Source organism: Bos mutus, chromosome 8 (assembly GCF_027580195.1).
Source record: "Bos mutus isolate GX-2022 chromosome 8, NWIPB_WYAK_1.1, whole genome shotgun sequence".
Lineage (NCBI taxonomy): Eukaryota > Metazoa > Chordata > Mammalia > Artiodactyla > Bovidae > Bos > Bos mutus.
Genome location: NC_091624.1, coordinates 73,016,055 through 73,160,233, shown reverse-complemented (window position 1 = coordinate 73,160,233; position 144,179 = coordinate 73,016,055). Strand labels below are relative to the sequence as shown.

At 40.8% G+C, this 144,179-nt stretch overlaps 2 protein-coding genes and 1 non-coding gene across 6 annotated transcripts in view; all 3 read right to left on the bottom strand.

The window, feature by feature from the left end:
• Positions 1-29,794: 29,794 nt before the first annotated feature.
• LOC138989012 (U6 spliceosomal RNA) lies at positions 29,795-29,897 on the bottom strand. Its single transcript, XR_011465261.1, has one exon. It is a non-coding gene; the product is annotated as a U6 spliceosomal RNA (small nuclear RNA).
• A 15,199-nt stretch (positions 29,898-45,096) lies between these two features.
• PDCD1LG2 (programmed cell death 1 ligand 2) lies at positions 45,097-109,409 on the bottom strand. 2 transcript variants are annotated; one of them, XM_014476871.2, is made up of 7 exons: positions 109,067-109,409; positions 95,782-95,847; positions 87,225-87,530; positions 73,164-73,430; positions 64,525-64,662; positions 61,255-61,304; positions 45,101-47,516 (listed from the first exon to the last, which is right to left on the bottom strand). In XM_014476871.2, exons 1-7 carry the CDS (start codon positions 109,086-109,088, stop codon positions 47,511-47,513), a joined length of 855 nt encoding a protein of 284 aa, XP_014332357.1. In that variant the 5' UTR covers positions 109,089-109,409; the 3' UTR covers positions 45,101-47,510. The 2 variants fall into 2 exon arrangements, with proteins under 2 accessions (XP_070232223.1, XP_014332357.1); XM_070376122.1 differs by lacking the exon at positions 64,525-64,662 and having other exon boundaries at positions 45,097-47,516.
• A 31,487-nt stretch (positions 109,410-140,896) lies between these two features.
• The window catches only part of CD274 (CD274 molecule), a 20,795-nt gene continuing 17,512 nt past the window's right edge, over positions 140,897-144,179 (bottom strand). For 2 of the 3 annotated variants that reach the window (XM_005891359.2, XM_070375850.1), the window contains exon 7: positions 140,899-144,179. This exon is cut by the window's right edge and continues 492 nt beyond it. The gene's annotated coding sequence lies outside the window, so the exon portion shown is untranslated. The other variant, XM_070375851.1, reaches the window with a different exon arrangement.

The window sequence follows — 144,179 nt, the reverse complement described above, 5'->3', positions numbered from 1 at the left end:
CTTTTTCATTCCTGGCATTTTCTTTTTTTTTTCCTTTTATAAGCAGAAAAATGGTAATATTTTTCTCTTTTAATCAGAAAAAATAGCTATTTTGTATGTTAATTTGTTATTGAAGAGATCAATTTCCCCAAATTGTGGTCCACTTATCACCTGCATCAGAACTGTCTGGAGATACACTTAAAATGCAGATATCTATAAGCTATTGTATATAAAATAAGCTACAAGGATATATTGTATAGCATAAGGAATATAGCCAGTATTTTATGATATCCACAAATGGAGTATAACCTTTAAAATAGTGAATCACTGTATTATACACCTATAACATGTAATATTGTATATAATTATACTTCAATTTAAAAAAGAAAAGAGAATCTGCCACACACAAAACAATATAAAATAAAATGCAGCTTCCATGACCGAATCCCAGGCTTCCTGAGTCAGAATCCCTTCATGGTGTGGCCCAAGAATTAACATTTTAAACAAATACCTACAAGATTCTCATGCATATTAATAAGAGCTAATAAAGAGTTGATTAGGAGTTAAAAGCTAAAGTGCCTTCTGTCTGTACTCTGTATGTAGGCTAGAATCTCTATACAGTTCTCCTATCAGCATACAAACAAGTCAAAATCCTGGTACACTGGATTCTGAGGAAATGTGGGCATGAATTCTGTTCCAGAAAATCTGAATTTTGTTAATTTCCTGGTGAAAGAGCTATCCAAAGGGTGTAACAACTCCACTGTAGAGACCAGAGGATACCAAGGGGTTGAAGTAACTTTAGGTCATTCAATAGCGGTCCTCATGAGTGAGTGGAGCCCACGCTTATGGACTACTTGGCCTTGTTCATCACCTTTGTGTTGCCTTGTTAGCCCTCTAAACTACCTTTAACTATTCCTTGTCTGTGGAGTGGAGATGCTAATACCTATCTTGTCAGATTCTTTTTTTTAATGATGCCGGAGACTGAAAGGTCAGAGTAATCTATGCCCTTAGAAGCATATTTTGAATTAGACACAAAGAACTTCCTAATGATGAGTGCTATTACACAAATGATAATAATAATAATAACAAGTATTCAGCTCTCATCATGTGCTAGATACTGCTCTAAGCACTTTATAACGCTTAATGTTTATCATCCTAACAACCATATGCTGCTGCTGCTGCTGCTAAGTCACTTCAGTCGTGTCCGACTCTGTGCAACCCCATAGACGGCAGCCCACCAGGCCCTGCCGTCCCTGGGATTCTCCAGGCAAGAACACTGGAGTGGGTTGCCATTTCCTCCTCCGATACATGAAAGTGAAAAGTGAAAGTGAAGTCACTCAGTCGTGTCCGACTCTTATCGACCCCATGGACTGCAGCCTACCAGGCTCCTCCATCCGTGGGATTTTCCAGGCAAGAGTACTGGAGTGGGTTGCCATTGCCTTCTCCAAACAACCATATGAGGTAGCTATTATTATCCTTACTTTACAGGTGAAGAAACTAAGGCTCAGAGAGGCTCAAGGTTCAGAGTAAAGAAGGAAGTGGTGGAGTCAAAACTTGAACCCAGAACACTAACACTTAACAACTTGAATACAGTCTCTCTCTACAAACTTATTTTCTCACTAATAAAATATACATATTTTGTATTAGGCAGACTTAACTATTTTTTTCAATTCCTAAAAATATTTTTTATGAATCCTTCATGCAGAAAAATTGCTTTGCTAAGAAAATGAATGAAATTGGCATTTTCATATTCACCTAGCAAATAACATCCTTTATATCTTAAGCAAAAATGAAATGATAATCTATCCAAAAGGTCATGTGAAAATATTAATAAGCTGTGGAAGGAAGAGAGGGAAGAAGGAATTACATCACTTAAGTAGGATGTTGAATCTATAAAGTGAATCAAGAAATTAGCCTTTTAGCAGTTGGATAGTATTTCAACAACATTAATGCATCACATCATTTAATACATGATTCACCAAGGAAGACTCTCCCCTACTCAGTGGGCATTTTTAGAAAGTGAGCAAATGCAGGCTGTTTCCTGTGAAAGGCCCTTGGGGTTTGATTGTGTGCTGCACTGTCTGTTGCTTCCCATCAGAGAGCAATTTCTGCAGGACCCTGAGGAAGGGAGCATTACAATTTCTCCCCTCAACCTACACTTTCCCAATCCCAAGCAAGATTACAGTTCTCAGAGGTTTTCCCCTCTGTAATAAAGACAAGAAAACTGACAAAGGTGGCAAGAGCTCCCTCCAGGTTTTTACCTTAACCAGGTAGAAGGAAACGTCTTCTATCAGCCAGGTGTATTGGAAGAAGCTGGCCACTGCCTGTATATATTTGTTATTAAGCCCACGTCCTTCCATGATCAAGGAAATAAAAAACAGTTTACCTGTTGTGCGTTTGTGCTAAGTCGCTTCAGTTGTGTTCAACTCTGTGACCCCATGGACTGTAGCCCCCAGGCTCCTCTGTCTATGCAAGAACAGAGGAGTGGGTTGCCATTGCTCCTCTTTCTCCAGGCAAGAATACTGGAGTGGGTTGCCGTTCCCTTCTCCAGGGGATCCTCCCAACCCAGGGATGAAACCCAGGTCTCCTGCATTGCAGGCAGATTCTTTTACTGTCTGAGCCACCAGGGAAGCTTCTCTTACTTCCAACTAAAACGCTAGGCAAAAGTACACTTAAAAACAGTGGAGCAAAAGAGACCTCTGACAAACATTCCACCAAGTGAGCCATAAAAGAGCCATCCAGTGTGTCAATATTCAATAATCCTTTGAAACCTTTCTCTCATGTCTCACAAAGACACTGTCGCCTTCAAGAGTAGGGAACCACCTATGAGGCTACTTTCTACAGAAGCAACCCCGTGCTCCTTCCAGAAATGCAGCAGCTCCTCCACCTGCCTTCTCCTTCTTCACAGACCCTCCTTTCCTTTACTCTTTGTCTTTGTTTTGGTTCTCCTAGAAGCCAACAAGAATACACATGCCAATAGTTCACTTCAGTGTTGGTATCAGGAAATGCCAGCAGGGAAATATGCAAGAATGGGAAGACAACCAATGAGGAGAGTGTTTTCAAGCACGTGAGCACTATGGGTAATGGGTGCTTAGTCCCTCTGGGGAATTCTGGGAACCAGTATAGATCCCATACTTCTGAATTACTGCATCTGAGAAGCAAGGGCACTGGAGATTTATAAACCAGCTCCTACCAATCAGTAGTTAAGGGCTGCTCCTGGGAGGCATTAAATCTCCCCACACCCAACCTCCATACTCACAGCTGGACCTCTAAGCACTAGAGAAAGTCACTGATCGGTGGTGCAGTTGCTGGCAGTTGGTACAGCCTCAAGGAGACATGGGCAGGGCACCAACAAGCATCTGCTACCCTGGTGCCTGAGATTCCAATCTACTACATGGAGACCCATTAATAAATGTCAGGGCTCGCAGAATAGGGAAGAAGATCAAGAGCTCTGGAGACAGGCTGATTGGTTTCAAACTCTGGGTTCTTAAACTTCCCTAAGCATCAAATACCACAAAGGATTGTTGTGGGGATTAAATAAGGTAATTCACATTAAAAAAACAACAACAACAAACACCCAGTATTGCGACTGACACATAGTATATATTCCCCCAAATGCTAGTTATTAATGTTATTCTTAACACTGGATCCCCTTAAACCTGACCAGACCTTAAAATGTTCTGCTTGGCCAGTTTTCCCTGCAGGAACCCAGAAGTTCTAGTCTTGCTACTGGCACAGCATTTACACTGACGTCAGCAAGTAGAACAGTGAGCCAACTGGTCTTGAAGATCAGGCCAGAGGGAGCCCTGAATTCTCATCAGAGGGGGAAAGGGTTATCTGAAGCTGAGTGGGGCTTAGTAGATCCCACAAAATAGATACGGATCTCCCAAGGAAGGCATAGGTTTCAGGACAGAACATGGTCCGACTCATCCCCTCCATATTATTTTTCTGCCCAGCCACTCAGTCTTTAATTTTTTTTATGTTTATGAGAAAAAGTGGAGGAAAGAACTAGCACTTATCCTTCTCCATAACAAGTTTCAACACAAAAACATAACTGTGTTTTCAATAAGCAAGTATTTTTGGAATTCCTGAGTTCAAATAAAATTACATGGTTCACATGCTGAAGGCATTTTTTTTTTTTCCCCCAAGCTGGTTTTCCTCCCCAGTCAGTGAAGACCAGATTTTGGAAAAACTCAAACTTTCATTAAAGTTCAGCCATGCAGGATATAAAAGCTGGGTGGGTCCTGCTTAGATTTTTCTTTGTTGCTAAATTTCTCTACCTGACAGCAAGAACAGATTTTGGAAAGCGATGCACAGGGCATAGAGAGAGCTATGAGGCCACATAAGGCAAAAACAAAAGGAAACTTTGAGAAGAAAATGTATCATATTTTCCAAAAAGCAAAACCACCAGTTTTTCAATTCTTAAGATAGGGTCTGGAAAATATAGTAAATTTGTTTCAGTAACAATGCTATGTTCTTCTAAATTGCTCATTGATAATGAAGATTGTGATTGAATTTCAATTTTTTGAAAATGTTTAGCCACTAATATTTATAGGCCCTTGATTTAAAAAATGTTGCCTTCTTTAATTAAAATAAACACATATCCTCCAAAATCAATATTCAAAAGAGAATATCCACATGGAAAGGAACAGCTGGATCTTATATCCCCCTGCGTCTACCACCCATGCTCCGCAGCAAGAGAAGCCACTGCAGTGAAAAGCCCATGTATTGCAACTGGAGAGTAGGCCCCCTCTCAGCGACTAGAGAGAGCCAGCACATAGCAATGAAGACCCAGTGCAGCCAAAAATAAATTAATAAATAAACAAAACAATAGTATTGGTCTAGTCCAGAGCAATAGATTGGTTTGATTCCAAAAGCACGTCCTAATAAACTTCCTTACCTTAATCTCTGTCTTGAATCTAGTTCTCATGGCAGGTACTCAGAGCCCAGGTACAAATATCTAGATACCTTAACTCCTCAAGTATAGACCCAAAGGAGTAAAGAAAGAGAAAGTCAAAGCAGCCAGTTATTGCTTGTATGTAGAACTGTCTTATGCTCAGTCGACCGGTGGTTTTAGTGACTGACGGCTCCCTTGCAGGAGGAACTTTGTCTCTGTCTCTCTTTTGATGTTTCTGAATAATAACCATACTAGAATATAACTCAGTAAGTACTATATTTACAAAAAATTATCTTACAGTGAAAATAAATTAACAAAAAAGAATAAAGAAAGAGATTTAGAAATGAAAGAAATACTAACATATCTCACTTTGTACAAAAAAATACATCTCTGAAAAACTGGACTATGAATCATATTTTGGTGAATTAAATTATATTTTAAAGTCAGTAGCAGAACTCACCATGTGAAGACTTTTATGACAAACAGTTCTACAGAGAAAAGAATTGCAAATTAAAATCACTAACTTCCAATTAGTTACTTTACAGAATCAGATTTTCACTCACTGAAATGATTTAAACTAAAGTGTTTGTTATTTAAAATCTAAAGCCACAGCAAAACATCTAATATAAAATTGCTTCACTTCTGATTAATTACCTCTGGCCCAACACTTTTAGATACAGAGGGGGAAAAAGTCACTTCAAGTTACATATTGTGATATTGTTCTTAAGAATATTAGCCAAATTCTTTTCCAGTACTGGAACTTTATTGTATTATTTTTGCTCAAAATAAATGAATTGGCAAAGACTTAGTCTCTCTCTTAAATAATTTTAATTCTATTGTTATGTTTTGGTAATGGATTTAAACTTCATCCCAATGTCTCTGAGAATAGAGAAATGAAGGTTGGGAACTGACTTCCTCTTCTGCCAAAGAGTGTTTCCCCCACTAGATTAGTAGTTGCAGAGTAACCATGGATAATTTGGTACCAAACTTGGACAGAGGTTTGAGAATTTGTCTTTAGCTGAAAGCCAGCAATTCCCATTTAAATAAAATGTACATTTGGATGCACTGCTCAAATTTAGATAAGATGATGTTATTCAGGAGGAAATCAGTCCTAAGATGACATCTGTTTACAGTGGAATGAGGAACTTCCTTGGCGGCTAATCATGTAAGAAGATCTGTTATTACAAAGCTACCTAAGCCTGCTTAAACGGTATCATGAGAGGCAACAGGCACAAGTACCTGTGTCAGGAATGTCCTTTGGAGATGAGGAATAGCAGATACTCAGATCCAAAATATTGCAATGAGCTCTCTTGAGAAGAAATGCAGAAAGATGCAGAAAGACACTGCTTAAAATAGGGTTCTATAGGTCACAGGTCACTTCACTTCTCTGGGCCTCTCAGGGTTATGTGAAAAGACAAAGAGACATTTTGTGCTCAGTAAAGAAGGCAGCAGTGAAGGAGTGGCCCTATTTCCTTATATGGAGGAAGTCCCTGCAGGCCCATAGCTCCCCAATTCCTTCATATTGTCAGCTTCAGCTTCTCCAACTCTTGGGCCAGGTGTGTGTTTAACTCCACAATGAATGTCACCAGGGGTTTGGGAGGAGGGAAAGACTAGTGCGGATTCCAATCTACCCTTGTGGGTTCCCGTATGTCCTTGCTCCCCCCACTTCACATCCTGTCTTCCCGTCCTGTGGACTTTAGCTCTAGTATCAGATACAGGAACAACAGCTTCACATAGACAGTGCTGCCAGCTTCTGGAATTGCGTACAGTTAAATCCCCTATAATAAATCCCTTATTGCATTAATTTTTCACAGTGGTTCTGCTTCTTCGAACAAACCCTGACTGATACATTTGGGCTGAATTTTATTTGTTTGTTTTTTACTATTATAGAAATGCTACCATGAACATTCATGTTTGTGCTTTCTGGTATACTTGTGCTAAAATCCCTCTAAAATAGATACCTAAAGAGTACATATTTCTGGATTGTAGGGTATTCAAATATTCAACTTTTAAGATAATAAAAATTTTAAATTCTTGAGTAGTTGTGCCAGTTTATACTCACAGAAGCATTGTTTAAGAGTTCCTCTTGGACTCACAGACTTGGAGAAAAAACCTGTGGTTGCCAGTAGGAGGTATGCGGGGAAGGGATATTTAGGGAGTTTGGGGTAGACATATACACTCTGCTATATTTAAAATGAATAAACAACAAGGACCTACTGTATAGCACATGGAACTTGGCTCATTGTTATGTGGCAGTCTAGATGGGACAGGAGTCTGGGGGAGAATAGATACATGTATATGTATGGCTGAGTCCCTTCTCTGTTCATCTGAAACTATCACAACATAAATCAGCTATACCCCAATACAAAATAAAAAGTTTTAAGAAAAAGAGTTTCTCTTGATCCAAGTCTTTGCAATTTCTTAGTATTAATATACTTCTTAATTTTAACCCACCTATAGAGTATATATGGTTTCTTATTGTAATCTTAATTATAACATTTGTATGATTATTAATGAAGGTGGAGAATCTTTGTATATTTCTATTCTCCACATTTTCTCTTTTGTAAAATGACTATTTATGTCTTTTACACATTTTTCTATGACATTGCTTGATGTTTAATTATTGATATTCAGAAAGAGTTCTTCGTATATTCTGGAAACAAATCCTTAATGTAATATGCAGTGGTGCACTGGAACTGGCTTGCCTGGTCTCATAAGAGTAATTTTGTGCATCTCTTCCAAACTGTGTGTAAGACATCATTTTGGTAGTTTGAAATAAGCTATGGTGGGATTATTTCCTCCATGGTAAAATCAAACCCTACAAATCATGACAAGCACATCACTAGTTATATATTTTGCAAATATCTATTCTTGGTTTGTGGTTTGTCTACAAATTTTTTGGGGTCTTTTGAAGAACATAAATCTTTTAATTTTAGTAGAGTCAAATTTGTTGATGTTTTCAGTTGTCAGTTTTGGATAAGATTGTGTGTGTGTTTTAAGAAATTCTTCTTTATCCCAAACACATAAAGATACTATTCTTTATTTTCCTCTTAGATGTTTAAAAATCAGCTTTTCCATCCAAGTCTTTAATACAACTAGAATTCATTTCCTATATACCCATGGGGTAGGAATCTGCTTTTTCCCCCTGTATTTCCCTAGCACCACTTATTGACTAATTCTTCCTTTCCATAGTATGTTCCATACCACTTCTCTTTTTATTTATTTTTGGTTGTGCTGGGTCTTTGGTGCTGTGCACAGGCTTTCTCTAGTTGTGGTGTGTGAGCTTCTCATTATGGTAGCTTCTCTTGTTGCAGAGCACTGGCTCTAGGCATGTGGGCGTCAGTAGTTGCAGCATTCAAGATCAGTAGTTGAGACTCGCAAGCTCTAGAGCGCAGGCTCAGTGGTTGTGGTGTGCGGACTTAGCTGCTCCACAGCTTGTGGAATCTTCCTGGACCAGAGATTGAACCTGTGTCCCCTGCAGTGGCAGGCTGATTCCTATCCATTGCACCACCAGGTAAGTCCACCACTCCTCTTTTATATTATGTCCATAAATACATAAATCTGCCTCTGGAATCTCTACTATTCCATGAATCCACTTGTCTACTGCAGCATCAGTACCACACTCTCTTCATTCTTATGACTTTATAATTAAATTCTTAAAATCTAATACAACAAGTCTTCCTACCTTATTCTCCAAAAGAGTGTTTGTTATATATCAACTTTTGTTTTATCTGTACAAATTTTAGAATCAGCTTATCAGTTTTAGTCGGGGTTGGGGGATGGGAATCCCATGGGATTTGGAATTAGATTACATTGAATCTATAGATCAAATTGGGGAGAACTGGCAACTTCACAAAAGAGTCTTCCTATTGAACATCTTCCACCATGTATTTCTGTGATAGGTCTTCCTTGATGTTCATCAAATAGAGTTTTGGAATTTATTGCATATAGGCCTTATGAAAGAGGTAGCTTATGTTTTTTTAATTGTTATGGTAAACTGCATTTTTTTTTTCAAAATTGTATTTTCTAACTCTTTTTTGCCAGTGCTTAGAAGTATATTTGATTTTGTGTATTGGTCTTCTATTCAGCCATGTTACTGAGCTCTGCATTCATTACTAATCATTTGCCTGAAGATTCACTGGAATGTAGACAACTATATTTTTATGAAAAAAGACCACTCCAATACTTTCACCAGCTACCGCTTCTCCTATCTTTGTGCTCTGTTATTTCTTGTCTTACCACACTAGTTAAGAAATACATTATAATACCAAATAGAGGTAAATAGACTTTCCTTGCTCCTGAACTTTTTAGGGTTTGCTTCTCATTTTTCTATCATTAGGGATATTACTTGTTGCATATTTAGGATGAGCATATGTTTTTTCCTGTTTAATGTTAATGTGGTGAATTATATTTATTTTCTAGTATTTAACTTCAGCTGCATTTCTGGATAAACCCAAAATTGCTCTAGATATTTTATCTTTTTAAAATAAACTCTTAAAATTAGCATTTGGGGTGATATACCGGACAAAGGGATGATTCACTTTCCAGGTGGGATGGAGCGGGTGGTACACGATTTCATCACACTACTCAAAAGGGTGCATAATTTAAAACTTAACAATTGTTTGTTTCTGGATTTTTCCATTAATGTTTTCAGACTGTGGTTGCCTGCAGGTAATTGATAGCATGGGAAGTGAAACCATGGGTAAGAGGGGACTACTGTATCAGACTTTTTGATTGTTGCCAATTTGATAAGTAAAAAGAATACTGTATAAATATATTCATTTTCTACTAAGGAAAAAAATAATAGACGTTATTTTAAAAATCTTCAAGGATTCAAAGGAGGGAGAGATAGCTGTTTGGAAATGAGGGGCAGGGGAAATCTCAGAGGAGGTAGCCCTTAAGCAGTGTCAGGGATAATAGGTAAAACTGTGGCAGTAGATGCAGGCAGGGGTGGCGAAACATTCAAGGCATGAACAGTGCAGAGTGGGTGACATGAGCAAAACATGGAGAGTGGAAAATTGTCTTACATGTAACCTAGTTTGCCTAAAGTGAAAGGAGCACATTCTGGTTAGTGAGGGAAACACACCTTATAGACAGCAATGAATCCTTAAAGCCGGGACTCCCAGCCTGGTGGCCCATTACACCCACTGTGGATTTTGGAAACAAACAAAAAATCAATGCCTGAGTCCCAGACCTCAAACCAGTTAAATTAGAATTTCCAGTAAGATCTTTCTAAACTCCCTAAGAAATACATTTTTTTTTTTGTAGCCAGGGTTAAGAATTCCTGCACTAAGGACATTGAACAGAGAAGCGACAAGCTCAGAAGTGGGCTTAGGGAAGGTTTACTATCTTAGATCACATGCTGTTTACCTCTAATTTTATTTATCAGTTTGAAATATGAGGGAGGGGAATCTTAACTATTTAGTTTAAAATTGAATTAAAATTCAAGCTTCACTATCTCTTTAAGAGAAATAACAACAAATGTTCTGTGTCTCAAAATAATTACTTTCTACTTTCAGGGGATAAGATCATTCACCAAGTGGGTATAACTCACAGTGAAGACTACTTACACACCAGTGACTAGGGGCAGCCAGCATGTCTGCCCCAGAACCGTCCTAGTGAGACTGTGCTCAGAATGCAGTGAAGCACTGCTCTGACACTAGGTGGAGCCCTGGATTGTCATTAGGTGAAAAACACACATCAAATAAATAGAAGGTGGAGGTGGGGGGAGAGACATTGCAACCATCTACTCTAATCCCTAATCTTATGTTTTATTTTTAATTTATTTTTTAATGTGTGCAAAATTTATTACTTTTCAAACAAGTTATATATTCACTTGGTTCTAAACATACGAGGTCAAAGGCTATACATGCCCTTTCTGTGGTGGATAGGCTCTGCCCTCCAGACCCATTGCCACCTGCCTCCACCCCTGAGAGGCTCTTCTGTGAGGGTGCACTTACAGCATTCTCTTCCCTTGGGTTGCTGGTAGGGTTTGCACTGGCAAGAGATAGGAGGACAGGAGAAGAATGGAGTCAGGGTCTTTATTTAAACCCCAGCACTTTCTCTGCTGGGCTGTGGGTTCGAAGTCTGTGGCTTCTGTGCCCTGGCTTCTTCTATACCTACAGCCCTCTCTCTCTCTCTGGATTCAGGTAAGCATTATCCCCCCTGTCCCTTAGGGCCCAGGCATGGTAATGACTTTTCTTCTGTAGCTAGTCCAAGGGTGGACACACCACCATCCTTTGTTGGGTGCTTATCCCCGTCCACACGTTTGTAACTCATTCTTTCATTAAACTCCCTTTTGAGTGTACTTCTGCTGGTATCCTGATAGGTACAAGCTTCCTCTTCACATCTCTGTCCCCCAGCCACCCAGTTCTCCTGAAGCAATCAATCCTACAGGTTTCCTGTATGTATGGGCTTCCCTGTGGTTCAGCTGGTAAACAATCCACCTGCAATGTGGGAGACCTGGTTTGATCCCTGGGTTGAGAAGATCCCCTGGAGAAGGGAACAGCTACCCACTCCAATAGGTACTTAATCTCTTTCAGTTTCATTCTCCTCACAGGAGAAATGACCTATGTAAAAGGTTATTCCTTATAGCAGCATATAGGGATGCTGGAAACAACCTAAATGTCTATTGAGAGGGGACTGGCTTTAAAAAAAAAAAGGATCGTACATCTATAAATGGAATATAATGCAGCCATAACAAAGAGTAAGGTAGAGGTCTACAAGCTTAAATTGTATATTTAAATTGTAGCATACTCCAGGAGTACACGACCTCTGGATCTAATGCCTGATGATCTGAGGTACATAAATACATGTAATGCACTTGAATCATCCCCAAACCATCCCATCCACCCACTGGTCATGGAAAAATTGTCTTCCACGAAACCAGTCCCTGGTGCCAAAAAGGTTGGGGACTGCTGGCATACTGTATTGTTCTACAACAATATATTCTAGAAATCACTCTATAACAGCTTATAGACCTCTACCTTACTCTTTTTAATGGCTGCATTATATTCTATTTATAGGTATACAATCCTTTTTTTTTTTTTTTTAAGCCAGTCCCCTCTCAATAGATATTTAGGTTGTTTCCAGCATCCCTATATGTTGCTATAAGGTATAACCTTTTACATAGGTCATTTCTCCTGTGAGGAAAACGAAACTGAAAGAGATTAAGTACATTGCCTAACGTTAATTCTCAGCAGAGTCCATGTACATTGCCTAAGGTTAATTCTCAGCAGAGTCCATGTCATCGTGGTCATCCGCTTGAAAGATGAAACTGCAGTGAGCTGCACAACGGGATCTGAATCTTACTAGGGTCCCTCCCCTGAAAAATTTACTGTACATTTCCACTCTTCTTAAACTTCCACCATTATACTTTCATTCCCAGTATACTGGTTACAGGAATGGATTCCAGAGCCCCAACACCAGGGTAGTTTCCTGCTTTATTATTAGTAGGCCATGGGACCTTGGACAAGTCACTTAGCCTCTTGGTGCCTCAGTTTTCTCTGAAATGATTCTTGCCTCTTGGTGTTGCAGAGAGCAGCAGGTGCTTGGTGCAGTGCCTGGGGTACACGAAGAGGCACATGAGCACTGCCTCTTACTGGTGGTGTTACTATCATTTCTTTGGTTTGAGGCTGTGCTCCCATTTGAGCATTCCAGTACAACCCGAGGAACTAACTCATTGTGTTTCATCAACAGTTTGTCTTCTAAACTGAGATCATCGAGATGATCAGATCACTTCTTAAAAACAGATCTAGATGAAGAAAAACAGGCAAAAAATTAGGGAACTTGGGGCCTTGAAATGGGTCCTAAAAGAGAAGGGACTTTCTAAAGACAACTCTTCCCACCTCACAATTTGATTTTGGTTTTCCTGTTCACATGTATTTAAAACAGTGAGACCCACAGATATATCTGCCTGCTGGACATGCTCCCCAGATAACTTACAGTTTCCAAACTAGACCCGCTGTTCACAAGCCCTTCACCAACCTCCATTCTTTACCAGCAAAACCAACCTAGTTGTTCTCCCACAGTCCCAGAGCACATTTAGGTAAGTCCATTTAAAAAACCCTCAGGATAAGGGCTTCTCTGGTGGTCCATTGGTTAAAAATCTGCCTTTCAATGCAAGGGACATGGGTTCGATCCCTGGTTGGAGACTAAGATCCCATATTTTAATGTGCTACAATGAAGCCCCAGTGCGGCAAAATAAGTAAATAAAATCTCTGAATCACCCATGACTGCTGTATTTCACATATTTCATGGTAAATTTGTTATCAAACCCTGTACATTATTTCTTCCTAATAGTTTTCCACTTCATTCCCACTCTTTTCTCTTTATGTCCTCTAAGACTACCTTAAATCAGACACTTGTTATTTCAGTATTGCTGTTATTTCAATACCACTGTAATAGCTTCCTCCCTTTCTCCTTCCTCCCTTTCTTACCTCTGAAAATATGTATTGAGTGACTATTATTTATCAGGCCCTGAGCTGGCAGAGGGGAGGCAAAAGTGAACAGACAGAAGGATCCTAAATCTCACTCTAACTTTAACCTGATCCTAATCCTCAATTTCATTCCCTCTTCATAATCTGAGGACAGTCAGACATTAAACAGATAAATAATTGGTTCAGGATAACAGGGATCTTGCTTTCTACTCCAGAAGGTCAGGGCTTCCTAGTCTGAGGGTTGCATTATAACCCTTACTTTGGAAAATGTCTGGGATAGTAAGAACTGCAGTTGTGCAAGAGGAGGGGAAAGGAAGTGGCCAGACCCTAAGGAGAAGGGAGAAGGCATGAGACTGGCATGGATAGGCTACTGGGAGGAGCAGATGTGCAGGAGGTTCTATCAGAGCTGGGGATCTGATTGCAATTGTGCACAGTACTCCAAAGGGATTGAGACCTCTGGTGGGGGAAGCCTGAATGCATGCCTGTGGGAGCCTGGCCTGAGCCCTTCAGTCTCAAGGGCAGTGGCAGAAATCCCTTGTGGCAGACCTGTGATCAAAAGAGAGGACCGTTGTGGGAGTATCTCTGCAAACTGCCGAGGGCAAAAGAGCCCAACAGAGGCTACAGGACCAGCCAGCAACAGAGAGTAAGAAGCATAGTAGTTACGTGACCAAAGACCAAGACACTTCTCCATTTCATGCCAATACATAGGCCCTAGGGTCTAAAATGACCCATTTGGGGATTGGAGGTAATAACTGCAGTTTCCTCCGTGTAAGGCAATAAAATGCTGACTTCATGTCATGAGCCTTATGCCATAAGCCATTTCTAGAAGGCCAAACAGGCTAATTAATTTGTTCTTTCTTCAAAAGAAAATAATCCAAAAAAGGAATATATATATTTTTTAAAATCACAAATTAGTTGTGTTATCATGAGCAGGCCAGGAGTCCCCTGTGGGTCTCAGTTTCCCTATCTTTAAAATGTGGGGGATGATGCTAAAAGAGTTCCAGCTCTACCATCCCAAGGTTTTTTATGATGTCTCCTCCAAAGAACAGAATTGTTAATACAATAACTTGAGAGTTTCTTTCTTGGCTTTAACCATGTGGGTTGCCCTCCCAGCTGAGAAAATGAAAGCTGATGAGGTTTATTTACGTCATCAACAGAATTTTTATAATTCCTGCTCGTTCCCCTTATACTCTTCCTGTAGGTGAAGTCTGCAGTTAGCAGTAAAGGTGAGGTGAGAAGTTGCTGTCTTCTTTGAGGGCACATGACCCTTCTTTACTTGAGGCAGTAAAGCTGAGGTGAGAAGTTGCTGTCTTCTTTGAGGGCACATGACCCTTCTTTACTTGAGGCAGATGAGGTGAGATATACCCAGGAGACCTTCTCACCTGTAGCTGTTGGCAGCAGAGAAGGGGAAAGAAATCAGTCAGTTTAAGAGGTTTTTCACGCTAAATGAACAAGAAAACTCACTTTTCTCTCCCCGGTGACAGAGTTAGTTTCTATTAAAGCCCTTCAGGGGCTTCCCAGGTGGTGCTAGTGCTAAAGAATCCAGCTGCCAGCGCAGGAGACATAAGAGACGAAGGTTTAATCCCTGGGTCAGGAAGGTCGCCTGGAAGAGGGCACAGCAACTCACTCCAGGATTCTTGCCTGGAAAATTCCATGGACAGAGAAGTCTGGCGGACTACAGTCCATGGGGCCGCAAAGAGTCAGACACGACTGAGCAGGCGTGCACACACACAAACCCCTTCAGACAGGCTTCCCCGGGCAAATAGCCAGCTTCTCCCATGGACCTTGGGAAAAGGGGTTGTTAAGAGAATGCAGCTTTACTGAACTTGGCATTCAATTACTCAAGTGGGTTTAATGTTGGAGGAGGGTGGCTAAAAGGAGTCAATGTAATTTTCAACTGGTAGTGGGGTAGATTGCTAGATGAGACTTAGAGACACAGACTCCTAGACAGATGGCCAGTTCCTATCACCGGCTTGGCCACTTAACAGCTCTGTGACTTTGGGCAAATTGCTTTCTGTTCCTCATATATAAAATGGGAACAATAACAGTATCTGATTCATAGGATGATTGTGAGGATTTTATTATGAAGCTTAAGTGTGAGTTAGTTATAGTTGTAAAGCACAAAGAATAGGTCCTGACACACTGTAAGAACTTTGTGCTTGCTACTGTTGTTTTTTACATGCCAAGCAACACAGTTTGCCCAAAACATCTTTGGTGCTTAAATCAGAGTTTGAAGTTTACAGCTTCAAAACTCAGCTTAAAAGCAATTCTGTATCACTGAGTAAGAAATTTAACAGCCTACTGTTTCCAAAGGTGTGGTTTCCAAAGGTGTTAGATCACCTCAGAGTTCCTCTGAGAAGTGGGTGAAAAACAACCCTCGCCCCCACCCCCCCCCAAAAGAGCTATATAAGTAAAAATGTTATGGACACTCAGAAGAACTGTCTTATAGGTGACAGTCTAAGTAATAAAATCTGCAGAGTCAATCTTTTTCAAAAGGATACACCTGAACTGCTTGATAAATAACATTCTGAGATTTCTCTAACTTTCCTGAAAGGAGTTTTTTGGTGTGTGCCAGCCTGGAGAATCCCAGCGACGGGGGGGCCTGGTGGGCTGCAGTCTATGGGGTCACACAGAGTCGGACACGACTGAAGTGACTTAGCAGCAGCAGCAGCAGCCAGTATCTAGGCGAAGGCAATGGGACCCCACTCCAGTACTCTTGCCTGGAGAATCCCATGGGCAGAGGAGCCTGGTGGGCTGTAGTCCATGGGGTCGCGAAGAGTCGGACACGACTGAAGCGACTTAGCAGCAGCAGCAGTAGCAGCCAGTATCTAGAAAGGTGCTTTCAGCTTTTCTTCAAGATGTAGAAACAGCAAACAAGGATGTCAAAACCTTTCCTGTTTGGTTAAAAAGAAAGCTATGTGACAGATCAGGAAATCTGCACAGTCATCCACTGAAAGAAGTGATCAACAGTCACATATTTTCTTAATATTTGCATTTGACATTTAAGATTTCCCGAATATTTTTTACTTGCACAATTTCACTGAACCTCAGAGTGTAAGAGCATAGCCTACATTTGGTTTACCCACTGAGTGTGAGAACAGTTTTCAGGTGCTGATTTTCTCTATGGCTTGAAAAGTTACAGTAAGACATTGATAAAGTTGTGCTGGGCTTCTGTGGTGACTCCGTAAAGAATTCACCTAGTTGGTGACAACAGGTGGATTACCATAAACTCTCTCTCTCTCTTTTTTTTTTTTTTTTTTGGACTTCTTTAAATTTTAATTTTTTTTCCTAAAATGATAATGAGTTTTTTAAATAACTGAAAGCCTTTTTAAAATGAGTATTTGCTGTTTGGCCGATTTTCTTAAAAAAAAAAAAAAAGTTAATTAGTTTGCCTTCCTTTTAGAAATGACCCAGGGAATAAATACATGAAGTTAGCACTTTTAATGCCTTAAAAAGAGGAAACTTTGCAATTGCCCAATTCTCAATTTCAGCAGAGTCTATGGGTCCTGGGCAGTAATCAGCGGTATGTCTCATGATAGTGATGTGTCAGAAAGACCTCATTTCTACTATTTTTGCTAGTGACTCTTTATCACACTGATCACAAGTGCTGGTGCTAGATAACTAGACCAGAAAACCCCTTAGATGAAAAGATAAGGCCCCAGATGCTGTCAAACACCTCCCAATTTGTTTGTTGGAGATCTCGGGTCAAATCTTGGTGAGAGGTAAATGTAAGTTTGATGATCTTATTCTATTTTCCTTTGTGTGTGTGTGTGTTTAATTTAGGTTTTGTTTTGAATAACATTTTATCCTGAAGTCACATGGTAGCATACAGTATTTAAGATTCTCGGTTCCCCTTACTACCAGTTGGGGGAACCAGTTGTATCTTCAGAAACTGGCCTTAATGAGAATAAGACGATGTAAGAAAGCAAAGCCCAGGTTGGGTTTTTGCAAGGTATCAGGATGTTTCTCAGAGGAATCTCTTTCTCAGTGCTGAGGTGAAATTGCGATTTCGGCGGAGGATGACTAGCACTTCAGCACTCCCTTACTTTATGGTCATTGACAGCTGTGAACTCCACGCATATCTGGCACCTACTTCATTTCAGAGTATCACACAGTCTCAGGAAGATAAAAAGTGTCCAAGCCTTGGTCCCAACTTCCAGAAGCTTCCAGTCTTACTGGAGAGACATTCTGTGGAAACACCCAAGGAACTCATGCAAAGCAGATTGAATGGACCCCATTTAAAAGATCCGTATGAAGATGCTTCTTTATCCGGGTTGTGCCTCTCTCAATAAAGCCCAGGGCTCCTAGCAGTCATGGGAATCTCATTTTCACAATCTAATGCATTCTCTGTTTTGTTTCTGACTTCAGCCTCTCTATATAAATGCATGGTTTTTTGTCATCACTTCTTCTTGTTCTCAGGACCTTCTTGCTGATTTTAGGAGCCTCTAAATCTTATGACCAAATAACATCCTCAGAATCTTCCTCATATTTCCCTAGATCTGAAAAGACATGACCATTTAGCACTGATTCTGGGTGGCCTATTTCTTTACTGGTTCTGATGAGTCTTCTAAAGGTGCTGACTGTAGCCTTTATATCTTTTCACCAATACTTATTACCATCCTTTTTAGCAAAGTGGAGTTTTGAAGTCCTTGCCTTTTTATCAGCAATTAGCAAATTCCAGACCTCTTGCTTACAATTCAGTTAATTTTAGAACTGAGTGAAATTATTGTCTGTGCTTTTTTTTGTGCTTCATTTCTTTTTCTTATCATTTATCCATTCAACAAACATTTCATTGAACACTGAACTGTGACAGGCACTATACTAGTAAATAAAAACATAAAGGTGAAAGAGACTTGATTCCTTCCTCAAGGACACCACATCTGGTAGAAAAGACAGAAAATCAGCCCATATGGTAACTTTGTGTGAAACAGAAAAATCATCTCTGCCTCCTAGCAGAGGCAGCTCTGCACTAGGCCTCCACTGATGCAGCAAGCAGAGAACAGGATGGACTTCAGCCCCTCTTGCTTTCTTGACCAGGGATCCTTGTCCTTGGGCACAAGCTGAGCAATCCTATGCAATAGCCCTGGACATGGAAACAGCACGTTATAGTACAGTGTGATGAGCACAGAGAAGAGAGGGCCTGACCCTCTGGTAGGATGGGAATCTGGGGGAGGTTTCATAGAAGAGATTAAGCATGAGCTGAGACACAAAGAAGCTCATTCAGTGAAGGGGCTGAGGAGCAGAGGGAAGATGTACAAAGCCATGCAGGTTTGAAGAGCACAGCACCTTTGAGGCTTTATGAGTCACTGATGATGGCAGAGTGCCAAGTGGGGGGTGAGAGTGGAAGAGATTTGACAAGAATTGAAGCTGGAAGACACTATAGCAATGGTCTAGGTCCTTGCTACTCAAAGTTCTAGACTCCTCCATAGGGCAGCTTTGGCATTACCAGGCAAATGGTAGAAGTGCAGAATCTTGGGCCTCATCAAGACCTATTGAATCTGAACCTACATTCTAACAAGCAGAAGTTAGCACAGTTAAAACTGTCTCCCTCTGGAGAAAAGGATTAAAGCTGAAAGAATAGAGCTTTTCCTTGTAACTGGATTTTCATTGTTAGCTCTTCTGTGTGATCTCGCTTTTTAAACCAATGTACATGAAACATCTGGGGAAAAAATTAAGAGAGTAATTAGGAAATAAGAAAAGCAAAGTGGCATGGCTATTCTTAAGGATGAAGAGCAAAAAAGAAAAAGGGTAACTGCTGTGCTTCCCTGGTGGCCCAATGGATAAGAATCTGCCTTGCAATACAAGGGACACACGTTCAGTCACTAGTCTGGGAAGATTTCACATCCCTCACGGCAGCTAAGTCTGCGAGCCGCAGCTACTGAGCCCACAGGATCCAACTGCTGAAGCCTGCGAGCCTAGAGCCAGTGCTCCCCAACAAGAAAATCCACTGCAATGAGAAGCCCTCGCACTGCAAGTAGAGAGTAGCCCTTCCTCGCCGCAACTAGAGAAAGTGCGCATGCCGCGATGAAGACCCAGCACAGCCAAACAATAAAATAAGTAAATAAAAATCTTAAAAAAAAAAAAAAAAAAAAGAGCCCAGGAAGGAAGGCAAATGAAAGTTATCTGTGAAGCTCTGCTTCATCCTCTTCTCTTCTGCTTCTTTTTGCCCATTTATTCATTCAACTATTTACTGTATATATTGAGCACCAACTATTTGTCAGGCACGGATATCTGCATTTTCCTAGTAACTGCAGGGATTTCTACACACTTTCAGATCTCACAAGAGAGCCCAAGAGATCCCTTCCCCAAGGGATCTAAAAGCCACTCTCTTCCCTGTGCTAGACCTTCTTCCTCGCTAGCCCTGGGAGGGTCATCAGGACATTAGGAACAGTTGAAGCTGGGAGGCTCTGGTGGTTTCTGTTCTTTGCTCAATCCTCTGTATGTGGTTTCCCTGATTCTTTTTCTCCAAGGGGAATCCTAAATGGGGGAAAAAATCCAGGTTCAAGTATGGCTTCAGGGTCTGTGGAAGATCATGATTGGACCTGACTGAGTGAGGGGCCAGTTCTGGTTTTGGTAAGCCACTAAGGTAAGAGCTGGGGTATATTTCTATGAGCCACTGACTAATTTCCCCTCAAAAGGAGACTAGGCTGAAACGTTTGAGGTACACTTAAGGGACCTTTGGGGTAGGGGAAGCAAAAGAGAAATAATGCTTTTCCCCCAAACTCTGTCTGGGAATTCATCACAGAAACCACTTAAGGCAAGAGTGTCATCATTCTGTGATAGAAAACCATGTTACCACAAAACACGGATGACAAAAGAAAGGTGAAGTGGATGGCATGGTGGTGTCTGGTGTGGCTTTTTAAACAGATTTCACAATATAACTAAAAAAAGACCAGTTCAAATGCTTGCCATGAGTAAGTCGCTCAGCTTATGTGTGCTCTCTGTGTGTGGGTTCAGGATCAGGAGACAGGGAAAACAGGGAAGAAATACGCAAACATCAAGATTCTACCCTCGTGCTGCCTGTGGCAACTTTAATCTTTGAGATGATAAAAATAACAGTCTTGCTCAGATTTATGTGGAAAAAAAATATAATTGAGACCTCCTAATGTCTCTCATTTCCTTCGGGAAGTCTATAGGTACTAAAGACTTCTTTTAAGCAGCCCCAGAGATTGCTTGAGTTTAAAAAAAAGAGAGACAAAAAGAAGAAAGAAAGAATTTGCTGTAATTTGATATGTGGAGACCATGTTGAGGTTTAAATGGCTGGATTTTTCTTAGAATAACCCACGGTAAGAGTGTTGTAATTGAAAGTGTCATTGCTGTCAAAGTGTGGTTCATGCATCTGTGCCAACCCACCAACTGTTACTGGTCTACAAAGCCCCGTGTGGTTGGTGCTTTATAAGAGGACTACAAATGATCAAGCTGTGGACCACAGATGTGTCTTTATATGTCAACACGATTTTGCATGAATGAGGGATTTTTTTTTTAAGCTTTAACTTTTGGGGCTGTATATATAAAACAACCTGTGTTTTAAAAAACAGATTTACCATCCCTCTGGGTCATCCCAGGGAGGAGGGAGGAGGGTTCAGGATGGGGAACACATGTATACCTGTGGTGGATCCATTTTGATATTTGGCAAAACTAATACAATTATGTAAAGTTTAAAAATAAAATAAAATTAAAAAAAAAACAACAGATTTACATTAACCTTTGAGGTAACTGTTTGACTCCCCAGGACAGACCAGTACGGCTCCTTTACTCCTATCACCCAAGAAAGATTAGTTGACTTTGTCATGGTCTACCTGAAACTGCATTTTACTTCTCTTTCCTCTGTGGCAGTTTTCTAGGTGGAGAGGAAATGTCTGAACCTGTGCCCCCTGTGTCTTGGGTTTTAGTTACAATTGGAGGTCAGTGTCTACTGATGGGTAATTACTTATGTTTGCTTGGAAGCAGAAACATATCTCCCAATATGTTTTCCTTTTTAATTATGTTTCTCTCCCAACATACACTTTCCTCTGTGGTTTGGTGTAAAGAACTTTGTTGTTACATAAACCTGTATTTGGACCCCAGGACTGCTACCTTCTTGCTGGTTGTCGTACTTTGGACATAGGACTCTCAGCTTCCATTTCTTATCAGAGAAAGGCGATAACCTTACCTATTTTGCCAAATTGTTGTAAGGGCTTGTGCATGTGTTTGTGCTCAGTAATGTCTGACTCTTTGTGACCTCTTGGAATGTAGCCTGCTACGTTCCTCTGTCTATGGAATTCTCCAGGCAAGAATACTGGGGTGGGTTGCCATGCCCTCCTCCAGGGGATCTTCCTGACCCAGATATTGAACCTGCGTCTCCTGCATTGCAGGCAGATTCTTTACGGCTGAGCCACCGGGGAAAACCCTGTAAAGGATTAAATGATATAATTTATGTGGAAGAGCCCACACAGTGTTTAGCATGGCAGATTTCCCTACATGTTAATTTCTTCTTTGCTTTTATTTATGATCAATTCAAAGAAATAGAGGAAAACAACAGAATGGGAAAGACTAGAGATCTCTTCAAGAAAATTAGAGATACCAAGGGAACATTTCATGCAAAGATGGGCTCGATAAAGGACAGAAATGGTATGGACCTAACAGAAGCAGAAGATATTAAGAAGAGGTGGTAAGAATACACAGAAGAACTGTACAAAAAAGAGCTTCACGACCCAGATAATCACGACGGTGTGACCACTCACCTAGAGCCAGACATCCTAGAACGTGAAGTCAAGTGGGCCTTAGAAAGCATCACTACAAACAAAGCTAGTGGAGGTGATGGAATTCTAGTTGAGCTATTTCAAATCCTGAAAGATGATTCTGTGAAAGTGCTTCACTCAATATGCCAGCAAATTTGGAAAACTCAGCAGTGGCCACAGGACTGGAAAAGGTCAGTGTTCATTCCAATCCCAAAGAAAGGCAATGCCAGAGAATGATCAAACTACTACACAATTGCACTCATCTCACAGGCTAGTAAAGTAACACTCAACATTCTCTAAGCCAGGCTTCAGCAGTACGTGAACCATGAACTTCCAGATGTTCAAGCTGGTTTTAGAAAAGGCAGAGAAACCAGAGATCAAATTGCCAACATCCGCTGGATCATGGAAAAAGCAAGAGAGTTCCAGAAAAACATCTATTTCTGCTTTATTGACTATGCCAAAGCCTTTGACTGTGTAGACCACAATAAACTGTGGAAAATTCTGAAAGAGATGGGAATACCAGACCACCTGATCTGCCTCTTGAGAAACCTATATGCAGGTCAGGAAGCAACAGTTAGAACTGGACATGGAACAATAGACTGGTTCCAAATAGGAAAAGGAGTACGTCAAGGCTGTATATTGTCACTCTGCTTATTTAACTTATATGCAAAGTACATCATGAGAAACGCTGGGCTGGAAGAAGCACAAGCTGGAATCCAGATTGCCGGGAGAAATGTCAATAACCTCAGATATGCAGATGACACCACTCTTATGGCAGAAAGTGAAGAGGAACTAAAAAGCTTCTTGATGAAAGTGAAAGAGGAGAGTGAAAAAGTTGGCTTAAAACTCAACATTCAGAAAACAAAGATCATGGCATCTGGTCCCATTACTTCATGGCAGATAGATGGGGAAACAGTGGAAACAGTGTCAGACTTTATTTTTTTGGGCTCCAAAATCACTGCAGATGGTGATTGCAGCCATGAAAATAAAAGACACTTACTCTTTGGAAGTAAAGTTATGACCAACCTAGATAGCATATTGAAAAGCAGAGATATTACTTTGCCAACAAAGGTCCGTCTAGTCAAGGCTATGGTTTTTCCAGTGGTCATGTATGGATATAAGAGTTGGACTGTGAAGAAAGCTGAGTGCTGAAGAATGGATGCTTTTGAACTGTGGTGTTGGAGAAGACTCTTGAGAGTCCCTTGGACTGCAAGGAGATCCAACCAGTCCATCCTAAAGGAGTTCAGTCCTGGGTGTTCATTGGAAAGACTGATGCTGAAGCTGAAACTCCAATACTTTGGCCACCTCATGCGAAGAGTTGACTTATTGGAAAAGACTCAGATGCTGGGAGAGATTAGGGGCAGGAGGAGAAGGGGATGACACAGGATGAGATGGCTGGATGGCATCAGTGACTCGATGGACATGAGTCTGGGTGAACTCCGGGAATTGGTGATGGACAGGGAGGCCTGGCATGCTGCAATTCATGGGGTCGCAGAGTCCTACACGACTGAGCGACTGAACTGAACTGAGGAAACAGAGCCCAAGAGGGAGCTTGGGAGAAGCATGGATGATAGGTAAGAAAGGAGAAGAGGAATAAAAGGAAATAACCTTGGATTGGCAAGCTCTAGTCCACATGCCCTGGGATTTCTTTGGAGGGAATGATGCTGAAGCTAAAACTCCAGTACTTTGGCCACCTCATGTGAAGAGTTGACTCATTGGAAAAGACTCTGACGCTGCGAGGGATTGGGGACAGGAGGAGAAGGGGACGACAGAGGATGAGATGGCTGGATGGCATCACTGGCTCGATGGACATGAGTCTGAGTGAACTCCGGGAGTTGGTGATGGACAGGGAGGCCTGGTGTGCTGCGATTGATGGGGTCGCAAAGAGTCGGACACGACTGAGCGACTGGACTGAACTGAGTCCACATGCTCAGCACATCTGTACCCCAGCATGTAAAATAACTTGCATATTTCATGTTATTTGAGTTTGTGGAGAGTGAGCTGCTCTGACTTGATACTCTTGGAAACTGTGCCCAGTGGCTTGCTATCATGGGAGTGTGTCTCCAGGCACTTTGTGAGGATTATTCAAACTGCCCACAAGGACAAATGTATAACTGAGGACTCTTGCCTTCAAAGAATACCAATTCTAGTTAATGCCCAAATAACTCTGAGAGTCACCTCTCACCTGACTGCAGAAGTCAATATTTGACTTCTCCCCCAAACTTCTGGGAATTCCTAGGGAGTGCTTATTTCAGTCAACTACTTGGAGCCTCAAGGGTAGCCCTTCTCAACGGGGAACAGACTGCAACATTTAGCCTAAGTTTACTTAAGGAGAAAGAAAAAATGATGCATAAAAGTAAAAATATCTGGATCCTCCAAAATATCTCCTGAGTGCTTGCTAAGTTGCTTCAGTCGTGTCTGACTCTTTGTGACCCCATGGACTGTAGGTCATCAGGCTGCTCTGTCCATGGGATTCTCCAGGCAAGAATACTGGAGTGGGTTGCCATGCTTTCCTCCAAGGGATCTTTCTGACCCAGGGGATCGAACCCATGTCTCCTGCGGCTCCTTCATTCCAGGCAGATTCTTTACTTCTGAGCCACTGGGGAGGCCCAAACCATTTCCTATTCTCCTCTCCAAGGAAGGGTTTCTCTCCCTCTGTCCCTATCCTGCTGCCATGGCGAAGGGATCAAGTTTCCTATAGACCAGAGTCCATTAACCAAGGTTCTCCTTCCAGACCCCAAGGAAACACAGGTTCAAGACTGTAATTCTACTCACTGCAAAGACAACCTTTTTGCATAATCAGTGCTTTTTATGTTCACTACCTTGTGTAATATATGTAGCAAGTACTCAAATATTTGCTGAGTGAATAAAGCAGGGGTCTCCAACCCCCAGCCCTGTTAGGAACCTGGCTGCACAGCAGGAGGCGAGCAAATGAAGCTTCCTCTGCCACTCCCCACCGTTTGCATTATAGCCTAAACCATTCTGTCCCCCCACCACCTTTGCCCCCCAGGTCTGGAAAAACTGTCTTCCATGAAGCCAGTCCCTGGTGTCAAAAAGGTTGGGACTGCGGGAATAAAGGAATGAACGGTCTCAAACTTTCTGTTCCAGATTAGGATCTTGGCTTTACCTTTATGTGATTAAAAAAAATTATTAATCTTTTTACCCTGAAATAATCCACCGTAAATGTAAATTTAATATCTTTCTTCTAGAAAAACTAAAAAAAAACAAAACAAAAAAACCCCAGAAAACTAAAAACACAAGTAGCTTCTCCTCATCTCTGCACCTCAACTTCTTATTTCTAGCAATTAAGATTTCATGAAATATTTGCTCCCAGCCTAAGCTGTCATACCTCATAATAGAGGGCATTTATTGTTAAGAGAATATTTTCTGCAAATCCCAGGATTTTCATTTCTGCATGAAGTCTGGCTGAGCAGACTTTGTTATCCCCAAATCCGGCTTTTAAGACAAATTACTTATACTAGTAGCTAAGGGTTCCTTAAGTTCTGGCTCTATGGTTATATACTAACTGTGATAGGAAATTCAGTGTATTATCTTTAATTCCTTCAAAATACAGCCAGATAAGATTCACTGTTTTACATATAAAGAAACTAAGGCTAAGAGAGCATCAGCTGCCTCTGGTGATGTAGCTGGTTAGTGGCAGAGTTGCCTTCAACCCAGGCCTACACCTTCTCTTCGCCTTAAGGCTGGTTGTAAAGGAACAGACAGACTCAACTAGGCAACTTTATGAAATTACTCCCCGTTTCCTGCTTCTCCACAGTATTCTGCCCCGAGCTTATTGGGCTTCCAGGTAGTGCTAGTGTAAAGAATCTGCCTGACAATGCAGGAGACGTAAGAGATGTGGGTTCGATCCCTGGGTTGGGAAGATCCCCTGGAGGAGGGCACGGCAGAATACCCACTCCAGTATTCTTGCCTGGAGAATCCCATGGACAGAGAAGCCTGGAGGACTATGGTCCATAGTGTTCAAAAGTCAGATATGACTGAAGTGACCTAGCACGAACAAGGAGCTTTTTAAAGTCTTAAAAGACTTTGTGGCCTAAATGAAATTATTTCTAAAGATGGAAGGATGGAGCAATGGGTGGGTATACATATAGGGGAAAGGGTAGGGACTTCCCAGAATCCCTCAGAACACATGCAAACACAGCCACCTACTTTTCCTATGGTGACTGATCCTGTCTGGAGGCAAGTCTTTCAAACGATACTCCTAAGACTTCTAGTTACTGCCGTAAGGTCAAGCCCAGAATTTCACATCAGTCCTTCTCTACTCCTGACAACATCTACCAGTCAAAAGGAAGATATTTGTTACCCTCTACAAGTTTCTCATCCTGTGTCATCAGCCCCACTATATTCTTAGATACAAAGAGTGTTGAAAGCAGGATGTTTGAGTTTAAAAACAGTTTAGGAAAAAAAAATAATAATACTAAAAAAGAAATATGGCAAGGTGACATAGTTATCAAGGAACCAAGCCAATTAAGCTTGAAAAGCTGACTCATTTGATGATTCATTGACTAGAAGATTTTAAGAACTTATTTCAGTTGGTAGTGGTAAAAGTTCATTTGAGGATAAGATCTTGAGAGTCAAGCTGAAATGAAAGATTCCTGTCTCTGATATTACTGTGAAACACAAGTAAGGCTGAACTTTAGAATGAGATACTTCATAGAAGGAGAGAGCAAGAAGGGAATTTAAGAACTGTTTCATTCTAACTCGACTCCCACAAGAGAAGTAAAGTAGCTAGTTTGAGAAATCATAGGGTTTTAGGGCAAGAAGGAGACCTTATAAATTTACCTCCTAAAAGAAGAGTACCTTCTAGAGCATCATGAAAAATGGCATTTCCAGGCTATGAGACTATTTCCAAGAACTGGGAGGTTAACTTTTGATGAATATTTCAAGTTGTAAGCAAGTCCTTTTCAGTTCTGGGTGAAACTCTACTTAAATGTAACTTGTACCCATTGAACTTGACTTTCATGTCTTCCCTTAATAAACCTTCTTCAGGAGAAATACACCCAACTTTTAAGGTATTACTAGGTTATGGTGGTTTCCAGCCCCATCACCATCTTCGGTGCTTCCTCCAGATTTATTCCCACATATCAGTGTTCCAGTTAATAGATAGAGCCCAGAATAGACCAAATATTCTAGATGCAGTCTGGTCTAGATATAGTAGGAAGACGGCAAGACTATCTGCTCCCAGCTTTGAACAATATCCTGCTATTGGTGGTTCTGAAGTTCTCCTTAGTTTTTGGCAACTGGATTTCAATTCAGCTTGCATTTGTAGCTGTGGCACAGTTATAATTTACAAGTATGGTATCAGTCATATTTTTTCATATTAAGCCCCCAGAAAGAAGTCAATTTCTTACCAGTTACTTTGTCAGCCTGACTTCTTCTCCAATCATATTAATTTATTCACATGCATGTAAATGTAACACTTTATTATATGCTATGCTATGCTACAAATAAAGATATTCTGTGTCCTTGGCACCTCTCTGAATTACCAAACTGGTAATGTTACTAAAAGTAGAAATGGAGTAAATTAGGCAAGTTATTTAACTTCTCTGAACCAAGTTTCCTTATCTCTGATTTAGGAGTAGTTGCCCTACTCCCTTAGCTGTTAGGAAGGCTGCTTCCCAGGTGGCTTAGTGGTAAAGAACCCACCTGCCAATGCAGGAGACACATGTTTGATCCCTGGGTTGGGAAGATCCCCTGGAGGAGGAAATGGCAACCCACTGCAGTCCTCTTGCCTGGGAAATCCCATGGGCTATAGCCCATGGGGTCACAAAAGAGTCAGACATGACTTAGCAGCTCAACCAGAACATAGACATCTAAAAATGCTTGTCAGGGAGTCCAGTGGTGGTCCAGTGGCTAAGAATCTGCCTGCTAAAGCAGGGGACATGGATTTGATCCCTGGTCTGGGATGATTCCACACGCTGCAGGGCAACTAAGCCTGATGCCACAACTGCTGAATCAGAATTCTAGAGCCCACCGTCCGCAACTGCTGAAGCCTGTCACCCTGGAGCCAGTCCTCTGCAACAAGGGAAGACATGGTGATGAGAAGCCTGAGCACCGCAACTAAAGAAAGCCCATACACGGCAACAAACACCCAGTGTAGCCAAAAATAAATACATTTTTAAAATCCTTTGCAAATTTTAACTTGTCACAGGAATCTAACTTAGAATGATGATGATTGTCACTAATGTTGATAGAATTCGTTTGTTTTATTTGCTCCCTTCTTACTCCTGTTTGTAATGCCTGGTGATTTTTTTAAATAGCAGCCTTGCCCCCATTACTCCCCACTCATCATGGAAAATCCTCCAGGGCCAGTGAATTTCTCATCTTCCCCCAGGTCTCTAGTGTTTCTCCCTCCCATAGAAGCTCCCATCCACTCTGAATTTCTTTGCTTTATGGTCTGTTCCACACATCAGACAATTTTATGTGGCCTTGTTTTTATACAACTTTTCCTATATATGATGTATTCCTCCCACTTCCTATAAATTCCCCAGGGTGAAGCATATCTAATATAGACTTTGTATCTCACACAATGCTGATTGAGGTTCAGACTTTCAAGACAGAACTGGATAGATCCTGGGAACTAAACCTTTCCTCCCAGCAGCTCAGAAAGGGAGGACATGCCGTCCGGGTAGTCTGATGAATTTCCCACCTTGCTGATGAACATTCAGAAAAGTAGGGCCTCTATCAGCCTGAGCTTGAACTTTCATTTTGACTTGGGGGGTTATAGCTGGAGTTGTCAGTCTGGCATTTTTCCTAACACTTTCAAATGTCACATTTTAGCATCTAGTAGTCACTGTTCTTTCCTCCTCTTCATTTTTAGAACACTCAGAAGAGTTTTGTGTTTTGGAAAGACCCCTCTCGCTCCCCAGCCCCGAGTTTTCTGCCTTTAGGAGGGTGGTTCTTGAGGATGACTCCCCAGAGCACCACTCGGAAAGAACGCGAGACGCTCGTGCTGTCACATGCGTGTCAAGTGCTGAGCTGCAGCCCAGCCGAGCGGTGCGTGCAGCGGCCACTGCGGCGTTCAGCTAAGCAGGCAGGATGCTGGCAACCCCAGAACCTTCTCAAACTTTCACTTAGCAAATTTTCCTTTTAGTTTCTGTTTAGAGTCTCTTCAAAACACAAGTAAAAGTTTGCATCAGAAAGGGAAAAAACACGAGTTGTGCATACAAGAATTTTGCCAAACATATCATTATACTTGGTATGTGTGCCACGTTTTGATTTTCAATAAATACAGAACTTCTAAAATTTCAAAAATACTTTTAAACACTTTCAAATTTAATAATTTAGAATGTTAAATTTAAAGATAATTTTTCAGATTTAAATTGTTAAATGTGTTTTTCAAAACCTTTCAAATACAGGAAGAATATAACGAAAATAAAATTGGCCCTTGTACTTATCACATAAACAGAGAAAGTTACTGTTATCACCATACCACACAAATTGTACAGTTAAAAAAGCAAAGGAAAAGAGAGGAAGGGAGTAAAAAAAAAGGAATATCAGCTTTTAGATTTTCTTCTCAAACCTGTTTTAAAAAATAGGACTCTATGGAATGTAACCTCAAGAATTTTGAAAGAAATGACAGATATACTGTATTCTTAATAACACTTATATCACCAGGAGTACCATTGCTGTTTCTGAACATCACAGTGTTTCAATGATCAATAAGTTTTACAGAGCTCTGGTTTCTGTATCACAGAGGACAGATGTACATGTGTGTGTGTGTGTGTGTGTGTGTATGTGTTTGTGTGTGATGCTTCATGAAATTGTGTGTAATCCCTGTGCAGGGGCCATACTATCTTTCTCAGTATCTTTCCAATTTTAGCATATATGTTGCTGAAGCATTTAAAGTATTTTTCAAAAGTCTTATGTGAAGTGTGAAAGTCACTCAGTCGTGTCTGACTCTTTGTGACCCCATGAACTGTAGCCTGCCAGGTTCCTCTGTCCATGGAGTCCATGGAACTCTACCCATGGAGTGGGTAGCTGTTCCCTTCTCCAGGGGATCTTCCCAACTCAGGGATCGATCCCCGGTCTTAGCCATCACAGGCAGATTCTTTACCATCTGAGCCACCAGGGAAGCCCAAGAATACTGGAATGGGTAACCTATGCCTTCTCCAGGCGATCTTCCCAACCTAGGAATCAAACCTGTGGCTCCTGCATTGCAGGCAGCTTCTTTATCAGTTGAGCTACCAGGGAAGCAATATATGTTATCAAAAAACCTTGTAAAATAGAGAAAAGGAGAAAATTACACTGAACTCTACCACTTTAACAAAACTCTATTAATACTTTAGTATACTTCTTTCCAGACTTTTGTCTGATTCTCACTGTTAACATTTTATTTGCTAGTTTCTTTGTACTCAACATTGTAATAGAAGGGAAACAGTTACTATGAGACTATTTATACCATTGCACCTGGGTGTTCATTGGAAGGACTGATGTTGAAGTTGAAACTCCAATACTTTGGCCACCTGGTGTGAAGAGCTGACTCTTTTGAAAAGACCCTGATGGTGGGAAAGATTGAGGGCAGGAGGAGAAGGGGACGACAGAGGATAAGATGGTTGGATGGCATCACCGCCTCAATGGACATAAGTTTGGGTTGGCTCCGTGAGTTGGTGATGGACAGGGAGGCCTGGTGTGCTGCAGTTCATGGGGTCGCAAAGAGTCGGACACGGCTGAGGTGCCTGAACTGAACTGAACACCATTGCTCCAGTCCGATTTTCTCTTTTTCTACATATATGTATATTACATTTACCTTTGTTTATTACCTTAGGTGTCTAGGGCTTTTATAGCATTTTAGTTAAGGAGAAACAGCTTTGATATCAGTTAGCTTTGGGTCTCGGAGAAGGCAATGGCACCCCACTCCAGTACTCTTGCCTGGAAAATCCCATGGATGGAGGAACCTGGTAGGCTGCAGTCCATGGGGTCGCTAAGAGTCGGACATGACTGAGCGACTTCACTTTCACATTTCACTTTCCTGCATTGGAGAAGGAAATGGCAACCCACTCCAGTGTTCTTGCCTGGAGAATCCCAGGGACGGCGGAGCCTGGTGGGCTGCCGTCTATGGGGTCACACAGAGTCGGACACGACTGAAGCGACTTAGCAGCGGCAGTAGCAGGTCTGACTACTAGCTGTGTGAACTCAGGAAAGTTATTAAGCAACCTTGTTACAATTGTCTTACTGTCACTGAGGATAGCACTCTACCTACTTACCAGGTTCTGCCAGCACAAAAAGCGATAAAGTATATAAATTGAGTAACAGAATGACAGGCTCATGGTAAGCGTTCAATATATAAAAACTATTTCTCTACTTAAAATTATATCATAGTTATTTCATATTTCTACATAATCTTTATAACTAGATAGTGATCTGTAATGCAAATATATATCACTATGACTAATTTGCTTCTGTTTTGTTTGACATTATTTCCAGTTTGGGGCCATCTAGATAACACTGTCGGAGAAGGCAATGGCACCCACTCCAGTACTCTTGCCTGGAAAATCCCATGGACGGAGGAGCCTGGTGCGCTGCAGTCCATGGGGTCGCTAAGAGTCGGACACGACTGAGCGACTTCACTTTCACTTTTCTCTTTCATGCATTGGAGAAGGAAATGGCAACCCACTCCAGTATTCTTACTTGGAGAATCCCAGGGATGGGGGAGCCTGGTGGGCTGCCGTCTCAGGGGTTGCACAGAGTCGGACACGACTGAAGCGACTTAGCGCAGCAGCAGCAAATAACACTGTATGGGCTTTCCGGGTGCTTCAGTGGTAATGAATTCACCAGCCAATGCAGGAGACCCGGGTTTGATACCTGGGTTGGGAAGATCCCCTGGAGGAGGAAATGCCAACCCACTGCAATATTCTTGCCGGGAAAGTCTCATGGACAGAGAAGCCTGGCAGGCTATAGTCCATGGAATCGCAGAGGAGGTGGACACGACTTAGCGACTAAACAACAACAGGTAACACTGTAATGTGTGTTTTAATATAATAATGTATTCCACTTCAGTCTATGGATTTCCTTTTTTAAAAAACCCTTGGAATGGTATTTTGGATAAAAGTATGAACCTCGACATGATTCTTGCTATTTATTCAATAATTTTTTCTAGTTCATTTTTTAAAAACTTGAGTAATCAAAGTATAGAGTTTTGTACATTTTTTTTTCTTTCAGTGTTATGGCAAAGCTTTTAAAAATCATATATATATATATTTACATTTGTAATGAACATCTCCATGTTTATTGCTTTTTCTGTGTTTTTTTTTTATTATTTCCTCAGATTTAAATATGTAGAATTCCTCAAGCAAATGGCAGAAAAACTTTAAGAGCCCTGATCTATAGACAAATCACCTTCCTCCAAATTTGTACTGATTTATATGACCACTAACAACTTAAGACTGTGTGTGTGTCTGTGTTAAGTCACTTCAGTCGTGTGCGACTCTTTGTCTATAGACTATACTTATAGACTATATCCTGCCAGACTCAACTTCTATCAATTTAACAACATATTCTGGAGCTGCTGCTGCTAAATCACTTCAGTCGTGTCCGACTCTGTGCGACCTCATAGATGGCAGCCCACTAGGCTCCTCTGTCCCTGGGATTCTCCAGGCAAGAATACTGGAGTGGGTTGCCATTTCCTTCTCCAATGCATGAAAGTGAAAAGTGAAAATGAAGTCGCTCAGTCGTGTCTGACTCTTAGCGACCCTATGGACTGCAGCCTACCAGGCTCCTCTGTCCATGGGATTTTCCAAGCAAGAGTACTGGAGTGGGTTGCCATTGCCTTCACCGTATTTTGAGCATTATGTGTTAAAATTTTAAAAGGTTTTTGCCAATGTAATGATTTAAAAGGCCTACTTAAGTTTTGTTTTGCTTTGAATGTTAAATGACTTATAAAGCCTTTCATTTTTTTGAATTTTAAAGCAAGGGGAACTGAGACACTGGGATGTTGTCTGACTTGACTAGCAGCCTGATTATATTCCTCTTTGATCCATACAACACAAAATTTCAGGCATTGGTTGCTTCCTCTGTACTTCTTGCAGCTGTTCTGTTTTAAAATGGAATTCTGTTTTTATAGAACAAATAGAACTGAGCAGAAACCATGCTGCTCTCTTTGAGTTTGCCTCTCCTAAGTGGAGCCTGCTTTTGAGAATACACAGTTATAGGCAACATGTGTTGTAGGAGGCAGATGATGACCACCCTAAGTGTCCTAACAGGAAAGTTGACATCACCAAGGTCTTACCTTAAAGGTCCAGAAAATTGATTCTGTCAGTACACTCAGAATTAAACTAAAAAATTGGACCATGCTAACCAAATTCCTAGGACTTTAGTATAGTAAGAAATATCATCAATGTGCATATCAGAAATTGGTTCACAATATTCTATTCCCATAGAAAAATCTGTATGAAAAGTCAAATTGTAATCAGTTTGTTCAGGAGCTATAGAATTAGGATGGGGTGGGAAGAGAGAATGGTGGTTGGAATAATGTTAATAATGGCTGGTCATCAAGCTATATGAATCCAATGCATCCATCACCACTGGAGGGACAGACCACACAGGTGGTAGGAATGCATGTGCTGGAGGGACAGGGACCCCTTGCCACCGGATGTGCTCAAGATTCATTATTACAATTTTCTTCATTGGTCTCTTTTCCCTAGACTCTCTGCTTTTGTCCTCAATTCAATTCCACAGTATTTTGTTAAGATCTATGAGCCAATATTGGTTTGAGATCTCAGGTTAGTTCAGTTGCTCAGTCATGTCTAACTCTTTGAAACCTCATGGACTCCAGCATGCCAGGCTTCCCTATCCATCACCAACTCCCAGAGTTTACTCAACCTCATGTCCATTGAGTCAGGGATGCCATCCAGCTCTCTCATCCTCTGTCGTCCCCTTCTCCTCCCACCTTCAATCCTTCCCAGCACCAGGGTCTTTTCCAATGAGTCAGTTCTTCGCCTCAGGTGGCCAAAGTATTGGAGTTTCAGCTTCAGCATCAGTCCTTCCAATGAATATTCAGGACTGATTTCCTTTAGGATGGACTGGCTGGATCTCCTTGTAGTCCAAGGACTCTCAAAATTCTTCTCCAACACCACAGTTCAAAAACATTAATTCTTCAGCACTCAGCTTTTTTATAATCCAACTCTCACATCCATACATGACTACTGGAAAAACCATAGCTTTGACTTGATGGACCTTTGTTGGCAAAGTAATGTCTCTGCTTTTTAATATGCTGTCTAGGTTGGTCATAGCTTTTCTTCCAAGGAGTAAGCGTCTTTTAATTTCATGACTGCAGTCACCACCTGTAGTGATTTTGGAGCCCAGAAAAATAAAGTTTGACACTGTTTCCACTGTTTCCCCATCTATTTCCATGAAGTGGTGGGACCGGATGCCATGACCTTCGTTTTCTGAATGTTGAGCTTTAAGCCAACTTTTTCACTCTCCTCTTTCACTTTCATCAAGAGGCTTTTGAGTTCCTCTTCACTTTCTGTCATAAGGGTGGTGTCATCTGCATGTCTGAGGTTATTGATATTTCTCCTGGCAATCTTGATTCCAGCTTGTGTTTCTTCCAGTACAGCGTTTCTCATGATGTACTCTGCATATAAGTTAAATAAACAGGATGACAATATACAGCCTTGACGAACTCCTTTTCCTATTTGGAACCAGTCTGTTGTTCCATGTCCAGTTCTAACTGTTGCTTCCTGACCTGCATACAAATTTCTCAAGAGGCAGAAAACACTCAAGGAATAGGCAAAACACTCTCTGACATAAATCACAGCAGGATCCTTTATGACCTACCTCCCAGAGTAACGGAAATACAAGCAAAAATAAACTAATTGACCTAATTAAACTTAAAAGCTTTTTCACAACGAGGGAAACTATAAGCAAGGTGAAAAGACAGTCTTCAGAATGGGAAAAACAATAGGAAATAAGCAACTGACAAAGGATTAATCTCAAAAATATACAAGCAGCTCATGCAGCTCAATACCAAAAAAATAAACGATCCAATCAAAAAATGGGCCAAAGAACTATACAGACATTTCTCCAAAGAAGACATACAGATGACTAACAAACACATGAAAATATGCTCAACATCATGCATTATCAGAGAAATGCAAATCAAAACCACAGTGAGGTACCATCTCATGCCAGTCAGAATGGCTGCTATCAAAAAGTCTCCAAACAATAAATTCTGGAGAGGGTGTGGAGAAAAGGGAACCCTCTTACACTGTTGGTGGGAATGCAGACTAGTACAGCCATTATGGAGAACAGTGTGGAGATCCCTTAAAAAACTGGAAATAGAACTGCCATACGACTTAGCAATCCCACTGCTGGGCATACACACCGAGGAAACCAGAATGGAAAGAGACACGTGTAGGCCAGTGTTCATCACAGCACTGTTTACAATAGCTAGGACATGGAAACAACCTAGATGTCCATTAGCAGATGAATGGATAAGAAAGCTGTGGTACATATACACAATGAAATACTACTCAGCTTTTAAAAAGAACACATTTGAACCAGTTCTAATGAGGTGGTTGAAACTGAAGCCTATTATACACAGTGAAGTAAGTCAGAAAAAAAAAACACACCAATACAGTATATTATGGCATATATATGCAATTTAGAAAGATGGTAACAATGACCCTATATGCAAGACAGTAAAAGAGACACAGATATAAATAACAGACTTTTGGACTCAGTGGGAGAAGGCGAGGGTGGGATGATTTGAGAGAATACATTGAAACATGTATATTACCATATGTGAAATAGATCACCAGTCCAACTTTGATGCATGAAATAGGGTATTCAAAGCCTGTGCACTGTGATGACGCTGAGGGATGGGATGGGGAAGGAGTTGGTAAGGGGGTTCAGGATGGGGGACACATGTACACCCATGGCTGATTCATGTCAATGTATGGCAAAAACCACTACAATAGTGTAAAGTAATTACCCTCCAATTAAAATAAATAAATAAATTTTAAAAAATAGAAAAGGCAGAGGAACCAGAGATCAAATTGCCAACATCCATTGGATCATCGACAAAGCAAGAGAGTTCCAGAAAAACATCTATTTCTGCTTTATTGACTATGCCAAAGTCTTTGACTGTGTGGATCACAAAAAACTGTGAAAAATTCTTAAAGAGATGGGAATACCAGATCACCTGACCTACCTCCTGAGAAATCAGTATGCAGGTCAGGAAGCAACAGTTAGAACTGGACATGGAACAACAGACTGATTCCAAATCGGGAAAGGAGTACATCAATGGTGTATATTGTCACCCTGCTTATTTAACTCATATGCAGAGTACATTATGAGAAACGCTGGGATGGATGAAGCAACAGCTGGAATCAAAATTGCTGGAAGAAATATCAATAACCTCATATTCAGATGACACCACACTTATGGGAGAAAGTGAAGAAGAATTAAAGAGCCTCTTGATGAAAGTGAAAGAGGAGAGTGAAAAAGTTGACTTAAAACTCAGCATTCAGAAAACTAAAATCATGGCATCTGGTCCCATTACTTCATGGCAAATAGATGAGGAATCAATGGAAACAGTGACAGACTTTATTTTTGAGGGCTCCAAAATCACTGCAGATGGTCACTTCAGCCATGAAATTAAAAGATGCTTGCTCCTTGGAAGAAAAGTTATGACCAACCTAGACAGCATATTAGAAAGCAGAGACATTACTTTGCCAAAAAAGGTCCATCTCATCAAAGCTATGGTTTTTCCAATATTCATGTATGGATGTGAGACTTGGACTATAAAGAAAGCTGAGAGCCAAAGAACTGATGCTTTTGAACTGTGGTGTTGGATAAGACTCTTGAGAGTCGCTTGGACTGCAAGGAGATCCAACCAGTCCATCCTAAAGGAAATCAGTGCTGAATATTCATTGGAAGGATTGATGCTGAAGCTGGAGCTCCAATACTTTGGCCACCTGAGGTGAGGAACTGACTCATTTGAAAAGACTCTGATGCTGGGAAGGATTGAAGAAGGGAGGAGAAGTGGAAGACAGAGGATGAAACGGTTGGATGGCATCACCGACTCAATGGACATGAGTTTGAGTAAACTCTGGGAGTTGGTGATGGACAGGGAAGTCTGGTGTGCTGCAGTCCATGGGGTCGCAAAGAGTTGAACATGACTGAGTGATTGAAGTGAAATGAACTGAACTTCATTCTTTCCTCAGTTATTTCTCCACTGTTCTCCAGTAGCATATCGGGCACCTCCAGACCTGGGGAGTTTATCTTTCAGTGTTCTATCCTCTTCTCTTTTCATACTGTTCATGGGATTCTCAAGGCAAGAATACTGAAGTGGTATTGCATTTGGGTTTGGGTTCTAGGACTTTGTAAATGAATAAACATCCAGCTCCTATTCGTGGGTATGATGCAGGCTTTTGGAGAAAACCAAACACATATGTAATTACAAAGTACCATGTGGTGTAAGCTTGACTGTATTACATGCCCTAGGACCAAGGGCGACCTGCAGAATCTTGAGGTCTTGTTCTGCTATGTGATGTGAGCTTTTATTGTGGACTTTACTTGGCTTACATGTAAAATGGAGATAAGAATAGCCTCTGTTTCATTGAACTGTAAAGGCTAAATAATGTGATACATGTAAAGCCATTAGAACTATGTCTGGCACATGGTATGAAAGTTAGCTACAATGATAAACAATTAACCTCATGATGGCTACTGACACTATAACATTGGTTATCTATTGTTTCAAGCTCAACAAAAGGAATAATGTATAGTCCAAATCTGGCACTTTAACACATCTAAATGCCATAGAGGTAAGAAATACATCATCAGAAAAGGCAGGATGATCAACTTTCAAAAATGTGATATTTTAGAAGTATTTTTCCTCAGGGTCTTATGTGAGAGCAATACTTTTCTTAGAATAGGCTTCTGACATCTTGTGCTATATATTCTAGGAGAAGCCCACAGAAACATCTGGGCTCTTCCAACATCTCAGCACAAATGACATCACTAGGATTCTTATCCATCTATCCCAATATCTGGCAGATATCAGGGTTACATTCATCTTTGTCTTCTCAGCCTAGTGGTGAGTGACAAAGACCGTAATTTAGCCATCTTAAATCACCAGAGCCTTGTGGATAGTAAGAGCTCATCAACTGTTGACTGATTAAATAACTGGCTTTGATGGTAAACATTGGTTTTCCTCTCCAGCATCCATTTATAATTTGGGGTCCTACCGTATTCTACATTTTAAGTTCACATGTACTAAGTGGAAAAAAAGGGTAATGCCAAAGAATGTTCAAACTACATTATAATTGTGCTCATTTCACATGCCAACAAGGTTATACTCAAGATCCTTCAAGCTAGGCTTTAGCAGTATGTGGACCAAGAATTTCCAGATGTACAAGCAAGGCTTTGAAGAGACAGAGGAACCAGAGATCAAATTGCCAACATTCATTGGATCATGGGGAAAGCAAGGGAGTTCTAGAAAAATATCTACTTCTGCTTCACTGATTACACCAAAACCCTTGACTGTGTGGATCACAACAAACTGTAAAAAGTTCTTAAAGAAATGGGAGTACCAAATCACTTTACTTGTCTCCTGAGAAACTTGTATGTGAGTCAATTGGCAAGAGTTAGGATTGGAGGTGGAACAACTGACTGGTTCAAAACTGGGAAAGGAGTATGTCAAGGCTGAATATTGTCACCTTATTTATTTAACTTATATGCAGAGTACATAATGCAAAATGCTGGGCTGAATGAATCACAAGCTGGAATCAAGATTGTTGGGAGAAATATTAACAAACTCAAATACGCAGATGATACCACTCTAATGGCAGAAAGTAAAGAGGAACTAAATATCCTTTTGATGAAAGTGAAAGAGGAGACTGAAGAAGCTGGCTTTACATGCAACATTAAAAAAACTAAGATCATGGCATCCAGTCCCATCACTTCATGCCAAATAGATGGGGAAAACGTGGAAGCAGTGACAGATATTATTTTCTTGGGCTCCCAAATCACTGTGGATGATGAGTGAAGCCATGAAATGAAAAGATGCTTGCTCCTTGGAAGGAAAGCTATGACAAACCCAGATAGCATAGTAAAAAGCAGGGACATCATTTTGCTGACAAATGTCTATATAGTCAAAGCTTTGGTTTTTCCAGTGGTCATGTATAGATGTGAGGGTTGGACCATAAAGAAGGCTGAACTTCAAAAAATTGATACTTTCGAATTATGGTGCTGGAAAAGACTCTTGAGAGTCCCTTGGACTGCAAAGAGATCAAACCAGTCAATCCTAAAGGAAGTTAATCCTGAATATTCATTGAAAGGACTGATGCTGAAGCTCCAATACTTTGGCCACTTGATTCGAAGAGCTGACTCATTGAAAAAGACCCTGATGCTGGGAAAGATCAAAGGCCAAAGGAGAATGGGGTGGCAGAAGATGAGACAGTTAGATAGCATCACTGACTCAATGGACATGAATCTGAGCAAACTCTGGGAGATTGTGGAGAACAGAGGAGTCTGGTGTGCTGCAACAGTCCATGGGATCACAAAGAGTCAGACATGACATAGTGACTCAACAAAAACAACAGTTGAGTGGAGCTCCAAACTTAAGACATAACTCACATATTCTTTTTCTTCTAGTGATAGGTTTAGGAGAGGGCACATGACATAAACTTGTCTAGAGTTAATATATGAATTGCTGCAAATGCTGGCAAAATGGCTTTTTGTGTGTGTGTAGATTTGAACATGGAAGGTTTAATAACTACTGCAACCACCTTGTGATCACAAAGGGAAATGATTTTCAAATGTAGAGTCAACAAAAAGGCAACAGAATGAAGAGATAGTGGAGAGAACTTCGACAGAGATACAGAAAATATTGTTAGACACCTCTGCCCAACTGTACCTTTGGTGGCACCTTTGACTCTTCGGTTAACATAAGCTGACACGTTCTGCTTTTTAATTTAAGCCAGTTTACATCAGATATTCTTTTGCTTGCAACCAAGTGATATAACTTATTCTGCAAAGTGCATGTTAAAATAAGTTAATTTTGTTCTATACTCATGGCCAAAGCCGTTTCTAGTTGTTATTTTTTTTACTCAGTTAATCAAGAAATGGTTTTTCCAGTAGTCATGTATAAATGTGAGAGTTGGACTATAAAGAAAGCTGAGAGCTGAAGAATTGATGCTTTTGAACTGTGGTATTGGAGAAGACTCTTGAGAGTCCCTTGGACTGCAAGGAAATCTAACCAGTCCATCCTAAAGGAAATCAGTCCTGAATATTCATTGGAAGGACTGATGTTGAAGCTGAAACTCCAGTACTTTGGCCACCTGATGCAAAGAGCTGACTCATTGGAAAAGACCCTGATGCTGGGAAAGATTGAAGGCAGGAGGAGAAGGGGACAATAGAGGATGAGATGGTTGGATGGCATCACTGACTCAACGGACATGAGTCTGAGTGAACTCTGGGAGTTGGTGATGGACAGGGAGGCCTGGTGTGCTGCAGTCCATGGGGTTGCAAAGAGTCAGACACGACTGAGCCACTGAATTGAACTGACTGAATCAAGAAATACCTAATAGGCTCTTGTTATATGGTGAGATGTCACAAAGTTTAAGCAAGTTCCTTGTCCTACAGTTCAATTGGAATTCATCATCTCTGTATTTTTCCTCTCACAAGGAATACATCTCCTTTACTCAGATAAGTTTTGATCCAACAACGAGATCCTTTGAACTGTTCTTGGTTCTAAGCCTACCTTCCTCTACTCTGACCTGCTGGTGGTAGGGCTCTGATTCAGCAAACCTCCTTTACCAGCCTTCTTTGCCTGCTGACTTCCTGTTTAATAAATGGGAAGCCTTAGGGACTGGAATGTGGGAAGGGGAGAATTTCTTCCTATTTCTAGTTCCTGAATGTGTCGTAGCAGTAGACAGCAGAAAGGGAACTGTTCTCTGCAGTTCTAATATCTGGATTTCCTTGGTATCACTTTTTACTCTTTCTGCCTTCTAATATTTTTATAACCAATTCCTTATATTAAATACACTGTTTTTCTGACTGAACCCTGGATGATACAGTATTTGATACTAGGAGTGGTTTCAGGAAACAGACTTTCAAATCAGGAATCTGGATTCATTTGCTTTGCACTCAGAGCTAAGCTCTTCACCAATGGACGATGGCAAGTGGTAATTTATGGAATGTGATGACATCATGATTTATTGATGACAGATGACATCATCATCTCTTCTTCTCAGGTTTAATGCCACTGGTCAGCTGGCTTTTGGAGATCAAGTAACTGCTGTATGTGATCATTATGGTAGAGAAGATGACTATAAGGAAAGTAAGGTGAGATGGCTACTTCTGATGGTGATATAGTGCTTGCAGGAAAAAAATTACAAGCTCATATCTTTCAACTCAAATCATCTTCAGGGCATCAGAGTGCTCCTAAGGCTGCTCCTCAGAGTATCTCTTATTCCCTCTACATATAGGAGACATACCTAAAACATTCAGACCCAAACTAAGCATCCACAGACTGGCCAAATCTCAAATGTCAAAGTTTAGGCAGTAATTTGGAAGGCATAGGACTCTGAGGAATGGAAACATTTGAGTAGACTTGGATGAAGCTGAGAATCTTGAATCTCTCAAGTATCCTTGAACTTCCTTTGAATAAGCCTCTATTTCCTATTTGATGATACTAGCCTTCCTTTGCTTGAAAACCTGTAATGACTCTATATGGAGCAGTTGCCTTGCATGGAGATCCCTATTCACTTTAAACTCCTTTGCTCCCAACTTTCATGGCCTTCAATCTTTTATTTGGAGTCAGATCCCAGCCTGCTTAGGGAGAGAAGGGCAGTCTTGTTCAGGAGGAAGAGGGTTATACTCCAGAAGAATGACAAGATTTGGTTAAGTTTATATTAGAAGAAACATATCTAATATAATAGAGGGTGGATTCTAAGGTATCAGACCAAGGTGAACAGAACATAACATTGGGTTGGGGCTTAATTTAGGTAGCCCTGATATAATACACATTCCATAGATTTTTGGACTTAATGCTATGGTAAACTGTTACAATAATAGGCCCCAGAGAATCATGCCACTCTGTATATTGTGCCCTTATGTAACCCCTTCCACAAAGGGTTTTGGCATAGCCGTCTGACTTGCTTTGGCCAATGAGACTGGAACAAATGTGATGCGAACAGAAACCTGTAAAGCCCTTGCATGTTGGGGTTTGCCTTCTTTTTTCCTGTTCTGGACCAGCTTCCATGTTGATGAAGCCTGACTAACCTGTGCGAGACACATGGCCCACTAGCAATCAGCAGCAATCCAAGACATGTAAGACCAGCTGAGACCAGCATCTTTCAGCCTATCTGTCAAACTGCCAGACTGACTGCAAACACATGAATGAGCCCAGCTGACATGTAAGGAAGAAGTGCCCCAGTTGAGCCCAACCCCAATTGCTAACCTACAAAATCATAAAAACATATGATAAATATAAGCCACTAAGTTTTGTTATACAGCAAAAGCTAGGTAAAACAAATGTAGTTTGAGCAGCTGGGAGTGGCTCAGTTTGCTTGTCTCAGAAACCTATGTTCAACAATACATTCAATGATATTGACTTGATAGAATTTCTCTGGAATAATGTATAGAAAGGAGTTAATGGCTTAGGGAGATAGGAATAATGGAGTAATTTATCATGTAACCTATGTGTCTTTCCTCACTTTGAAAGGGTCCAAGGGATGTTTCCCTCATTAAAGCATTGAGAAATGCATTAGTGAGGGAGCCCCAGCAATCTTGAATACCTCCAGGGAGCTGTTTTCTGTAGGCCAAAGTTGATGCTGGATAATGCTGCCACTGAGATGGGCTTCCTGATTTCAGTGGAGATGACTGGATCCCAGAGTGGGGGTGGGGGACGGGGGGCAGCGGTGGGTGTCTGGCCTACCAAAACACTACTTGACCCATATGACAGAAATTTGACTTATCACAGTTAAGAGTCAGCTTCTTGCCCGTTCCTAGACCCGACCAGTTCACAGATCTGAAGCTCCTGGTTGAGGAGGAAAATTGGACCCTTAAGAAAGGACTGTGCAACAATGCTGCAAATACTTAGTGGAGGTCTTCCTCCAAGCTATCCCTAAAGGGACATAGTCATTTACTAAGGTGTCTGTGCATTGGGAGAAATGAAAATATCCAAACTTTTCAGGGATTCCAAAATACTGCTCTGAAATCACACTAATCCTGCTGCTGCTGCTAAGTCACTTCAGTCGTGTCCGACTCTGTGTGACCCTATAGACGGCAGCCCACCAGGCTCCCTCGTCCCTGGGATTCTCCAGGCAAGAACACTGGAGTGGGTTGCCATTTCCTTCTCCAATGCATGAAAGTGAAAAGCGAAAGTGAAGTCGCTCAGTCATGTCTGACCCTCAGCGACCCCATGGACTGCAGCCTACCAGGCTCCTCCGTCCATGGGATTTTCCAGACAAGAGTACTGGAGTGGGGTGCCACTAATCCTTAGGAACCCCAAATAACACTGTGATCTAATGGTCAAAATAGGGGCTTAGAGTCATCAGGTGATAAACAAAGTTTGGGTCCAATTCCAGCTTATCATGGATCTGTGACCCATGCATCCATTAAAAATGAGAATTAGGAAGCCTAGTCAGCAACATATTTGTGGATTTACTCATGTGTGCTCAGTCGCTTCAGTCATGTCTGACTCTCTGAGACCCTATGGGGTATAGCCTGCCAGGTTCCTCTGCTCATGGGATTCTCCAGGCAAAAATACTCGAGAGGGTAGCCATGCCCCCCTGAGGGTAATCTCGACCCAGGGACTGAACATCTCTTATGTCTCCTGCATTTGCAGGCAGGTTCTTTACCACTAGCACCACCTGGGAAGCTCATCTGTGAACTTATGTACAACGACAAACTTGAAAAAAGGACAGAAAATGACATGTTAACAACTATACCAAGACGCTGTACAAGTCTGGACAAAGCAACTGCTAACAGCAAAAATGAAAATACTTGTGTTTGGATGATGGCGTCATAGGTGATTTTTGCTTGTTTGGCTTTCTCAAGTCCTCAAACTCTCCCAAATGCTGTTTTTGCTTTCTTTGTAAAAGGGACTTTTTTTTTTTTAATACTTGGAACTCATTTAGCTCTTCTTCTTTGAGGATTACCATTGCACAACTTTCTGGCCAATCATATTAAGGTCATGGTAAGTAAGAACATTGAGTGTAGCCACTCTGTCCAGTGCTGTAATGAGTCTCAGAGCCAGTCATGCATGAGGCATCGCTCACATACAAGATACTGCAGGAATGACAAAATCTCACTCTTTTCCCACCCTCTAGGAGCATATAGCTAAGGGGACGATATAAAATGTGCTCAAATCCTCATGATTCAAAACTGAAAATAGATAACTGTTTCAGAGAGGGACAAAGAAAACACTGCTCCACCCAAAGTAAAGAGAGCTCATATTCAGTAGGGGGAAAAAAAAACCCAGAAAATATTCACTGGCAGAACTGGCATCTAAAGAAAGCATAGGGTTTTGTGAAGGCAAATCGAGGCCCCAGAAAAGAGGTGTTCTGGGTGCAGGGGACAGCACAAGGCATACTGGAGGACTGAAGAGCCCCTTGACTTAGCTGGGGAATGCGGCATGTATAGGAGAGCCTGGGGACAAAACCCCTTGGCTGGAAATCCTTGGAAGCTCACTTCTCCCTTAGGGTTAGGATTTAGGAGAAATATCCTGCAGACAGACTAGCTTAATAGTGTCCAGACATTGCCCATTTAGCAAACAGTAGTGGCTGGTACATAGGGGGATTACCAGTGGTACTTGTCATTTAACAGGTACTTACCATGTGCTGTACATGCTAAGTGCCTGATAAAGGAAGATGCTAACTGTCTTTTTTATATTACAGCTGGGCCTTCATATTGAGTTTCCACATCCAACTAAGGATTGAAAATACTAGAAAAGAATTGCAGAAAATTCCAAAAAGCAAAACCTAAATATGCTCTTCAACTATTACACAGCATTTATATTGTAGTTACAACTATTTTACTTAAGCACTTACACTGATTGGGTCTTATAAGTAATCTGCAGATGATTTAAAGTATATGGGAGAACATGAATAGATTACACAAAAATATGGCACCATTTTGTATAAGGGACTTGAGCATCCACAGATTTGGTATCCGAGGGGGTCCTGGAGCCAGTTCCCTGAGATACCAAGGGAGGATTGTATTCATCTTTTAGATAAGGAAACTGATGCTTAGAGATCAGATGATATGTACAAAGTTGTGTAATTCATATACAGTTGAGGTGGGGTTGGAATCTCTGACATCAGAGCCTGTCTTCTACTTCCTGTAGTGCCTCTTTGGAAACAGTAAGAGTGAAATCAATTCTAGACCAGGAAAAAGGACTACAGGGTGTATGTAACCAGTAAAGGACACATGGTGGGGTGTAATGAATATGGTTTCATTGTTCTAGTTCTATCCTTTCCAAGCTAACCAGGCAGCCTTAACCAAATTTCTTAACCTCTCTGTGCCTCAGTTTCCTTATCTTTAAAATGGAGACATGAATAGTGCCTTTCTTAGAGGGTTTTGAGAGAATTCATTTTAATAATATGTATAAAATGCTAGACAACATCAGGTGGGAAGTACTTGGTAAATGTTAATCATTATGGTTGTTAGGCTGTACTGTAGAACATTTCTCACACTAGGACACAATGCTTAGTGCTCTTCTTCCCCAAAGAACCCTGAATTTTGGGATACTGGAGCTAGGGAGCCCTGTCCCAATTTGGTGTTTAAGAAAATAACCCTGATCTAGGACTAAAGATGATGGTATTTTGACAGAAGCCATTATTCCACCAGGTTCCTACAGAGTTAAATATTACCACCCAAGGATGCAGCATGCCAATCACGTATCAGTGGAGATGTGCAGCCCACATGGACAGACCTGCTTCCTCGGGGAGAAGGTCCTGTCTGCCTGCTCTGACCTCTGCACGATTAGGAGGTGCTTCCTTCCCCAGCAGGGGCCCCAGACCAACACATGGGACCTGGGAGACAGCTGTGGGACCCTGCCCTTCTAAAGAGGCATTTGAGTGTGCTGCAAAGGCTTTTAAACCTATGGGAGCCAATTGGCCTTATGGAACATTAAACTTACTGATCTGGATGGTCCCTGAGGAAACCACTTAGCCAAAAGCAGAACATCTGGAACATTTTGAAGAACTGAGTTTTATTCTTCAATGGCATTCTTTGATTTTCAACAGAAGAAACTGAGATATTACATAATTGTCTATTATCCACTTTCACCCCCCTTCATTCTCATCAACCTAAAATTATTCTTTGTCTGTGCATCAGTTAAAAGAGTTTGCTTGAAGCACATTCATCATCTGTTATACTTGATAATGTTTACATTTGGATAGTTTATAGGTCAGCTAATGCCTTGAATGTACTAGCACAAAGACCAAATTGAACATGATCAGCCTGATGGACCACATCCAGTTACCCTCCTCCTTGACACATGATAATGGAGTCCCACAGGTTTTCTAGTACTGACCATCAGAGGTCATGGCTAGTGACCATCACTCTATCACAGACCTGGAAACTGAGCTACTGAAAGGTTAAGTTTAAAGTCAAAGAGAAGACTAGGAAAGGACCCTTAGTTTGGTGCTTTGACCATTATAGCTACTCATCTGAAATTTTTGCAGAAATAGCATATTAGTATGACAAAACTTAAAATGTGTATGATTGGCTTCTGACGTTAAGAAGACAGGATTTTTTGAAGGGAAGATGTAGTTTGCTTTTGCTTTTAAAATACCATTCAACACAGTTCCATTACAAGTTAAAATCAATGCTTTGTGATTTAGATCTCAGAAAAATACTCAATGGCTTTTCTCCACAATCTGTAGTTGACCACTCTGTGTACTTCAATGCTTTAACATTTCATTAAAACAACACAGATGTTTTCTAGCTTCCTGTAAACCATAAAACATGTCAATTATGGCTTGACTTTGTATAAAGTCCTGTCTGTGAACTCACAGTCTCAATAGGCTTGTTCAGTATCCAGAGGAAACTACACATAAAAATAACTCCACTGGCAATCTTCTGTCCATTTCTGTAACTGGAAACTTCTACTTGTCTCTGCTTCTGGAAACCACTTTGGAAACTTAAGGAGAAATAATTCCCTCTGTTTCCAGTCTGGAAGAAAAAAGAGCCAGAGGACCCTCAAGGGGGTCCAGGATCCACTGTGGTTGTTTTCTAAAGTGCAGTAGTGTGTGCGTGGAGCCACGGGCTGTGGGGGAGAGAGCCCAGGTCAGTGGAGGGGCAGTCGCCTGACTTTCCGTTACACGGTGGTGGGTGCTGCCTAGTCGTGCTGCAGTCTCCAGAATAAAGTGCTGATTTATACAAAGACAATTGAAAAGTACAAACAACAAGCTCTGCAGGCCAGGGGATTCTTGTTCAGAGTCTAGAAGTTTCTTGAGGATGTCCTATCAGGTCACCCCAGCTCCTGAGACCACAGGTTCAAATCTGGAGAGAAAAGTTCACAAACAGAAAAATCATTTTTCTGACTGGAAAATACACAAACTCTCAAAGTCTGATTGGAGTGAGAAAATTGGAGTTAAAAACAAACAAAAAAAAAGCTCAAAGGCAGCAGGGCTTAAAGCTTTCTTTTCACCCCCTCGACAATTTGCCCTAGTCCAAATCTTTAGTTTCTCTCCCCAGGCTGATGGCAAGAAGCTCTCTCCTCTGTTCTCTGAGCTGCAGGCAGCTGAGAAATACTGGAGCAAAGTTCAAGGGGCTTACCTATTCAGACCTTTCATTGTGTCAGATATTTCTGTTTATTCCTGGAGATGCATTTTCCTCCACCCTGCTCAGCTTGTGCACGTCCTAGGACTGCATCACTAGCCTCTCTTTCCTCTGGTTTCCATTCCATTTTTCCCCTCAAGTATCAGAGAGAGAGGAGATTGCATGGGATAGGAGAGTAAGGTTGGGAGATCTCTTCCTCAGTCACCTACTGGACAGGCTGCAGGTCCGTTTTATCCCTCTCTTAAAGCCTACAGCTCTGTGGTCTGCCCTTTCCTCCTGCAGTTCTCACCAGGCTTCTGAAACTGCTCCCTTCCCTTTCCCCTTCAGTCTGAGGATGCTGGGCCCCCTGAGACTAGCAAGAGCAGGGACCAGTGTCCATCTGTATCCTCTATCATATCCTTTTATAATGAATTGATAAAACATGTAAACTATTTTCCTGAGCCCTGTGAACAGCTCTAGCAAATTAGTTGAACCCAAGGACCTCAGATTTATAGCTGATTGGTCAGAAGTACAGGTGACAGCCTGAACGTGTGACTGGCATCTGAAGTGGAGGGGGAACACTCTTGGGAACTGAGCCCTTAACCTGTGGAATCTCACACTATCACCAGTTAGTGTCAGAATTGAGTTACATTGTAGGACACTCACCTTGTGATGCAGAGAATGGCTTGATGTGGGGAAAACTTCCACACATCTGGTGTCAGATATGCTTGAGTTTGATAGTAGTATGAGAGTAAAAGAGGAATATAGGAGGACAACTCAAAATTTTTCCTACTCAGAATATATATGTGTATATATATAAAGGGTTATAAGAGAAAAGAAGAAAAAAAATTAGAATCATTGGCATAGGAAAAAGAAAAGGAGACATGTCCATGTTGCTATAATAGAATGCCAAAGCTGTGGTTGGTTCTCTGATGGAAGTTCTTAGAGGAAAGACAAGAGAATCAAGTAAACAAAGCAAAACAAAATGAAGATATTGGACCAACTACTATATAGGTATATATAGAAAGCTGGCCTCATATTTTAATATAAGGTATATAGAAATATAGAGAGGTATACAGAAGTATACAGAAAGAGGTATACAGAGGTATTTAGAAAGCTGGCCTCTTATATTTTAATCTTAACCTAAACTATGGCAATGAGAGCAGTTTTTTGAGTGCCTCATCTCTAATACTTCATTGTAAGACTCTTAGATGACTAATGTGCTTAAGTTATTTTCAAAATTCTCCCGTGGCCTACCTGACACAGAGTCTTGCAAATAAAAACACAATACATGTTTGAGAGTGAATGGATAAATAAATAGTGTTATACTGGGGATCACAAGATCTTTCAATTTTTTTGTCATTATTTCATCAATTGTCACTTAACATGCCTTAAATTCAATCTCATGATCTCTAAAGTAGAGAAGTCAGGCTGCTTTATTAGGTCTGGAAGCTCTAATAAAGTATGACTTGGATGACTAGAATAACTTTTTTCTTAAGGAAGCATAACACATATCTGGCCATAGCAAACACCCTCTTCCAACAACACAAGAGAAGACTCTACACATGGACATCACCAGATGGTCAAAACTGAAATCAGATTGATTATATTCTTTGCAGCCAAAGATGGAGACACTATATACAGTCATCAGAAGAACAAGACTGGGAGCTGACTGTGGCTCAAATCATGAACTCGTTATTGCCAAATACAGACTTAAATTGAAAAAAGCAGGGAAAACCACTAGACTTTTATGTATGCCGTATATCAAACCCCTTATGATTATACAGTGGAAGTGACAGATATATTCAAGGGATTAGATCTGATAGAGTGCCTGAATAACTTTGGATGGAGGTTCATGACATGGTACAGGAGGCAGTTATCAAGACCATCTCCAAGAAAAAGCAATGCAAAAAGACAAAATGACTGTCTGATGAGGCCTTACAAATAGCTGTGAAAAGAAGAGAAGCTAAAGGCAAAGGAGAAAAGGAAAGATATACCCATTTGAATAGAGTTCCAAAGAATAGCAAGGAGAGATAAGCAAGCCTTCCTTAGTGATCAATGCAAAGAAATAGAGGAAAACAACAGAATGGAAAAGACTAGAGATCTTTTCAAGAAAATTAGAGATATCAAGGGAACACTTCATGCAAAGATGGGCTCAATAAAGGACAGAAATGGTATGGACCTAACAGAAGCACACACTACTAAGAGGAGGTGCAAGAATACACAGAATGACCCAGATAATCACAATGGTGTGATCACTCACCTAGAGCCAGGCATCCTTGAATGTGAAGTCAAGTGGGCCTTAGGAAGCATCACTACAAACAAAGCTAGTGGAGGTGATGGAATTCCAGTTGAGCAACTTCAAATCCTAAAAGATGATGTTGTGAAAGTGCTGCACTCAACATGCCAGCAAATTTGGAAAACTCAGCAGTGGCCATGGGACTGGAAAAGGTCAATTTTCATTCCAGTCCCAAAGAAAGGCAATGCAAAAAAATGCTCAGACTAATGTACAATTGCACTCATTTCACACACTACCACAGAGAAGGCAATGGCACCCCACTCCAGTACTCTTGCCTGGAAAATCCCATGGATGGAGGAGCCTGGTAGGCTGCAGTCCATGGGATCGCTAAGAGTCAGACATGACTGAGCGACTTCGCTTTCACTTTTCACTTTCATGCATTGGAGAAGGAAATGGCAACCCACTCCAGTGTTCTTGCTTGGAGAATCCCAGGGATGGGGGAGCCTGGTGGGCTGCCTTCTATGGGGTCACACAGAGTTGGACACGAATGAAGTGACTTAGCAGCAGCAGCAGCACACACTACCAAAGTAATGCTCAAAACTCTCCAAGCCAGGCTTCAACAGTACGTGAACCGTGAACTTGCAGATGTTCAAGCTGGATTTACAAAAGGCAGAGGAACCAAAGATCAAATTGCCAAGATATGTTGGATCATCGAAAAAGGGAGAGAGTTCCAGAAAAACATCTACTTCTGCTTTATCAACTATGCCAAAGCCTAATCACAACAAACTGTAGAAAATTCTTCAAGAGATGGGAATACCAGACCACCTTACCTGCCTCCTGAGAAATTTGCATGCAGGTCAAGAAATAACAGTTAGAACTGGACATGGAACAATAGAGTGGTTCCAAATCAGAAAGGAGTACATCAACGGTGTATAATGTTACCCTGCTTATTTAACTTATATGCAGAGTACATTATGAGAAATGCTGGACTGGATGAAGCACAAGCTGGAATCAAGACTGCCAGGAGAAGTATCAATAACCTCAGATTTGGAGATGACACCACACTTATGGCAGAAAGCAAAGAAGAACTAAAGTGCCTCTTGATGAAAGTGAAAGAGTGAAAAAATTGGCTTAAAACTCAACATTCAGAAAACTAAGATCATGGCATCTGATCCCATCACTTCATGGCAAATAGATGAAGAATCAATGGAAACAGTGAGACTCTTTATTTTCTTGGGCTCCAACATCGCTGCAGATGGTGACTGCAATCATGAAATTAAAATACGCTTGCTCCTTGCAAGAGAAGTTATGACCAACCTAGACAGTATATTAAAAAGCAGAGACATTACTTTGCCAACAAAGGTCCATCTAGTCAAAGCTTTGGTTTTTCCAGTAATCATGTATGGAAGTGAGAGTTGAACCAAAAAGAAAGCTGATAGCCGAAGAATTGATGTTTTTGAACTGTGCTGTTGGAGAAGACTCTTGAGAGTCCCTTTGACAGCAAGGAGGTCCAACCAGTCCATCCTAAAGGAAATCAGTCCTGAATATTCATTGGACGGACTGATGCTGAAGCTGAAGCTCCAATACTTTGGCCACCTGAGGCGAAGAACTGACTCATCGGAAAAGACCCTGATGCTGGGAAAGATGGAAGGCAGGAGGAGAAGGGGAAAACAGAGGATGAGATGGTTGGATGGCATCACTGACTCAATGGACATGATTTTAAGGAAGCTCCAGGAATTGGCGATGGACAGGGAGGCCTGGTGTGCTGCAGTCCATGGGATCGCAAAAGTCGGACGCAACTGAGTGACTGAACTGAACTGAACTGAATTGATACATATCTATGGTATCAGAATTCAGTTCTAGTTGACCAGCCATATCCGATTCTTTGCAACCCCATTGACTGTAGCACGCCAGGCTTCCCTGTGGGTCAACAACTCCCAGAGTTTCCTCAAACTCATGCCCATTGAGTCAGTGATGCCATCCAACCATCTCATTCTGTTTTCCCCTTCTCCTCCTGCCTTCCATCTTTCCCAGCATCAGGGTCTTTTCAAATGAGTCAGTTCTTTGCCTCAAGTGACCAAAGTATTGGAGCTTCAGCTTCAGCATCAGTCCATCCGATGAATATTCAGGACTGATTTTCTTTAGGATGGACTGGTTTGATCTCCTTGCTGTCAAAGGGACTCTCAAGAGTCTTCTCCAACACCACAGTCCAAAAGCATTAATTCTTTGGCACTCAGCTTTCTTTATGGTCCAACTCTGACATTCACACATGACTACTGGAAAAACCATAGCTTTGACTAGACGGACCTTTGTTGGAAAAGTAATGTCTCTGCTTTTTAATACGATGTCTAGGAATCAGAATCCACTCCTAAATTTATACTGGTTGAAAGCTTGTTTGCCTGCATAACAACAAGAAGCCAGGGGCCTGAATAGCCCCACAAGTGAGTCAAGTTAGCTGCAAGGAGAACTTCCACAAATGGAAAGGGTAGTGTACCACAGAAAAGGATCCAGGAATTCTGGACTAGGAGTTCCATCATAAAGTTATAACATAACCTGGTGCAAGTTACCTTGTCTGTTACATCCCTGCAGTATGTGTCCACTCGTTCTCAGTTGCCTGAGCTAGGAATCTGTGAGAGGCAGCTAAGACACTGATACATGTCCTTGAAAGGGAGTAAAAGCGTTTCCCTCCCAAAAGTTGAAGAGGATCCTAGGAAGAACCCTACATAATGCATTTGACTACTGAGATATAGAGAGATGAGTGCGGGATGGTTAACAGGGCTTAAAAAACTCCTTTCTTCATCTAACAGGCACCCCTGGGTACTTAAAACAGTGACACATTGGGGAATTTAAAAATGTACTAAAGTACAAACAGAATTCAGGAAACATGAAGAAAATAATATGAGGTTCCATCACACAATGACAATTATTATGGACATTTTTTATGATTATGAGCAGTTTAATGTTTTTTATTGGCATTTTAATGTCTTCATTTTGGGGGGAGAAAGCAGGTATGGTGGGTATATTAAATACTTTCTTTAAATAGAGAACTAATTATATGATGAATATATTCTTATGCTTTATCCTTTTTTCTTTTTTATATAGAAAGCATTTTTCCTCAGAAACAGAATGTTAAATGGTAACATATGGTCTATTGTTTCCCTGTTGTATCAGTCAGGATAGCCTAGATTATGCTGCAGTAACAAACAACTCTTAAATCTCAATATAATAAATAAAGGTTTATTCTTGCTCATGCTCCATGCCCACCGACGGTCAGCCAGGCGCCCTGTTATTTGTTGTTACTCAGAAGCCCAGGCTGATGTAGAAATCACTACCTTGAATGTTGCAGATGAAAACAGAAAATACAGCAAAGCACAGGCTAGCTATTATATATTCTACCCCAAAGTAACAGACATCACTTATGCTTACATTTAGTTGATCACAGCAAGTCATATGACCACACTTATGACCTAATTAATCACAGAGAAGTGCAATCCTATTGTGTACACAAGAGCAAGAGATCTAGAATTGTGTGAAATAACACTAATGACTACCACATTCATCATGGAGAAGGATGGGAAAGAGCCATCTCCTTGGCTACATTTAGTTTTATATGAGTTTTTAATTTTATAATATTAAGGTTAAGGCCTTGAAGGCCCGTCTTGGGTGATTGAGAAGTCTGGATTTTCACAATAACAGGAACAGGCACTACCTTTCCCAGAGCTCCCTAGAAAGTTAGGGGTAGAAACATGGAGTGGAAAACCCAGCCCAGAGCAGCTGTTAATTGAATTACTGAGCCCTTCTGGGCACTCTCACAGTAATCAGGCCTCACTTCAGTCACTGGTCAGTGAGGCAAAACCAGCAAGCTCTTCCTTTCTTAGGTGGGAAGCAAGAGTAGTTATTTGAATAAGAGTCTTGCCAGAAGTATGTGTGACACATATCTCAATGTTCACAGTAGCACTATTTACAACAGCCAAACATGGAAACAACCTAAGTGTCCATTAATAGATGAATGGATTAAGAAGATATAGTGTATGTGAGTGTGTGTATACACACACACAATGGAATATTAGCCATAAAAAGAATGAAATATTGCCATTTGCAGCAACATGGAGGGACCCAGAGAATATTATACTTAACAAAGTAAGTCAAAGAAAGACAAATATCTTATTTGTCTTATTCCACTTACATGTGGAATCCAAAAAAAAAAAAAAAATACAAATGAACTTATTTACAAGACAGACTTACAGACATAGAAAACAAACATGATTACCAAAGGGGCAGGAACGAGGTTTAAGTTAAGAGTATGGGATGAAGAAATACTACCATATATAAAATAAACAACAAGGATTTACTGCACAGCACAGGGAACTATATTCAGTGTCTTATAATAACCTGTAATGGAGAAATATCAATAACCTCAGATATGCAGATGATACCACCCTTATGGCAGAAAGTGAAGAGGAACTAAAAAGTCTCTTGATGAAAGTGAAAGAGGAGAGTGAAAAAGTTGGCTTAAAGCTCAACATTCAGAAAACGAAGATCATGGCATCTGGTCCCATCACTTCATGGCAAATAGATGGGGAAACAGTGGAAACAGTGTCAGACTTTTATTTTTTGGGGCTCCAAAATCACTGCAGATGGTGATTGCAGCCATGAAATTAAAAGATGCTTACTCCTTGGAAGGAAAGTTATGACCAACCTAGATAGCATATTCAAAAGCAGAGATATTACTTTGCCAACAAAGGTCTGTCTAGTCGAGGCTATGGTTTTTCCTGTGGTCAAGTATGGATGTGAGAGTTGGACTGTGAAGAAAGCTGAGCGCCGAAGAATTGATGCTTTTGAACTGTGGTGTTGGAGAAGACTCTTGAGAGTCCCTTGGACGGCAAGGAGATCCAACCAATCCATTCTGAAGGAGATCAGCCCTGGGATTTCTTTGGAAGGAATGATGCTAAAGCTGAAACTCCAGTACTTTGGCCACCTCATGCGAAGAGTTGACTCATTGGGAAAGACTCTGATGCTGGGAGGGATTGGGGGCAGGAGGAGAAGGGGATGACAGAGGATGAGATGGCTGGATGATCACCAACTCGATGGACATGAGTTTGGGTAAACTCCGGGAGTTGGTGATGGACAGGGAGGCCTGGCGTGCTGCAATTCATGGGGTTGCAAAGAGTCAGACATGACTGAGCAACTGAACTGGACTGATAATGGAAAATAATCTAAAAAACTATATATGTATTATTGAATCATTTTGTTGTACAACTGAAACTAGCACAATACTGTAAATCAACTATACTTCAATAAGAATTAAAATTAAAGAAATGAAATGAAATATGTCCAAAGAACATGGTCAGAGCAAGTCCCAAGACTTCATCTTCTGAAATGATAATGAGTAAGAATATGAAGGCCCAGGATTGCTCCTGGAAAGCCGAGAACCTAACACTGTCCCCCAGTGGTGGTTTTTGGGGGTGAGGCAGAGCTAGGGTAGCAGAGACTGTGTCGGAGAGTGAGAGGCTAGCTTGGCCTAAGAACTTCCGGTGGGCTCTGGCCTCAGACTTCATGAAGCTGACATAGGAGTGGGGGTGACATTGTATCACTTAGCTCAGGAAGAAGTATTTGGTTGACCAAGAAGTTCGTTCAGGTTTTTCCATATCTTACAAAAAACCCTGAAGGAACTTTTTGACCAACCCATTACATTTAGTGTGGAAGGAAGTGTAAAGCCTGGGAGTACCTCTAGGTCAGAAGACAGCAAACTTTTTCTGTAAAGGGCCAGATTATAAAAAATTTAGATTTGTATGGGCTATATGGTCTCTGTTGCAATTACTCAACTCTACCATAAGAAGCAGAGGAACGGATGGGAAATTAGGGGAGGGACAATATGAAAACGGAAAGCATGATTAAGTTTTAATAAAAATTTTGTTTACAAAAACAGGTGGGGATTTGACCCCCTGACCATGGTTTGCCTACTCTTATTTTTTTATCAATACACACCAGTGGGTAGGAGAGTGTTAACTGTGGTTGATTCTCATTAATAGGTGCCTACTAAAGTATGACAAATGTTCTAGAAATCATTATAAGTTGTTCTTTTTTGAATTGGCAAACTCAACTAAAATTAAACAAGATTTTTTAGTAGCAAGCTTAATTTGGTCAAAATCAGTCACTTTCTTTTAAACTGATCATAGAATAAGCTAAAAGAAGTGTAGAAAAACAGCTAATAAAGCAGACAAAACCAAATACCCAATAGTTTTATTAACAGTAATATCTCACTTCATTTCATTGACTAAGTAGATATAAAACATGTACACTTAGAAGAAGCCAGGAAATAATGCTGTGACCATGCACTTAAGAGAGGTATAGACTGTGTGTACAATGCAGAGGGAAAAACAAAGAGGGCCGAGCTGCAGAGAGTCTTACAGACTAAGAGAGGGAGGACAGTTTAATGCATAGGCATGGGCTCTGTACTGGCATACTTCGGTCTATTTTCTGGCCCATGCATTCACTAGTCATATGACCTTGCACAAGTATCTCCTCATCTCTGAGACTGGAGATGGTGGGAGGAAGTATATAGGGCTACTGTGAAAATTAAATGTACCTCTAGAGTGTTTAGAACAGTGGTCTGGCATTAAAACAATAATAATGCTAACTTATTATTCTATACTAAGGCAGATCCTACAAGAAGTTTGAGTTTGAGTCAGCAAGAAGGAATGAAGAGGGCATTCCAGGCAGGAGACACAACATGAACAAAGGCGCAAAGGTAGGAATGAGCATGACTTGGGGACAGGAAAGGGAGAAGGATGGCCTGAAAAGCCATGCAAAAGAGCTCAAATCTAGTCAAGAGACAGAAGACTGGCCTGATGATGAAAACAGCGTAGGGGTGTGCTGCTCCACTCAAGGGGACTTCCCAAAGCTATCTATACATAGTATACATATCTATCTATAGTTCTCACTGGGTGTTGGCAATGAAACAAGATATTAGTTAAGTCAAGTCCAGCTCTTATAATTTGTCCATTTTACTGAGAAGTAAAAGTTATTTTTTCAAAAAACTTGTTTGATTTTATCAAGTAATTTCTTGGCTACAAGTTTTTTTTTTTTTTTTACCCCCTCTAGATCTACTCAGATATTCATTACTTCAAAATATACAAAGTGGTAGATTCTGAAGTCACAGATGCCCTTTTGTTACTGAATGGTTGACAGGCAGGGAGTTGAGGGAAAAACATCTTGCTGAAATAAACAAAAACCCCTAAATAGTCTACATGCAAATCTGGAGTGCCAGCTGCATGGATGAGCGGGTATTAGACAAAGCCCTGGTCATTTGGAAAACTCGAGTGACCAGAAAATACATGGCCACATACTTGTATTTTCAAAGGCTCTAGGAAGTCTGGCAAACTGACTTACTCCAGGCAAGAATGTCCCCCTCATTTCTTGATGCCTGTGATGGTTTATTTTATGTTAATTTGGCTAGACTGCTGTGCCCAGCTATTTGGTGAAATGTTAGTCTAGATGTTGCTCTGAAGGTATGTTGTATAACAGATGTAATTAACATTTATTTCCATCAGCTGACTTTAAATAAAGTAGATTACCTTCCATAATATGGGTGGGCTTCATTCAATCAGTTGAAGACCTTAACAGCAATCAGAGAAGGAGGAATTCTGCCTCAAGATTGTAATATAAAAAATTCTACCCGAGTTCCCAACCTGCCAGCCCTACAGATTTCATACTTTTCAGGCTAAGAATCTGCCTGTAATGCAGGAATCATGGGTTTGATCTTTGGGTTGGGCAGATTCCCTGGAGAAAGAAATGGCAACTCACTCCAGTGTTCTTGCCTGGGAAATCCCATGGACAGAGGAGCCTGGCAGGCTACTTACTGTCCACGGGATCACAGAAGAGTTGGATGTGACTTAGTGACTAAACAACAAGTAGTTCTGTGGTTCTGTTCTTCCGGAGAAGCATGAAGTGCCCCCCTCATCCCCAGCAACACATTTCAAGTTTTCTTGGCTGTCCAAACACTTGGCCCCAGAGCTATTCTCTTTCCATCCCTCAAATTAGTATTTCCATGTCCTGTTCCCTCTTCTTCCCAGGGGATATTATTCCAAATGTTAAATCAGTTCTCAATAAAGAGTTAATAACTGATGAGCAACTTTTTAGGGAAGAACTTAAAAAAAAAGCATCTACTGAAAATCTAACACATTTGTATCTGCTTTGACAAAACCATAATACATTATACTAAATAAAAATAATTTTTCCTTTAGTACTTTGCTAATGATCATCAACCAAGTTCTATATTTTATGCAGCTCTAAACATGATTAGAAAGACTTCAATCAATCTGAAAATAACTTTGAATGCAATCAAAACAAGTACTAATAGACCATAAAATAATGTCATGTACGTATGTACATGATAAAGATGAACAGAAATACAGATAAACACAGTTTTTTTTAAAAAATGAAAAACATCCCCTCCACATTTGTCATTAAATGGCCAAGGCCCTCAACTCTTCCCACCCTGTACCCAAGGCAGACATTATTCATCCTTCTATCACCACAATTTGCACCTTGAAACGGTCTCCCAAACTATCCTCATCTCTGCTCCAGGCATTCCCTGCACCTGACATGAGGCTTGTTTGCCCTCCTGGACTTGATTTAACTTTCTCAATTTACAGATGACAAAACTGAAGCACAGAGAAGAGGCAGATCTTACCTAAGATTATGTAGCTAGATCACAGAAAAATTTAAATCTAAATTGTCTTGAATTTTAATTGTGACCTCTTTAAATAGATATTTCAGGTATAAAATAAAGAGAATAATGTAATGAACATCCATATATCCACTACTCAGTTCAGGAGGTTAAATTTGATGTTTACCATTTCCATGCTATTTTTGTACTTCTTTTGTACTTTGTACATATGACTGTTTCCCATATACACTACTTAAGGTTGTTTGCATGTTTCTGAACTTTCTGTCATTGGTAATATGCTATCTATGCCTTTCTGCATCTATCTTTCCTCTCAAAATTATATTGTTCAGATTTATTCATCTCAAAAATACATCTGGTTTTGGTGCTTTCATTTTAATTATTGTCTAGTCTTCTTATTCATCTTTTCTCTTTTTGATTCATATTTGATTATTTCTAATTTGTCGCTGTTATAGGTAATAGTACCAGGCACATTCCTATCTGTATCTTCTATATATATATAGAACTAAGATACCAGTTCTATATATAGAACTGGTCCTGACCTCTTACTACTCTCAGGTAAGTGTCAAGGAGGAGTGAGGGAGGAAGAGGAGAAGCATCACTTTCACCTCCCTGACTCTTCCTTCCTCCAGGTTAAAAGGTAGAGAGTGTGAGTAAATAATTGTGGAGGGGCAGTGGGTTGGGCAGGGGATGGAGAAAATGAATCCCATTTCTTTAATTTGCCTTTTGATCAAGATAGTTACTTTATTTTGAATTTCAGACAACCATTAAAAGAGAGTGTGAGATTTCTCTGTTTATAAAGGAGCTCTACTGGTTAAAAATGACTGTGACACCCTCACTGTATAACTGCAATATTCAGACCATGCGGCAGGTCACAGGAGAGACATTTAGGTTGGCAGCAAGCTGTTGAGTAATCAGTTCCTCAAATAGGTGTTTCTGCCTTCATTACTCAGATTCTAAACTCTTCCCTTACAATATTATGTTTCTAGGAAAAGATTTGAAAACTGATCGACAGGCTCAATTAACCTACAGGCATGTTTTGTTTAGTTTGTTTGCTATTTGAAATACTTTCAGCTAGCATTTAATAATTAAGATATTTTATATATAAATCCGGATTTCTTCTCTGGCAATGTAAGGCTAGTGCTAAACTGACAGGGAAAATGCTCTCCAATTTGTCAAAATCCCTCCCCTCCCCACTCCCTATTTGGTTAGGGACAGTTTTTACTCATTTCATCACTGGCCCAATAGGCATCTGAGTTTATTACTTCTGTGCTCAAGTTTTGCACTATTTCTTCCTTATGCTGAGCAGCTGAAGGAATCACTTATTCAAACATTTTGACCTCATGAAATTCAGCAAATATTGGGCCTCTTTCATGGGAACTCACCTGGAGGCCAAGGAGATCAATTTATAGGAATACAGGATTTTTGTTTCCCAAGAAACAAATGTTTGTATCAGAACTTGCAGTGTTGATCTGAAAGTTGTCTCATGATTCAGAAAAGCTCAGGCAATGGGATGTCAAGCACAGCCAGCTTAGGCTGCATTTCTTCTCTGGCACTGGGTCCAGGAATGAGTCTATAGCAAAAGGATATATTTTCAAGAATCTCTTTCAGGGAAGTGGTGGAGACAGGGAGGGTGCAGGAGCCTCTTTTCATTTCATTCTTTTAAGTCATATTTTGTGCTTATGAACTGCCATGTGTGATAGATAAGCCAAATGCAGACCCTGGTATTTGAAGGTTTTCTAGGGTTATTTTCATAATCAGTGTCCCTGGAATCTGGGGAATATATTCAAAAGAATTCAAAAATAAACACTTCTTAATATTCTGAGCAGCTGATAATACATAGTTATTTAGAAATGTCTACGAATTGCCTATCATTATTGTGGTAAACTCATAACGTCATGTGTGATACCATATGATCCCTAGATTTCAGGCAAAGGAAGCTTTCCCAAGAGAGCCAGAAATACCCATTTTACTATGTGACCTAGAGCCGTGGATCTCCAACAGATCACTTCCCCAGTGTCTATGCTTTCCATCCTATGAAGCTAAATGGTTTCAGCAACCCCGCCTCTCCTGACCTCTAGATCACATCCTCTCTCTTCCACAAATTCCAGCTCCAAGCCTTTCAATCTCATGAAGAGACTTCTACATCTCCAGAAATACCCTTAACCCACAACCCACAGTGACTTAACGACTACTGCAAAAATCCCAGCTGCTGACTGTGTCACAGTAAACTATCTTCCTTTTGCTGTTAAATTTAACCATGTTTCTAATTTGAGCCCAGATGTGCCGTGCATTATCTTCTAGGAGTGCTTAGGAATATAAACAGACTAAAGGCTACATAGTTGTTCTGTGGCTATTCAACTGACACCATCTTTATTTTCCGAGAAAGGTATGGAACAATGCAGGATTGCAAGAGAAACTAAATGCCACTTATCAGGAAGATTCTGCCCAGGCTATTTGCCCTTGGTGCCACAAAGCAGAGGTTTTATTTCTTAATTTAATCTGGGAGAGAAGAGAAGGTGAAAAAGAAAAGAAAAATCATGATTACTCACAGCTCTGTCCACTTCTCTCCTTACCATGGTGGCAGATCTTTTTGTTGAATCTGAAAAAGAAAAATTCCAGGGGTGGGTTAAGATTAACAAGGAAACTGTTCTGTTTATAGGTGAAATAATGGCAGAACAAAAAGTAAATCCAAATAAATCCACATAGAGAAGCATAAATTTCCACCGTGGTTTGAGACCTCAGGCTGGATACAAACTAAAACCATACTCTTAGGAGAAAATTCTGAAGAAAGAAGGCCTCGGCTTACTTCCCATTCCCTTGTCTGCCCAGGCCCCCAGGTCCTCAGAGGCTGAGGGACTGCTAATTTGGGTATTTAGCCCAGGAAATACCTCTGAAATTCTCTCTCCCTGTTCTACTTTAGTCTTGAATACCACTTCCGTCCTGTCTTCCCTACACAGAGCAGAAGGTCTAATCAATAAATCTGTACTAAGGTGTAATTGACTGATACTGGTTCAAAGTAACTTTGGGAGCAGAAACACAAGTTCACAAGACTGGTTGCTGCTCATCATTGTTTCCCTGGCTTTATCTCTTTATCAAGCCCTGATTTCACACATTCCCTCTTATTCTGATTTTCTTACAAGGTTCAATACCCATGTGCTGCAGTTGCTTGGGTTCCTGAACTCAGTCCATCCCTAATCTGCTTTTGTTCTGCATGTCAGCTTCTTAGTAACTCCTTTGTATCCATCTTGACCTTGGCCCAGATTTAGAGGGCTTCTATCCAGCATTGCAATCTCCTCCAAGAGCATTTGTATTTGAAAGGGGTCAATGGCTAAGCTATAGGAATTGCCCTTGAATGTTGGAGATTCAGTGAAGGACTCTAACTCCTGAGGTCAGTGCTGTCATTCTCTGTGATTCTCATGCAAACATTAGTCAATATATTTGGGCTTTGGTTTAAATCTCTGCAAAGCTCTGGCTCAGTCTTTTAGGGCAAAATGTGGTGCACAGGCTAGTACTGGTGGGCGAGTTGATTATTAACAGTCCACAATGAGATAGGTATAGAAATGAAGTGCAAACATTAGAAATTTTTATAGTAATTCTTCTAATATGTTAGGTTTTTTATGATCATATTTATTGAAATATCATATTATGTTTATTAAATCCAATAGAAATTAGAAATACTTCTCTATCCCATACAGTAGCTACTAGCCCCATGTGACTGTTGAACACTTACAATATGTGAGCACTTAAAATATGACCCAGGACTTGAATTTTTGTTTAATTTAAATAACCACATATGACCATGTTGTATAGAGCAGGTTAGCATACATATCTGCATATCAGAGGTTCAAAGTCTAAAATTTTATTGAACAATTTTGTTGTATATGCCAGGTAATGTTTTAGACACTGGACATATACTGATGAAAATGAGAAACCATAGTCCTTGAATTCATGTGTACTTGTATACTCCCTTCTAAGAGAGCAGATCCCAAAGCACAAGAGTTACAGAGGGCTATTACGTAGCAATGGTGATTTCACTTTAGTTTATTAAAAAATAAATCACTTGAAAATGTATTCACTTAACTCTTATTAGTAACAAATCTCTCCCACTCTAGTTGGTGCCTGAGACTCACACCCAACTTGGTGCTACTTACATTTGAAATTGGGATGAGGGATGAGGGGAAGACTTCTTTTCCCCATTCTATCTTTAAGAAATGTGGCTCTACTTCATTTTCTCAGAGAGTAAGGATAAAAAATCTGCTGCTCATTTATGAGGTGCCTAATGGGTTCTCAGGCCCCAAGCCTGGAACCTTGGTTATAAAATGCTTCTGAGGGGTACACATGAGGGAAGTACTAGAGGAATGCAGGACTTTCCTGGTGGTTCAGTGGTTAAGAATCTGCCTGCCAGTGCAAGGGACAGGTTTCTGATCCCTGGCCCGGGAAGATTCCACATGCTACATAGCAACTAAGCCCGCATGCCACAACTATTGAAACCCACACGCTCTAGAGCCTGTGCTCCACAGCAAATGTCACCACAATGAGAAGCCCATGCACTGCAACTAGAGTAGCCCCTGCTTGTCACAACCAGAGAAAGCCCACGCAGCAACGACAACCCAGTGCAGCCAAAAAAAGAAAAAGAATACAGAAAATAAGGTTCTGATGAGGTGCATCTGTCATGACTCTCTGAAGTCACAGATTTTCAGAAGTGATTCTGTTTAGTCCAAGATTTTTTGGGCAAGACCCTAAAATTCCTCTACTTCCATTCTTTCTCCCTATCCCATTTTTTCTCCTTTCCTCCCTCCCTTATTCCCTTCTTCCTTCCTCCCCAACCCCCCTCTTTCTTTTGACAACAGTTCGTGGATCTTGGATTCTACAGTAGAGGGTTTGTGGTTACTACCCAAGCTAATGCACACGTAGGTCAACGGACAAATAGATGATGACAATATTTCATGGCAGATGAGAATATAGAAGTTAGATTGTAAATGTAGGATAACAATCACTGAAAAGCCCCCCAGTCCTCAAATAGTGACCACTTCAAATTCTTAGTGAATTATTCCTAGCTGCTATTTCCTTTTCTATAGGCTGTGTATAGATCTTGGGAGGAGGCTCACTGGGTGCTGTGTAGGAAAGGACCTGTTTAGGAAAGCACCAGATGGGCTTGCAGGTATTCTGGCCTGGGTTCAAACACCACAGGCATGCTCTGCCTCACTGTCACAGAGGAATGGGAATAGGCTGGCGAGCCTGTGATGGGCTGAGGAGGGAGCTGCTGGAAGATCTCAGGGTACCACCAGTCAGGTGCTTTCCCTACACCAGATGGCCTCACACTTCTTTCCTTTCCTTACCCAACCAGAAGATTCAGATTCCTGTGGGGAAGAGGACGGCTCAGCCCAGCTCAGACCCAGAATGGGCAAAGGAGGAATGAGAACTAAAGGAGTCCTCATGAAGGATCCTGCCATCCTCCCACCAGTGAACTCTGACTGCACAACCATCCGCATTGCCCAAATAACACTGATCTCATGAGGCTGATGACACTTCTTGGCTCAGAGAACAAAGCAAACCATTTCAGCTACAGGAATGAAGCACTCATTCAAAAATATTCAGTTTTTTAATTTTTACTTTTATCAATATTTTTATTCAAAAAAAATTGTATCTTACTGAAGACCACAGGCATTTTCTCCTGGGAAATAATCATCAGGACAAGCCCCAAGAAACTCATGAGCCCTGAGTGGACACAGTGTGAAGCTACAAGTCAGTGGGGCCAAACAGGGCCTCACACTGCAGACACCCAGTCTACTTGGTCACCATGAATAAAACTCACTTACCTTCTCCAGAATACAACTTCTGGCAGAGTCGTTTTCTTAGGGCTACCACTGTGGCTATGAATATGGGAGCAACGATGAGGGAGAGAATGAAAACATGAAGCAGTGAAGAGGAAGGGATCTTGGGGTCTTCCAGAGGACCTGGCAGAAAGAAAAAGCACCAGAATCCCACTGTATGGTAACTCAGAGGCAAACCAACAGTGCAGCCAAGTGAGTTATAACCAACACGGCCAACTTGCATTGAGCGTTTACTCCATGCCAGGTATTTTTCTATGAATGCTGTGTCTATATGAATGACGTCTGTATCAGCTTCTTTACTCTTCATGACCACTTTATGAGGCAGGCTGTACTATAACTCTCATTTTATTGATGAAGAAAGTGAGGCACAGAGACCTAGCACACCTTCCTAAAATTACACATTAAGTGACATAGCTGAGATATAGTCCAGGCTGCCCGATTCCACATTCCATGTTTTTCACCAGTCTTATATACCTACTGTATTATGTTCTCTTTCTTTCTCTTCTTTCTTCCTCCCTCCCTTCCTTCCTTCTCCTTCCTTTCCTTCTTTTTCTTCCTTCCTTCCTTGCTGTTTCTCCTTCATCATCTCTCTTTTTACAGTAGGATAATCCCTCAGCCCGAATATGTCTCCCCCTCCACTGTCAAGCATTCATGATGCTTAGAATATATCTGATCAGTTATTCAACCTCTAGGATTAAGAGGATCCTTTTGAAAAAACAGAATATCGTATCTTAATGTGAATCATTACAGCCAGCCATTTTCCTTTTCTCAGGGAATCAAGGTCTGGCACTGAGGAAGAGATGAGTTTAGTAGAGAGGTGGATGAGAAGAGTAAGTTTGGAGGCTGGGGAAAGCCTTTGAAAGGAGTGCTCTGGTTGGAATGAGGGCTCCAGACTGACCAAGGACAGGCCTGGATGGGGGTTCACTACAGGGAGATGGAAGCATACTCAAGTAAACTGTGCCCTTTCCAACAGGCTGAATTTTGCCTTATGGAGTAACTCATAAAGAATAAACATAACAGGGAATTCCCTGGCTGTTCAGTGGTTGGGTGTCTGCACTCTCACTGCTGACGGCCTGGGCACGGCCAAAAAAAGAATAAGTGTCATAGCCTGGTCCTGGAAAAGTCTGCCAAAACTGCTCTTGAGGAAGGGCTCAGTCCTGCCCTGTCTTCCCCTTCTCCCATCATAGTGCTATCTGAGAACCACAGACAGTTTTAGCTAAGAAGGGACTAGGTGTCATTTAATTTGAGGCGCTCATCTTAGACTTGAGGAAGTAAGGCTCCAAGATCTAAGGTCATCACTGCTAATGGGCTGGTGGCTCAGTGGTAAAGAATCCATTTGCCAAGTAGGAGACACCGGTTTGATTCCTGGATTGGGAAGATCCCCTGGAGAAGGAAACGGCAACCCATTCCAATATTCTTGCTTGGGAAATTCCTTGGACAGAGGAGCCTGGTGGGTTGAAGTCCACGGGGTCACAAAGGGACGGACAAGACTTAGTGACTGAGCACACATGCACACATCAGTGCTAAGTAAGTGACCAAACCAGGACTGCAAACCCAGATCTGTCTGATCCAAAGCTCAGGCCCCACAGGTATTTGTCTCTAAGTTCAAGATTGTAGTGAACATAAAGATAAAAAGCATTAAGAAGTTTGCTTCATCTAAACGTTGGATAATCCATATTTAAAATTTTTAATTGAGGTATAATTGTCATATAACATACTAGTTTCAGGCATATACCATAATGATTTAATATTTGTATACACTGTGAGTTATCACCACAATATATCTAGCTAACAGCCCTTATCACGCATAACCCAGAGTAACTAATGTTTTCTTAGAAGTGCTTACTAGGGCTTCCCAGGTGGTGCAGTGGTAAAGAATCTGAAGGTTCAATCCCTGTATTGGGAATATCCCCGGAATAGGAAACGGCAACCCATTTCAGTATTCTTGCCTGGAAAACTCTGTGGATGGAGGAGCCTGGTGGGTTATAGTCCATGGGGTTGCAAAGAGTTGGACACAATTGAGCGACTGAGCACACACACACAGGAAGTGCTTATTAAGTATTTGCTGCATATAGCACCATAAGTCAAGGAGTTCTTACTGTCCCCATAGCAGGAGATGTCCTTACCTCAGTGCCTTTATGCAAACCCTTGTCCTGTAAGGTTCCCTCATAGTTCCTTCCAAACACAAATTCTACTTATTCTTAAAGATTTTCTAATGCTGAACATGCAATAAGACATCAGTCTGCTTAGAATATAAGTACATGAAATTACAAAGACTTTTGCAAAGTCATCTCTGAATCCCCTAGAGGCAAGCACCAGCTATATGAAAGGTGTCAATAAGGATTTGCTGGACTGAATTGACTATCTGTCCATCTAGTCTACCTTGCCCAATCTTTCTTATCATTAGTTAAATCTTGTGACAGACTGCTAAATCCATTCTCTGTTTCTTCTCTAGTATTACCTAGGTGTTAGCTGGACACATGGTTTTGCTGAGACTACATGTCTAAGCCTTCCCTGCAGTTAGGTATGGCCAGCCATGTGAACTAAGTTCAGGACTAGAGAATGGGTTTTTCTTGTGTCTTGGCCTTCAAACACTGGGTATATTTTTTTTCTTTCTGTGGGCTGAAACATGAATGTGGCAGTGACCTAGCTTTGACAGTTCAACAGGGTGACATCCTGGAGAGTGCCAGAGCAATAAGATGGAAAGAACCTATATTACTGAATAACTATATAGAATACAGCAACTTACCTGCTCTGACCCACCTTCTATCTCTGAATGTGACATCAGAGAGAAGTATACTCCTGCTTTAAGCTACTATATTTCGAGTCCTCTTAGCCTAAATCCTAATGAATATTATTCTAGACTGTTTTATAACAATTGCATGCTACTTAACAATGAGATGTCCTGATGTGATGGGGAAAATATTGGATCTGTTCTTATCTACAGTCTCATGCACTTATAAGGAAACGAGGCTTCTTGCTGGACAAACCATGGTTTTGTTTGTTTTTTTTTTTTCCCTGTATCTATCCTTTTTGACTGCTAAGGACTTTACATATTTCATTTAATCCTCATGATAACTCTATTAGGTATCTACTATTATTTTTCCCTGTTCTACAGATGAGAGGCTGAGTTCTAGGGTGGCTCAGTCATATGTTCATGTTCTCAAAGCTAGGAGGTAGCAGAGAGAGGATTTGAAATTCTAGTCCATCTGACCTCAGAGCCCGTGCTCCTGAGCACTGCCAGAGAGTCACCTCCAAGTCTCCTGGGAGAGCTTCTCTGCCAGCCCTACAAGGGTCTTGTTATAGTTATTTCCTGTGCTCCCATCTCATTGTATTTCCTAATGAAAACGCATCACTGGCTGAGTGGAAGGAACCCTGTTTCAAAAGGAAAATGGTGTCACTGCTCCTTAATTTCTGATTGAAAATTAGGATGTTCAGTCATCTATTCTGGAGCTACTGGAGCACCTCCCACCCCAGACTCTCACTGCTCTATGTGTTTTATTCATTGACTTTTGAAGAAGTATGTGTGGGTCACAGAAGTCAGCAGTGAGAAGCCAATTAATGAGAAAGGGCACAGTCATAAGACAACTTAAAAATGTCTTTGAGAAATAGAAGCAAGGAATCCATGGGAGGATGTGTGACTTTGGTCATTTTGTTACCGGTATTTGTATCACAAACTAGGCAATCATTTGTATCATACAGACTGGCAGCTGGGATGATAGGACTGGGGTAGTCCAAGAGTAAGTCTCCAAGTCATTAATCTCACATTTACTGAGCACTTACCATGGGCAGAGCACTCACCATGGGCAGAGCACTCAGGTTTTGCTTTAGTTTGGATATAAAGAAGACTCATGTGAACAATTAAAATGCATTGAAAATAAAAGAGCAATGAAAGAGAAAAGACAAGCACAGTTGCAGGCAAACAAAGAAATAGGTCTTAGGAAGTGAGATGAGGGAAAGATACCTTGTACTCTGGAGTTACCTGAACTACCCTGAGAGCTGGTGAAGACAATGAAGAATGATATTTTGTGTGGAAGAAACTGCCTGAGGAAAGAAGTCATGGTGACCAGAGAGGTGCAAGTAGGTTCAGAGAGTACAGGGTGAGGAAAGGGTACTACTTGGAGCGGAGGATCCATGACTGGGGGCAGGATGAATATAGAGCTGAGAGCGACTCTCAACTCAGAGAATCTAACTGCACAAAGATTCCTCCATCTCCCTGCTGGCTGCATTCATGAGCGATATCCTAGGAGCTCCCAAGCTCTGATGCAGACCCCACAGGTACCTCCACAATTGTTGACTCTACTATTAGGTCTCTCCCATGGAGAGAAGGGCCAGCTTACTTCATTCTTAACTTCTCACTGCTTTAAGGCTTCTAGACAAATGGTCAGTCTGCCCGTCCACCTCTCTACTATGAAGAGAAAAATACTGATGTAATCAGTGATGACAAGGGTAGGTTGTAGTTATTTCCAAATTCTTCTTATCCAGGCCCTTGTTTCCCAGTGAAGATCCTTATGTAAGTGTCACTCTAGAAAACCACATTTCATCCAATATTGGCCAACATTCAACCAGACAGAAAATTCTACATAACAAAGGAAAGTTGACTAGACAATTCTTGGAAAAAACTAATTCCCCTGGGATTATTAATATTTGAGTCTGTGGAGCTCTGGTACAAATTAGTTATAGCTCAGTTTCTATAAGGTGACAAGTCTGGTGGTCTTAGTTGTGATAAAAGGAGATGTAGAGAATGTTGAAAGGTCAACTTGCCTAATTCATTATTTTCACTTAAAGTTGGTCCTCAAAATGGTACACTTATAATGTCTTCATTTCTGTCCATATCCTTAGCATGAATCCTCTCTTTGCCTTCTCACTTCATCATAATAACTTAGAAAGAAGCTGGGCTAACTTTAGTGTTGGAATTGTGTAGTGAAGTGTGGGGAGATGGGGAAATGGGGGTTTGGAATGACAATGGAGCTGGCTGCCTCTAAAACTATATCAGGGAGGATTTTATTTTCTAGAAAAAAAATGCTAGGAAATTAATGATGAGATAGGCACTGAGTCATTTCAAAGTTCTCTGACTGGCCTGTGGATCAGTGCCAGTCCATGACAAAATTTAATTTGAGATAGAGCAGGTATCTCTGGTGCCCCAACTCATATTCTATCTGTCCCATGTGATTTCAGCCATGGCTCAATGTGGCTGAATGACGGATGGTTCTGTGCAGGTTCTAACTCACTTCTCCCTGACAGCCATGCCTCAACAGTGTGCTGCTTTTGTGCCAGGGCTTCCCCAGTGCTGAGGGTTGTTTCCTCTCATCACTTTTTCCAGTGACCTATTTGTAGAGTCTTTGCTTCTCCTATCCACAAATTTAGGTTGCCCTGGATTAAAATTCCAGCTCCCTAGTGGCCAATACTTCTACCAAGGATGCTGTGTACCAAGGGACATGTTCTACCGCATGTAAAGTTATAGCTACTCCCTAGTCAACTCGAGCTCTATCCACCGTCAGACCAGCGGGCAAAGCAAAGAATAATAATACTGGTAGAGGAACTGATCTTGATTCCCACGTTGTTGCTGTTCAGTCTCAGTTGTATTTGACTCTTTGTAATCCCGTGGACTGCAGCACGTCAGGCTTCCCTGTCCTTCACCATCTCCCAGAGCTTACTCAAACTCATGTCCATTGAGTCAGTGATGCCATCCAACCATCTCATCCTGTCATCCCCTTCTCCTCCTGCCTTCAATCTTTCCCAGCATCAGGGCCTTTTCTAATGAGTCAGTTCTTCACATCAGGTGGCCAAAGTATTGGAGCTTCAGCATCAGGCCTTCCAATGAATATTCAGGATTGATTTCCTTTAGGATTGACTGGTTTGATCTCCTTGCAGTCCAAGGGACTCTCAAGATCTTTTCCAACACCACAGTTCAAAAGCATCAGTTCTTTAGTGCTCAGCCTTCTTTATGGTCCAACTCCCACATCCATACATTACTGCTGAAAAAACCATAGCTTTGACTATACGGACCTTTGTTGGCAAAGTAATGGTTCTCATGAAGAATTCCAATCCTGCTACACAATGGAGGCAGGGAAGACTGTCTGGAACTCAGGGATCCACTGATTCTCTGAGTCTTGTAACTTCCATACCCAGTGATAACAATGAAAAGGCAATTGCAACAACTGCAGTCTGCTGAGGATGAGGGGACTAAGGGCTCAGGTTTCCCAGTGTTGAAAGTCTGAGTCACCCCCATACCCCTCCTTCCCTCCACCCTCCAGGCAAACAAACTATTCCATCTGAAATGCTGAGTGAGGGAAAGCTAGAATGTATGCTGATGAGAGAGATGACAAATATCAACTATGGCTTGGGATCAGTTGCAGCAGCAGAAACTGTAACTTGTTTCATGAACTCTGGTATATGTATCTTGTGCAGCGATAGTAGCTACTTCCCTGCCCAAAGGCTCGGAGATAGTAGTTAGAATACAGGGCATGAAGGGACAGACTTGAGCAGTGCAAGGGATTGACTACTGTCATCCTGCCTCACTTTCTCTCAGCCTCTCTTCTGAGTTTAGCCACATATTGGGTAGAATTCTGGGTGGGCCTAAACTCACTTCATGGTCAGTGACTCCCTCAGGTGGACACTTGCTTTCTGCCCTGAAATGACTTTGATGCCATAGATGCTGGGAGAGCTCTCTCAGCCCACATGCGTGCATAGCTCACAGCAGAAGGAAGTTATACTCCTGGGGACAACTGCTCACCACTGGGGGTGAAAGCAAAAGATTAGTCCTTCAGTCTGAAGCTCTTTGAGTTAACATTTTAGGAGATGATCTATACACTTCTCATGAGGTTCTTGAGTATTTCAGCTTCTACTGTTCATGCCAACAATTGGAATAATGCACCCTTCTATTTTCTCTTCCTTCTTTCCTGTCTTAATTTTTGAACATCTCACTTCTGCCCCTTTGGGTCAATACCTAAATGCCTGCATGCCACACAAGTCCTCATCATAAGCCCTTTTATCTAACTAAGATAGAGAGTAAATAGTGGAATATAATGATAATATATCAAATCTTCTGTAAAGTCAAATTTAATCACTACTAAGGACTGTCTTTGTTCTGAAATTATATCCTTTATTGGTAAGATAGCAGAATAATGGCTCCTCTTAAAGATGTCCATGTTCTGAAACCTATGAATGCATTATCCTACATAACAAAGGATTGTGCAGATGTGGTTATATTAAGGACCTTGAAATGGGAAAACTATCCTGAATTATCAGGTTGAGGTATGTATTGGAGGGGCATCTAATGTAATCACAAGGGTCCTTAAGAGGTAGAAGACAGAGGCAAGAGAGTTAAAGAAAGAGATGTGATGACAGAAGCAGAAATCTAATGCTGGTTTTGGAGGTGGAAAGAAAGGCCATGAGCCAAGGGATGGAGGTAGCCTCCCAAAAGTGGAGAAATCCAGAAAATGAATTCTCTCTTAGAGCCTCTACAATCCCAGGACAACTTGATTTGAGCCCAGTAAAGCTCTTTTCAGAATTTTGACCTCCAGAAGTGTGAGCTAATAAATTTGTGTTGTCTAAAGCCCACAGTGGGGACTTCCCTGGTGTTCCAATGCTAAAAAATCCACCTTGCAATGCAGGGATATGGGTTTGATTCCTGGTCAGGGAACTAAGATTCTACATATCCTGGGGCAACTAAGCCTGTGCGCCACTAGAGAGTCCATGCATTGCAAGGAAAGATCTGCATGCCACAACTAAGGCCTGACATGGCCAAATAAATAAACAAAATTATTAAAAAAAATAAAGCCCATGATGGTTGTGGAACAATAGGAGACTTATGCCTCTGCAAAAAAATGACTTGTCTTATAAAATGATTATGATACTAAATGTTAGCTGATACTAAATGACCTAATACTAAATGTTAGCTGCTCTTATTTGTCAAATGAATGTTCTTAGCAGATAAAAAATTAGCAGACTATGAGAACTGTTATAAATTTTACTGATGCATGAAGTTCTAAAGTATAGGATTCGGCATAGCCAGAGAAGTCTATAAGCGATTTTTTTAAAGAGGTCAGTCTTCCTGGAAAACTCTAAAACCACTTGGCTGGCAGAAAAGCCAGCAAAGTAATATTTATACTGCTGACACATGGCATTATGCCTGAATCAAAGTGATCAGTCTTTATGCTGGGTATTTTCAGTTTCTTCTTTGGGTCCATTCATTGCACTCTAACACTCTATTCTAAGCTCTGAGAGGCTGACCTTATGAACATATCAGAGGACTTCCTTGTTCTCTGACCTCACCTGCGTTCTGCCAGTGGGAGACTCCAGCAGGAGACTGGAGGGTGGGAGAACAAGGTTGGGGCATCTGTTCATCACCTTCTATTCTTGGGAGTGGCCGCAGCTGGCAGTACCCCTGTACTGGAGGCCCCAGGTCCCTCTTCCAGGTTCCAGCAGCCTCTCCTGGAGGCAAGGGCGGTACAGCTCCATGACTTTTGAAGTCCCAGGTGCCCTATCCTACTTTTAGTAGTTTCTCTAAACCTTAATCATTCCCTTTATTACAGTCTTCTCAGGTTATTCATTCTGACTGTGTCATCCATTTCTTGCCTGAACCCTGATTGGTAGAGCTAGGAAGTGTGGGCAGCTCTTACCTTGGACAATGGTGGCTGAAGTGAGTTCCTTCACATTGGCATTCCAGAACACACAGCTGAAATTCCTGCCAGGGTGTGGCTTTAGGCGCAGAACACTGGTAACCTGGTAGAGGCCTTCAGAGGTCTTGGTGTGGCTGGTGTTGGTAGGAATACTGATGTTTGGCCAAGACACTTCTGCCAGGGGATAGCCTTCAGCTTGGCAGGTGAGCTCTACCTCATCTGTCCCTGGGACCTTGAGGTGGCGAGTGTTTATTTTCTTGTAGGAAGCTGGGACAAAAAAAAAAAAAAAGAAGAAATAAGTCTCTCGTTTCTGACTCCTATAGATCCCTGTACTTAATGTCATGTGAAATAAATTATCATTATCAATATTAAATAAAAATGGTTTTAACTTTTAAAACATTTCCTGTGTCCCAGATATCATGCTCTTTTACATCACTGAATAATTTAATTTTTACAACAAAAGAGCATCATCAATATTCCCAATTTTTGTTGAAGGTAACTGAGGCTAGAGAGGTTTATTTCACTCTAAGATACAGAGTTATTAACTGGTGGAGCCAATTATGCACAATCGAGGCTTGATTTCAAATCTCAGTGGTGCTTTATCCTATCACAATCTGTGGCTGTAAATTATCTCACAGTCAGAGATTGGAGGAAAAAAAGACGATGGATAAACAAAATCATTAGATAACCCCTACATCCCACTTTATTTAGTATTTTCTAACATCTTCAGGAGGAAACTTTATTTCCACTTCCCCCTTTCTTCTTTCTTCTTCAAGATTCGGAGGAGAGAAAAATGAAGACCTAGACATCTGTGGGAGGTCAGATTCATTGCCATCTTGGCCCCCGTTGGTTTCATCTGGATTTGGGTTTTTTGTGTTGTTTGTTTGCTTTTGTTCGCAGTTTCCTTTCTTATCTCTGGACCTTTTAATGGAAAGATTTATGTTCACTCCTGCTGAAGGTGGGGGTTGATGAGTTTTCAGCAAAGACCTAGAGCAGCTCTGACAACACTTTGAAGATGAAATGAGTTAATACATGTAAAGTGTTCAGAAAGGGCAAATACGGTAAAATAATGCTCAAAATTCTCCAAGCCAGGCCTCAGCAATATGTGAACTGTGACCTTCCAGATGTTCAAGCTGGTTTTAGAAGAGGAAGAGGAACCAGAGATCAAATTGCCAACACCTGCTGGATCATCAAAAAAGCAAGAGAGTTCCAGAAAAACATCTATTTCTGCTTTATTGACTGTGCCAAAGCCTTTGACAGTGTGGATCACAATAAACTGTGGAAAATTCTGAAAGAGATGGGAATACCAGACCACCTGATCTGCCTCTTGAGAAATTTGTATGCAGGTCAGGAAGCAACAGTTAGAACTGGACATGGAACAACAGACTGGTTCCAAATCCTGAAAGAAGTACGCCAAGGCTGTATATTGTCACCCTGCTTATTTAACTTATATGCAGAGTACATCATGAGAAATGCTGGGCTGGAAGAAGCACAAGCTGGAGTCAAGGTTACTGGGAGAAATATCAATCACCTCAGATATGCAGATGACACCACCCTTATGGCAGAAAGTGAAGAGGAACTAAAAAGCCTCTTGATGAAAGTGAAGGAGGAGAGTGAAAAAGTAGGCTGAAAGCTCAACATTCAGAAAATGAAGATCATGGCATCCAGTCCCATCATTTCATGGGAAATAGATGGGGAAACAGGGGAAACAGTGGAAACAGTGTCAGACTTTATTTTTGGGGGCTCCAAAATCACTGCAGATGGTGATTGCGGCCATGAAATTAAAAGACGCTTACTCTTTGGAAGTAAAGTTATGACCAACCTAGATAGCATATTGAAAAGCAGAGATATTACTTTGCCAACAAAGGTCCGTCTAGTGAAGGCTATGGTTTTTCCTGTGGTCATGTATGGATGTGAGAGTTGGACTGTGAAGAAAGCTGAGTGCTGAAGAATTGATGCTTTTGAACTGTGGTGTGAAGAAGACTCTTGAGAGTCCCTTGGACTGCAAAGAGATCCAACCAGTCCATCCTAAAGGAGATCAGTCCTGGGTGTTCATTGGAAGAACTGATGCTGAAGCTGAAACTCCAATACTTTGGCTACCTCATGGGAAGAGTTGACTCATTGGAAAAGACCCTGATGCTGGGAGGGATTGAGGGCAGGAGGAGAAGGGGACGACAGAGGATGAGATGGCTGGATGACATCACCAACCTGATTGACATGAGTTTGGGTAAACTCCGGGAGTTGGTGATGGACAGGGAGGCCTGGCGTGCTGCAGTTCATGGGGTTGCAAAGAGTCGGACATGACTGAGCAACTGAACTGAACTGAACAGCAGGTACATGATAAGTGCTATTATTTTTTAAAGACCTAGATTATGTCTATAAATATTCAAGAACACAGTATATTTATTAGTTATTTCTCCTCTCTAACACCCCACACATGCACGCACATGCACATATGCACACACGCGTGCATGCACACACATACACACACACCATTCTGTGCAGTGGATGCTGAATGAATTAACCAGACATTCTTCCCTGTCCTCTGGAAAACTGAGATCTAAAATAGATACAAGTGACACTGAGAGCACCAGGAAGACACAAGGACAAATTGTCCAACTGTTTCAGACTATAGCTAAAAATAAATGTTAACCACATATGCAAGCACAAGGGAATGCAAAAAGTAACCTGTTGATTTTTGGTGAAAGGAAGAGAGGGTGGGCACTAGCTTTCAATGGCTAGTCTTTAAGAAATAGAATTTTGATACCATCTTTGAAGTAAAGACATATATACGGCCCACATATGAATAAACATTTTTTTCTTAAATTTTTGGAGGAGTATAAATGAGTACAAATGGTGAAAAGTGATTTTTCTACTAAAATAATGGTAACAGCCACATGGAAAACATCAAGTATATATGACTTACTAAGTGTTTTCTAGGTACTGAGTTCATGTTCCGCACTTTTACATTCTGTGGAGGTGGAAGGAATATTCAAACCCCTTTCCACAACTTTTGCCTTTTGAGAGCCTTCCTTGTGTGTCTCTATGTTATGAGTTGCTAATTTGATTGTGTTAGTCACTCAGTCGTCTCTGACTCTTTGCTACCCCATTAACTGTAGCCTGTCACATTCCCCTGTCCCTGGAATTCTTCAGGAAAGAATACTGGAGTGCATAACCCCTTCTCCAGAGAATCTTTCCCACCCAGGGATTGAACCTGGATCTTCTGCTTCACTCACTTGGTCATGGGTCACCAGAGAGCAGGATGACTGTACCTCGAAGAGCTGTTTATAACCTGTGGCCTTTTCTTGAAGTTCTCTGTTCCATGCCACTAAGCATACTTGGTCAGGCCTGCTGGGCTGCCTGCCTCAAAAAGCTCTCACATTTTCCTCACTCACACTACTCCAGCTTTTGTTTGTGGCTGAGTGGTGGGGCAGATTTTCTTATCTATGAGGCTGGATGGATGAGTGACTTCAGGGTCTGATTGCAAATCTGGACTCAGTTTAAGACCAGGGAACAAGAAACCAGAAGTCCCTATTCTGAGTCATGTTCTCCAGTGCAGATTATAAGAGAAGGCTCAATGTAGGGAGAGGCAAAAGGAAAAAATTATGTGTTAATCCAGTTATTATTTTAAAAACTGGAGCTCATTTCCCATTTGGCTACTAATTACTCTGGGTATATCTCACTTAGTCAAGAACTTAGAGACAACTGGGGTGAGTAGCTCTAAACCTGACTCCATCACCTTAATATACCTCCTCTCACTTAAACTGTCCTACACTATTGGTGGGAATGTAAATTGCTATAGTCATGATGGAGAACAGGATAGAGGATCCTTAAAGCAGAATTACCATATGATCCAGCAATTCCACCCATGGGCATATATCCAGAAAAGATGAAAACTCTAATTTGAAAAAATATATGCATTGCAATGTTCACTACAGCACTATTTACAATTGCCAAGATATGGAAGGAATATAAATGTTCATTGGCAGATGAATTGGTAAAGAAAGAAGATGTGGTGTATGTGTGTGTTCAGTTCAGTTCAGTTGCTCAGTCATGCCTGACTCTTTGTGACCCATGGACTGCGCAGCACACCAGACTTCCCTGTCTATCACCAACTCCTGGAACTTGCTCAAACCCATGTCCATTGAGTCGGTGATGCCATCCAACCATCTCATCCTCTGTCATCCCCTTCTCCTCCTGCCTTCAATCTTTCCCAGCAGCAGGGTCTTTTCCAATGAGTCAGTTCTTCACATCAGGTGGCCAAAGTACTGGAGTTTCAGCTTCGGCATCAGTCCTTCCAAAGAATACTCAGGACTGCTTTCCTTTAGGATTGACAGGTTGGACCTCCTTGCAGCCCAAGGGATTCTCAAAAATCTTCTCCAATACCAAGTTCAAAAGCATCAATTCTTTGGTGCTCAGCTTTCTTTATAGTCCTCCTCTCACATCCATACATGACTACTGGAAAAACCATAGCTCTGACTAGACGGATCAGTGTTGGCAAAGTAATGTCTCTGCTATTTAATATGCTGTCTAGGTTGGTTGTAGCGTTCCTTCCAAGGAACAAGAGTCTTTTAATTTCATGGCTGCAATCACAATCTGTAGTGATTTTGGAGACCAAGAAAATAAAAAGTCTGTCGCTGTTTCCACTGTTTCCTCATCTATTTGCCATGAAGTGATGGGACCGGATGCCATGATCTTAGTTTCTTGAATGTTGAGTTTTAAGCCAACCTTTTCACTCTCCTCTTTCACTTTCATCAGAAGTCTCTTCAGTTCCTCTTCATTTTCTGCCATAACGGTGGTCATCTGTATATGTGAGGTTATTGATATTTCTCCCAGCAATCTTGATTCCAGATTGTGCTTCATCCAGCCCAGCATGATGTACTCTGCATATAAGTTAAATAAGCAGGGTGACCATACACAGTCTTGATGTACTCCTTTCCCAATTTGGAACCAGTTGTTCCATGTCTTGTTCTAACTGTTGCTTCTTGACCTGCATATAGATTTCTCAGGAGGCAGGTAAGGTGGTCTGGTATTTCCATCTCTTTAAAACTTTTCCACAGATTGTTGTGATCTATACAGTTAAAGGCTTTGGTGTAATCAATAAAGCAGGAGTAGATGTTTTTCTGAAAAACTCTTGCTTTTTCTATGATCCAATGGATGTTGGCAATTTGATCTTTGTTTTCTCTGCCTTTTCTAAATCCAGCTTGAACATCTGGAAGTTCACAGTTCATGTACTGTTGAAGCCTGGCTTGGAGAATTTTTAGCATTACTTTGCTAGCGTGTGAAAGTGAAAGTGAAGTCGCTCAGTCGTGTCTGACTCTTTGCGACCCCATGGACCGTAACCCACCAGGCTTCTCCATCTATGGGATTTTCCAGGCAAGAATACTGGAGTGGGTTGCCATTTCCTTCTCCAGGAGATCTTCCTGACCCAGGGATTGAGCCCGGGTCTCCCGCATTGTAGGCAGACGCTTTACTGTCTGAGCCATGAGTGCAATTGTGCAGTAGTTTGAACATTCTTTAGCATTGCCCTTCTTCAGGATTAGAATGAAAATTGATCTTTTCCAGTCCTGTGGCCATGGCTGAGTTTTCCAAGTTTGCTGGCATATTGAGTTTTCCAAAGTTCTGGCGTACGTAGCACTTTCACAGCATCATCTTTTAGGATTTGAAACAGCTCAACTGCAATTTCATCACCTTCATTAGTTTTGTTCATAGAGATGCTTCCTAAGGCCCAGTTGAATTTACATTCCAGGACGTCTGGCTCTAGGTGAGCGATCATACCATCCTGATTATCTGGGTCATGAAGATCTTTTTTGTATAGTTCTTCTGTGTATTCTTCCCACTTCTTCTCAATATCTTCTGCTTCTGTTAGGTCCATACCATTTCTGTCCTTTATCGAGCCCATCTTTGCATGAAATGTTCCCTTGGTATCTCTAATTTTCTTGAAGAGATCTCTAGTCTTTCCCATTCTGTTGTTTTCCTCTATTTCTTTGCATTGATCACTGAGGAAGGCTTTCTTATCTGTCCTTGCTATTCTTTGGAACTCTGCATTCAAATGGATATACCTTCCCTTTTCTCCTTTGCCTTTCATTTCTCTTCTTATCCCTGCTATTTGTAAGGCATCCTCAGACAACCATTTTGCCTTTTTGCATTTCTTTTTCTTGGGGATAGTCTTGATCAATGCCTCCTGTACCATGTCACAAACCTCCGTCCATAGTTCTTCAGGCACTCTTTCTATCAGATCTAATCCCTTCAATCTATTTATCACTTCCACTGTATGATCATAAGGACTTTGATTTAGGTCATACCTGAATGGTCAAGTGGTTTTCCTTTCTTCAATTTCAGTCTGAATTTGGCAATAAGGAGTTCATGATCTGAGCCACAGTCTGCTCCTGGTCTTGTTTTTGCTGACTGTATAGAGCTTCTCCATCTTTGGCTTCAAAGAATATAGTCAATCTGACTTCACTATTGACCATCTGGTAATGTCCATGTGTAGAGTTTTCTCTTATGTTGTTGGAAGAGGGTGTTTGCTATGACCAGTGCGTTCTCTTGGCAAAACTCTGTTAGCTTTTCCCTACTTCATTTTGCACTCCAAGGCCAAAGTGTGTGTGTGTATAAAATATAACTCAGCCATAAAAAACAATGAAATAAAATTTAAATTAAAAACAACAATGAAATGATGTCATTTGCAGTAACTTGGATGAAACTAGAGATTAGCATACTAATTGAAATAAGTCAAAGACAAATATCATGATATCACTTATATGTGGGATCTAAAAATATGATACAAATGAATTTATTTACAAAACAGAAGTAGATTCATAGACATAGAAAACAAAGTTATGGTTACTATAGGGGGATGGGGCAGAGGGATAATTTAGGAGTTTGGGATTAATAGATACACACTGCTGCTGCTGCTGTTTAGTTGCTAATTCATGTCTGACTCTTTACGACCCCATGGACTATAGCCTTCCAGGCCCCTCTGTCCATGGGATTTCCCAGGCAAGAATACTGGAGTGGGTTGACATGTCCTTCTCCAGGGGCTCTTTCCAACCCAGAGATCAAATTCATGTCTCCTGTATTGGTAAGCGGATTCTTTACCACTGAGCCACTTGGGGAGCCCTAGATATACACTGCTGCTGCTGCTGCTGCTGCTAAGTGGCTTCAGTCGTGTCCGACTCTGTATGACCCCATAGACGGCAGCCCACCAGGCTCCTCCGTCCACAGGACTCCCCAGGCAAGAATACTGGAGTGGGTTGCCGTTTCCTTCTCCACAGATATACACTACTATATATAAAATAGACGAACTACAAATAGTTACTGTATAGCACAGGAAATTATATTCAAAATATGTAATAACCTATAATGGAAAAGAATTGGGAAAAGAATATATATATATACACCACATATCTCTATATATACATATATACATACATATAAAACTGAATCACACACAAAACTAACATAACATTGTAAATCAACTATTCGTCAATGAAAAAATAAAATACATTTTTTTAAAAAGAACGAGCAAGGTCTGAGGGAGAGGCATGAGCCCACATCCTTCATTTACATAACATTAAAGAAGTCTCCCCATCTTATTTGGGAAGTGGGTAAAAACACATCATTATCAGCAACACACAATGGGGAAGCTGGACTCAGGGGTGATATTCTTAGGAAAATATGAGTAAATTTTAGAATTTCAGAGGTGGCAGTGATCTTAAAATTCAATTAGTCCATCTTCCTGCTCAACAAAAAGTATCTTCTCCAGCAGCTTTGCTAGATGACTATCTTGAATGTTTCACATGCACTTGGAAACAATGTGTATTCTGTAGTTGTTGGGCATGAGTTTTATATAAGTCAATGAAAATGGCTAATGCTGTTCTACTCTCTTGTTTTCTTTTTGGATATTCTACCAGTTATAATAGAGATGAGTTGAAATCTCCAAATATGATTATGGATCAGTTTATTTCTCCTTTTAGGTCTGTCAAATTTTGTTTTATACACTTTGAAGCTATATGGTTAGATGTATATACATTTAGGATTGTTATATCTTCTTGCTGAATTGATTTTTTTCTATCATTATGAAATGTCCCTTTTTCTCTTTAATAATATTTTTTTTTCCTTGATATTGGTAACCTGCTAGATAACTAACTTTTGGTTAAATACACTTACGTATGGAAGCTCCTACTTCCAGAATTAGTCCTTGCAGTGATTAGACAATAAGAAAGTTAAACTTTCATTGGGAAGATTATCTTGACACCAAGTCAAATTTTGCCTCATGGTAGCTTTAACCCATTGGTACTTACTTGTCTGGTTTAGCAAAACAACACATGGTAAGCATACTAGTTAAGAACATGGGCCTTAGAGTCCAAAAGTTTTGACTAGACTTCAGTGCTGCTTACATAACCTGTCAAGCCTTAAGCCTCATTAGTAAAATAAGCACAGTATTACTTATCCTTAACTGTAGTGTTAGAATGATAAATGAGTTAGGTACCTAGAACGTATTAAATAGTCAATTAGTACTGGTAATTATTATCTCTTCCTGCTTTCACTAATTGCTGACTTGCCTCACTATTCTCCATTTGGCTTCTCAGTCTGTTTCATCAAAAGAATTACTACTTTCTGATTTCAGTTTCCACTGGTTTAAATGCTTTCTGTTATTCTGCTATTTCTGACTATATGATTCAAATGTTACTGGCAACTTTAGCATTTCTGAAATAAAGTTGCCAGTAACATTTGAATCATATAGTATATGATATTATTATATTATAGCACTATATTATCTACTGTACATAGTATTATCTGCTTTATCATCATAATGACCATAACTAAGGTGGAAAAAAATGTAGTTTTAAATGCCTTAAATTTAAAGAGTCCTGGCAGGTTTCTAGCAGTCATTAAAAGAAATATTTTAGGACTGCTCTCAATTGGTCTGTTAAATGACCTGGAGAGGAACATCAGGTTAAACAGTTTGTAATTTCCAGGAGCTTTCCCACCCCTCAAAATTCAGGATATTGTTTTCTTAACTCAGGCTTTCCTTATTCCCTTCTGTTTCCCCAGGGAGAAAAGACAGAGCAGAGATTTAGCCTCATTACTAAGTTATTTTAGCAAATGCTTTTTTTCTGGGTCTAGAAGCTAAATGTACAGACATCATTTCACTACGAAGATGTTTCTCTTGGGCTATCTCCGCCCTATGCTGTTTGTCTTCCCCTTCTTAGGGTGAGGGCTGTTTCTCTCTATGATGCCTTATTCCTCCACTTTTTGATGAAGTTGTACTCTATCCTGGGCCTTTCTGTTGATTTAAAGAAATTCTGCCAAGCCTTAGCCTGCTCAGGCCTTCAGGATGGTTTGGCCCTTCTATTCTTAGCTTCTGCTCTATGTCTGTCTGGGATCCATGCACAGGCCGGTTCTCAGCCACTGTGCTCAATCCCTTGCTTCTCAGGGCTGCTGTGCTCTCCTCTTCCATCATGCTGCTTGACCTTCCTCTGACAGATATCTAATCTTGGGTTGCAACCTGGCATTTCAAAAACTGCAGCCTTCTGTTACTTTTATAAACTCTTTAGCCATGCTATCTGGTGTTTTTTTTCCTGTCCTTATGAAATCAATCCTCTTTTCACCATACTTATTATGAACTGTTGTCCAGACATCAAAGAAAATATTATAAATCTATTTTCAAGTATATGCCAAAAATTAGGCATTTTAAAGACAAACACATCCTCCCTCTAGTCTTGTTCTATTTAAGTGCACCCTAACTGGGGTCCCAGATCTCCCGTGTTTCTTTCAGAGACCCCCAATTAGGGCAGAATATCCTTAGGTGCTTAACTTCAACCTCCTTTTTTTTTTCCCTTTTTGCTTGCATTCCTCCTAAAACAATTGTGATGTAGTGTGCTCCCTCTCACATATTTATTAAGTTTATTCTTGGAATATTTCATAGGTTTCTATATTGGAAAAATATATAATGTTTAGCATTTTATGAACACATATTTTCATTAAGGCATTTCACTCATTCACAAATGTATCCAACATCACCTTGATATCAAAGAAGGTGTCTTTAATACACACCACCATCCACTGAAAAATACAGGGCTTCCCTGGTGGTCCAATGGTTAAGAATCCTCCTTGCAATGCAGGGGACACCCGTTTGACCCCTGGTCTGTGAAGATCCCCCATGCAGCAGAGCAACTAAGCCTGTGAGCCACAACTACTGAAGCCCATGTGCCTTGAACCTGTGCTCCACAGTAAGAGAAGCCACTGCAATGAGAAGCCCACACACCACAACTAGAGAAAGTCCACATATGGCAACGAAGATCCAGTGCAGCCAATAAATAATAAATAAATATATTCATAAAAAAAGAAAAATAAATGGTCAGAACTTTTCTTTCTATTAATATTCCTTAAATATCAGTTCCCATTCCACTTCTACAGAATTTTATCCTAATGCAACATGTTTGATCACTCCTTTGATGGTTATCCTTTTGTTTCTTTGCAATAACAAAAATGTATAGCTATTGAAATTAAATTTTTTTCTTGTGACAATGAGGCTTTAAGTGTTCAAATTTTTCTTCAGCATTGAGGTCTAGTTTCCATTATTATCAGCACATGTAAAATCAAAACAAATATTATGAATATTGACAATTATTAAACTTAAGAAAAGTTTACTGGAAAGGTATCTCTTAATGGTATGGATGGGATTCTCATTTTCTATCTGTGCATGAGGACACAAATGACTTAAAAGTTGGAATGAGACAATCTTCAGAATCAATTCTATTTCTGTTTTTCATTTTTTGTAGCTATAAGTGCTAAGGAATCATGCTCATATGAATAAATAGGTGGGCATGGAAGGAGTTCAGTTATAGTAATATTTCATTCTTTGAAAGCCTTATGATTTATATAACAAAAGTATTTCTTTTTTTTTATTAGCTATTAACTGTATTAGGGACTCCTTCAATTTTGCTGAAAACAGAGAATTTGATACTTCCTGGTTTGCTGAAGGATTTGTTAGTCATTACAATTTGGTAAGATATCAATATTTCCAGTCATTCTTTTGTTTGGCACTATGGAAGTTTTTACACCTCGGAGCAAAGCACTATATTCATGATGGGTGAGAGGTAGGCTTTATATGAAGTGGGTAAAGCAAAATTAAAAGAGGAAGTGTTTTAGGGGAACCCCAAGAGCCTTGCCTGGAAGACACATTCTCAGGCACAGTCAATTTAGGGAGAGAGTATTTGAGGAAGATGAAAATCTAGAAACTAATTTCCTAAAACTGTCTATGTGTATGCATCCCATAGACGGTCTTTGTGATCCCATATAGTCTAGCTGGACAATCATTAAAGGTATAAGGGATTAATAATTAATTAATTAAGGTTTGAGTCATCCTGTCAAGTCATCCCTGATCTAGGTGAGGAAGCAGGCAGAGTGCCTTTCCATGGATGAGGGACACCCCTCAGCCAGAGCAAGAAAGACTGGGACTGGTATCAAATTGCCCAAAGACCCTACATGCATTAAAGCACGCCCACAAAGATCAACAAACACGGGGCAGTGATTTTGGGGTGTAGATATCCAAGGACACTAGGAGATCATGAGGATGTTGAGCTCTCTCTCCAACCATTGATTAAACTCAGACTAATGTCAATGTCTGGAGCTCCTCCCAGCTGATTGTAGAAAATGCAGTAAAGGTAGAAGGAGGTTACATCCAGGCTCAGGGCTTTCTTGATGATTCACTGTTAGTTGATGTGTAAGAGGGCACTGTCCTTGCGGGAACTGAGGGTCTTTGAACCAAATCTCTGGACACCCACCATATGCCAGGCATCATGCTCAGTTTTTTACGTTATCTCTTTTAATTTTTACAGTAATCTTATGTGGTAGATGCTACTATTGCTGCTGCTACTGCTAAGTCACGTCAGTTGTGTCCAACTCTGTGCGACCCCATAGACAGCAGCCCACCAGGCTCCCCCATCCCTGGGATTCTCCAGGCAAGAACACTGGAGTGGGTTGCCATTTCCTTCTCCAATGCATGAAAGTGAAAAGTGAAAGTGAAGTCGTTCAGTCATGTCCGACTCTTAGCGACCCCGTGGACTGCAGCCTATCAGGTTTCTCCGTTCATGGGATTTTCCCATGAGGTGGGGTGCCATTGCCTTCTCCAGCTACTATTGCTATTCTTTTATAAATAAGAAAAATTCCAGATTATGATAACCTCATATATTCAGATGACACCACCCTTATGGCAGAAAGCAAAGAAGAACTAAACAGCCTCTTGATGAAAGTGAAAGGAGAGTGAGAAAGTTGGCTTAAAAGTCAACATTCAGAAAACGAAGATCATGGCATCCAGTCCAATCACATCATGGCAAATAGGCGGGGAAACAATGGAAACAGTGACAGACTTTATTTTTGGGGGCTCCAAAATCACTGCAGATGGTGACTGCAGCCATGAAATTAAAAGATTCTTGTTCCTTGGAAGGAAAGCTATGACCAACCTAGACAGCATATTAAAAAGCAGAGACATTATTTTGCCAACAAAGATCCATCCAGTCAAAGCTATGGTTTTTTTAGTAGTCATGTATGGTTGTGAGAGTTGGACTATAAAGAAAGCTGAGCACTGAAGAACTGGTGCTTTTGAAGTGTGGTGTTGGAGAAGACTCTTGAGAGTCCCTTGGACTGCAAGGAGATCCAACCAGTCCATCCTAAAGGAGATCAATCCTGAATACTCATTGGAGAACTGACGCTGAAGCTGAAACTCCAATACTTTGGCCACCTGATGAGAAGAACTGACCCATTGGAAAAGACCCTGATGCTGGGAAGGATTGAAGGCAGGACGAGAAGGGGATGACAGAGGATGAGCTGGTTGGATGGCATCACCAACTCAACGGACATGAGTTTGAGTGAGCTCCGGGAGTTCGTGATGGACAGGGAAACCTGGAGTGCTGCAGTCCATGGGGTCACAGAGTCGGACAGAACTGAGCGACTGAACTCTGATGAAAATCGAAATAACCCACTCAAGGTCACAGGTGAAAACAACATTCACCCTCATGTCTAATTATACCAGTTTGTCCTTCTTTATTCCAGATTGTAAAATCACACCACAGCTGTCAAGGTCAATGGTCTTTAGGGACCAAAATTCGGAGACTCTCCAGAAGACAGAAGAGATCCTCTGAGGTCTAGTGGCAGAGGAAAACTGACATAGTTTACCTCAGAGCAGTTAGTAAAGGCTGAGACACACAAGCTGATTGACAGAGCCAAATCTACTTTTCTATAGTTGTTATGTCTTTGCTCAAGTGACCTTTTCCAGAACAAACAGCAACTTGAAGATTCTCTTCTGATTTAGGTTCTTGGCTCATGTTGTAGTGGAGAGAGCCCTCAACTCAGAGGAATGGAGACAGCTACTGAATTGGCTCCCTCAGGCTACCCATTTCAGTTCTCTGAACTTCAGCTGTTTTCTGTGCAATAGATAAGACTGAGGCTAGAGTAGCATTTCCCAAACATTTTAGACTATGACCCAGAGTGAGAAAGAATTTATTATACCACAAGCCAAGATGCACACCCACATGTGTGTGCATGCGTGCACACACACACACACATCCCCTCTGAAATAGTTTGTGATGCCCTGATATATTCAATTCTATTCATTTATTAATTTTATTGGTAAAAAGCCCACTTTTGTCACTTTTAAACTGATATTTTAAACTTTTAATGGGTAGCAAATCATAGTTTAAAAAACTCTGGACTCTGAAAGAGTAGTATAATATCAAGCCAATATCGTTCCGTGTGAATTAGGTAAAACTTATCTTTGGTACCCTCCCAACTTACAGAGAGTCATTTTCCTGGCTTTCTCTAGACCCGTTTTATTCTCTCTACCCCTATTTACCCTCACCTCCATTGCTTTATACATAGATATGAAAAACTACTTCTGAGCAGGTGCTTTTGTCTTCTCTGAGGTAGCTTTTTCTCTTTATAATCATCGTCCCAGTTTTTGCTTGGGCTAGCTTCAGTGGACTTGTTACTTGCAGCTAACACAGGTCCTGCATTGGAGAGGTGCCTCCGTGGATTCCAGTCCCTGAAAGTACTCACCTTTGACTTTCAGCGTCAGGTACTTGTAGTCCCAGGCAATCCCATAGATGATCAGGCAGCGGTACTGCCCTGCATCCTTCAGCTGGATTCGGGGGATGAGGAACAAGGCCTTCCCCAGGGGCAGCTGCTCCTCCAGCAAAGTGGTTCTTTCACTGAGCAAGACTGTATCATTTTCCACTTTTTGCAAACTGGCTTTTAAAATCCCGAGTTCCACAGGACCTCCAGTGTCAAAATCACACTCCAAGGTCACATTGCTGCCGTAGTCTACCATGTACATTTCCTTTGGGATGGTCACTGTGAACAAAGCTGAACAGAAAATAAGACATTCCCCACTGTCTGCCTTCACATTTCAGTTCTGTTCAGAGTGGGGGAGCTGAGGAGACCCATACAACCTCGGTTTCCCAGGAGACATCTATCAGTATCTGGGCATTTGCAGAAGTTCTTTTCTATCCCTTGCCCTATCCACTTTGTGGAAGAGTGTGATTCTTGATCCCTGCTCTTGCCTCTCAACACTCCTCACCTGTACAGCTGACTGGCCTCCTGCTCCCATGATCCAAGCTCATTTTCTTTATATGGATCAAATTACATCATTCCCTGCCAAATTTTACCTCCTCTCAGCAGCTGCTGCTGCTGCTGCTGTTGCTAAGTCGCTTCAGTCGTGGCCGACTCTGTGCAACTCCATGGACGGCAGCCCACCAGGCTCCCCTGTCCCTGGGATTCTCCAGGCAAGAACACTGGAGTGGGTTGCCATTTCCTTCTCCAACGCATCAAAGTGAAAAGTGAAAGTGAAGTCACTCAGTCGTGTGCGACTCTTAGCGACCCCATGGACTGCAGCCTACCAGGCTCCTCCGTCCATGGGATTTTCCAGGCAAGAGTACTGAAGTGGGGTGCCATTGCCTTCTCCGCAGAGATAGTAATAATAACAACTATCAACTGTTGAATTCTTACTAGGTGGTGGGCCTCTGCTAACACATGATCTCTTTTAGTCTCCCAGCAAGACAATGAGGTAGAGCCATCTTCTTTTTAGAAAACGAAACTGACACAGAATGGTTAAACAACTTGCCTAAGATTGCACAGCCAGGATCAGACCTAGGTATTGCTAAGTTCAAGTGCTCTTGACCACTACATCATACAAGCCCACTGTAGAAATGTCTTTTCTACTAATACTAATACTTAATGTATATCTACCATGTGTCGGCCACTGTTCTAGACTCTAAACCATATCATTCAATATTGAAAATGCAACCATAAAATATGCATAATCATGACTGTTTTATAGTTAAAGAAACTGGGTCAAAGAGGTTTGTTTCAGGATGCACAATTAGTAAAGTTAAAATTCAGAGCCAGTCAGATGGTTGACTTCAAAATCTATAGTTTTTGAAACAGTAGTTCCCAAAATGTGAGGCATATACCTCAAGAAGTATGCACAATGATTTTACATATGAAAGAATCAAGGCCCAAAGGGAGTTGGGTTATGCAGAGAAGAATTTATCCCCTCTTCAATTCTATTTCAATCTTTCAAATTACATACAATTTGCAACTAGACTTTCACATTTCTAACAATGGTTATTTTTCCTTTTAATAAAACAAGAAGCGCTCAGACAGATATTATCAGGGTAGACTTTAAAGCACCACTTTACTTTTATTGCATTTATTTTTGCTCATATCTTCTATTTACTAGTATCATTGATACTGGTTTTCCATTTACCACAGGGGTAGATTGTTTTGTTCAAAAAATAAAAGCTCAGTTGATTTAGATAATTCTATAAAAACAATAGTGCAAAGAGTAGTCAAACATGGCAAAACTAATGAAAGTAGTGTATGCATGAATAAATTGTGAGAGACTGTACAAAATTATGCTGTTTCCATCAATAATGAATGGGGAGTCATTAAGACTGCGGGTACGATCTCAAAGTAGCTTCTGAATTATGACAGAAGATTAGATCAAATTATGTTCAGTAGGACTTGCTTCATTAATCCATTCATTTAATTAATTCAAAACTTTCATTTAACAAATATTTGGGGATGGCTTCTAGAATACGCTATTTAAGGGGTTGCTTCCACATAAAACATAGTATGAAAAGAGCTTGGGATTTAGTGACAGATGAACCTGGGTTCAAATTCTGAGTGTATCCAGATTATGAACCCTTTGATCTTGATCAAACCTCTATGAGTCTCGGCCTCTTTATCTGCAAAGGTCCAAGGTTAAATCTACCTGTCAGCAGTGTGGTGAAAACTAGATAAACAGCACAAAATGGCTTATTTTGGCAGGTAGTAGGTAGTCAGCAAACATTGGTTCCTTTCTTTTCTACCATGCTTTAGTTCTTGAGAAAGTGGTGTTCTGACCATCCTGGACAACAGATTTCACAGTAAAAATAGACTGGGGGTTTTCAGTTGCTCGAATGATTCACATTGAAATTCTCTTCTGACTGGAGTTTTTCCTCCTACCATCCTGCAAATCTTTGAAGGCAGTGCAGGTTGAATTTGTTTTGGTGTCTCCAGTGCCTAGCACATACTAAATTCTAGTTAGAGGTTTAACATATAAATGACAAAAGAAGGAGAGGAAGAGAAAAAAAAGGATGAGCCTACCCATATTTGCAAAGAGTAGGACATGATTGAGAGACTGAGTATGCATGCACCCATATTCACTTCTGTTTTCCTCTCATCAAACTTCATTTTGCCCTAAATTGCACAAACCGGCATTCTTAATCACCACCCAATGCACCTGTTAGTGTAGTGCACAATATGAATTTTATTAAAAATAAGTGATGAGTTTATATCTTTCTTCCAAACCCTGTTTTAACCACAGCTAGAACATGAACGTGCCTTTCTAACAGAAAGGAGTTCACATCTGCCTGGTATTTTTTGGTACAGAATGGGGGTCGGGGCAGTGCTTCTGTATAAAACAATGCTAATTAAGCTTGCATTTTCTTGGCCACATTGAGAAGACTCTGGGATGATACATGTGAAAAAAGACACTGTGCTTCTAAATTTCCCATACGATTCCATTTTGTGGAATGCCCTGAACACTTGTAATAACTCTCCCCCAAGTCTCCGTAATAGGATACTCCTAAAAGTAGATTCCTAGAATCATCTCCAAATATTTGTTATTAAGTCCTCTTATACCTAAAACAGAGCTACCTGTTTTATTCACTCATCAAATATGTATTAACTATCTTCTATGTGCCTGGTTTAGAAATTTATACTACTTTTACTCTCTTCATTCCTTCCAAAGAAATCCCAGGGCTGATCTCCTTCAGAATGGACTGGTTGGCCTGGTGTGCTGCGACTCATGGGGTTGCAAAGAGTCAGACATGACTGAGTGACTGATCTGATCTGATCTGATCTTACTCTCGTCATAGTACTTCCTTCTCTTTTATTATACGATAAAAGAAGAACAAGAAACAAGATAAAACAAGAAACAGGGAAGAGAAATGGGGCTTGCAGGTAAAGTTAGTTGCTGAGTCTGAGATTTAACAAGAATCAGAGGACTTTGGTGTAGTCTGTATTGGATTTATTTAGCAAATTTATTTACCACACTTACACTTTCTTCTCGTGAGAGAAGGAACACCTGTAACTTCCTCTGGAACTCCCCACAGCATACAGCAGAACTCCCCTCTTCACTGTTTGGGCCTTTGACAAAAACCCATTTTCTGCTTGCTTTTCCCCTCTGCCTTCTACAGAGTGTAAGAGTATATACACACATGGAACCCTTTATGGAAGCATGAAGTGTGCTATCTCTCAGGCAGGTGACATTTTCTGGCTAACATTCACAAGAGGAAAGGGCAATTGGCAAACATGAGTCATGTATCTGAGTCACTCAGAATAACTAGAAGATTGTTAGTTGGTCTAATTTTCCCACAATTGAAGTTTTTAAAACATGCAAAGCTTTCAGCTTGATTACTTGATATAAAATAAGTTTAGGAAAGCAGTACAGTTTTGCAATCCTAAAGTATTCTTGAAAGTGAAAGTGAAGTCGCTCAGTCTTGTCTGACTCTTTGCGACCCCGTGGACTGTAGCCCACCAGGCTTCTCTGTCCGTGGGATTTTCCAGGCAAGAGTACTGGAGTGGGTTGCCATTTCCTTCTCCAGGGGATCTTCCCGACCCAGGGATAGAACCCAAGTCTCCCGCATTGCAGGCAGACGCTTTACCCTCTGAGCCATCTTACTTATTGTAAATTACAGAGGAAATCAAAACACTTTTGCAAACAATTCTGTGAAGAGGTTTTTTTCTCAAGCTTGGCTGCATATTAGAGTCACTAATGAGAGGGCCTCAACCTCAGCCATAGTTGGTATCAGCTTGGGAAGCTTTTAAAACATGCTCAGACCCCACTTTGTATCCTATAAAATTAAATTCTAATCATTTCGTGAGGCCAGCATCAACTAAAAATAATTTCCTGGGAGTTTCTAATGTGCAAGGAGCATTGAGAAACCATTCAAAGTGTTGTTCTCAGTTTTCTTAGGCAGCTAGTTAGGAATGCAGAATCCCAGTCCCTTCCCAGGACTAAAGAAGCAGAACCTGCATTTTGACAAGGCTGGGGGATTCAAATGCATATTAACATTTAAGAAACAGAGTTATAACACTGGTTTGTATTTGGTCTGTTGTGTAAGATAGAGTAACAGTTAACATTTATTAAACACAATGAACCAGACACTAGGCTAAACTGTACATCTCATTTGATGTCCCCAAAGCTGCAAGACTGGAGTCACTGCACTCATTTCACAGATGGGGAAACTGAGGCTTAAAGAAAAGATGCAACTCGCCCAAAGTAAAAAAGTGGGAGCTCATGGAGTTGGAATTCACATTCATATCTCTGTGCCCTGAAAGCATGTACTTCTAACAGATATGACTATATATCTACTGGCCTGTGTATACTACATACATTAATGAAACAGATATACTTTTCAGCTTTATACTAAGTAAAAGACATTTGTGTTCTATTTCATATGTCATATGGTTATAAAACTAAACTTCAACGTAGCACTGAACTCCTGATGTCATCAGACAAAGGAGAACACTGAAAAAGTTTCCACAACTGCAAAACTAGGCAGACGAAATATTCATTTGGTCGTCTTGACTAAATTAAAGGGTGAAGGACGTGGCTACAGCATGAAAAATTAATACATGAAGGTTCTTTAGACAGATGAAAATAGCTGGCTTGAGTAATGCTAGAGCCTTTTTGAAAGTTCTTGGGAGAAGTTTGCATTTTATTTGCAATCAGGAGTCAGCACCTGTCATATCTCCAGGAAACACAAAACAATTTATTTGCATTAACTCCCAAGATAGCTTCCTCTTTAAGCTAATTTTATACTTTTTTTCTGCATTAACAGAAACTTAAATGCTTACAGACTTCCTACCTAAGGGATTTGAAAAGTGAGGATGGGTCTAGGCGGGGAGGTGAGAGGGGATTGCTTTACACAGCCAGTCCTCAGAAAACTCTAGTTCCTGGTTCTGGATAGATGCTGCTCTGGACACCTGACTCATGCACTTCTTTTTGCAAGAATGCTGCATGAGACATCTTGTCTACTTGAAATCCCTTCCCCAACCTGATTCTTCTGCTTTGTATATCTCAGGGGTCAGCAGATGTAGTTTTGAAGGCCGGCTATAACCTAGACAGAATGACCCAGGGTGTGGTCCCTGTCCTAGAGTGACGTCAAGCATCACCATGGCCATGTGCCTCCTGAGTTTTATTCTTCTCAGATGGATGAAGAAAGAAGGAAGCATCAATGAGAGACATAAGATTGGGGTTACTTTTTCTTCCAAGACATGACGAAGTACAAAAATAAATATTTTTCTTGAATACGTCTAAGTTACAAGATGCCTTAGGTTTTGAAATGAAAATATAAGAAAAAAAAAACTGAACTACAACGCTACAGTAATAAGAGAGTGATATGAGTGAAAGCATATATACATAGATCAATAATACAGACAGAGGGCCCAGAAAAAGACTCACACAAAGAGCCAATTGCCTTTTTTTTTTTACAAAGGTGCAAAGGCAATCAATAGAAAAAAGACAGTCTTTTCAATAAGTGAACAAATGGGGCTGGAGCGACTGGATGTCCATATACCAAAAAGAAAAATCCCAATCTACACTTCACAAAAATTTTTGTATACTATGCAAAAATCAACTGAAGGTGGATGGCAAACCTAAATGTAAAATGTACAACTATAAAATGTTTAGAAGAAAACATAGAAGAAAATCTTTCAGGTCGTGGGTTAGGCAAATAATCTAAAGATTCTTAGATATGACTAGCCATCAAAGAAAAAATTTGATAAATTGGATAGCTTCAAAATTAAAATCTCTCCTTTGCAAAAGACACTGTTAAGAGAATGAAAAGATGAACCATAGACTAGGAGAAAATATTTGCATATCACATATCTGATGAAGAATTTGTATCCAGAATATATAAAAAACTCTCAAAACTGAAAAATAAGAAAATAACCCAATTAAAAATGGTCAATGGTTTGATATGCACTTAAGAAGATATATGGATGGGCAATAGGTACATGAAAATATGCTTATCATTGCCAGATACTAGGGAAAGGCAGATTAAACCTCAATGAGATACTTCTGTACACCTATTAGAATGTCTTTAAAAACAAAAATGACAATGTCAATACCAAGTGATGTCAAGGATGTGGAACAATTGGAACTCTCATACTTTACTGGCAGGAATGCAAAAACAGTATAGATACTAAGAACAGCTTGATGGTTTCTTATAAAGTTAAATATATACTTAATGTATGTCTCAGCAATCCCACTCCTAGGTATTCACCCAAGTGAAATGAAACTCTATGCTTCCACAAAAACCTATATACAAATGTTTAAAGCAACTATATTTATAATTGCCAAAAACAGGAAACAACCCAAAAGTCCCTCAACTGGAAAATGAATAAACAAAATGTGGTGCATACAGACAGTGTGATACTAATCAGCAACAAAAAGAAATGAACTACTGATTCATATAACAATATGGATAAATCTCAAATGCACTGTGATAAGTGAAAGCCAGACAAAAGGTATGTCTAAAAATGATCCCATTTATATAACATTCTGGACAATTTAAAACTATAGGATAGAGTTGGGGGGCGGTTGAGGGACAGTTTTTGTTTGTTTGGTGACAGAACCGTTCTGGGTCTTGATTGTGGTAGTGGCTATATGACTATGTGTGAGCGTGTGTGCTCAGTCATGTCCAATTCTGCGGCCCCATAGACTGTAGCCCACCAGGCTCCTCTGTCAATGCAATGTCCTGGCAAGCATACTGGAACGGGCTGCCATTTTCTATTTTAGGGCATCTTCCTGACCCAGGGATCAAACCTATGTATCCTGCATTGGCAGGTGAATTCTTTACCACTGAGCCACCTGGCAAGTGGCTATATGATTATGCATATGTCAAAACTCATAGATGCTTTTATTTAAAAAAGTATAAATTTTTATGTCAATTTAAAAATTAGTAATTTTAAAATGAAAATATTTTCTGATAGCTTTTCACTTCACACTTGAAATTATTTTACAGATAACACAGTAGACCATCCACAGAGCATTCATATAAGGAAAGAGTTAATTTCACACCTGTCTCCAAAAATCCCAGCTGGCCAGGATCCCTTAGGAAGGAAATATCAAGTGTTCATTCAGCTGCCACTGCAAGGGCAGGGCTGGAGTAAGCAGAATATTGGGGTGTTCTCCAAAGATGGCCCCAAGTCAATGACTCTAGTGCTAGACCCTGCTGGGCAGGGAGGGGGAGGAATTCTACTGGGATCACCTGGAAGAGAGGGGAAAGCTCCTCAAAAATTTATCAGTGCCAACAAAGGCATTCTTTCTCAGTCAAAGGCAGCATGTTGGATGACTTCCCATGGGATTGGGCCTGCTATTACAGAGGACCTAATTCCCTGTGTCCATCTCTGTCTTCCTCTCTTACGTACTGGTGTTCACCACTATAAAGCACTCATGATCCTGAATGAACACGTGAATGGTCTGAACTGCCTTCCTCAGGAAAGTGAAACTCTGAAACTGCTTTCCTCCTTGCCATCTATGCCCTCGAGCAGAGTATCTTTCTTCAAAATCCAAAGGCATAGCTTAAGGTTCATTTTTCATTTAGATGCAAGGAAGACTCTGATTTCCCAATTCAAGTAACCCACATTAATGTGTGAATGACCAATGGCTGCTACTGTTGCTTTTTAATAGAGGAAGTGTCTCTGACAGAAGAGAAAAGAACAGCTGCTTGACATCTCATCTTTCAGGACACTTAACCCATGTTCTCTTGGGTCATTTCAGCAATGATGGTCTGAATGGTCTTGTCATCTTGTTACTATGTTTACTGGAGAGTGGGGATAGATGGACCAATATTATCAGTCCCTGTTTCTGTAAGATAGGGAAACAGGTGTGCACAAGCCACCCTGGGCACCATTCTTTTGACTGCGCTTGTCATAGCCGGTAATCACCCTTTCTCTTAAAGAAAGCCTTTAGCCCAAGGACCACATTCTCATCCTCATCTTCAGCTAGGGGTCATCATCTGTTCCTTTCTCAGGACCCTCCCCAGCCTTTGACTTTTCTTACCTACTGTCTGTTGAAGCTGCAGTCCCAGGCTCAAAATTAGTAGGAGGAACATGCTCTGTACCGGATCTGAAACAGACAATTGAAAGTCTCAGAGCCTTCAGCAGTTTTGCTGGATCTCATGATCTGGTCATTTGCTCACTCCTGAAAACAATGAAATGACTGGTAAACAAATCTTTGGGGAGGCAGCAGACCATAGTAGAGTAGAGCTAGGAAGAAAAGTTAAAGGCTGATTGCCTAGAGGAGATGAGAGATAGGGTAAGAAGAAGTGAGGCACTCTGTCGATCCAAATTAGAAGCCCTTCTTCCTTTTCTTGCAACCTTTTCTGAGTATGAACCAGTCCTCATGACTGGTAACCACAAAAGCTGGTTATCTGCACCTCTTTGTTTCTTCCATAGTTTCAGCGTAGGCCTTTGAAAATCAGTCTTGTTCATCAAATGGATACTGTACACCATCATTTCCAGCTGGACTGCAACTCTGGGAACAGAGCTAGATACTCTATAAATATTTGCTAGTTGACTGAGCAGGTAAAGTTGTCAAAGCTCACAAACTTTCCCACTTAAGGACTTCTCACAGCTAAAGTAAAAGAGACAGGGTATAACACTGTCAACTTCTTTGTCTTCAAAGAGGCTTTTAAATTTTATTGGCCTTGGAAGCATTTCTTCAAGGGGAATTAATCAGACAGCGCCATACATCTGAATCAGGTAAAAGCAGAGCTGCTCCGTGTACAATGGAAAGCCAGTGAAGGATATGGATCAGGAGAATGACATGACCTCATTTACATTTTTAAAAGAAGACTTAGTTTTGGTGTAGACAATAGACTACTGTTGTAAAGGAGAGTGGGATGGGCAAGATTGGAAGCAGAACGATGAGTAAGGAATTTTTTTGCAGAGATGATGATAGTTTAGACCAGAGTAGTGGGGCCAGTGGAGATGAGAGGTGGTCTGTTGAAGGTTTTTTCCATTTATACATTTAAAACATTTATTGAACTTTAAAAATTTGCCCTTTAAATTATTAAAATTTTAACAGCTTTATTGGAGTATAATTGACATACCATACAATAGAGGATTATGTGTGTGTATACATATATATTTAAGACACAGATGATTCAGTGGTACAGCTCAGTGGTTTTTAGTATATTCTACAGAACTGTGCAACCCATACTACTATCCAATTCTGGATTATTCTCATCACTCCAAAAAGGAACCCCATGCCCATTAGCTGAAACACCCCAATTCTTCTTCCCTCTTCCTCCAGTCCCTGGCAACCACTAACCTTCTTTCTGTCTCTATAAACTTGCTTATTCTGGTTATTTCATATAAATAGAATCATACAATATGTGGTCTTTTGTGTCTAGCTTCTTTCACTGAGCATATTATTTTCAAGACTCCTCTGTGTTGTAATGCATTACCAGTCTTCATTCCTTTTTATGACAAGTTGATGGCATCACCAACTCGATGGATGTGAGTTTGAGTGAACTCCGGGAGTTGGTGATGGACAAGGAGGCCTGGCATGCTGTGATTCATGGGGTCGCAAGGAGTCGGACATGACTGAGTGACTGAACTGAACTGAACTGAGCGCTGAAGAATTGATGTTTTTGAACTGTAGTGCTGGAGAAAACTCTTGAGAGTCCCTTGGACTGCAAGGAGATCCAACCAGTCCATTCTAAAGGAGATCAGTCCTGGGTGTTCATTGGAAGGACTGATGTTGAAGCTGAAACTCCAATACTTTGGCCACCTGATGTGAAGAACTGAGTCATTTGAAAAGACCCTGATGCTGGGAAAGATTGAGGGCAGGAGGAGAAGGAGATGACAGAGGATGAGATGGTTGGGTGGCATCACCGACTCAACGGACATGAGCTTGGGTGGGCTCTGGGAGTTGGTGAGGGACAGGGAGGCCTGGCGTGCTGAAGTTCATGGGGTTGCAAGGAGTTGGACACGACCGAGTGACTGAACTGAACTGAACTGATTATTCTATCGGTGTGTATTCACACCACATCTTTCTTATCCACTCAACAGTTGATAGATATTTGAGTTGTTTCCATTTGTTGGCTATAATGCTGCTATGAACATTCATTTACAAGTTTTTGTATAGATATGTTTCTGAATCACTTGAGTGTACATGTAGGAGTGGAACTGCTTGGTTAAATGGTAACTCTGTATTTAACTTTCCCAGAAACTGTCAAACTGTTTATCAAATATATGATTTGCAATGGCTCTTTCCCATCCTGTGATTGTCTTTTCAGTTTCTTGATGGAGTTCTTCGAAGCACAGATGTTTTAATTTAATTGTAACGTACAAATTAATTTTGATGAAGGCTAGTTTTGTCTAAAACTTTCTCTTTTAATTGCTTGTTCTTTAGGTGTCATCTCTAAGAAGTCATTGCCTAACCCAAGGTCACAAAGATTTACATCTATGTTTCCTTCTGAGAATTTTTCACAGCTTTAGTTCTTTTATTTACATCTTTAACCCAGTTTGAGTTAATTTTTGTCAATGGTGTGAGGTAAGATTTCACTCATTCATTTGCACGTAGACATCCAATTATCTCTGCACAATTTGTTTAAAACAGTATTCTTTTTCCATTGAATTGTCATAGCACCCTCACCAAAAATCAACTGACCTTAAATGCATGGGCTTAGCTTGAAATCTCAATTCTATTCCATTGATATAAATGTCTGTCTTATGTTTGTACCACAGATTGCTCATTATGTGGTAGCTTTACAGTAAGTTTTGAAATCGGGAAATGTGAATCTTCAAACTTGCTTTTCTTTTTTTAAGACTTTACTTTTATTATTATTTGATGTGTGGCTATTCTTGCTCTCTTGCATTTCCATGTGAATTTTAGGAAAAACTTGTCCATTTCCACACAAGAAAGCAGCTGGAATTTTGACAGGGATTGCACTAAATCTGTAGGTCTATTGGGGAATACAGCCATTTTTATAACATTAAGTCTTCTAATCCATGAATGCAGCATGTTTTTCCATTTATTTAAGTATTCTATATTTTTAAAGAAGATTTGATGGGAATTGCTGACAGGTTGTAAATATAGTTTAACAAAAGTAAATAAATCTAGGAAAATTTCTAGGTTTGGGGCTTGAGTCACTAGGAATGGAGATACCTATTAAAAAGCAGAAAACTAAGAAAGAAGCAGATTTGAAAGCAGAAATCAAGAACTGTATTTGGAATATCTTTGGTTTGAAATGACTATTAGACTCCAAGTAAAGATGTTTAGTAGGCAGGCGGACAACTGGTGGTCCAAAGTTTAGGACAGAGATACACATTTGGGAGTCATTAATGCCTAAGTGTTACTTAAAGCCATAGTGCTGCATGGTGTCTCCTAAAGAGAGAGAGAGAGAAGGGACACTGTAAAAGGACTGAGATATGGGGCATTCCAACATTTATGGGTCTTTGAGGGGAATACTAACAAAGCAAACTGGGAGAATGGGTATAAAGGCAAATTAAGCATCTCTTATTTTCTATATTCTGATGCTTTCACATCTGGAGTCTTGTTGACTCTAGAAGGACTGCCTCCTCAGGATTAGCCAATTCCTAGAGAGAGTAAACAACTTACCTATTTCATATGCAAATCAACCTATCCAGAGCCCTACCTCTAATCACCTCCTTTTGGGGCTTTCACACTCTGGGCCACTTTATATGTATCTGCTCTGATCACCCTAGGGCCAAATAACAGATTATTCAAACTAGCCCAATTCCTTCCTATGGAAACCACAGTGAGGGCTCCTGCCCACTTTGCCCCCCTCTCCTTCTACCTCCTGTGCAACACTGGTATTTGCCTGTATGTCCCTCTGAGGTGTGGCGTGCCCCTTTTCTCTTGGCATCTGTGACTATAACAAACTATTTTTTCAATTACAGTCACCTGATCTGTTGGCTTCACCACTAGTAAATAATAATAAAATAACAGATAAAATAATGAACAAAAATTAAAAAAAAATAATAATAAAACCTAGAGTTTAAAACATAGAAGGAGGGAGTTATCAGTTGAGCCAAATGCTCCTGAGCACTGGATTTAGTAGTATGAAGGTCACGGATGACCCGGGTAAGCACAGTATCAGTAGACTTCATACAGATAAAAATAGGAAGTAAGGAAGTGGAGGCAACAGAATACGGGCAACTTTTTAGAGAACAGTGCTATAAAAAGGGGAAGAGATATGAGGCAGTAGCTAGAAGGGAATGCAAGGTCCACAGGGGTCTGTATTCTTGTTTTTAACTTAGGGAGGGAGATATTACAGCAGGTAACAACTGGGTATGATAGTCATACCATACCCATATAGTCATACTATAAAGAAAGCTGAGCACTGAAGAATTGATGCTTTTGAACTGTGGTATTGAAGAAGACTCTTGAGAGTCCCTTGGACTGCAAGAAGATCCAACCAGTCCATCCTAAAGAAAATCAGTCCTGAATATTCATTGGAAGGACTGATGCTGAAGCTCCAATACTTTGACCACCTGATGTGAAGAACTGACTCATTGGAAAAGACCCTGATACTGGGAAAGATTGAAGGCTGGAGGAGAAGGGGATGACAGAGGATGAGATGATTGGATGGCATCACCGACTCAATGGACATGAGTTTGAGTAAACTCCGGGAGTTGGGGATGGACAGGGAGGCCTGGCATGGTGCAGTCCATGGGGTCGCAAAGAGTCGGACATGACTGAGCGACTGAACTGAACAACTGGGAACAAAATCTAGTGCTTTCCAGCAAGAAATGCTCAAGACACACCTTTGCTGGACTTGAAAACTCTCTTCCTTATTGTAAATGCAAATATATCCAGAAAAGATATCATTTTAAGCTGCATCTGTAGCCTAGCACTTTCTGAGCATTTTTGTTTCTAGAATACAAAAGGATAGCATGTAGCATATAGTTCTGGCGACAGAAAGGACTCCGGATTCACCCAATACTGGTTCTAACTTCCCCTTCTTCCCTCCCCATCCAAGGGGACTTTCCTTGCACACTGCTTCCTTGAGCCAACTAAGAGAGAGTCACTGTCATAAAGGTACTTTCCAACCAGAAGTCTTTCATCTAAGGATAATGTGCCCCATGCAATGATTAAGAGTTCAGGTTCTAATGTCAGGAACATCCTGAGTTCAAATTCTGAGTCTACAAATTATTAGCCTCTTTCCTGGTGGCTCAGATGGTAAAGAATCTGCCTGCAATGCAGGAGACTCAGGATCAATCCCTGGGTTGGGAAGATCCTCTGGAGAAGGGAATGACTACCCACTTCATTATTCTTGCCTGCAGAATTCCTTGGACAGAGGAACCTGGCAGGCTATAGTCCATGGGATCACAAAGAGTCAGACATAACTGAGTGACTAACACTTTCACTTTCAAGACCTTAGATAGTTTATAAAAACTTCTGTATTCCATTTCCATAAAGAGTCAGTAATAATAACTCTTACTTCAAGCCAGAACCCTGGGGGGTCATCTTAAACCTACTCATCTCTCATCTTACACATTCAGTCCATCCCTCAGTCCTATTAATTCTACTTCCTGGATACTTCCTGATGATGCCTCTTCTTCCCACAGCCCTACTATCACCTTAATTCAGCTTCATATCATTTTTCCTTACACCACAGCATAGCCTCCTCATGCCATTTTTACCTTCTAGTCTTGCTTCCTTCTGTTCCATCCTTCTCTAGTGGTCACAAATCTTGGAGTCATCCTTGATTCCTATGTTTTCTCACCTACATCTGATTCATGAATAAATGCTATAAGCCGTTATTTAAAATATATCCAGAATCTGACCACATCTCACTGCCTCTATTAATATATCAATCTCAGCCATCACTGTCTCTCATGGTGATTCTAACTTTGGCTTCCTACAGGTGATTCTCAACACAGGAACCAGAGCGAGTCTTTAAAAATATGAGTTGAATCATGTCTGCTCAAAACATTTTGGTGGCTCAATATTTCACTGAGAATAAAATCATAAGTCCTTCCAATAACCCATATAAGAGAGGCCTCTGTGTTAAGCCCCTCCTGCCATGCTTTAGAAAACCCTATTGTGGCCATGCCCCTTCTGCAGTGTGGGGTGTTTGCTGGGCTGAGAGGTATTATCTGGAGCCCTCGACCTTACCCCATGACCCATTACAATCTGTGTCTTTGGGATGCTAGACTTCCCTGACCAAATGGCCCTGAGCCCACTTCCAGCCTGTGCAATACCTTCCTCACACCCACCCCTTTAAGAGTGGATCTTGCTGCCAGCGTGCCTATCCCCACCCTTGGATGTTTTCTTTGCTCTTTCTAGTGAGACTGCCTTATATAAAATTGCAACAGCACCACCTCCCCCGTCCCCAGCATTTCCAATTTTCCTTGTCTGTCTCTCTTTCCCAAAACTTTTGTTACCATTGAATTTACCATATAATGTACCTGTTTTATTGTATTATTAATATTACCTGCTGTCTTCCATTATAATATAATCACTCAAAGGGCAGGGATCTTTGTCTGTTTGCTTACTGCTATGCCTTCAGCCCTAAGCACAGTCTGGCAATAAGGAGGCACTCAGTTAATATCTATTGGATGAACCATCCCTTTACCTAGCAGGCAGAACAATCTCTTGAAAACTGAATAATCAAACCTAAACCATGTCACTCCTGCTTAAAAGACTTCAACAGCTCCCACTGTTTACAAGGTGATGTCTTCAAGGCTAGAACAGGAGCTCTTTGTACAGTCATCCCCTGGTATCTTGCAGGGTATTGGTTCCAGGATTGTCTGCAGATACCAAAATCCAGGGATACTCAAGTCCATTATGTAAAGTGGCATAGCATAGCTGGCCATATACATAGGGTTGTAGAGCCCTTTGGATGCAAAAGGTGGACTGCACTTGATTTGGTCCTTATAACTGTGTGCTGAACAGACAAGTGAATGAGTGTTTGTATGCACAGCAATTTAGCATCATACTCAGGAATCTTAGTCTCAGTTCAGTTCAGTCGCTCAGTCACGTCCGACTCTTTGCGACCCCATGAATCGCAGCACGCCAGGCCTCCCTGTCCATCACCATCTCCCGGAGTTCACTCAAACTCACGTCCATCAAGTCGGCGATGCCATCCAGCCATCTCATCCTCTACAGACTCCCAATTGACACAATTCTATCAGAGAAACAGAAACTATATAGCGGCTGTTTATTTTGGCTGCACACAAGAACTTTTTATCAAACAGAGCCACTCATGCATGGGGAGGCCTCATTCCTGGAATTCTTTAAGCACAGGGTACATGCTGAAACAAAGGTTTCCACAAGAGGTAGAAAGTGATCCCTTTTTAACAGTAAGATTATTGACAAGATTATCTGCCAGAAGAATGTTTCCACAGGTATCTCAAGCCCCTCACCAACCTCCCTCAAAACACAGCAATCTGGATAAGACTTGTGCCTCCTGGGCTCCTTAGGAGAACCACATTTTCTGAAAAAAAGTGGATTCTTAAAGCATTTAATGTTAGGGAAGTATGAATTCTTTCATACTCAGTCAGGCAGGGCCTGGAAGAATTTATCTGGAGAGCTTATAGGGTGTATTGCCTAAATCAATTAACTTGATGCATCATTTACAGAGTGCCGATGGGTGAGGTACTTCTTCAGCCAAATGAGCATTGTGATGACTCCTCCACAATGCAATGAACATGTTCAAACAACCACAGCCTTCTCTAGCTTTCTCTTTTAAAACTCACCTTTGTTTTGGATATAAATATTTTCCTATGCCTTGCCTATGCCTGGTCAGTTGTTCATTTCATCTTAATTATATATCCCTTATGGACGCATTTGGTTTTGCTAGTCTTTCCATCAAGCAGAGGAAGATTATAGCTATCCTTGTATCAGGCAGGATGAAGTGAAGTGAAGTCGCTCAGTTGTGTCAGACTCTGCGACCCCATGGACTGTAGCCTATCAGGCTCCTCCGTCCATGGGATTTTCCAGACAAGAGTACTGGAGTGGATTGCCATTTCCTTCTCCAGGAGATCTTCCCAACCCAGGAATCAAACCTGGGTCTCCAGCATTGCAGGCAGACGCTTTACCGTCTGAGCCACCAGGGAAGCCCTTAATGAAAGAAAGGAATGTCTTAAAACTCAGAATGGCACCAGGCCCCTCACCCATAATAAACACTTTGGAATGTGAGTGGAAAAAATAGTTTTTAATCAAGTAATCCGTTTAGCTGAATTTCTTAATTTCTGGATAATTCTTAATGAAGTTCTGAGTAGTTCTTGATAATTCTGCCTGTGAGCATGTCGTAGTAGTTGAGGGCAAGGCAAGTAGTTGAGGGAAGTATGAACTCTTTCATACTCAGTCAGGCAGGGCCTGAAAGAATGACCTAAAATGGAACAAAATGGCATAGGATAAGCTTTGAGAAATTTTCTTGTGGCTCCAGGAGGAGTCAAGAAAGGCCCTCTTGGTCAGGAGATAATCAAGCTTGAGAGTGAGAAGAAATGAAAGCTACCATTTTTAGATTTGTGAAAGGTCCTGCTCAAATTGCTGTCCTCTTTCTGTTGTCACCCAGGCCACTAGAGAAGCTGCTGCTATTGGTGGCATGGTGGAAGGTTTAGGAGACAGGAGATCCGGTCTTTGTCTCTGCTGCCTTAAGAACTTATTCTCCACTTTCTACAAAAGAAGGGTGAACTAGGTGATTTCCACAGTCCCTTCCATGTGCCATCTATGCAGCTAACAACCAATCTCAACTATTTTGTTTCACCATGTTAGGTAATCCTCAAGTGTGCAACATACCAAGATTTTTGATGAACCATGAAAACTTTAATACTTTTAGGTATTAATGTGTGATTCCATTTCTAACTACCAAAAGTACTATTGGCATATCAGTAACATTTGATCACTAGTGAAAGTTACAATAAGTAAGATTGGCCTTATTCCAGCTAAAGTCTTTCACTCCTTTCCTCTAAAAGGCATTTAAGAAAGAGAGTTAAGATGATATCATAGAGATAATTGATACATTTTAACTTATAAATGTGTATTTATATGAATGTGTGTGAGGGTGCACTCGTGTCTGAGTCTTTCCAACCCCATGGACTATAGTCCACCAGGTTCCTTTGTCTATAAGATTATCCCAGCAAGAATATTGGAGTGAGTTGCCACTTCCTCCTTCAGGGGCTCTTCCCAACTAAGGGATCTAACTCATGTCTCCTGCGGCTCCTGCACTGGCAGGTAGATTCTTTACCACTGAGTCACATGGGAAGCCCATATAATGTGTTCAGTTCAGTTCTGTTGCTCAGTTGTGTCCAACTCTTTGTGACTCCATGAATTGCAGCACGCCAGGCCTCCCTGTCCATCACCAACTCCCGGAGTTCACTCAGACTCACGTCCATCGAGTCAGTGATGCCATCCAGCCATCTCATCCTCTGTCGTCCCCTTCTCTTCCTGCCCCTAATCCCTCCCAGGATCAGATGAGTCAACTCTTTGCATGAAAGTACTGGAGTTTCAGCTTTAGCATCATTCTTTCCAAAGAACACCCAGGACTGATCTCCTTTAGAATGGACTGGTTGGATCTCCTTGCAGTCCGAGGGACTCTTAAGAATCTTCTCCAACACCATAGTACAAAAGCATCAATTCTTCGGCACTCAGCTTTCTTCACAGTCCAACTCTCACATCCATACACAACTAATGGAAAAACCATAGCCTTGACTAGATGAACTTTTGCTGACAAAATAATGTCTTTGCTTTTGAATATGCTATCTAGGTTGGTCATAACTTTCCTTCCAAGGAGTAAGCGTCTTTTCATTTCATGGTTGCAATCATGATCTGCAGTGATTTTGGAGCCCCCCAAAATAAAGTCTGACACTGTTTCCACTGTTTCCCCATCTATTTCCCATGAAGAGATGGAACCAGATGCCATGATCTTAGTTTTCTGAATGTTGAGCTTTAAGCCAACTTTTTCACTCTCCTCTTTCACTTTCATCATATGAATATGTACATAGACATAAAGTTGAACTTTTGATCTGAGACCCAGGTAGACTATCTGTAGACTTAAGACACAATTCTAATGAATTTAACTTAGCAGTTCAAATTTAACTTAAATTCAAATTGAATCTCAACTTTTTAATCAATAAATAGTAAGCTCCCATTTTTTTCAAGTTTTTATAATAGACTGTGAGAATCAATAGAAGGATTCACCTAAGAAAGCATCCTACATTTAAAGACATTATAACACAGTCAGAAGGTTAAAACTCGTACACATTAAAAATAATAAGTGGCATAGAATATTTTGCATGAAGATGAAAAAACCCTGGAAGCTGACTGGTAGTGATGGGATTTGAAGTGGGTCTTTGAAGCACTGATAGGAATTGGAGAGCTGAAACAACTCTTAAGGGCACTGCAGACGGCCCAGGAACAAACATGTAGGGCATGTTGAGGAAGACAATGAAGAGCATAACCTGGCTGGAAATATAATTTGAGAATGTTAAGAGCTTAATACCAGGTAGAGCTGCCAAGAAAGACAGTGACAGTCACTCAAACACTGAGTGACAATAACAAAGAAGTTTGGAAAGATTAAATCTAAGTTTTGTTTTTTTTTTCCCTTTAGTATATAATGGTGGAAAAGTGGAATTAGAGGCCAGCTACTTGATTAGGGGGTTCACAGTATTCATCCAGAAGTTTGGTAAAGCCCCATATTTAGGGTCAAAAAAAAAAAAAAAAAGAAAAAGGGAAAGGAAGGAGAAATTTATTATAAGACAACTGATGGGAAAATTGACAAAACAATTGACAAGTGATCAGCCACATGGGAAAGAAAGAGAAGCAACAAGTTGATTGTGATTTTTGAGGCCAGACTGTCAAGACAATATTGATGTTATTGGGGGTGGGGAACAAATATAAGACCAAGAACTGATTTTTAAAGGGAAGATGATGGGTTGAGTTTGAGTCAAGAAGTAACGCAAGGCAGTCAAGAAAACTGTAGGTCTAAAGTTTGGGACACTATTTGAGACTAGAGATAAAAAGTTAATTCTGATAAAAATGTAAGATGATACTAAGGAATAAATTAACTCTCTGAGAGGGAGAGTATAAAAAAAAAAGAGATTAGAAAGGAAAAGTCTGAACTCTGAGGAATGCTCCAAAATTTGGAGAGTAGGAGTAAGAGACCAGAGAAGAAGGCAGAGAAGAAATGATCTAAGAGTGAGAAGCTTCATTATCACAATATCTCAGAGCCATGGGAGGAAAATCCCAAGAAGCAGAAGGGGCTGATAATAGACAGATCAGGAGAGTAAGAACTGGGAATCAGTCCCAGGGGTATTGGAAAAGGCTGGAGAGCACCGAGATGACTGGGGCTGGATAAACTTTCAGATTCCTCCATCTATCCTAGAATTCTGCGAGTTGATTTGAAAATTAGGGGAACACAACCTGAGGAAGCCCCATTGCAGAAGACCCAGGATGGGATATGAGGAGGCCAGGATGCAGTTGCCTCATTACAGGGTAACCCAAGTATGACACGGTTAATGCTGGTGGCATATTTGGATGTTGCCATGTGGAATAAAAATGACACACAACAACCTAAGGATCGCTGTCCAGTGCATCTTAAAGCAAGTCAATCTGAGGTGTAACTCCTAATACTGTCCCTGAGGAATCTGCTTCACTTCCATCAGTCCCATTGCCTGCTATATTTTATGCAAACATCCCACATCTAATGATTTACCTGCCATTTCAACAAATCAACTAATTCAACAACTGAACAAGCACTCAGTGAGAACCTATGCATATACACTATGATAGGCACTCGGGATTCAGAGGACCTAAAAGGTGTGTCTTACCCTACAAGGAGCTGAAGTTTAATGGAAAGGTTCACAGACAGAAGAAATCTGAAAAGACACCTTGAACAGAAAGCAAGGAAGATATGTTGATAGTGAGAGTTCAGGTAATGAAGGCAAATAGACCAGTTGAGTGGCAACAGATACAGTTCATCTATTCATAAACTCTTAGACTTCAAAGGGAGCTTAAAGAACATCCAGGTCAACTGGCATTTAACTCCTGCTACAACTGTCTGAGGGCTTCCCAGGTGGTGTTAGTGGTAAAGAACCTGCCTGCCAATCCAGGAGATGTAAGAGCCGTAGGTTTGATCCCTGGTTCAGAAGCTCCCCTGGAGGAGGGCATAGCAACCTACTCCAGTGTTCTTGCCTGGAGAATCCCATGCATAAGGAAGCCTGGCAGGCCACAGTCCATGCGGTTACAAAGAGTTGGACGTGACTGAAACAACCTGCCACACATGCACAACTATCTGATTACTGCTCACAGTGAATATTCTTACTGTGCATTTTACCAATGTATGTCATTCATTTCCTTCCACAGGACCACAGAATTTCAGGGTTAGAAGACCTTAAAGTGAAAGTGAGAGTGAAGCCGCTCAGTCTTGTCCGACTCTTTGCGACCCCCGTGGACTGTAGCCCACCAGGCTCCTCTGTCCATGGGATTCTCCAGGCAAGAATACTGGAGTGGGTTGCCATTTCCTTCTCCAGGGGATCTTCCCAACCCAGGGATCAAACCTGGGTCTCCTGCATTGCAGGCAGATGCTTTACCCTCTGAGCCACCAGGGAAGCCCTTATCTATAGGTAATTTCATTCAAGTTTCACCTCCTCACTTCAACCATTTCTCACATGAGTTCCTTATCATCTCTATTCTATTATGTACACATGGGTAGTGACCAGTAGTGGTTTTCCTTCATTTTGCTAAACTTTCTTTTATCATTTTATGTAGAGTAGAAGCCCTTTAGTAGGCCCAAGTCACACTTTTGTTAAATAATGGTTGTTTATAAGTTAATGCGCATGGTTGGTTTTTTTGCCGTGTCCCTCGGCATGTTGGCTCTTACTTCCCTGACCAGGAATCAAACCTGCAACCCCTGCATTGGAAGCTAGGAGTCTTAACCAGTGGATCGCCAGGGAAGTCCTGGTTTGTTTGTTTGTTTTAAACAACTGATTTTTAGAACATATCTTGTAAACACAGGCTACTGTGGAATGTTGACGGCCTGCCAAAGGGTTAATCACAAACAGATGTTGGATGTAAAAAACCAAATTTTTAAGTTCCATTAACTTTCCAAAATTCTAAGTGGAGTGACAATTTCAGGAATATTTCAATTTTTTCCATTCACATTTATTTTGTGCAGAAAAAACAAAAACAAAAACAACAACTCACCTTTTAAAACTGCTCAGCAAGAATAATAAGCATAGGACCAACAAGAGAAATCCTACTGTTTTGAGGACAGGTGGAAATTAGCTTGTTTATGCCCCTGAACACAATTTCTGAGGCAGTTTCCCACATCTCCAATGGTGTGGAGAGAAAATGTGCCTGCACTTACCCGACTGTGGCAGCCTCATCATGGTCCGCAACACCAACTCACAAAACGAGACAATCACAGCCCATTTGATACTCCCATCAGGCCTTGGTGAGGCTCCTCAGGCAAAGACTCAAAAAGAAAATAAAACAACAAACAGTAGCTCTTTGTCAGTCCTCACAGAAGCCAACAAAACAAACAGCCAAAATGAAAATAAAACCTAGGTTGCTGCCTGGGTTCTTTCTAGCTGGCAGAGGGACAGCTAGAAAGGAGATGGCAGCTGACAGAAAAATATGGAGATAAGGTACATTAAGCAAGAGGAGAAAAGATATCATCCCCATCCAGCTCAGGCTTTCTCTTAACATGAGGACAATTCAAACCAAAACTGATTCTAAGGAACTGATTACAGCCCAGCCTACTGGGAGGTTTTTGTTTCACTTTCAGCGTTGCACATTCTAGCTACGCACCAAGAAGTTTGCATAGATATTATCTGTTTTCTTAGGCTGCTGTAACAAATCACTACAACCTGAGTGGCTTAAAACCACAGACAGTGTATCTACATTTCTCTCACAATTTCTGAGGCTAGAAGTCAGAGGTCAAGGTGTCACATGGCCATACTCCTGCTGAAGGCTCCAGGGAAGAATGCTTCCTTGCCTCTTCCTACCTTCTGGGGACTCCTGTCAAACCTTGGCATTCCTTGGCTGCAGCTGATCATCCCAATCTCTGCCTTCATCTTCACCTTATTTATGACCTTATTCCTTGCTCATATTCTTTGTGTCCTCTCTTCTTCTTATAAGAACACCAGCCATTGTGTTAGTGCCCACCCTACTTCAGTATGACCTCATCTTAACTAATTACATTTGCTAACACCCTAGTTTCAAATAAGGTCACATTCAGAGGCTCCAGTGGGCATGGAATTTTGGGGGAACACTATTCAACCCACTACAGAGCTTCATTTCATTCTTGGAGCAACTTATGGTCTAGATACTGTTAGACCCATGATACATATGAGGAAACAGTTGACATCAAGCAACCTTTCCTCAGTTGCATGGCTGTATTTGAACTCAGGCCTCCGAGGCCCCACTACACCATGAGGCTTTTCAATAGGGAGACTCAAACCTGGTGGCAAGGAAAGGACAACTTGCATGTAGTCCTAAAAGACCAACTCCATTCCTATGACCCCAATTCGCTTGGTTCATAGGAATGAGGTCAGAAGAGACAGGGTAGGTTTTCTTAGTCATATTTCTCTGATGTGTTCTAATCCTCTTAACATGTCGTACCTCTAAATCTCCCCTGCCTAACTGTTTTTCTTTTGAAAAAGCAGCATTTTCCTTTCCTCCTTCTCATTCTTTATATTTCATCTCTTAAAGCAGAAGGGATGAAACTTGTAGTAGCTGCAAATAGGAGTGGCTGCCTAGACCCCGAGAATTGGGCTGTGTGGGGAACTGCTTCTCCACCCATAGCTCTAGGCATATGCTTTTAATGAGAGTTGCCTGCTGTTACTTGACCTTCCTTCAGAGAATGGACGAATATCCCCTGCAAGACTCTAAAAAGTTCAGCATCTGTGGGGTCCACATACCACCCACCAGAGTTCCTGCCTTTCCTCAGGAGGGAGATATACTCTCTACTGTCCCCCTTCCTCTACCTCGCCTGGGCCCCATGGCATTGGTGGGGCTGCCAGGAAAGTGGCAGGCAGGGAGCTTTGGGGCACATGGTGAAGGTGCTTCACAAGCAGGATTCAAAAATGTGAAACAAAGAACGTGGTGATCTGACCATCTCCAAGTCTTCATGGGGAGTGTTCTTGAGGGACAAGGCTCTGCATTTAAAAACTAAACATTCAGCAAGATTATAATATATTGCTATGAAGGGAAAAGAAGTTTCAAACCTCATAGGAATCTCAGTTCACAGAGTGATACCCTGATCATCAGAAGCATCTCTATTCAGCTAAAGAGCAAAGACTCCGGAAGCAACTTAGAAGAGCTGACTGGGGACCTCCCTGGTGGTCCAGTGGTTAAGAATTTGCCTTGCAATGTAAGGAATGCAGGTTTGATCCCTGGTTAGGGAACTAAGATCCTTCATGCTGCAGGGCAAATAAGCCCTCACTCTGCAATTACTGAGCCTGTGCTTTGGAGCCCAATGAAAGATCTTGAGTGCCACAACTAAGACTCAACGAAGCCAAATAAATTAATTAATTTAAAAAAGAAAGAAAAGCTGACTAATCTTTGTTAGAACAAGTTGACCTGCCTTTGTCAGAAAAGCAATGTAGCATTGACCAGGTATTGTCTGAAGAATGTTTGAACACTGAGCAATCTCAGCTAGAAAAAACTCTATTACTATGCCAAATAAAAACAAAAAGAAAACTATCAAATCAAAAAACACATGAAGAGCTAAGCTTGCTCAGTTCAGGTCAGTCGCTCAGTCGTGTCAGACTCTTTGCGACCCCATGAATCCCAGCATGCCAGGCCTCCCTGTCCATCACCAACTCCCGGACTTCACTCAGACTCACATCCATCGAGTCAGTGATGCCATCCAGCCATCTCATCCTCTGTCATCCCCTTCTCCTCCTGCTCCCAATCCCTCCCAGCATCAGAGTCTTTTCCAATGAGTCAACTCTTCGCATGAAGTGGCCAAAGTACTGGAGTTTCAGCTTCAGCATCAGTCCTTCCAAAGAAACCCCAGGGCTGATCTCCTTCAGAATGGACTGGTTGGATCTCCTTGCAGTCCAAGGGACTCTCAAGAGTCTTCTCCAACACCACAGTTCAAAAGCATCAATTCTTCGGCACTCAGCCTTCTTCACAGTCCAACTCTCACATCCATACATGACCACTGGAAAAACCATAGCCTTGACTAGACGGACCTTTGTTGGCAAAGTAATGTCTCTGCTAAGAAGTAAGAATTTGAGAGGAGAAAAGAGAGAGAAACTCAAAGCCTTTACAAAAAGAAGAAAATCAAAGTGTCCAAAATACTGAGCAGAAAATTATAAAGGGAAAACCAAATTTGAATTTACAAATGGAGTTTCTTCTTAAAAAATACAAGAACATGGGACTTCCTTGGTGGTGCAGCAGATAAGAATCTGCCTGCCAATGCAGGGGTCACGGTTCAATCCCTGGTCTGAGAAGATTCTACATGCTGCGGAACTACTGAGCCCATGTGCCACAACTTCTGAGCCTGTGCTCTAGAGTCCCTAAGCCACAACTACTGAAGCCCATGTGTCCACAGCCTGTGCTGTGTAACAAGAGAAACCACTGTAATGAAAAGCCCGTGCACTGCAATGAAGGATAGACCCCACTCGCTGCGACTAGAGAGAGCACATGTGTGGCCACAAAGACCCAGTGCAACCAAAAAAACAGAATAAAATTTAAAAAATAAGAACAAATTTAAGTCAGACATGTCACCCTTAATCAAGGGTTAAAATATATCTACCATTTACAGAGTTTTTCTTATATATAAACCTCATAACAATTAACTAAATCTATCAACAGAAACTGGGATGCTAAGCTGTACTAAATTTAAAATGTCCAAATACTTTTGTTTTTATGAGAAAATTTTCTATATATGTTCTACATAATATTATTTTTTTTAAATGTATTTGCCTCTGAAAGAAGGTTGGCCAAGAGAACTGAAAGAACCTCCTATTTGAGTGAAAGGTTCAAACATATAATACCTTTGTACCATATGAAATCACATGAAATAAAATGTTAAAAAAAATTGAGTCATTATGTTGTGTACCAGGAACTAACATAGTGTTATAGGTAAATTATCCTTCAAAAGCAAGCAAACAAATTTTTAGGAAAAGATGAGATTTCTTGAGAAAAGAGGCAAGGGCGGATGGAGGGGGAATTTGATGAAGGTGGTCAAACTATACAAGCTTTCAGTATTATAAGGTAAATAAGTACTAGGGATGTAATGTACAAAGGATTCACATAACGAGCACTGCTGTATGTTATATATGAAAGTCGTTAAGAGAGTAAATCCTAAGAAAGAGAAAATTTCTTTTCTAATTTTTAAAATTTTGTATTTATATGAGATGATAAATATTCACTAACTTGTTGTGGGCATTATTTCATGATGCATATATGTCAAGTCATGATGCTGCACACATTAAACTTACACAGTGTGGTATGTTAATTATGTCTCAATAAAACTGGAAGTAGAAGAAAAAAAAAAGCTCACATAATACACTTAGAACAGTGCTTGTCACTACCAGGTGCTAAGTCAATGTTAGCTACTTCAGGTCCAAAAAATAAGTCCAGTATTTCCCACTTTACTAGGCCTTGTTGGGAAGAAAAAATTAAAAAAGAACACAAGTCTAAGTGTGAGAAAGAAATGTTCCCTGGGTTTTGGGGACTTGGGCAAAGAGAAAGAGCCCAGAAAGAGCGTCTCAGAACTGCAAGAAGCCAGCAATTTAGCTAGAACCAGCCTTAGCAACCTTCCTAAAGTCAGGGGCCAACGTCTTGATATGATTTTATCTGGAATGTGACAAAAAGGAATGATGGCTAACCTCCTCTCTCAAAAAATGGGGATAGGGGATTCAGAGGTGAGGAAAAAGTCATAGGCAGAGGGAGTCAGATGGGGGGGGAGTGGAAATCCACACTGAAAACTAGACTTCTTCAGTTGCAGTCAACCCAGGGGCTGGAGGTTGGTCACTTGCCATCATCCCATGTGATCTCTACCTGTGAAGGAAAACCGTTGCTCAAAGTGAGGGAAGGGAAAGTGTGGACGAATATTCTGGCCAGAGCAACTGAGATGGTTGTATTTAGAAGGAACAAGGCCCAGGTTTCCTTCACTTTCTGAAAGAAACTCATCTAAATGGGAGGTTTATTGTAAGTTTAATAGTTTGATTAAGTACTTTTCCTGCTCTAGCAATCCCCATGTCACCGAATGGGGAAGAAATAACTGGGGAGATGGCTCCTCATAGAGAAAAAAAGTTACAGAAGTCACAAATGTCAAGTTTCATTAAGGTCAAATTCCCTAGAGAAGTCTCCCAAGTGCAAGGGTGGGGGCAGGAAATGAGGGTGCAGAAGAGGGGACTATGGGAGAAATTGAACAGCTTCACTGGCCTTTAACAAGAAAAACTAAATGAGAGGGATTCAAGAGACAACAAGGAGGTTGTGGAGGGCCTGGAGGGAATGTTTACTGTCTTCTTCTTCTCTGGTTCTTAGGAGAAAAGGGGGTGCTAGACATACATCCTTGATGCTTGAGAGTGCCTTTATGTAGACATTAATACCTGCTTCTTGCTTGAAATTCCTGAAGTGGGGGTGGGGGTTCACTGGAGTATCCCTTACCTTGTGTGCGTGCTAAGTCGTTCAGTTGTATCTGACTCTCTGTGACCCCGTGGACTGTAGCCTGCCCGGCTCCTTTGTCCATGGGATTCTCCAGGCATGGATACTGGAGTGGTTGCCATTTCTTTTGCCAGGGGATCTTCTGCACTCAGGGATTGAACTCACGTCTTTTACATCTCCTGCACTGGCAGGAGGGTTCTTTACCTCTAGGGTCTGAAAAACTGTAGAGTTGTTTTCAAGGATGAAGAAAATGGGGTCAGCCCTAATTCCAGGCCCCAGAGCCTTCAGTGGCCTCTGAACACCCCCAGAGTAACTGCGGCTTCAGGTGACACAGAGGGAGGGAAATCAGGGGCACAGGACTTCTGGGCCCTTATCAGGTCAGACTGAAGCCTGGAAGTATTTCCCTCCCTGACTCCAAGATAACAGAGCCATACTTTAGCCTGTTCTGGGAGAAGGGGGGATATGTGAAAAGGATATATGATTGGAATTTCAAGTGGGACTGGATTCTAGCAGTTCCCCTCAAAATTAAAGATAGATTTACGGTATGACTCAGCATTCTACTCCTAGGTATACATACCCAAGAGAAATGAAAATAAATGAGACAAAGGGTCATGCTCTACCCAACAGGCTAGGAGGTTTGATGGGATTCTATTGGCAACACTTTCTAAAAAACCGTTTACTAGCATCTTCGAACATGTAGCCCAGATAAACTCTTCAGAGAGAAACTCTTTAGTTAGTAGATGAGAAACAGAGGGCCCCTGACCAGAATTTTGGTACTTGTTTCAGACCTTTCTACAGTCTGGGTTGTGGTCCCAGCTTCTGATTTGACCAGATACCTGTGTGGAATTATGATTTTTGCTCAAGTGGGTCTCTATTACATCAGATAGTTCTAATAATACAAAAGAGCAAAAATGCCTGAGATTTACCTATTGCTGCAAGCTAACTATGCCTGACCTCATTTTTAGGGTGGTTGGGAGGAGAAGAACAAGGTAAACCTACAAAACCAAATAATCTACATGTGTTCTAAAGTCTCCCTTTCCCTTGTCCTGGCTCATTGCTGGGAGGTCGGAGGGAGGCAAGAATGTTGAACCTACACATCTAGGCTTGCTCTAAGATGAACCCGGTCTGAAGGATCCCCAGAGTTCCAAACTTTTTAGGAACTCTGTGCCAGAAATGGAGACAAAAGACCAAATAGATATGTCTTATTATAAATCAAATATCACACAGCCATTTCACCCAGGGACTTCCTAACCAGGGCTGATCAAGACTACAATATCTTCCCAGGACTAAACAGTGGAGGGAGTCTATCTCCTGAAGCCTCACCTGGGGAAGCAGACGCAGTGCTTGGACCAAGTGAAGGGGACATCTGAACTTACAGTCAGGTAAAGGAAATCTGAGGTTTGGCTCTTTGGTTTCAATTCAGTTTGGGGAAGAAAAAAAGTGAAATGATGATTCATTGCTTCAAATGCAGTCAAGGGCAGGACGAGACAGCTGACTCATGTTTTGGGGTCAGATCAGTGATTCCCAGATCTGGCTGCACAGCAGAATCCCCTGGGGAACTTCAAAAAACATACAGATGCCGGGGCATTACTCCAGATCTCTTGATTCAAAATCTCCAGAGGTGCGATCCAAAAATATGTATTTTTCAAAACTTCTTTCAGGTGGTTCTGAATTAACCAGTCTGCCCTAACTGGTGACTCAGCATAAGGGAATTCCTAGGTGATGATGTTCACAGCAGTCCTTGTGAAGAAAAGTAAGTGAAAGGGAGAAAAAGTAGGCGAGCACCCAGAGATTAACAGTGGCTGTTTAAATATATCTGTCCATGCCTCTTCGATTTTTTTTTTTTGGCTAAAAAGAGGTGATATCATGAGCCTTAGTTTACCAGTGGGGAGAAAAGCGTAAGTACTCAGATATGAGTTGATCTCTCCTAAGATGCCAGAGTTAGTGGCAGGGTTGCTTTTAGAAACCACAGTAACTGGTTAGAAGGGTGGTGCTATGTAGAAAGTGGAGAGCAGCGACACAGGGACTGAAAAGCTGGATCAGGTTCCACTCCTCACCAGCTGTGTGAGTTAACTGAGCACTGAAGGTAGAATGCCTGAAACAAGAGAAGGAGTTCTGTTCATGATATTTTATAATTTACATAGGATGACTAGAATCTTACATTAGATGATCAATGTAAAATAGAGCCTTCTGGTCCCTTTTGCTTAAATGGCATGTTAAAAATTAGTGACTTCTCTATGGAAGCAACGTAGATGTCCATCAACAGACGAATGGATAAAGAAGCTGTGGGATGTATACCTGAATACTACTCAACCATAAAAAGGAATGCATTTGAATCAGTTCTAAAGATGTGGATGAACCTAGAGCGTATTATACAGAGTGAAGTAAGTCAGAAAGAGAAAAACAAATAATGTATATTAACACATATATATGAAATCTAGAAAGATGGTACTGATGAACCTATTTGCAGGGCAGCAATGGGGACGCAGACACAGAGAACAGGCTTATGGACAAGACAAGGGAGGGGAAGGAGAGGGTGAGATGAATGGAGAGAGTAGCATGGAAGCATATACACTACCATACGTGGAACAGATAGCCAATGGAAATTTGCTCTATGACTCAGGGAACTCAAACTGGGCTCTGTAACAACCTAGAGGGGTGGGGAAGGGTGGGAGGTGGGAGGGAGGTTCACGAGGAGGGGACATATGTACACCTATGGCTAGTTCACATTGATGTATGGCAGAAATCAAACCAATATTGTAAAGCAGTCATCAACCAATTAAAAATAAATAAATATTTAAAAATAGTGACTTTATTTAATGACCATTCTTACTCTGAACTTGGTGTCAGATGAGGGACAAAGCAGAAAACAAAAAATAAATTAATATGCAAGTACTGCTTTCCCTATTACTCTGGAATCTTGAGGCCACATGGCTGTGATTTTCAGATATTCAGTCCACAAAGAATGTTTAATAATTGAACAATGTTACGTTCCAGGCATGAAGGATGCAGAAGTATCTAAGACATTGTTTCTGCCTCAAAGGGTTCATGTCCAATGGGGAGAAAGACAAATGAACAGGATTCTCATAGAGGGTGGTAAATGTAGGCACAGAGAGGGTGCAGCTGTCTTCCAGCCTCTGTGACAACTTGTCCACTGGGGAACGCTGGGGCCTGCCTCTCAGCCTGAGATGGGATGTTGGTGGTGACAGTACGGGAGCAATATAAGTGCCACAACAGAAGGAGCTACCAGGTCGGTGCACAGTATAGAGAAGGAACTAATTAATTCTAGGTTGGATGGCTTAAGAAGGCTTCCTTGTTTTACAAAAAAGGAAGCTGAAGCTTAGACGGGTTAAGCAAACAATGGGCAGTGGGAGGCTGAGGAGCCTTAGGGAACAGCAGGGAAAGAGGACAGAGTCACGCTCCTGTCACCGGACCGCTCCTCAGACCCGGCACCCCAACTCCTCCTTGCCGAGGAGGAGCAGATGAACCCTACTCTGAGGAGCACAGGGCTCATGACCAGAGATCTCTGTCCAAATCTTTGTTTCACCATGTCCTGGCCCTGAGACCTTAAACAAATGACTTTCTCTCTTGGATTCTGTTTTAGTATTTATTAAATACTGGTAATAAAAGGCTTGCCTCATTACATTGTCCTATAGATTAAGTGATTTGAGACATGGAAAGTGCTTAGAACAGGGTCTCTGGTGCACAGTAAGTGCTCAATAAATGTTAATTATTATTATTATGTTATTCCCTGATTGGTGTGGCCAACCCAAGATCTCACTCTGAAAACCTAAAACCTAGCTCATTTTCCCCCCTCAGAACTAAAATGTAGCTTTTTTTTTTAGATTGTAAAATGATATACTGTATCATTGTAAAATATTTTTAATGAAAAAAAGTAAAGATTACCCATTACCTAATTCCAGAGATAACTGCTTTTATGTTTTGGTGAACATAATTCTCTATAGCTCTCTGGACACATCTATATGAATACAACTTTAATAAGTAGCATTATCTGAGGATACTATTCAGTGAATGGCTATTGTTACTCATCAAAGATATTGTGGGTGTCTTTCCATGTCAATAATTATAGATCCCAAACTTATTTGTAAAGACTGATTAAGTATTTCATTGTATGACTGTGACAAAATTAATTTATGCCATCCTCTAGTTCTGGTCAGTTAGGTTATTTCCAATGCTGATATTACAAAACAGTTGGCACCACTGACTGAACCCACACAGTTAGCCAAGGGCACTTCTCTAATTATTTCTTGGGACAACTTGCTGCAAGTGGAATCTCTGGATCAAAAGGGTATTAACCTAAAGACACATGTCCCAGTAAAGTAACTCATATTGCAAGGAAACAGACTGGCCGGTCAGCTGGCTTGACAGAAGTTTTCGTGAATGTGGCTTCTGCAGCGACTAGTTGTGGGAGGACAACTAGGCCAGTGGTCAGTTTGTGGGAGGGTAAAAATGGGGAGGCAGTCCCTGCTGTCAGGTTCCCAACATGTTCCTGTGTGAGCAGGTAATTTTTCAAACTTGTGAAGGAACTCTGTGGAGAATTTACTGACCTCTTCGTTAGAGCAACACTACCCTATAATTTCTCTGAATATCTGGCTTTTCTAGGAAACCCATTAGGGAAGTTTAACTAGCTGAAAAATGTCACTTAACTTTTAAGGAACCTTCTAACGGTATAATGTCTAAGGGTATTTTGTACCCATCAGGCTTGGGAAAGATTCTTCTCAGCCCCAAATTCTCCTCATCACTTGCCCAGTGATCCTGAGCATTTTCCTTAGCAAATGAAGCTGGAATGTGGAATGGGAGTGGTAGCCTTGAGACTCAGCCCCTTCTACTGACCAGGGAGTAATGAAAGATGAAGAGAAGATGGAAAGGAAATGAATACAGACTGAAATGCATCAAGGGATTTGGCTGGATCAGACTTTCACAAGTGGAGGGAGGTGAGGAAAATGCTTGGCCCACCACTGTAACCAGAGGTCTGCCATTGCACACATTTCATTCCAGCCTCCCTGACCACTCAGACAGTGTCCTTGGTGGACATTCTGACTCACAGGCTTGGTGTGGGTGAGGACTGATCAAAAGGAGTTAGGGGAATGTGCAGTCTGCTACTACTTTTAGTAATTCTTACCGAAGTGGAATGCAGTAACAGGCTAACATTCACAGAGGCCTAAACATTGCCAGGACAGTTCCAATAACTTTATGTATATTAACCCATTTAACTCTCACAGCAAACCTAGGGGGTAGGTACTCTTGTGGATCCCATTATATAGGGAAACTGAGGCCCAGAGAAGGCAGATAATTTGCTGAAGTTCACATAGCAGGTAAATGGGAGAATTGAAGTTTAACCCTCATGTCTAATTCTGGAGTTCCTTTATTTACTATCATTTTTATTTACTGTGGTAAGAATAGGTGTCTATGATTCCATCTTCAACCAGACACTCTAGAAATAATCAGAAATATATACATACACATACATACATATGTACATACATACCAGGGGTAACCTTAGAGAAGCTAATGGGAGTTCTTGAGCCTGTTGGTCAAAGTGAAACCTCTTAAGATTGATCAAAAGTAAATAAATAAAAGAAGATTGAATGGAGGCCCTCCAGGTCGGGGATTGGGAAACAAAACACCATCTTTAAGGGCAGAACCCTGGGGATTCTAACTGGAGGATGTGTGATATTATCTGACAGCTACATGTTTTGCATTAAAAGCCAGAGATAAGTGGACATCTTTGCTTTTTCTCTTTGTCAACTTTAGTTTCTTTACTTTTCCTTCCTTGTTCCTTTTGTCCCTTCCTCATAGGCTACAGCTGCTTTGTACCTAACAGACATACACACTATTCATTTCTCATTCAGGCACACAAATTTACAGATGTATATATTTATACATCTTTGTATCCATTTCCATCTATACATATATATATTCCATACATACACATTTGTCTCCATGAATTGTTCATTTTCTAAAAATGTTATTAAGACATCAGGTTTAGGAAATGTTTTACTCCATGTACTGTATTTACAAGGTCATGAAATTATGACTTCACTGCTCAAGAAAACAGGACAAGAGTTGGGTCAAATGAGGTACCTAAGATGCTTAGACACCCAGTCAGAGGCCAGAGCCATGATATGATACTGAGAATGAAGAGACAGAGATGCTGGGAGAAGTGACCAAAGAGCAGACAGAGTCAGCAAGCCATTAAGCAGTGGATGGGAAGGAAGGAGAGTGAGTTGGCTGAGAGGTATGGTCTAAGAGCGGGGGTACTATACGTCCATTATGGGTATAGCAGCCCAGATTTTCACTCCCTGCTGACAGCCACACTGGGCAGTCAATGCCTCTCTCCCCTAGTAGGTGATTTTAAGTATAATCATGCTAGTTTAACTTGTCACAGGCTCACCTGTTACGTCTTTTCGACAGATACGCATGTGTGAGTGCACGTGCATGTGTATGCAGCTATCCATTTCCAGTAACCTCTTAAAGTTCAGACCAGAGCATTCTCATAACCCTCCTGACTTTGAGGAACTAGTCTCCTGTCTTACTTCACCTTTTCTACCTTCACCACTATTTCCCCAGTTGTAACTCCGCTCTTCATAGCTATCAAACTTGAGGTTCCCCGGCTGTCCGCAGAATTTCCAAGTGTTGTCCTTTCACAAAAGCCTAGAAAAATATCAGAAAAGCTTTATTCCAAGGTTTATGACCAACCTTCATAAATTGTGCTTAGTAGCAGTTTAGGTTTTTTGGATCCCCTTTCTCTAAAAGTCCCAACTATCTTCACAGCTGGGACTAAATCAATCTACCCAGAAATGCCAACCCTCTTGAGAAACAATAAGAAGCAGTATTTCTTCTTCTTGAGACATATAATGAAATAATTTTGGATCAGAGAGAGATCTATATCATAGGATTTGAGGAGTATTTGGGATATTCAGGAAGGATTTAAGGCTATTTACAAGGGACTGGGATTTCTTTGGAAGGAATGATGCTAAAGCTGAAACTCCAGTACTTTGGCCGTCTCATGCGAAGAGTTGACTCATTGAAAAAGACAATGAGGCACCACCTCAAACCAGTCAGAATGGCTATCATTAAAAAGTCTACAAATAATAATGTTGGAGAGTGTGTAGAGAAAAGGGAACCCTCTTATACTGTTGGTTCAGTTCAGTTAAGTCGCTCAGTCATCGAGTCGGTGATGCCATCCAGCCATCTCATCCTCTGTCGTCCCCTTCTCCTCCTGCCCCCAATCCCTCCCAGCATCAGAGTCTTTTCCAGTGAATCAACTCTTCGCATGAGGTGGCCAAAGAACTGGAGTTTTAGCTTTAGCATCAGTCCTTCCAAAGAAATCCCAGGGCTGATCTCCTCCAGACTGGACTGGTTGGATCTTCTTGCAGTCCAAGGGACTCTCAAGAGTCTTCTCCAACACCAAAGTTCAAAAGCATCAACTCTTCGGCACTCAGCTTTCTTCACAGTCCAACTCTCACATCCATACATGACCACAGGAAAAACCATAGCCTTGACTAGATGGACCTTTGTTGGCAAAGTAATGTCTCTACTTTTTAATATGCTATCTAGGTTGGTCATAACTTTCCTTCCAAGGAGTAAGCATCTTTTAATTTCATGGCTGCAATCACCATCTGCAGTGATTTTGGAGCCCCAAAAATAAAGTCTGACACTGCTTCCACTGTTTCCCCATCTATTTCCCATGAAGTGATGGGACCAGATGCCATGATCTTCATTTTCTGAATGTTGAGCTTTAAGCCAACTTTTTCACTCTCCTCTTTCACTTTCATCAAGAGGCTTTTGAGTTCTTCTTCACTTTCTGCCATAAAGGTGGTGTCATCTGCATATCTGAGGTTATTGATATTTCTCCCAGCAATCTTGATTCCAGCTTGTGCTTCTTCCAGCCCAGCATTTCTCATGATGTACTCTGCATATAAGTTAAATAAGCAGGGTGACAAGATACAGCCTTGACATACTCCTTTTCCTATTTGGAACCAGTCTGTTGTTCCATGTCCAGTTCTAACTGTTGCTTCCTGACCTGCATATAGGTTTCTCAAGAGGCACGTCAGGTGGTCTCGTATTCCCATCTCACTCAGAATTTTTCCACAGTTTATTGTGATCCACACAGTCAAAGGCTTTGGCATAGTCAATAAAGCAGAAATAGATGTTTTTCTGGAACTCTCTTGCTTTTTCCATGATCCAGCGGATGTTGGCAATTTGATCTCTGGTTCCTCTGCCTTTTCTAAACCAGCTTGAACATCTGGAAGTTCACGGTTCACGTATTGCTGAAGGCTGGCTAGGAGAATTTTGAGCATTACTTTACTAGTGTGTGAGATGAGTGTAATTGTGCGGTAGTTTGAGCATTCTTTGGCATTGCCTTTCTTTGGGATTGGAATGAAAACTGACCTTTTCCAGTCCTGTGGCCACTGCTGAGTTTTCCAAATTTGCTGGCATACTGAGTGCAGCAGCACTTTCACAGCATCATCTTTCAGGATTTGAAATAGCTCAACTGGAATTCCATCACCTCCACTAGCTTTGTTCGTAGTGATGCTTTAGGGATGTAAATTGGGACAGCCACTATGGAGAATAGTACAGAGGTTTCTCAAAAAACTAAAGATATTGTTGCCATATGATCCAGCAATCCCACTCCTGGGCATATATCTGGACAAAACTATAATTCAAAAAGATACATGCACCCCAATGTTCATAGCAGCACTATTTATGGCCAAGACACGGAGACAACCTAAACATTCATTGACAGATGAATGGATTAGGAAAATGTGGTGTGTGTGTGTGTGTTCGTGTGTGTGTACACACATACATACATACAGTGGACTATTACTCAGCCACAAAAAGAATGAAATATTGCCATTTGCAGCAACATGGATGGACCTAGACATTATCATACTAAGTGGAGTAAGTCAGAGAAAGGCAAATACCATATCACTCATCCGTGGAATCTAAAATACAACCCAAATGAACATATTTACAAAACAGAAACAGACTCACAGACACAAAAATTAGGCTGGTGGTGACCAAAGGGAAGCGGGTAGGAGAGAGACATATTGGGAGTTTGGGATTAACAGATGCAAAGCATTATATATAGGACGGATAAATTATAAGGTCCTATTGTATAACACTGGGAAATATATTCAACATCCTGTGATAAATACCATAATGGGAAAAAATACATATGTATATGTCTATACAACAGAATCACTTTGCTGTATAGCAAAAAGTAACACAGCAATGTAAATCAACTATACTTCAGTAAAATTTTGGGGGGAAAAAAAAAGAAGACAAAAACAGGCATAGGGTAGAGGCTGATTATGGGGATCTTGAATGGAGAGGCCAGGTGTTTGGACTTTATCCTTCAGTTAGAAGGGAGACACTTAGGCCACCGACCAAGAGCGTCTGCCTATGGTGACAGAATTGTGTTTAAAGAGGAATGCACTGGCTTCTCAGCATTATAAATGTTGAGAGAATGGGGGCTAAAAACAAAAGGCAGGGAGCACAGTTAGGAGGCGGCTGCAATTATTTAAAGCGAGGCAGATACTGTTGGTTATATCTATCAGCATTCAAATGCTATCTTCCATGGTACAAGACCCTGATTTTATTCAGGTATCTTACCTCATGTGACCCAGAAGAAGATGATTTCATCCCTGGTTACTGGGTAAATCCTTGCCAACAACTGGTTTGAGAGTAGATATGTGGGCTGGAAGGCCAATGAGACATGAGATATGATTGGTTGGGTGTGGAACCTAGAACTGCCTCAAGCTTGGGTACAGAGTCAGGTCACCAGTTTGGTGGGGCCAAGAAAATTGCAGAGAAACAGAGACAGTGTCATTCTCTCTGTGTATTTCTTGTTACATGGTATAATAAACTTCCTTTTTATTTAAGCCAATATGAACATCCTGATATAAAGGCTAAGAGAAGACCGTAACAGTGAATTCACAAAAGAAGTAACTGGAACAAGAGACTCTGTGCAAGGGAATTAGGTCAATATTGAAGCTGAGACACGAGGAAGAGGGAGGAGTAAACTGATGGTCCTGAGGTTTACTTCTGGAAACTTGATAAACCATAAGCAGAAGTGAGGAATTGCTGGACATGGCCCACAATCTCTGTTTTAGTCAAGTCTTCACCCTGAAAGTGAGCCAGTGAGGTCAATAGATATCAACAGGGGATCTACTTCACATATTACTAACATGAATCTACTCTAAATCAAGGAATATGAGATAAAATTTATTTGATCCTACAATATTGTAGCTGTGAGCAAACATTCTAGGAAGCCACAGTTATCACAATATTCATTTTTTATTAAAGATTTTAAACTTATAATAGAAAGGACATATTTTGTAATTGTGTTAGATTAGAACAAAATCATTTCTTTGTAGAATTCAGATAAACTTGTTGTTTTAGGGTGAGTGGAAAAATATTCTTCTAGAACAAAAAAAACATTGAATTTAGAGTAGAAAACACTTTTATAGTAGAAAACACTTTATTGAAGCCTATATAGATAAGTGTAATTTGATATCTGTTTTATTTTAAAAATACATTTAAATCCCTTGTTTGTCTACTTTTGAAATAATGCACAAGGAAGAGAAGACATTCAATAAGTAAAATAAATGATGAGAGTATGATTTTATACTTATGGAGAGACAAACACATTCAGAGAGAAAGATAATAGAGTGAATACAGACCTAGGGCGAATGTGGGACAGATGAACAGTGTGAAAAAAAAAAATGTCTTTTGCACAGCATTATCCCTATGGTTTTTCCTGTGGTCATGTATGGATGTGAGAGTTGGACTGTGAAGAAGGCTGAGCGCCAAAGAATTGATGCTTTTGAACTGTGGTGTTGGAGAAGACTCTTGAGAGTCCCTTGGTCTACAAGGAGATCCAACCAGTCCATTCTGAAGGACATCAGCCCTGGGATTTCTTTGGAAGGACTGATGCTAAAGCTGAAACTCCAGTACTTTGGCCACCTCATGCGAAGAGTTGACTCATTGGAAAAGACTCTGATGCTGGGAGGGATTGGGGGCAGGAGGAGAAGGGGACGACAGAGGATGAGATGGCTGGATGGCACCACTGGCTTGATGGACGTGAGTCTGAGTGAACTCCGGGAGTTGGTGATGGACAGGGAGGCCTGGTGTGCTGTGATTCATGGGGTTGCAAAGAGTCGGACACGACTGAGCGACTGAACTGAACTGAACTGAACTGATCCCTAGGATGGAAGTCTCAGGTGAGACTTTTCACTGCAGGTGAAAAATCACAAATTCAAGTACTATCCTAGCCACAAGAGGAAAAATTAAAACTCATTAATATAGCTTTAATAAAATCATCTAGATATAAAAACAAATGAGGGGATCAATATAATAGAAAATAATTCAGAGACAGAGAGAGAGAGATAGAGATTCTAGTGAGATAGAGATATAGATACAGTTACCTGGATTATGATAAAGCTAAGACTGCAGTATAGGGAGGGAAAGTATGGTCTTTTCAATAAATAATGTAGGGACAATTAGATATTCATATAAAAAATGTACTTTGATCCCTATCTCGCATGATATGCAAAAAAAATTAATTCCAGAAGGATTGCAGATCTAATGTGAAAGACAAAACAAAGATATTTTGGAAGAAAACATGGAGGGAGTTTCATGACCTGGGAGTAAGCAAAGTTTGCTTAAATGGGACACAGAGGGACTTCCTTGGTGGCGCAATGAATGAAGAATCTGCCTGCCAGTGCAGGAGACAGGTTCCTTCCCTGGTCCAGGAAGATTTCACATGCAGTGGAGCAACTAAGCCCGTGTGCCACAACTACTGAAGCCCGCACATTCTAGGGCAGTGAGCCACAACTCCTGAGCCCATGAGCCGCAACTACTGAAGCCCATGTACCCTAGAGTCCACATGCTGCGACTACTGAGCCTGCGTGCTGTAGTTACTAAAGCGTGCGTGCCTATAGCCCACGCACCACAAGGGAAACCACTGCGAGAAGAAGCCCAGGCACAGCTACGAAGAGAAGTTCTCCCCCACTCCAACCCCACCTAGCTGCTGGCTGCAACTAGGGAAAGCCCATGCAAAGCAGCCATGACTCAGCACAGGCATAAATAAATAAAATGTAACAAATGTGATAGAGAAGTAGAAAAATAGAGAAAAGAATAAAGAATACAGACTTTAGCTTATCATTCACTATTAAAACACACATAGACACAAAAGATTATAAAGAATGCTAACAAATGGATAATAAATATAAAAAGATTCTCTAATTCAATAACATTCCAGGAGCATGGCAAGATGAGAAAAGAGACACAGCTAAAGACTGCTTAGAACGAAAAGAAATTTGGCTGTTTTAGAAAATGATATAAAAAATACAATCAACCCTGAGGCTCTAAAACCGAGATGTTGAAATATCAGTCCATTTCTTGTCATGGCATCAAAACTTAAGAGGAATTTGAATCAAAGCATAGTGCCGATATGTTATATCAGAAGAATAGAGCAAAGATGTTAGCCATGCCAGAATAGGAAGAGTCTATACCCTACTCCACTGCAAGCCTCAAAAATTCAGTTTGAAGATAGGAATGAATAGCAAAATCTCCTGGAAATTGTCCGGTAGGGTAATAGAGATATAAACCTGTGGTTAACTCCCAAAGGACAAAACAGAAGTTTTTAGCATCTGAGGACAATAAAAGCCCTAGCCCTAGGCAGTAAAAAAAGTATTTAGTGACACAGGAAGGCACGCGATCTTACAAGGAGTTACAAGGACACTTTTCAAAAGTGGCTGTTTTCCATGCTGTTATAGTTCCTTGAAAAGTCAAATGTACCCCTAACCAAAATTTGGTTCACATTGAGACATGAAAATGGTATGAAAAAGTTTCTTACATAATTGAGGCCTCTAGGGAGTACAGGACAGTCAGTCTCTCGTGCAGGTCTGAAACGGCTTGAAAAAGCAAAGAAGGGAGATGAGTTGTTGTTTTTTCAGTCATCTTTACAGGATAGAGCTGGAGTGGGGGGTTCATATGCAAGATGAGGTTTGCGTGGTTTGGATCATCCCCTGTGCCAAAGGAGGGCAGCCAGGCCTCCTTATCAGCTTGGCCAAATGCGGGACACCAGAGGAAGAGGGAGAGACGCAGCTTAAACCTGTCAACAGTCAGACATTTAAAAAAAAAATGGTGTCAGACTTCTCATCACACATACAAGCACACCCCGTACCATTATCACCATTTAAACGATGCATCAATTAAAACTGAAAACACATATAAAGAACGTATGCATACTGAGTCACTTCAGTCATGTCCGACTCTTTGCAACCCTATGGGCTGTAGCCTGCTAGGCTCCTCTGTCCCTGAGATTCTTCAGGCAAGAATACTGGAGTGGGTTGCTGTGCTTTCTTCCAGGGAATCTTTCCGACCCAGGGATCAAACCCTCATCGCTTAAATTTCCTGCATTGTTAAGTGGGTTCTTTACCACCAGCGTCACCTGGGAAGCGAGAAACTATGTAATAATGCTATCCCACAAAGACATTCATAGCTAACAACTTAGCAGATGATTCTGCATCCATAATTCTCAAACCTGGGTTCATATTGGAATCACTTTAGAAGCATAAAAATATTATCGATACTTTTATCTCACCTCTAGAAAGTCTGACTGAATTGGTCTGAATTAAGTATTGGTAACTGAACTGGACATGGAACAACAGACCGGTTCCAAATAGGAAAAGGAGTTCGTCAAGGCTGTATTGTCACCCTGCTTATTTAACTTATATGCAGAGTACATCATGAGAAACGCTGGGCTGGAAGAAGCACAAGCTGGAATCAAGATTGCCGGGAAAAATATCAATAACCTCAGATATGCAGATGACACCACCCTTATGGCAGAAAGTGAAGAGGAACTCAAAAGCCTCTTGATGAAAGTGAAAGAGGAGAGTGAAAAAGTTGGCTTAAAGCTCAACATTCAGAAAATGAAGATCATGGCATCTGGTCCCATCACTTCATGGGAAACAGATGGGGAAACAGTGGAAACAGGGTCAGACTTTATCTTTTTGGGCTCCAAAATCACTGCAGATGGTGATTGCAGCCATGAAATGAAAAGACGCTTACTCCTTGGAAGGAAAGTTATGACCAACCTAGATAGCATATTAAAAAGTAGAGACATTACTTTGCCAACAAAGCTCTGTCTAGTCAAGGCTGTGGATTTTCCAGTGGTCATGTATGGATGTGAAAGTTGGACTGTGAAGAAAGCTGAGTGCCGAAGAATTGATGCTTTTGAACTGTGGTGTTGGAGAAGACTCTTGAGACTCCCTTGGACTGCAAGGAGATCCAACCAGTCCATTCTAAAGGAGATCAGTCCTGGGTGTTCTTTGGAAGGAATGATGCTAAAGCTTAAACTCCAGTTCTTTGGCCACCTCATGCGAAGAGTTGATTCATTGGAAAAGACTCTGATGCTGGGAGGGATTGGGCACAGGAGGAGAAGGGGACGACAGAGGATGAGATGGCTGGATGGCATCACTGACTTGACAGACATGAGTTTGAGTGAACTCTGGAATATGGTGATGGACAGGGAGGCCTGGCATGCTGGGATTCATGGGGTTGCAAAGAGTCGGACATGACTGAGCGACTGAACTGAACTGAACTGAATTGAATTTTTATAATCTAAAAAATAGTACTAGGCATAAAGCAAAAAAATTGATGATTTGCACTATGTAAAATTAAGAATGTTTGTTCATCCAAAGGACCCACTAAGAGAGGGAATAGAAAACCCACAGAATGGAAGAAGATATATTTAATTCATATGTCTGATATATCTAGAATGTGTTAAGAATTCCTACAATATCAGTAAGATAGACAACCTAACAGAAAAGTAGACAAAAACACTGGAAAAGACACTTCATAGAAGTTTACTGCCAGGTGGCCAACAGACATATGAAAAGGAGGTCAACTCTATCAGTCAGCAAAGCAATGTGAATTAAAACCATAAAGTAATACCTCTACGAATCCATTTAAGAATGTTTAAAAGAAACAGAAAATATCAAATGTTGCTGAGAATGTGGAGCAACTGGAATTCCCATACATTGATGTTTAGGAATGCAAATTGGTACACTTTCCAGTAATTTCTACACTCTGCCCCAGAAATTCTACTCTTAGGTATATATCAATGATTCAGCAATTGTACGATTGGGTATATGCTGAACAGATATGTGTTTAAAGATTCAATGAAAGACCCATACTAGAATATCTATAGTAGTGCTAGTCAGATTAGCCCCCATTGCCTGGAGAAACAAAAATACATGGGCTAACAAACCTCAGGCTGCTTCTGAAATTGTTCAACCCAGCAGGTATCACTATAGTGTACCGCTCCAACAGCATTAAACTTTGAAACCACAATTAACATGACTCAGTCACTCATTTGGATGTAACATAGTGCAGAGTTTAAGAGCACAGGCTCTGAAGGCAAACTTTTTACATTCTAGCAGCATGACTTTGGCTAAATTACCTAAACTTGCTGTTCCTCAATCTCTTCATCTGTAAAGAGAAGATAACAGTACTTTCTTCACAGGATTTTTAGGAAGATTAAATGAATTAACACACATAAAGCACTCACAACATTGCCCTGCTGCTGTTACTGCTGCTAAGTCGCTTCAGTCGTGTCTGATTCTGTGCGACCCCATAGATGGCAGCCCACCAGGCTCCCCCGTCCCTGGGATTCTCCAGGCAAGAACAATGGAGTGGGTTGCCATTTCCTTTTCCAATGCATGAAAGTGAAAAGTGAAAGTGAAGTCACTCAGTCGTGTACGACTCTTAGCGACCCCATGGACTGCAGCCTACCAGGCTCCTCTGTCAGTGGGATTTTCCAGGCAAGAGTACTGGAGTGGGGTGCCATTGCCTTCTCCGCAACACTGCCCAGTGTGTAGCAAATACTAAAAAACAAAACAACAGCAAAACATCTCCCAAACCAAAAAACTTAATACCAGTTATTGACTCTCTTCCATGTGTTTTCCAGTGCTGTGATAATGTACTAGAACACATGGAACTATCAATACAAAAATACCATATTTGGATTACAGTCACTGAGGTACCAAAATACATGAATTAACAGTAGTTTGATAAAATATAACTCAAGTGATAGAGGGTATAAAGGTTGAGTTCAAAGCACTTTAATAATTTTCTGGTGATTCAGTGGTTTGTGTTCTTATTTCTAACAAATTCTTACTTGTGTCTTTTGGTTTGTTTTGTTTTTGGAAGAACAGGAGCTATGCCCATAACTAATGATAGTATGTTTCAATCTTCATGTTCTTAAGGCAGCTTGGATATCTGGGTCATAGCTGTATTCTCCACAATGTCTAGAGGATACAGTAGGTGCACAGCCAATGTTCAATGAAGAGGAAACATTGTTAACGGTGTATTCATTTCTGTGTAGTTAGAAACAAGCTGGGTCATTGTTTTGTTATGTTTTCAGTTTGACTGAAAAATAGACAAATATTTAACCTGAGGTGTAAAAAGAGGAATTGCTTTCCACTATAAAGCTGTTTGTTCTGAAACTAGCAAAGAATGAAGCATCCTTCTTTAAAAACAAACAAAACATGGTTTATTAAAATAAACATTTACTAAATTTCCCCTAAATAAGTTTTAAGTTATCCTATGTAACTAACTTCTGCTTTATAGTAGCTCATCATTTGTCAACATGAAGCGCCTAGATGAACCAAAAAGGAATGCCAGAATTTTAAATGTGCAAACTAAAAAAGAAAAGGAATTCTAGTTAATTTTGACATTATGAAAAATTCAAAAATGATAGTCTAATGATAGTCCTTTAACTTGACCTAATTTAAATTCAGTTGTTTTGACTTTTAAGATAGAAAAATTAAACACTTCAGTTTTCAATTTTTTATTTTTAAAAATAAATAATTTTAACAGTAAATTCTTTCAATTAAAAAAAATAGTTTAAGTCATCCATAACAGTAACAGTTTGACTGATTATTAGCTCTTGAACCTGAAAATAATAAACCATTTCTTGGCATCAATAATATCAACACACAAACTGTAGACTTTCTAAGCACCAGGCGTAGTACTAAGTACTCTAGGTATGCTGCCTCATTTAGTCCTTACCCCATTTTAGTCAAAGGGAAATAGGTTCAGTGAAGTTAAAAAACATTGCCATGGTCATAGAGTTAAAAAGACTGGAACTCGGGTCTAGATGACTCCAGGTGTTTAAAAGCATTCTCTCACTCTTCCCAAATACATTTTCATCTCTCAATACAGCTTTTTTTTTTTTTTCATTCAGTCACTTGGAGTGAAGCAACTTCAATAGAGCTTGTGGTAAGTATAAACATGTGTTTGTTGCTTTTGTCTTTTGCAGGTTTTTGTATTTTTTTCTCCTAGATACCCAAATAATTTTAAAGTTTTTAAGTCTCCAAACACCTTCATGTCCTAGGAAGGAACCATTCTATGCTTGCTAAATCATCTGTGTCCAGAAAGGAAGACAGACGGTTGACAGATGAAGGCTGCTCTCAGTCACTTGCTGAGACTAGTATTAGTTTTTCTATTACTCGGTCCTGACACAGCATTTTCTTTAGTTCTCACAACAAAAAAGTTCTTCTAATCAGTTTCAGTTATGTAAATTTTGTTGTCTATCGAGTAACTTCTCCATGATCTCTCTCTTGATTTTTCACCACTGCAGAGCACTTAGGCAAAAACAGCTTTTTGTGCCTTGTCAAAGGTTGGATGCTTGATGTCCGGGCAGACAGCCAAAGTTTCTCAGGCAGAAGCCAAGATGCTGAAAGGGGAAGCCTAGGCCTGGGAATTTTGATAGTCACCAATAGCCCCCAAAATGCTGATCAAAGCTACACTTTGCAGTTTGCAAAAACTTCACTAGTGCTAACCTCAGTTTTCCAACTGGATAAACGTAAGTTGGGATCATTCTTGCAAGCTTTCCCAAAGTACAGATATTTTATTTATTTATTTTTTATTTTGCGCTGAGCCAGGAAGGGGTCCCTGTTAAGTCTGGGGTGCTGGGAGAAGCATTTTATTTATTTTTTTGTTTGTTTTTGTTTTATTTTATTTTATTTTAAAACTTTATATAATTGTATTAGTTTTGCCAAATATCAAAATGAATCCACCACAGGTATACATGTGTTCCCCATCCTAGACCCTCCTCCCTCCTCCCCCCCCCCCCATACCATCCCTCTGGGTTGTCCCAGTGCACTAGCCCCAAGCATCCAGTATCGTGCATCGAACCTGGACTGGCATCTCGTTTCTTACATGATATTTTACGTGTTTCAATGTCATTCTCCCAAATCTCCCCACCCTCTCCCTCTCCCACAGAGTCCATAAGACTGTTCTATACATCAGTGTCTCTTTTGCTGTCTCGTACACCGGGTTATTGTTACCATCCTTCTAAATTCCATATATATGCGTTAGTATACTGTACTGATGTTTTTCCTTCTGGCTTACTTCACTCTGTATAATAGGCTCCAGTTTCATCCACCTCATTAGAACTGATTCAAATGTATTCTTTTTAATGGCTGAGTAATACTCCATTGTGTATATGTACCACTGCTTTCTTATCCATTCATCTGCTGATGGACATCTAGGTTGCTTCCATGTCCTGGCTATTATAAACAGTGCTGCGATGAACATTGGGGTACACGTGTCTCTTTCCCTTCTGGTTTCCTCGGTGTGTATGCCCAGCAGTGGGATTGCTGGGTCATAAGGCAGTTCTATTTCCAGTTTCTTAAGGAATCTCCCACACTGTTCTCCATAGTGGCTGTACTAGTTTGCATTCCCACCAACAGTGTAAGAGGGTTCCCTTTTCTCCACACCCTCTCCAGCATTTATTATTTGTAGACTTTTGGATCGCAGCCATTCTGACTGGTGTGAAATGGTACCTCATAGTGGTTTTGATTTGCATTTCTCTGATAATGAGTGATGTTGAGCATCTTTTCATGTGTTTGTTAGCCATCTGTATGTCTTCTTTGGAGAAATGTCTATTTAGTTCTTTGGCCCATTTTTTGATTGGGTCATTTATTTTTCTGGAGTTGAGCTGTAGGAGTTGCTTGTATATTTTTGAGATTAGTTGTTTGTCAGTTGCTTCATTTGCTATTATTTTCTCCCATTCTGAAGGCTGTCTTTTCACCTTGCTAATAGTGAGGTGATATTAGTACAGATATTTTAGTTAGTTCATACCTATGGAAGCATATTACATGTCTGCTGCTTCTGCTGCTGCTGCTGCTGCTAAGTCACTTCGGTCATGTCCGACTCTGTGCGACCCCATAGACGGCAGCCCACCAGGCTCCTCCGTCCCTGGGATTCTCCAGGCAAGAACACTGGAGTGGGTTGCCATTTCCTTTTCCAATGCATGAAAGTGAAAGTGAAGTCACTCAGTGGTGTCTGACTCTTTGAGACCCCATGGACTGCAGCCTACTAGGCTCCTCCATCCATGGGAATTTCCAGGCAAGAGTACTGGAGTGGGTTGCCATTGCCTTCTCCATTACATGTCTATGGCTCTATAAACAATGGGTTTATTTGGCCTACTCATTATTTATAAAGTGTCCTTTATTACCATAAGGATCCAGACCCACAGCTACTTAATGAGAGCCCATAAATAAACTGATCAGTCTTCCACATACTAGAGGCTGTGCTGGCAGTGAGGCTAGGGAAAAACAGGGAAAACTACATGAAAGAAAGTAATTCAGTACAATTGGATGTGAGAGTTGGACTATAAAGAAAGCTGAATGCCGAAGAATTGATGCTTTTGAAATGTGGTGTTGGAGAAGACTCTTGAGAGTCCCTGGACTGCAAGGAGATCCAACCAGTCCATCCTAAAGGAGATCAGTCCTGGGTGTTCACTGGAAAGACTGATGTTGAAGCTGAAACTCCAATACTTTGGCCACCTGATGCGAAGAGCTGACTCATTTGAAAAGACCCTGATGCTGGGAAAGATTGAGGTCAGGAGGAGAAGGGGACGACAGAGGATGAGATAGTTGGATGGCATCACCAACTCGATGGACATGGGTTTGGGTAGACTCCGGGAGTTGGTGATGGACAGGGAGACCTGGCATGCTGCAGTTCATGGGGTCATAAAGAGTCGGACACGACTGAGCAACTGAACTGAACTGAACTGATGGATTGAAATCCTGTGGTTGTTGAATTCAGTTGTTCAAACTGCCTTACCTCTGATGCTTATATTTGGCCTTATACATTAATGAGAGTTATCATTTCTTAAAAGTACATGAAAGTCCCTGAAAGGCAAATAATTGAGCTCAGACTTTTAAAATTATAATTATTTGGAATAAGTAATCATTTAATTCAAAAGGTTATGCCATAAAATTCTCTCCACTATAAACCCAATATGCCCCTTCAAAAGCAACCAATTTTGGATGCATCCTTTCAGATATGCATTTTTGCATATACAAGGAAATATGTATCTATATTTTTTCCTTCCAAAAATGCAAAAATTTTATCTGAAAAGATGCATAGTGTACATAATATACAAATTAAGTATACACAGTATACATAGGGTACCAAGTACTTATTGCGAAAAGTGCTCATAGTATACATGCTGTATACATAATTAATATAATGTACTGCTGCTGCTGCTGCTAAATCACTTCAATCGTGTCCGACTCTGCGATTCCAGAGATGGCAGCCCACCAGGCTCCCCCGTCCCTGGGATTCTCCAGGCAAGAACACTGGAGTGGGTTGCCATTTCCTTCTCCAATGCATAAAAGTGAAAAGTGAAAGTGAAGTCGCTCAGTCGTGTCCGACTCTTAGGGACCCCATGGACTGCAGCCCACCAGGCTCCTCCGTCCATGGGATTTTCCAGGCAAGAGTACTGGAGTGGGTTGCCAATGTACAAAGTGCAGCATATCGTACTCTTTTATACCTTTTTTACTTAATAAATGTATCTTGGAGATCTGTTTCATGCCAGTGCAGAAAGAACTTCCTTATTTGTTGATGTGGCTGTCTAATATAGTATTCTGTTGTTTGGATGTGCCACCACACTTATTTAACAAGTTCCCTATTGGTGGGCAGTTGGGTTGTTTCCAGTGTTTTGCTATTAGAAAGAAAGCTGCAATAAATAGCCTTATGCATATGTCATTTTGCACATATGAGCATATAACTGTAGGGTAAATTTCACAAGCAGAATTTCTGGGTCATTTATAATTTGATAGATATTGCCAAATTATGTTTTTCAGGGGTTGTATCATGTAAGGGATTGCAGATTTTCTTTGTTAGATTTCTCCTGTATGAAAAGAAACTGCTTTCCACACTGCTACTCTCTGTTAAATTTGTGCCCCCCACCATTGATACATGTTAAAATTCTAACCCTGAAAGATGATGATATTAGGATGATGGGGCCATTGGGAGGTGCTTAGGTTATGAGGGTAGAGCTCTCATGAATGGGATCTAGTGTTTTTACAAAAGAGATCTCACAGAGATCCCTTGGCCCTTCCATCATGTGAAAACACAGAGAGAAAAGTGCCATCTATGAACTAGGAAGAGGGTCTTGGCCAGAATACAACCAGGCTGGTACCTTAATCTTGGATTTCCCAGTCTCCAAATGATGAGAAATAAACTCTGCTAATAAGCCGCCAAATCTGTGGTATTTTGTTATAGCAGCTCAAGTGGACTAAGACACACATCATCAGAATTAGGCATCTGGGAGGTTCAAGAGGGAGTGGGGATATGTATATTTATGGCCGATTCACATTGTTGTATGGCAGAAACCAACACAACATTGCAAAGTAATTATCCTCCAGTTAAAACAAATAAAGAAGTCGGCATCTTCTCCATTCTCCAGGGTCCGAGTTGAATCCGGCTTACTTGGTGAAGGTTTCCTAGCCCTTACTATTTGTTCCCTCCTTTACTTCACAGCATTTGCTGTCCTCTCTTCTGTCTTGAGACATTTTTTAAAGTCTCATCTTCTCTCTTGTTTAATTATTCCTAAATTTATATACTGTCTCCTCAGACTGTAAGCTTCATGAGAGCATGAGTCACGTTAAATATCTTTGATTCCCCCACAATACCATGTAAATGCTTGGCATGTAGAAGAAGTCTGAAGAGTTTGTCACCCACTGAGATACTTATAGTAGAACTGTGGGAAATGGGAGTGGAATTTATGTATCAAAGTGGTACCTTCTAGGTCTCAGCTTTGGCATGGGCTTGGGAAGGAAAACTGACCCTCAGATGCCCAAGAGGGAGGCAGGAAATACACAGAGAAAAATAAGATTATTATGTTGAGATATAACACAATCCTGCCAGAAGAACTCATTCTGGTAAACCATTTATTTCTTATGTTGAGAATTTTCCTGTCCCAAAATGTAGGCATTGGAACGCTGTCCTCACTCAGTTCTGTCACCACCGTAGTCATCCTCAGGGCTCTCAAAGTGTGAATGTGAGAGTGTGTGATTCTTTGACAGATCTCCAGCCAAGAGACACTGCAAGTGTAGAAAATGGATGCATCTTCACCTCCTTCTACCTCCCCTTCAACCAGGATGATGATGATGCTCAGGCCCCATCCTTGCAGTGGGAGTCTCTACTTACCATTTTTGACCTCCTTTCCCTCTCTGGGTCATCCCTTGGTTTCCCACCTGGACTGAAAACCTCTGATGAGGAACTGAATCCTGGGTTGTGGGTGAGATTTCACTCCACACCCTAGGCTGCTGCCGATCTCCCCAGCCTGTCTCCCTTCTTGGTGAGACAGTATAAGCCACTCTCATTTCTATAAAAAGAGATATCCTAGAGAGGGCACATCGACTGGAAAGTGGAGATCAGTGATCTGTTTACTGATCATATTTACTTGAGTGCAAATATATATTCAGAATTTTCTGTCCATCCAACTTCATTGTTATACTATAGAATCAGCACTCACATCACAAATTGGTGGAAAACAGTCAAAATACAATAGTTTCACAACAGTAAGAAACTGAGAAGTGTATATATTAGCCAGTGTTCCACAACTTACTCTCCATTAAAAATTAATGTTACAGTTTTATATATATATATATATATACAACATTTGAATGACCATTGTATTTTTCTCTCAAGGGAAAATAAGTAAACAATCAGCAAGAATTATAATACAAACTCTTTAAAAAAAAAAAACACACCTTCCCATAATATCACTGCAATTATGAAGTTATTTATTTTTGCCTTAAAAAATTATTTTTGTCTGTGCTGGATCTTCATTGCTGCATGTGGGTTTTCTCTAGTTGTAGCAACCTGGGGCTACTTTTTGTTGAGGTGCTCAGGCTTCTCACTGCAGTGACCTCTCTTGTTGAGAAGCACAGGCTCTAGATGCATGGGCTTCAGGAGTTGCAGCATGCAGTCTCAGCAGTTGTGGCACACGGGCTTAGCTGCTCCACAGCACATGGAATCTCCCTGGAGCAGGGATCAAACTCATGTCCCCTGCATTGGCAGGCAGATTCTTATCCACTGGAGCACCAAGGAATTCCAATTTTGCCTTATGAACGCTCAAGTTTTTCTTAACTTTACTGATTTGGTAACTTTCCAGGTAAATGTGGTGAACCTTTGTGGCACACCTCATCACCAGGCCATGACATTAAATGAGATAATGTGTGTAATCCTAGTGCCTGACACAGAGTACATGATCAATAAATAGTAATTATCATAATTATTTTATTTTCTTGGGCTCCAAAAACACTGTGGATGGTGACTGCAACCATGAAATTAAGACACCTGCTCCTTGCAAGAAAAGCTATGACAAATGTTCAGTTCAGTTCAGTTCAGTCGCTCAGTCGTGTCTGACTCTTTGCGACCCCATGAATCGCAGCACACCAGGCCTCCCTGTCCATCACCAACTCCCAGAGTTCACTCAGACTCATGTCCATCGAGTTAGTGATGCCATCCAGCCATCTCATCCTCTGTCGTCCTCTTCTCCTCCTGCTCCCAATCCCTCCCAGCATCAGAGTCTTTTCCAATGAGTCAACTCTTCGCATGAGGTGGTGACAAATGTAGACAGTGTATTAAAAAGCAGAGCTATCACTTTGCTGAGAAAGGTCCATATAGTCAAAGCTACGGTTTTTCCAGTAGTCATGTACAGACGTGAGAGTTGGACCATAAAGAAGGCACCAAAGAATTGATGCTTTTGAACTGCAGTGTTGGAGAAGACTCTTGAGAGTCCCTTGGACTGCAAGGAGATCCAACCAGTGAATCCTAAAGGAAATCAGTCCTGAATATTCATTGGAAGGACTGATGCTAAAGCTGAAACTCCACTACTTTGGCCACCTGATGTGAACAGTCAACTCATTTGCCATTTCATGGCATCTGGTCCCATCACTTCATGGCAAATAGATGGGGAAACAGTAGAAACAGTGTCAGACTTTATCTTTTTGGGCTCCAAAATCACTGAAGATGGTGATTGCAGTCATGAAATGAAAAGACACTTACTCCTTGGAAGGAAAGTTATGACCAGCCTAAAAGCGACCGATGCTGGGAAAGATGGAGGGTAGGAGGAGAAGGGGGAAACAAAGGATGAGATGGTTGGATGGCATCATCGACTCAATGGACATGAGTCTCAAAAAACTCTGGGAGACAGTGAAGGATAGGGAGGTCCAGCATGCTGCAGTCCATGGGGTTGCAAAGAATCCGACACAACTGAGCAACTGAATGATAACTGCTTCAATTTGGTTAAAATTTAACTTCTTAAAAATATTTATTTATTTATCTGGTTGCACCAAGTCTTAGTTGCGGCATATAGGATCTCCCATCTTTGTTGCAGCATGCAGGATCTTTGGTGGCAGCATGCAAACCCTTAATTGTGGCATATGGGATCTAGCTTCCTGATCAGGGATTAAACCCAGACCCCCTACATTGAAAGTACAGAGTCTCAGCCAGTAGATCACCAGGAAAGGCCCTAATCTCTTTTAAAATACAGATAATTCTGAAAATATTTAAATTATAATAGGAAAAATTTGGCTTATAATATTAATTTCCTTGAAACTCAGGGGGCCTGGAAGAGGGAAAAATTATAAAAATGAAATGCATTTATCTTCACAAATTTGGTTTTGTATATATATAGTGAAAAAGTTAATTCTGAATTCTAAGTTTTAAAATAGTAGTAACCTATAGATGACACCACCCTTATGACAGAAAGTGAAGAGGAACTAAAGAGCCTTTTGATGAAAGTGAAAGAGGAGAGTGAAAAAGTTGGCTTAAAGCTCAACATTCAGAAAACGAAGATCATGGCATCTGGTCCCATCACTTCATGGGAAATAGATGGGGAAACAGTGGAAACAGTGTCAGACTTTATCTTTTTGGGCTCCAAAATCACTGCAGGTGGTGATTGCAGCCAGGAAATGAAAAGATACTTACTCCTGGGAAGGAAAGTTATGACCAACCTAGATAGCATATTCAAAAGCAGAGACATTACTTTGCCAACAAAGGTCTGTCTCTAGTCAAGGCTATGGTTTTTCCAGTGGTCATGTATGGATGTGAAAGTTGGACTGTGAAGAAAGCTGAGCGCTGAAGAATTGATGCTTTTGAACTGTGGTATTGGAGGAGACTCTTGAGACTCCCTTGGACTGCAAGGAGATCCAACCAGTCCATTCTAAAGGAGATGACTCCTGGGTGTTCATTGGAAGGACTGATGCTAAAGCTGAAACTCCAATACTTTGTCCACCTCATGCGAAGAGTTGACTCATTGGAAAAGACCCTGATGCTGAGAGAGATTGGGGGCAGGAGGAGAAGGGGACGACAGAGGATGAGATGGCTGGATGGCATCACCGACTCGCTGGACATGAGTTTGAGTAAACTCTGGGAGTTGGTGATGGACAGGGAGGCCTGGCGTGCTGCGATTCATGGGGTCGCAAAGGGTCGGACACGACTGAGCAACTGAACTGAACTGAACTGATATGTTTCTAAAATATTTAGATAAAAATACATTAGGTCCACTTGTGGCAGACAGTCACATCCTGATAAATGGGATTGGAGTAAAACCTTAATGAAAGCTCATGGTCCATTTTCAGGCTAACTTTCCTACAATATAGACCCTTCCAATGTCACAAAATTTCATCCAGAACCATGACCACCAAAGCCAGCCAGGAAGTCTAGTCAGAAAGGTGAAATATTCTGATGTTAGCTAAAGATTTTTATTGCTTCCATTGCCCAGCAGTAGCTTAAACATTATATCATCATTCTACAAAGATACTGATGCTTTTTCTTTAGAATCATCTATAATCTGTCATATATTCTTAGAAATAGTCATCATTATCTTTTAAGAGTGTCTGATTTACAGAAATGATTAAAAGTCTCTTTAAAGTTAAGATTGATGACTATGTAAGTTAGTTGACACATTAAATCTCACTGTCCCACCCTGTGCCAGGCCTTAATCCTCAACTTTGTTCTAGGTTTCTCACTTCCTTTTCAGAACTTGATGACTGAATAAATCCAGCTTCACATGCATGGGCTTGCATATCCATGTCTACTGATCTGAGAAGAGTACTCTTGTAAAGGAAAGTCCCTTCATTTCCTTATAGTTCTTTCGAAGATCACTTTTCTCTCATCTCCCTTCCCTCAGATCTTCACAATAGTGATCTGAACGTCACAATTTTGACTCTCTTCTTGGTACTATCCTAAAGGAAGCTATCTAGTGAGAGAGGATGAAAATTTTCAATACAGTCTTTAAAACATCTTTTGATATTTTTCATCATATGGGTTGCAAGAGTATACTGTGTAAACATAGAAGCTATGCTTACATAGCTATGAAAAACAGAACTAAGAACGTAGCTGAAGATATTCCAAGTAATTGTCTCCATCACGATGTTAAACTCAGAATGTTTTTATAAAACATGTAGGAAACAAGAAAATCGATATGCAGATGAACTGAGAAAGAAAATAAATAAGAATATTTTATTAAATTAATGCATGTGTAAACAATGACAAATGCAGAATTAGATATCATCTCTGCCTATATCATTTACAATGAAACACAAGACAAAGGAATAAAGTGCCTTAGAAATCCAACACCACAAAAAGGCATTAAGATTTAGGAATGAACAGATTTCACCACTTGCTGAACCAAATTCTTGCTTGTACTTCACACAAAACAAAGGATACTGTCACTCAAACAAGGGATATTGTGCAAATGAACATGTACAAAAAGATAAGAGGAAAATTTCTGTTGGAAATTCTGTTTCTTCAGCCTTCAGTTCAGTTCAGTTCAGTCGCTCAGTCGTGTCTGACTCTTTGCGACCCCATGAATCACAGCACGCCAGGCCTCCCTGTCCATCACCAACTCCCGGAGTTCACTCAGACTCACGTCCATCGAGTCAGTGTGGCAAAGCAAAGAATATTTTCCTTGTCACTGATCCAGGTGAGTGAGGAGGGAAGAAATATTCTGGGATCTCCTTAGAGGGCATCTGAACCTTTGGAAAGCAGTATCTTAGGAGACCTGTGTAGTGGTAAGAACTGGTTGGACTCAAGGGTTCAGGTAGCTCACAGGCCTCACAAGCCTTTTCTTACACAAATGAGGATCTAGGGTCAAGGTTCTTGACTGGAATTTCCAAAAAGAACACATATTTTAAAAGTGCAACATCAAAGTCAAGTTTATACTCAAGAGAAAACAGAAAAAAAAAAAAAAAAAAAGTTCCAGACATGATTCTGTCATACAGACTTAGCAATAAAGTCATCCTTTAAGGCCAGGTTGACATGGTACATTCTGGAAAATCCATTGTGAGAAACACATTATCTCTTTGAGAAACATAAAATAAACCAAATCCAAACACAGTCATAGAGCAAGTACTCGACAAAGGCTGGTTGTCTAAATGTAGTAACTATTTGGTGTGTATCACCCTGGGACTGTAGCCTGCCAGGCTTCTCTGTCCATGGAATTCTCCAGGCAAGAATACTGGAATGGGTTGCCCTGCCCTCTTCCAGGTGATCTTCCCAACCTAGGGATCGAACCCACTTCTTTTATGTCTCCCATAAGGTCAAACGTGGGTTTGATCCTTGGGATGAGGAGATCCCCTGGAGAAAAGCAGGGCAACTCATTCCAGTATTCTTGCCTGGAGCATTCCATGGACAGAGAAGCCTGGCAGGCTACAGTCCATAGGGTTGCACAGGGACATGACTGGTGACTTAGCATGCACACACATCTTCTGAAAGACACTAAGAGGCTATGGAAAAGATGACCTAGAACAAACAAGACAGTGCCCAGCCTCTAGGAACTTCACATTTGTTCTATCTAGTACATAAGAAATAGTATATTAAATAAGATAGCAAAGTGCACAGCAGATGCATAATGCATTACCACTTATGTGGAAAAAAAGCAAAAATCAAAAATATATACATTTTGTAAGTATTTCCACATATATTCACAGAATATCTTTAGAAGACAAATGAACAAAAGATAAGAGTGGTTGCTTCTGTAAAGGGAAACTAGATGAGTAGGAGGATGGAATGGAGACTTTTTAATGTCTCCTATAGGACTTCTTGAATTTTAAATCATGAAAAAGTATAAATTCAAAATTCAGTTGCATTTAAATAAAAAATAAAACTCTTATTAACAATACCAGGCCCTATATACATAAGCATCAAATTTCATGGCAAAGGCAAACACATCAGGGGTAAATACAGTGATAGAAAAGGATTTGCCAGTCCAGGTTCGATGCACGATACTGGATGCTTGGGGCTAGTGCACTGGGATGACCCAGAGGGATGGTATGGGGAGGGAGGAGGGAGGAGGGAGGAGGGTTCAGGATGGGGAACACATGTATACCTGTGGCGGATTCATTTTGATATTTGGCAAAACTAATACAATTATGTAAAGTTTAAAAATAAAATAAAATTAGAAAAAAAAAAAAAAAAAAAAAAAAAAAAGAAAAGGATTTCAGGAGCCATTTTCCATGGTTTTAAAGAATACTGATATCTCATAAACTGAAATCGCTTTGATTTTTAAAATATTTACGCTTTTCAACTGTCCAGGAACACACTGACTGGCTACCCAGAGAATCCCCTCCTTTGGAAGCTTTCTAAACTTTCCTCCTCACAACATTTTTCTCCTCTTATACCTAGTGCCATAAGTGCATTATAGCATATTATAGCAATACATTTTCTTATTGATGTCCTTATTATATTATGAGGTCCTAGAGGGAAGTTTCCTTATCTTGCTCACATCTGTAGACTCTGCCTGGCACAGTGATTGACACGCTAGGGCACTTCCTAAATGTTCGCTGAATGAACATGTCTTAAAGTAAAGCATAGCTGTAAATTATATTCTAAAAGGACAGAAGGTTAAAAAGTGCTTTTATTAATTCTTTAATAATTAAAAAAGAACATATATATATATATAACTGAGTTATTTTGCTTAAGAGCAGAGATTGGCATGACGCTGTAAATCAACTATACCTCAATTTAAATAAATAAATAAATAAAAGGATGAAGGGTGACACCTTTGGAAATCTGAAGTCTGCTATATATTGCCTTGGTCACGTTTCTGTACCTCTGCTCCCTCAGCTGTGAAACAGGTAGAATAATAGTGCTTACCACAACACAGCTGCTACAGGGATGAAATGAGATTATATGCACACATAGTTGTAAAGCTGCTATTTAAATATAAGAGATATTTTGGTAACATATCTTATTTTGAGGTCTGAGAATAAGATTATCTGAGTCAATTGAAGTATCAGTGGGTTAAATAAGGCATTAAAAATATCTTATACAAACTAATGGTTTGTTCTCTATGATTCGTAAGTACTGACAGTTATAGAGGATATCAAATACTTTAAAAATACTACATTTCACTCGACACATACAAGTCATCGAGCAGTAAATTTGGTCTGGTGACAAAGTGTTACTTTCTACTACAGCATATCTTTAGAAGAAATTACTCACAACCA

Excerpts from the sequence above, each read along its gene's own strand:
- PDCD1LG2 (XM_014476871.2), bottom strand. The coding sequence starts at position 109,088 with ATGATGAGGCTGCCACAGTCGG. Across the intron at positions 95,848-109,066 it reads GATGAGGCTGCCACAGTCGG|ATCCGGTACAGAGCATGTTC; the intron begins GTAAGTGCAGGC and ends TGTCTGTTTCAG. Across the intron at positions 73,431-87,224 it reads CCTGACGCTGAAAGTCAAAG|CTTCCTACAAGAAAATAAAC; the intron begins GTGAGTACTTTC and ends TTTTTGTCCCAG.